General features: G+C 37.8%; 3 protein-coding genes and 1 long non-coding RNA gene across 4 annotated transcripts; 1 reads left to right on the forward strand and 3 right to left on the reverse strand.

The window, feature by feature from the left end:
- Nucleotides 1–690: 690 nt before the first annotated feature.
- LOC139723853 (profilin-1B-like) lies at nt 691–6,237 on the reverse strand. Its single transcript, XM_071635060.1, has 3 exons — nt 6,035–6,237; nt 3,360–3,531; nt 691–2,706 (listed from the first exon to the last, which is right to left on the reverse strand). Exons 1-3 carry the CDS (start codon nt 6,152–6,154, stop codon nt 2,609–2,611), a joined length of 390 nt encoding a protein of 129 aa, XP_071491161.1. The 5' UTR covers nt 6,155–6,237; the 3' UTR covers nt 691–2,608.
- Nucleotides 6,238–11,626: 5,389 nt separating this feature from the next.
- Nucleotides 11,627–15,302, forward strand: LOC139723813 (uncharacterized). The gene is made up of 2 exons (XM_071635020.1): nt 11,627–11,747; nt 14,347–15,302. The coding sequence occupies exons 1-2, from the start codon at nt 11,627–11,629 to the stop codon at nt 15,300–15,302; spliced, it is 1,077 nt and encodes a 358-aa protein (XP_071491121.1).
- A 14,662-nt stretch (nt 15,303–29,964) lies between these two features.
- Nucleotides 29,965–38,803, reverse strand: LOC139723814 (beta-1,4-galactosyltransferase 6-like). The gene is made up of 7 exons (XM_071635021.1): nt 38,728–38,803; nt 37,801–37,851; nt 36,965–37,230; nt 34,410–34,526; nt 33,485–33,672; nt 31,201–31,425; nt 29,965–30,161 (listed from the first exon to the last, which is right to left on the reverse strand). The coding sequence occupies exons 1-7, from the start codon at nt 38,801–38,803 to the stop codon at nt 29,975–29,977; spliced, it is 1,110 nt and encodes a 369-aa protein (XP_071491122.1). The 3' UTR covers nt 29,965–29,974.
- Nucleotides 38,804–69,879: 31,076 nt separating this feature from the next.
- Nucleotides 69,880–78,543, reverse strand: LOC139723854 (uncharacterized). Its single transcript, XR_011710388.1, has 3 exons — nt 78,414–78,543; nt 72,591–72,762; nt 69,880–70,525 (listed from the first exon to the last, which is right to left on the reverse strand). It is a non-coding gene; the product is annotated as an uncharacterized lncRNA (long non-coding RNA).
- Between the last annotated feature and the right edge of the window lie 48,280 nt (nt 78,544–126,823).

Consider the following 126,823-nt stretch of genomic DNA (forward strand, 5'->3'; position numbering starts at 1 on the left):
AATTGGCTAATATGCACACAGAAGTAAAGATAGGATAAATACTATATTCTGAGTTATGTGAACATTACGTCATGCTTAGAAGGTTTGTAACAATGCGACCAATATTGCCCCACCATGCCTACTTAAGGTTTGTCAAAAAGAAATGAGACAAAGTAAAACATCGTGCAACAGTTTGTCATTTGCTTTGTGGAAACATGCTTTATGACACAACCTTCGTCAGTTTAACACCGGAATCACATGTCTTCGTGATATGAACAGTCCTAAACACCATACTCCTGATCCCCTATCCCATCACGTATACTCCTGTCCGTATTAACAACGTTTGCATGTTCGACTTTGTCTTAATCACATTTGTCTAAATTTGTTTGATTTGTAATTGTCCCCAGTGTAAAGGCTAGGTAGGATTACGCAATCAGCAAATACATCCCCAAAAGCTTCTTTTTTTTTCTTCATATTCTAATTAAAAGAATTCACTGTTGTGATAATTTTCGTCACCTCATGACCTTGTAAAGTTTTGTAAGAAAAATGAAAGTTTGTAAAAGGATTTCAAATCTTCGATTAAATTTCGGAGAAAGTTCTTACTTGGGTATATAAAGAGGGAAACATTGTCTATCTTCTTCCATAGCAAGGATGAATTTGCTTGTTCTTGAGGAGGGAAAAATCAAGGTCAATATCACATAGTATAATGGGACGGCAATTAGCCATAGAGATTAGATAAACATGTTGCAATGTACTCCTATGGGTAAGCCAATCTGGGATGTTTTCCAGTGGGCATTTTTTTTTTTCAGTGGGATCGATACAAAACTAATCTTTGCATTTTCTGTACTATGTCAATAACTGAGCGAAAGATAACTAGTAGAGCGTTTCATTACGTAAGTGTGATTCAGAGAAGCTTTGTGCGCGCTGCGCACATGACGCTGCAATGCTTGGAGATAATATTGGTTACCACAGGACACTCAGTGGAAGACAATCATGCGTTGCTTTCAAAGAACTTGACAATTAAAAACCCAACAATATAACAAATAATGACCTCTTCCTGCCTTTCCTGTCGACAAACATTACGTTCTACCCTCACTTTTGGAAAAATTTCTTTGGGGAAGTTACATTCTCCATGCTTCCCAAACATACAGACATACTACATATTTTTTCTCCCTCACCTGACATGTCCTCTTATGAAACTCAAAGATGGTCTTTTGAAAATCTTCCTAAGGAAGTTAGGAAGTGCCTATGGAACACAGAATCAATATTCTATGATTTCTTCCTAGGAACGTATTAATGCAAATGTGGCCATCCTTATCCCCGCCCACGTCCTTTCTTAATACACTACGAAATGTTGTATCTCAAGGAACCAACTAATGGAAATCGCATGTTATTATGAAATAGGGTTCTACACGTGTTACCCATGAATGTCCCATTCCTTACGCCCATTTTTCGCATCAAAGCACATGTTGCGCGCAGTGAATGACAAGCACCTATCACGATGTTTTACAGCTTGCTGTATCTTATTCCTAATAATCTTCCTAAATTTTTTTCCTAGGTGCATTCTACAATACCAACTTCTTCTGAAGTCAGAAATTTGCATCTTTTCCTAGGATTCATCTTCATTTGCATATTTTCCCAAGTTTCTTTCTAAGTTTAGAAAAAAAGTTAGGAAGACACTTTCAGAGATTTTCAGAATACCACTTAGAAAAAAAATCAATCCTGACTTTATAGGAAGAAATAAGGATTTCAGAAAACCATCCCAAGAGTTCAACTTTGTCTCCATGATCAGTAAGTTGCTGACATTTCAGACGGATGGGTACGTTTGAGCAACAGCTTGTTGAATATCAAAGCTCCACAGGAGTGATTCCAATTTGGGGAGAAGGTGGCACAATGGATTTCACATGTCCATAGAATGGGACCGAAATTCCTCTGAGATGTGAGTGATATGGTTCGTCAAATTCATCTGAAAACTATATTTTTGGAAGTTGAGATGATGCGGCCGGAAGGATGATTATAAGATGGAACAGAGAGAACAGTTATCTGATTTTATCTTCTGGTGGTATATTCCAGGCCTCTTCTTGTCACCAATTCGTGTTCACGCCCTCTCATATTTGAGACTTTAAACAACTTGCCCACCCTAACAATCACACTTGGTGATATTTGAATAATTGTCATCCATTTTTGTTTTTAGATTTCAATTTTCTAAAATGTGTCGAAGCTGTGACGCTTTTCAAAATTCCTTCCTCTGATTGAGATAAACATTCACTGACTCACGCTCAGTCATATCGCCGTTTCATTTAGACGAGTCAATCATCCGCAAGGACTTCGCGAGTCTTCTGGAATTGGTGAACGATTCCAGCATATCCTCATACTACCATTCCGATATAATCCCATTTTCTTGCAGTGCAGAGAGTGGTGAATGAGATACAGCGTCGCAGACTGCTGTCATAAAATTTCTTGGCAAAAAACGCGATTGTTGGCGTATGTATCCGGCCTACTTTTATTCCAAACTAGGATTTTTAATGTAGACGGGTATTGATGCATTAAAGATGATGAAATAACATAAGTCATTTTGTCCCTCATCGTTATTTCACGTCGGATCCTCGAGAATGAATGGGCGAGTCCTTCAAATGCCTTGACCAATCAGATACTGCGCCAAGGACTGAACCGCTTTATTTGCATTTCCAGCCACGTGGTCCGCTCCGTAGACACCGATTACCACAGCTGCGATTCGGGGAGAGCAAAACATGAATATTGTCGGGGAATCCCTAAAGGGAAAGTCAATTTTCACAATTCACAAAAACTGTTCATAGATACTACCAAGTACTTAAAAAAAACATCAACCTGCACAAACACATTCTGTTGCCAGCAAAATCAACACTATTCACATCATCACTGCTGCTATTATTATTACGGTTTCTACTGCATCCACTAGACTTTTATATACCACAGTTTTAACTTCTGCTGCAACAACATGTTGACTCTTCCATATTATGGTATCATCATGTTTACACTTCTACTGCTGGTATCTACCACGAAAATTATTTAAAAAAATTAGTTACCAAAATATTTTTTTTTCTGTTCTGAAATCGTCTATCATCTCTAGAATAAAGCAAGATGATGTTGAGTGTTTAATCTGTTCCTCTAAGGTGCAAATAACACTAGACGTTGTAATCCAACCATACGTCATGATACAATCTCTTTGCCAGTGTGTTCAAAATATCACTAGCTTCTCTGTTGTGGTATAGAGCATTTGCTGATATAACTTTCTCATTCTCATATCAGATGTAACTTGAAAATTCCATTCGTTTATTTATGAGTAGGCCTATATGATGTGTGTGTTTCTGTGTGTGGAGGAGGGGGGGGGGGGAACTCACCTGTACTGCTCTTTCCCGCGCAAACGCCAGTTTGCTGCTTCCTTCCCAGTACCACACTGTCGTCTGCCTGCAGCAGAATGTACTTGACACCTCCGATCAAAAGACCGTTCTGCCTCAGCGAATCGCCAGTCGTGAAACCACGGATGAGCATTCCCACTTCCGCTGGTGTAATCTGTAAGGTTGTGTGTATGGATTGAGTTACGTATGTTTTCGTGTGCGTGAGTGGATATGCATTGTTTGTATGTTGTTTGTACATAGGTGTTGTTGGGTTGAGAGAAAGGAAAAAATAGGATTACAGGTCAAGCCAAAACTCGAGGGAACATAGATATATATCTTTCAATAATATAGAGGCTTTCTTTTCCTTATTTTACTCTCCGTGAATAGGATCCCAGGTTAGTTTCTTTTTTTTCCCATGCCACTCGCTGTTCGTAACGTAATAATGATACAGATTGAGCACAAGAAGCAACAGTACTGAAATGAAGAAAACCCCTAAACCTAACTGTACTCCCTCGTCGCAAAATGTCGCCTTCATCTTTGTACATACTATCGATATAATGGTATTAAAATCAACCTGATATCTTGTAATGCTGAAGCAAAAAAAAAAAAAAAAATCGCAATACACATACAAGTAGGTCCTACATGGGATAAGACAGTCAGGGAGAATTTGTTGATGATAATAGATGACAAGATGACGAATAGGAACGACGAAGACTTAAAGCTGTTAACAATTCTGATAGAGTGAATTAATACTCCTCAAATTGTCTGCACGTACATCTATGTGGCTCGCTTTGCTCTTATCTAGTTAAACGAGGCGTAACATTTTGATAACCTGGTAAGAAACAACGACATCATCAAGATAATACAAGGAAGATGATCCCAAATTAAAATTTGGTGTCACCTCTATTCCGAGCTACTGTAGAATTTGATTCGGGAATGTTTCTTTCTCTTTCAAAGTCCTTTAAAATGTTTTTTTTTTTGGTTAATTCTTGGACAATATAACAGTACAATACGTGATAATGATGTTGTGTTTCCTTGCGTAAACAAACAAAACAAACAAACAAGAAGAAGAAAACAGAACAAAGTCTCCAACTGTATCTCGATCCCTACAAGGCTCCGGCAGAACGGATAAACCATAGTTTAGGGAAAATGCCCACTTTGTAATCGCATAACCACAACATCTCTTCGATTTTTTGGCTCATATGCTTTGTGCATGTTTGTAAAGCATTAAATTTAATCCTTGACACTATACAACGAGCTATTTGTTTATGTATCCATGTATTCGAATATAAGTAAATATGAATACATGTATTATTATCTAAAATGTATTTGAAATGGGTTATATTTGCTTTAATATACTCTCGTAAAAAAATCGAGTGAAAATTTTCACTCTTGAAGGAGTGAATACAAAAAAGAGTGAATTTAGAGTGAAATTGGAGTGAATTTCGAGTGAAAATGTTCATTTTCACTCGTTTTGGAGTGACGTCAGGGATCAATCGAAGATTTTGGAGTGATCCCTGTCGTCACTCTAAAACGAGTGAAAATGAACATTTTCACTCGAAATTCACTCCAATTTCACTCTAAATTCACTCTTTTTTGTTTTCACTCCTTCAAGAGTGAAAATTTTCACTCGATTTTTTTAGAGTATATGCTTATATTTTGCTTAGATGCAACATATTGTCATTATTATTATTATTATTATTATTATTATTATCATTATTATCATTATTATTATCATTTTCATTATCATCATCATTATTATCGTTATCATTATCATCATTGTCATGATTACTATCATTACCATTGTTGCAGTTATTATCAGTATCATTATTATCATCAAACGCAAGATATATTTCATAACACATTTGCTAATACGTGGCATCAAACTATGTACAATAATACATTTATCGTTTGGCTTGTACCGTATGAAAAAAAATACAATTGGACTTTCACTATATTAAATTTACAAATACTGAATCAATAAAGATGGAATTTCAAAGTATGAAACTTTATCTTGTTACGTACTTCTTATACAGAAAACACCATTTGATTTGCTTCAGTGGTCACAGAGAAATTGGACCTTTGTAGAGCATTTCAGGAATCATTTCTCTCCAACCCAGCTAACAACTATTGGACGTTTTTTGGAAGTAGGCCGATATCCCAAAAATATACAATTAGACTTTCTGCAATAATACATCTAAAGATGCTGAATCGATACAAATGCAATGTCAAAGTATGAAACTTTAACTTGTTACGTTCATCTTAGAGAAAACACCATTTGATTTGCTTTAGTGGTCACAGAGAAATTGGACCTTTGTAGAACATGTCTTTCCCCCAATGAAGTTTTGTCTATTGTGCTCACACCTTACAAAATGCAGAGAGCATCCAAATGCTAAACATGGAAGAACAGACCCATGACACGCCTCACGATTCACATTTCTCTGTTCCCACGTGACCAAATCGAATGCCGCTTTCTGCCACATGTAGGTGTATACTAGAAGTAATAGTTTCATACTCTGAAATAGGATTCAGAGGTTTAGATATCAATATAGAAATTCGCCTGTAATCTCTTTATGGGACTCGCTGCATACAATTTCTCAAATGACATGTCTGTTGCGTTGACGATGCGTAGATACATGGATCTGTTAGTCATGAAAGAGAAAAGTTCTAAAATTTACCTTAAAGTCGTCAGATGAGGCCCAAATCTGGCCATCTAATCCGGCTATGGCGGCGTGCTGTAGGTTGCCGGAACTCATCAGAGTTTTATCGATGTAGTCATCTTTCCACGCATTGGCCATGGTTCGATGAATATGAGTGTACAACCTGCACCAAAAAAAGTAATGTACCGGCTACAAGGCACGGAATGACGAAGTTCATGCACGTAATCTCACTGCAAATGCGTTGTACCTGCGATGTGGCTTATACGGCGTTAGGTGACGGGTACTGGTGTCCGTCGTAATGAGAGACTAACAGGATGGTGAGTGGTGGTTGGTCCGGAAAGGAAAGAGGGTGGAGGAGGAGGAGGAGGACGGGGTAGGCGGGGAGGGGTCGGATATTGAGAGGAGTCAGGGAGTCATGAGGTGTAAGATACAAAAGAAGGAGGGAGGAGGAAGGGTTGGGGAGGTGTTGAGATGCAACAGACACCAGGCAAGAATTGGAGGCGGGCTAGATGAGGCAGCAAGGGTGCGTCGCTATGGAAACGGGACCAATAGGAGAGAAAGTGAGATGGAGTGCAAAGACAATGATGTTTGAGACATTTTCAGAAGTTTTGATGGTTTGCTGCTAGTTTTAGGGAGAAAATCAAAATTATAAAAACACTGGGAGCTCCCTCCCCAACAGAGGAGCCCCTTTATTTCCCCCTCCTCATCTTTCTCCATATCTCTGTCTCTCTGTATATATATACATATATATATACATATATATATATATATATATATATATATATATATATATATATATATATATACGTATTTGTGTATTACACAAATATCCCAGTATGTATCTAATTATAGACATGAGTAGATAAACATACATATACGTGTGAATGTATGTAACAAGTTGATATAGTTGCGGTGTATGCAAGCTTGGGGGTAAATAGCATGATTGACTAGACACATCATGGGGCCCTCGGGGGAAGAGAGAGTGATTTGACGAGCGATGACACGGATGTCGTCTCGACCTCTCCTCCTCCCGTCCTCCTGCGATGGATGGCCCTTCTAGAATCAGAGCTATGCAGCTCTGCCCGGTGTGATTGATAACGTCAGGTTGCGCCTTCTATAATGAAGGCTCACCTATTAGCTCTCCAATCGTATATTGAATAGAGAAACCACATGACGCATCTCTCCTTCATTCTCACTTTGTCTTCTCCTTCTTCTTTTTCTCTCTCTCTTATGAAACATAAGAGAGAATATATATCATATAATTAGTATATATTATGATGTTCTACTATAACTCACAATGTATAGTATAATGATAATTGATATATGATATGTACCATGTATTAAACATGATTAAATATATGAATTTATAATACATAATCATGATGTTTATATTCATATGTAAACTTTTGGTAAAGCTGCTTGGTACATCTGAATCTTTTTAATCCTTTAAATCTACACAGTAAAAACATGGAGGTAGCTTTTCCACCTCCCTGATAAAACCAAAACAGAACGTCTGCTGTTGTTCCTTCTCTCTGTTTCTCTTTATGATTCTTCTCTCTCTCTCTATCTTACATATATATATATATATATATATATATATATATATATATATGTATGTATATATATATATATATGAATGATTTATATATAATGAGTATAATGATTTATATAATCTTTTATATGGATGAATAAAACAGTATGTGTGTGTGTGTGTGTGTGTGTGTGGTCTGTGAGCGCATCACAGATCTAGGAAAGGTTATAAAGTTGACACAAATTTTTCCTTGAACGCGACGGCTCTCGAGCTAACAGTGTTCCAAGGCCATTCGATGCTCGTAGTCTCACGATCAAGACGTCTTGCCCACATCCTCGACTGAAATCAAAACGCCTCTCAACTTCTATATCTGTTGTGTTTCTGCAGGTGCACAATTTCCTCTAGGGTTTAATGTGTATGTTTCTCCAAGCATCTGCTTTTTACTTGCTTGACGAGATAACCATAGATTGATTAAGGGATTAATCAGATATTGATGTTGAAATGATGAAATAAAGATAGTAATGATGATGATGGAGATGATGATGATGATGATGATGATAATGATGATGATGATAATAATAATAATAATGATAATAGTAATAATGATAATAGTAATAGCGATAATAGTAATAATGAGAATAGTAAACACTTCATATGCAAGAATCTGTAGTCTAATAGAATACAATTTGAAAAGCTTATACTTAAGAATGCAGCAATGGAAGCGTTCAAAACTGTCAAAATTGAGTTTGCAAACTTTTTAATGAGCTAGCTTTTGAGACCGTTCAGTCATTTCATTTGTTTGTTTGTTGTTAGTTTCCCTGCCTTTGTAAAGTTTTATGTTACTAGAGTGTATCATTCTTTGCTTTTTCCTTGATAATTTACCAAGAATTTTTGATACTTTTTTTTTTTTGATAAAAGAAACTTCGAGCTTTTCTCTTCGGGACTCTGTGGAGAATATTCAGTGAGCTGGTTATTTTCAAGGAAACGTCTCAAAACATTTATCATTTCACTTCCGCCATTCGGTTTTACAGTCGAATTATTATTATTATTATTTTTTTGTGTGTGGAAATTCCAAGGAAGGAATCTGGACTCGGTGGAGAAATTTCGAACCAAATGGAAACCGCCTTGTAAAGGCCGGGCTGACTAAAGCATTCTACACCACGTCCACTGTGAAGATGACAAAAGGAAGCAAGCCTTTCTTGTCTGCCGCCCTCACTTGTTCACTTTCACTGGGCGGAAGGAGGAAAAAAACAACAACAACAAAACAAATCAAATCAGAATAAAACCCGAAGCCACAATCATTCCCCCCACCCCCCACTATCACAAAAGAAAACAGAAGAGACTTGCTATGATCAACAGAGAAGATGGTAAAGAAATTCTGCAAGTTACAAAGCCTCCCCGTATAAACTGTGTAGTTTATAAAAACGCCCATTCTTGTACAACAGTGCACTGTCTACTCTGGTGGTGTTTGCATACGGCCTAATCGCCTCGAAGTATAGTGCGGTTAAAGTCTTAGTAGTTTATTTTAATAGTGTAATTATTTTCATCATCACAAAGAAAGCTAAGCTAAACTAAACTAAACTAAAAAAAAAGTCTAGCAGAGCAATCATGATTCGTAGACGGCTACCGAATGCGATCCTATTGTAAATCGTTTTTGCAAACATTTCCCTTCTTGCATCTACGGCTGATATTTAATTAATCAACGTTGTCTTTGACGATGGTTTGCTTCCAACTGGCTGTAATTATTCAAACAGTTGTCACTTTTCTATTGATGTACAAAAAAATTCCACAGGTGCATCTGTGCCTTTGGTGACGGGGTTTGATGCCGCCGTCTTGCTGAGCAATCTGACGATTCATTTTGAACGTTAACTTAATGTTGGCTATATTTTGCTTGTTTATCTATTAAATGAAACGAAATCTCACTTAATGATAAAGCTCATTAAACAAAGGTCAATCCCTTCAAGAAATATGTGCAAAAGTGAAAATCAGAGCTGTATCATGTGAAAGTGTTTAAAACTGTACCCTCCCGGAAAGCCGGTTTTATCACCTTTCCACTAAATTCCTCCAAATAAAACTGATATGGAATAATCTTCGAGTATAATTCTATATCAATAGATATATCAGATTAGTGGCCGGGCACGGCCAGTCGAGTAATTTTCATTCTCATTTCATCATTTTTTGCACAATTTTTATTCGCGCATCCCCGTGTCCTTACCATTATATACCACCTATCTTTTATAAGTAGGGATGGCGAAAAGTAATTACCATCTCAAAGACATATTTTCGTTAGAAAGTGGCTGATGATTATGCAATGAGACATGAGTAAATTATCTTCCTATCTGCGCGGCAGATCCAGTTTGCCACACGCTTCAAATACTTTCGAGTGGCGGCATCAAACGTGACTTCAAAGGAAATACGACAGCCGTGACTCCATTCTCTTGAACCTCCTTGCTTCTAATCAAACATGACTGTTTCTTATCCCCATGATGGATCCCATGCTCAAGTTAACTCGTTGAGGACGGACTGGTTTTGCTACAACATGCATTTCCCATACACACCTGCCTGAGTATACTCAGGACTCGTCCTCAACGGGTTGAAAGGAAATTCCGGAGCAGCTAAAAGTATGTTAGTATAATAATCTTATAACCACAACAGTGAAAAGGTAGTCAAAATTTGAAGTCTGACAGTCATGTATAAAGGGTCATGCAGTGTATTGGTTTGCGCGATTTTCACGAAAGTGGTGTCAGAAGATGTGCGAGGCTTGAAAGTAAAAAGTCAGCGAACGGCGCGGTCAAAACATTTCGGTGGAATAGTCGCGAAAAATGTCGAGGGGGAAGGGGTTGATTCACCCCCGGCCCTTTTAGGGTTGAAATATTGCCCTGTACATCGATAAGCACTGAATTAATCGATGTATTAGTAGTATTGAATTGAATTGGATTGAATTGAATAACTTTGACTACATTGGTCTTACACTTGAGACACAATGAACAGTTCCAGCACATTAACTTTCATATTTCACTTGACATCTATACATATTCTAAGTCAAACAAAAAAGGATACAAACAAGCAAGATACAAAATATGATATAAAGCGGGTCATGAAAATGTGTCAGCCTATGTACATAAGACAATACTCTATAACGTGAAATATGATGGAACCGCAAAAGCAAAGCTTGTAAACGCAGGTTTGTAGTAATGACGTCGATGAAAGGCAGTGTATTAATCAGGTGCAATAAAACAACTCGACGCAAGAATATCATTAATTTGAATATACAGATATGTTATTTACACTTCAATTTGTCATGCTGATGGTAACATATTTCCCTTCCCCTTTATTTGACCAAGAAGAGTAAAACAAGCAAGCTAATAACTGCTAACACAAGACAATAACTTAAAACTACGTTAGCAGAGTCAACGGTCATAATTCTATGCTACTCCATTCCGGCATATAGGACTATACGAGGACTTTTTTAATGTAAGGGGAGCTCAATATTCATTCACTGTGACTGGAAAGATCTCCGTATCCCCTGTGTACACGTCAGGGAGGTGGGTAAACATCAACTGAGAGCATCTTGAAATCCACTTCTTTTGATCGAGAGCATCGGGGCTCCGCTAAGCTCCTCCGCCCCTAAGTACTCCATCCAGGGAAATGAGGGGAGTGTTCAACCTGTTCAGGCACCGTGTGGATCGCAGAAGGCAGCAAGCATGGTAATAGTAGTAGGCAGTTGGCGACAACCCCGCCTATACCGTTCCAGAAGACGAGAAGGAATTAGGTACTCCCGAATCGGAGCGCGCCATTCATGCGGCGGAACTCTTCTTTCATCCACTTGTTGAACTCGAGATCATCTTTGAACTCGAGACCCGCTAAATTCCCACACCCCTTGCTCCATCTGACACTGTTAGCGATACAGATCGACTCCGCGTGGTCCGCCCAAGGTGTCAAGGAACAGTCAGCGGGCATCGACCCGGCATGTTTGTACCATTCCAGAAGGAAACGAGAAACGTAGGCCTACTGGTGCTCACAGCTATCTCGAGCTCGCCATTCACGCGGTGGAAAAATCTCGGAGAGCGTCGACCACGATGGCCAAGATAGAATTGACTGTGTCGTCCCTGATCTGCCTCCTCATGGCAGTCCAGCTCGTCGTATCCGTGACGGTTATCGGAACGATCATGTACATGAACAGCGTGGGAGTCTACATGGGTAAGTTGAATGAATTCATGGTCGACCACGGCAATTTTTTTTTTTTTGTCATCGTGTGTGATAAAAACTTATTTGTTTTTTGAATTCAACATTCTCTATTCATTAGTACTCTGGTGAATCAGAAACCACTTCACACACAAAACACACACACACACACACACACACACACACACTTACACATATACAAACAAACAAACACATTTATAACGAAAATAAAGCTTTTCCGGCTAGGCACCCCGTATCGTATGCAGATATTATAATCATTATTTAATGTACACACGCATATCTATATATTTTTTCATACACGTGTCCATACTGTGTATAAGAAAAACTAAGATTGAATATTCAGCTTGTCAATTCTATTTTTATGATTTGAAACTGATCTCTTACGGCAGCTTGATATACTGGAATAAAGTTTGGTGGAAAGAGCAGACCTTAATCAATAATTGTATGTATCATATCAATACGACAGCACAGTTGAGATAAGCATGCTTGGTATGGGCTTGATCTCTTTTGTGTGAGTTTGGTTAAATTGAGGAAGAAACCTTCACTAATACGCTCGCGAGAAACTCGTGTACGGTAATGCGTTTAGGGGACACAATCATGCTTACAAGTCAGCTTTCCTGTGCAAACAGGTGGACCAGACGACAATGGGTTCTCCCGCCCTCGGTAAACACACATTATCTAACGGCGATCCGGGCAACTGAAGCTACGAATTATGCATGGACTTGATTGTGGTGGTTTTGCCCTCGCTTTGAACAATGTTCAACACATCAAAATGCAGTGATTCTCTATATCTTTGAAAATAGTTTTACTCTTATCTCCTTTCAGTTAAACTTATGCTAAATTTTGTGTGGATTTGAGAGCATTACGATCTTTATCAAAGTTTCCAACTTTTTTGATAATATGTGTGACATTAAAACCTGCAAACCAGGAATATTCTTCGGTGTAATCATAATGTAACGTGTATATTATTTTTCTATTAAAATATAAATGCCATGGGTGAATTCAGATTTGAACAATCATGAGAAAAAAAAGTGAGATCTGAATGTTAGATTCCTTGTTTTTTAACACAAGTAAGGTAGAACAAGACTCAAGATAAACTTGTATGGATAATGTGTATAAAACTCTCCAAACAGTGCCTCCCTGCAATACATTTTTACAAACATAGGGGATTCTATTATTTTAGTGTTAGAACCCCCTTTGCTGATTTTTCAAGCTGTAAGTCACTGAAAATTCAGAGGAAAGACAATTCGTGATTTGATTTATCTCTTTCACATCCTACGTTGTATTTTGGAAACTGTATGTGTAATGAGTACAGCAGGGGTGTCTCCAGGATTTTTTCCGGGGGGGGGGGGGGGGGTCGTAGTAAAAATTTTTGGACCCTTTTTTTTTTTACCTTTGCGAGGGAGCACAACGACCAAGCGGGGGAGGGCGTGGGGGGGGGTGTCCCCCCTCCAACGGTAGGGAGTTTTTGAATTTTATATCTTAAAACGGGGCCATTTGGTGCTTACAAAAGTGACTTTTTTTCGGAATGGCAGTGCGGCTTAGAAATAAGATACCAGGTATGGCATATTAAAACTAGGTTCCGAAATTTACATGGTTTTTGACAATATGCTGGAACACCACTTGGTCACTTTTTTTCCTGTTGTGTATTGGGTAAAAAGCCCTAAAAAATGTCTTTTACAAAAAGTGGACCTTTTGAAAATTTGGGGGTCGTACGACCCTCCCGACCCCCCCCCCCCCCCTGCATACACCCATGTACAGACGTGTCGTAGAAGATTATGTATAGTGTCTATGTTTATTTGAAACTGTTAATATACAATACTGCATTTATATATTTATGTGTATGCATTCGATTAACACATATTTCATTCTTTTTTCAGCGTATTTGCTGATGATCCATTTTTTCCCCCAGATAGGCGTCAATCCTGGGGCATTTTTTTGCAATGGAAGTCAAATATGCAATGTAGTCTAGATTTGCAATTTTGTGCTTGCCATTTCTTTAATTTATTTGCTTATTGACGTATTGGATTACTTGTCATTCATTTTAGCATCCAACACATGCTACTGCACAAGATCTGTTACATAATAAGGGAGTTCATGGTTAGTGCATGTCTCATTCACTTGACCCCTACACCACAGACTTTGAAATAACATGGACATGTGTTGTGATGAAGAATTCCTTCTTGAAGCATGTCATCTTATATTAAATCAATGTTGAGAAAGTGCATGGAGAGATTATGCTAAAGTGTTGATGAATGACTTACACCTGTACGTTCTAATTTAGTCTGAAACACATACATTGTACTGACATAATTCAGATTCTCATAGTTGCTCGAGACTCCTTTACGTTTTAAAGTCAGTGGCAAATACACAGACATTCTCATTTGACCTTTGTTCTGCACATGCGCAAATCACAACCGTGAACTCCCTTATTGTATGTTTATAATGTTCGCGCTTTTCGAGCAGACTAACCACTGACAAAAATTGATAGAATTGTGACTGACGTCAGATACGATCATTTGGCATATGCGCCAGAGCAATGCGTAACAAGTGAATCTTACCTGACTCTACTTCATTTTTTTTTATTCAACAGGGCAGATGAATCACGTGAGGTCGGCAGTCGATGAGCAAGGATCTCGGGAGTTGAGCGGCGTCGCGACATCAAAAACAGACAAAGGAACGGTTGCAGCGGAGAATAGTACAGAACTCTTGGAGGAGAAGGATGAAAAGATTAAAGTGTTTGAGAAAACGGTCCAGGATAATCTTGGCAATCACATGCAATTCAGGGATTCAAACAGAGACTCCGCACTCCGGGGTCCGAGGAGTAAAAATTTTGTTATTTTGACGTCAGTCAACGCCGAATTCGTGGACATAGCTGAGAATTGGCTTGAGAGTCTTCGACGACTCGGACTTCGCTACAACATCACGCTGGTCGCCGAAGATTCCGACACATACAAATACTTCTCGATCAGGGCGAACAAGGAGTTTCGGGTTCTCTACCAGAAGCAGTACGCCTTCAACTTCACGCGCCGCTTCGGCCCGGTCATGATGTACCAGGAGCTCATACGACGTCGTACGGTGTACATCAGGACGCTACTGGAGCAAGGTCAGGACGTGCTCCTGGTGGACGCCGACACCATTTGGGTGAAGGACCCCGTGGCGTTCATCATGAGCGAGTACGGCATCTACGACCTCTGGTTCGCGCAGGGCTTCGAGAACCACATCCCTTGCCCCTGCTTCATGTACATGCGCTCCACCCCCCGCGTGGTTGCCATGGTGAAGGAATGGGTGTGGCGACTGGAGAACCACCGCGGGCGGCGGATGGAGTCCGACCAGGTTGCGCTCGCGCACATCCTACCCCGCTTTGAAGACATCCCATTCAAGCGCCTTGACTTCGACCAGTTTCCTACGGGCAAGCACCTGTTCAACCCCGAGTGGCTGGAAGAACACTGGCAGAGCGTATACGTAGCTCACTGCAACCATGCCGGCCGCCACGACGCCAAGAAGCAACGGCTACAGGAGATCGGACTCTGGCTTCTGAATTTTTGACGCACGACAACAAGCCATTGACACATTAAAAACACGCCATGACCATCTCTTAACAATTCCTCCGTTTCATCTGTCCATCAATGCCTCAATATGCTAGACGGTCAGTGAATTTCTCTTCCACAGCCTCCTGACGGGGAATCAAGCCCACTCCTCCCTCCCCCCCCCCTCAAAAAAAAAATGTTGGCTAGAAACCGTGCACAGGAGACACAGACAAAACGTGACAAAACTTCTCATTAAGGAAATTCTAATCTGTCATCGCATTTCTCAGTATTATCACCGAATTGGTTTAAAACCGGTGTGTCATGAGGAACAAGAGATCTGCACATTTCAACATACCGTGCCGTGTTAGGAGTTAGGTGAAGAGAAGTTAGATAATCGCTTCTCTAAAAAAAAAGTTCTCTAAATAATAAAAAACCATTCCAATCTGATATTGAATTTCTCAGTATCACCACTGAATTGGTTTACAATCGTTGTGTCATAAGGAACAAAGTCGAAGGTTTTGTGGAGATCTGCACATTTCACCATACCATCTGCCGTGTTACCCTGTTGAGGGACGAGAAGTTGGACAGTCTGTTCTCTGAATGCCACTCGTTTATGGCTAGCACTAACATCTATTCAAAGATTAATACAATAAAGCTAACATTGACAATTTTAAACAAGAGTTGTCATTGAAGATGTGATTCATTTTGTAAAAGGTGTTTTGCAATCACCGTTTAACCATGGGGATGAAAGGTAGTAAGTATGTATATTTTTAAATATCCAAGAGCTAGGTTTTTAAATATCTCGTTATTGAAAATGATTTGCTCTCATACGTTATAATTACCGCGCAATTACACGTCCAGTCACATATCTTACAAAATTAATAGTCAAGATACGACATCAAATGCTTAAGAAACAATCTTCAAAAATAAAATTCATCCCGAACCATATACCGATATGGTAATATCTGGAGTAATTCACAAATTTTACAAGCTGTGTTTTTCTTGTGAATCCCTCTTTTCCATGTAGGGTTACAAATTAAGATTGTATTGCTTACTTGTTTATTTATTTAAACCAAAGTAGATATCATTATAATACTGTATTCATGTTTTGTTGAAACTTACGTAATTCACAGTTCCTTGAAAATAATGTTATCATGTAAGCGTTTTGTATATTACTTTGTATTACTTTATATGGAAATAAATCATTTTGAATTGAATTGAAAATTGATATACAATGTACATTTTTAACTTTGACTTGTGAAATTGACACATATGGATAGCATACTATTGGTAAATAACGTTTAATGTTTTATTTGCCTTGTTTTCTGTGATTCATTATCCTCTTTATCCCCTTATACTTTGTCAAAGCATGCTTCCTTCCATTCAGTGCTGCATGCATATATTGCGAAATCCGGTTTGCAATTCTCCAAGCAACCTTGTTTATAATTTCTTGTTGGTATGTTTTCATTCGCGCGTAATGTGGAGTATACATATGAACCCCCTCTCTCTCATATATATATATATATATATATATATATATATATATATATATATATGTTTATGTTTATACGTATATAATTGTTTTATATATATATATGTATGTTTATGTATATACGTATATAATTGTTATTATTATCATATATATCCGGGTCCGACATTAGCCATGACCCGGTGGCCCGATCAGGCAGCTAAAATTCAAAATCAATTCTGAATTTCCTATCTTTTCGGGCCATTACATTTCCCCTTCGGATCATCAAACTTTCAGATTCTGGACACCAGAGGAAAAAGTAAAGTTATACATATATGTATATATATATATATATATATATATATATATATATATATATATGTGTGTGTGTGTGTGTGTGTGTGTGTGTGTGTGTATGTGTAAATTATATTGTCTTTTTGCTTCTCTCCCACACACGGTGAAATTCCCGCGCAATCTCATATAAGCCAAACATCATCAGAAAATAATTTCTTTAATCGAAGTTTAATGTGGCTACAAAACACATAGATGGACTTGATGAATATAATCATTATGGAATATTCTAGAAACATCTTTTTGGAACTCATGCAGTACAACATAATGCACTTAATTTGTACATATAGATTGAACATATTAGCAGACGATTCTTCTGTTCACTTTCTTTAGTTGTTCTTACTGTTAGTATTTTCTTTTGCCCGAACTTTGCTTTACACTCCATGCACAGAATTTCTTCAGTTATTTATTTTTGTCCATTGCCTCAATCCATGCCAGATATTGCAGGCCTACATGAAATGGGCATCTCCCAATTTTCGATGACCCCCCCCCCCCAAAAAAAAAAAAAAAAAATAGAAACGGAGCTACCAATATACCAGAGGCAATAATGTGATTTTGATAAATCACATCATAATGACGTTACCATGGTTACGATCGAGCCATAGAAATTGCAGAAAAAAATAATGACATGTTTAGATTATGGGGCATAAGCTAAAACGTCCTACAACATACTGAAATCTAGGTACAAATTGGTGAAGATATGAATATATATGTGTGTATGTATAAGTATACATATGTACATGTATGTATGTATTTTGTGTACAAGGTGAAGCATGTATATAATTAAAAAAACAATTGTGTTTTCTTCATTGTTTCTCACTTTCACATGTACTTTGTCAATTTACGATTCTGGAATTATTACATGTATACAATATTACATACATGTTCTGCTCATACATTTTATCTACTTTCTCTGTTTATCTTATGAAAAGGAAACTATATTTAATCTTGAATCTCGAATCTTGAATCTTAAAGGACAAGAGAGTACACTTGAATAGATTTGACATCTGATGAACTGAATTTTCAAACATGAATCGTGGTCCAATAATCCAACCTGTCAGCGACAACATAAGTCAATCTGGGAGATATTTCACTGAAGGATAATTGAGTTATTGCCCCGAATGTACAAAATCATGTCAATTGGTGGTTCTCGAAAAAGAAAATGGATAGCCATAGAGATAACACGTAAAATGGTGAAATCTTACAAGGGTAACCTCAATCGATATTTTGCAATGATAACGTCATCGCATTGAAAAACTTTAAGCATAAATATGATAGACAATAATGATAAGCTACAACATACTAAAATTTCGGAACAAAAGTTGTCAAGGGGGATATACCCGAAAAGATTTCAAATCTGATAATGACGTCCTTATGACATTCTATATTTTCCATTTCATGCAGAAATTTGATTACTGTAGATAATTTTGCCATCTTTCAAAATATGCAACAAAGATGGAGATCATCGTCCATCCTTATGAGCTGTGATGGCTTTAAGATATCTACTCTTTCACATATTTTGCACTAAGAATCGCCTTTGACGCATGCACGAAATTTCAACTTTGATGAGCACGTATGATGTCACGTGACCGTACATCACACAACCAAGAAAAAGTCGCAGGTTCTGATTTTAAGGACGCAGAATAGATGAAACGGGTCACTTTTAAGTTTTTCATATTTTCTTAAAGAACAGTTCTTTTTCATCGTTATAATTTAGGGGATAACAAAAGGATATGTTCACACATGCATGTGAACATGCATGTGTGAAAAAAAATGATAGGATTTAGAATGTTAAAGCAGTTTTTTTAGAACAATTTTTCTTGGGAGCTGTTGTCGCAGGAGCAAATGTCATGGAACCGAATAAAATGCATTGATAGAGCTGGTCAATTTCAGCCTAATATGATAATCCCTTTACTGATGTAAAGATAGATAGGCTAGAAGAGTCCATTCTAATTGAGTTATACATCATTTTAAAGCTTAGAGTCTGCTCTTTCAGAATCTGCCCATAACTAAAAATCCATCTCTGATGGCGACTTTTTGTTGGTATTGTGATGCAGGTTCACACACACACTCACACACACACATAAATATATTATATCCTATCAAAGGGGGGAAAATTTCAATTTTCTGTCAACTCATACTTAAAATGACATAAGGAATAAGCCGCAAAGGTGATACAGTGGACATAATTTCTTTATTTCATTCTTTTCATTTCCGAATGTAAGAAGTCATGATACAAATTCAAGAACCAATAATCATTTTCATTTTCCTAAGTTGAAATAACATTTTACATTTCTGCAATTTTAGTCAATATTGCTTCCTGTCTGATGTCATTTGAATTCAGATTTGACATAGATTCTCCATTTTCAGCCTTTTTTTTCATCTTGGGGTCTACAAAGATATTGTATAGGTCACAGATGTGTATATATATATATATATATATGTAACATTGTGGTTTTTGCTAAAACAAAGAGAAAGAAAGATTTCTAAGAATCAAAAAATTAAAACAAAAAGTAACATAGAAATACATTTTTCTGGAAAATGAGTCACCCTGCGTCATTCAGGAAGTCCAATCCTTCCGGTCACATTCTCCACTTTTACTTGCCAAATTTGGGCATAGTGTCCACTCTCTGCCCTCCTTGGGTCAAGCTATGACCTCATAGCCAGTTATAGCCCCTCCACCCAAACAAGGTGGCAGTAAAAGTGACGTAGAACTGTGCGTCGGTGGATTGGAATTTAAAATTAAAATGTATCTTTGGGAAGGGTCCTAAACCCAATAAATAGAGAAAGTTTTCCTCTCCTGACTTCATATTGGAATCTTTGACAACGGGAAAGCATCGAGACATATTGTGAGCAGAATTCGTGAGAGTCAGCTATCTTCGTCTCAGGCAGGGGGCTTGTTATGAGCAGAACCTGCGAATAAAAACGAACACCAGTAACCAACATAGCGAGTCCCGGCTCCATCATTGTTGTCGTTACAAAAAAATTGGCGTCACGGACAGGATTTGCAGATCACTGTTCACCTACCTGCCCCTTTGCTGGAGAAAATGGAGAAATCGGAGATTGACGCCCTAAAGGAGAAGGTGGCGGAGCTGGAAGCCAAGCTTGCCGGAGGACGAGATGACACCAAGGTCCCTGCCTCAGCAAGCACAACGACCGGCATCCAACCCATCTTCCTGACACAAGGAAGGCGGCTGGATGTCTTTAAGGGGAAGCCTGTTAAACCAGGAGATCCGACCGTCCAGGACTGGATCATAGATATGAAGAGCCAGCTTGCTGTCCGGAACTTGGGTACTTCAGAGCAGGCTGCTTTCGTCTGTGATCACCTAGGAGGGAACGCCCGCAGGGAGATCCTGGGTCGTGGTGATGCTGTAGCCGAGGATGTGAAGGAGATCTTCGCTACCCTGGAGAAGGTCTTCGGGAGTGGGGACTCACTTCCGGTCCTGCTCCAGAAGTTCTTCAGCTATCAGCAGGCTCCAGCAGAGGGACTGTTGGAATGCTCACTCCAACTGGTGACCCTCTATGACCGCATATGCTTCCTAGACAGCTCCTACAAGGGCAGCAAGATGGAAACTCTGAAGGGACGGCTGGCGGAGACTGTTTACGATGAGGGGTTGCGGCGAGAGCTCAGACGGCTGAACACCGAGTCTCCCGACCTCGACTTCTTTGAACTCCGAGACCGTGCCCTTAATTGGTTTGGGCTATCGAGGAAACCAAAGGCAGCCACCTTGCAGGAGACCTCAACGAGCGAAAAGGCAAGCATCCTGGATATCCTGAAGAAGCAGGGTGACCTTTTGGAGAAGCAGCAACGTCAAATTGAGGCGTTGACTGCTGAACGTTCCAGCCGACCAAGGATCACCTGTTACTACTGCGGGAAGACTGGCCACATTCAGCGCCAGTGCAAGAAAAGGATGGCAGACTTGAATCGCGCCGATGAGAGTCAAGCTATCACCAAAAAACCGGCGTCGCAAAGCCCAGCTGAGGCGCCAAAAGAGTAAGGCCCACCGTTGAGAGCCAAACGGTGGGTAAGGAATGTCATGGCTCAGCAGTTTTCGAGAAGGCGGTGGGAAGCTGTCCGGAGGTGTCGGTGAATCTTGGAGGGGTGAAGGACGTCAGATGTTTGCTGGACACTGGTGCCCAGGTGTCCACGATTACAGAGTCCTTCTTCAATGAGCACCTCGCTCATGAAGAAATTGTTGACGTTTCGGAGTTCATCTCTATTACAGGTGCACAAGGTCTGGCAGTTCCTTATCGCGGCTATGTTGAGTTGTCACTGGAGGTCATGGGAAGGAGGTTTCCGGAGATGGGTTTCCTCGTCGTGCGTGATCCTGTTCACCCGCCCATGGCCGAGCGCAAGAAGCTTGTTCCTGCTGTCATCGGATCTAACGTCCTTCGAGATGTCAACAAGGCACTAAAGTCCACGTCAGAGAGCCGGTTTCAGCAGACACTAGCAGAGTCCAGTGAGGGAACTGCGTGGGTCCATGTCCTTGCCCTATATGAAGAGGTGATGGCCCGGAAACCCCAAACGACTACGGAAAAACGTTATCAAGTCCGGTCTGGTGGAAAGAAGCCCATTCTTCTACCAGCAAGGTGTAGTGTTACGGTAGACTGCACTACACATAAGCCTAGACAACCTTGTGTCGCAGTTGTTGAGGAGAGGGATGCCTCAACATTACCAAATGGACTCGTCCTCCTACCTACTCTCGTAAGGGTGCCCTCCTCGGGAAGAGTTCCTGTCCAGATGGTAAACTTCAGCAACAGCGACATCTATCTTCATCCTAGGACGCCAGTTGGTCTGCTGGAGCTGTCACCAGGCAACCTAGAGTCGTCATCTGAAGAGCACACTGTTGGTCTGGAGGAAGCATACAGTTCACCCTCCTCGACTGGAGATATCAAGGAGATGATGGAGAGGATGGAGGTAGACGAGGAGACCAAGACGTCACCAGAGCAGCTTCAGGCAGTTGAAAAGCTAATCCAGAAGCACTTTGACAGGTTTAGCAGAGATGACACGGACATTGGGTACTGCGACAAGGTAGAGCACAAGATCATCCTTGATGACGACCGCCCTGTACGCCTACCCCACAGGAGGATTCCCCCACATCAATGGAACGAGGTGAGGGAGTACCTTGAAAAGTCCCTAAAGCAAGGCATCATCAAAAGGTCATCGAGTCCATATGCATCTGCAGTGGTTCTTGTTCGGAAACGTGATGGTAAGCTACGACTTTGTATTGACTACAGGGCCTTGAATGCCAAGACTCATAGAGATGCCTATCCCCTCCCCCGCATCGAGGAAGCCCTGGATGCTCTGAAGGGTGCTAAGTACTTCTGCAGTCTAGACTTGGCACATGGCTTCCACCAAGTTCCCATGGCAAAAGAAGACAGGGAGAAGACAGCATTCCGAGTGGGGACAGGAGGTTTGTATGAGTTCTTACGAATGCCGTTTGGACTCTGCAACGCTCCTGCGACCTTCATGCGGCTGATGGACCTGGCATTCGGCGATCAGAACTTCCAGACTGTCCTTATCTACATGGACGACATCCTCGTGTTCGGATCAACGTTTGAGGAGACCCTTCAACGTCTTGACATGGTGCTAGGGAGACTGGCGGACTTCAATCTCAAGGTAAAGCCAGAGAAATGCAACCTCTTCAAGAAGGAGCTGCGTTACCTGGGCCATGTAGTCTCTGCAGGAGGAATATCACCTGATCCAGAGAAAGTCAGAGCAGTACAAGAGTGGAACACCCCTCAAACTGAGACTGAGCTTCGTGGATTCCTTGGTCTATGCAGTTACTACCGGCGCTTTGTACCAAAGTATGCTGAAGTAGCAGCACCCCTGCATGCCCTATTAGGGTCAACGTCTAAGACGAAAAGGTCAAAAAGGACTGCAGAGGCCAAGGCTAGGACTCCACTGTCTGAGGGGTGGAATGCAGACTGTTCAAAGGCGATGGAGGACATGAAGCGTCATTTGACGTCAGCACCTATACTGGGGTATCCAGACTTCAGGGAGCCGTTCATCCTGGAGATAGATGCCAGCCATCTTGGACTGGGAGCTGTGCTGTCCCAGCAGAAGGATGGTAAGAAGGTGGTCATTGCTTATGCGAGTAGAGCACTGAGGCCGAATGAGAGGAACATGCAGAACTACAGCTCAATGAAGCTGGAGTTGCTGGCATTGAAGTGGGCCGTAACCGAAAAGTTTAGGGACTACCTGATTGGAGCTAGCTTTACGGTGTACACGGACAATAATCCACTTAGTTACCTCAACTCTACTGCAAAGCTTGGGGCCACAGAGATGCGCTGGCAGGCAGAACTAGCGCAATTCCAGTTCCAGATAAAGTACAGGCCAGGGAGGATCAACACCAATGCTGATTCTCTCAGCCGGAAGACTGACCATGGATGTCAGCGTGGGAGACTGGAAGAGATGGAATGCTGCCCTGAGACCATTACCCCGGAAAGAGGCACCGTTTTGCCGGCTGCACTAAGAACGACAATCGAAGAGGTGGCAGAGTTGCAGTGTCATAATCAAGTTCCTGACAAGAAGGTGGGTTCATCATTCACTCTACCGTCCATCCCCAAGGAAGATCTTGCAAGGATGCAACATGGCGACACAACTCTCTCTAAGGTTTTGGCTTACAAATCCAAAGAAGTTCAACCTTCACCACGGCAGTTGATGGCCGAATCAAAAGCTGTCCGAAAGATTCTCCGTGAGTGGGATCGCCTTACCTTCAGAGATGACATCCTTTATCGCAAGGTCCTGATTGCTGATTCAGAATGTTACCAGTTGCTAGTTCCAGAGACCTTGAAGGAACGGGTGCTTCAGGCTGTCCATGACCAAGTTGGGCATCCAGCCTCAGAGAAGACAACTGCTCTCGCCCGTCAAAGATGCTACTGGCCCTCCATGTCTGACGATGTAAAGAAATACTGTGAAAACTGCCAAAGGTGCCTGCTGTCAAAGTCCAGTAACCCCAAAGTGAAGACTACAATGGGAGCGCTCATTGCCAAGAAGCCACTTGAGATCCTGGCGATCGACTTCACCTCGCTCGAGCCAAGTGGGAAGATTGAGAGTGTCCTGGTTATGACAGACGTCTTCACTAAATTCACCCAAGCTGTACCATCTCGGGACCAGAAGGCCTCAACTGTGGCAAAGCTCCTTGTTAACCACTGGTTTGTCCGATTCGGGGTGCCAAAGAGGATCCACAGCGATCAAGGAAGGAACTTCGAAAGTCACCTAACCCGAGAACTCTGTGCCCTCTATGGTATCCAGAAAACCAGGACAACACCATATCACCCAGAAGGTAATGGTCAGTGTGAGCGATTCAACCGCACGCTCCACGATCGTCTTCGCACTCTCCAACCACAGCAGAAGAAGAAGTGGACTGAATTCCTGCCAGAGATTGTGTATTCTTACAACTGCACACCGCACTCTAGCACAGGGTATTCGCCCTTCTATCTTTTCTATGGTCGGGAGCCGACATTACCGATTGACCATGTGTTAGGAGCAGCCACTCAGCACGATGAGGATTCAGACGACTGGTTGTCTTCACACCACCATCGTTTGCAGACCGCTTTCACCACCGCTGCTAAGATGACGGAGAAGCAAGCTCTACGACGACAGGCACGGGCGAACGCCAAAGCAACTGATGAGGGCCTGCGCATAGGAGCCAGAGTCTTCCTTAGGAACCGAGTGTTGGGAAGAAACAAGATCCAAGATGTCTGGAGTGACATCCCCTATAAGGTTGTCGCTAGACCAGACCCAACAGGCAATGTCTACATTGTGGCTCCCCTACATGGTGATAAGGCACAGGAAGGAAAGGCTATACACCGCCGTAATATCCTGGACAGCCGGCAACTTGTCCCCGACATTGCACCTGACGTCCCAACGGAGACAGAGGCATCTCCAGCTAAGAGTCCAGATGTGCCACAACAGGAGAGCGACGACAGCACACCGATGGTAGTCCATGTGAAATTGACAGCTGGACCAGAAACGACAGTCGACGCCACGCAGGTGCAGCATGAAGGAGGCGAGAACGATCGCGACGGCACCAGCGACGACAGGGACGACAACCAACAAGGCGACAGCGACCGCGTGCCTGTGGCAGATGACGGCGAAGCAGCCATCATAAGGGAGGATGACCTCCCTGCTTTGGAAAAAGCAGGGGAGCACCCGGAAGATGGATCGGAGTCAGCTCCATCCCTGAGGCGTTCGGCTAGGCTGCAGGGAAAGGCGCCGCCAACCGTAACTGAGGAGATTCTCGCGGATGTTAGCAAGTCGCACTTGCTACTCCTTTCTCTACTCTCGGGTAGACGTTAAATTTGAGGTAATTGATATTAGATAATTATGTTTATTGGAATGTTGTCAGGGATGCCAACATGAAGCAGGGGAGAGTGTAACATTGTGGTTTTTGCTAAAACAAAGAGAAAGAAAGATTTCTAAGAATCAAAAAATTAAAACAAAAAGTAACATAGAAATACATTTTTCTGGAAAATGAGTCACCCTGCGTCATTCAGGAAGTCCAATCCTTCCGGTCACATTCTCCACTTTTACTTGCCAAATTTGGGCATAGTGTCCACTCTCTGCCCTCCTTGGGTCAAGCTATGACCTCATAGCCAGTTATAGCCCCTCCACCCAAACAAGGTGGCAGTAAAAGTGACGTAGAACTGTGCGTCGGTGGATTGGAATTTAAAGTTAAAATGTATCTTTGGGAAGGGTCCTAAACCCAATAAATAGAGAAAGTTTTCCTCTCCTGACTTCATATTGGAATCTTTGACAACGGGAAAGCATCGAGACATATTGTGAGCAGAATTCGTGAGAGTCAGCTATCTTCGTCTCAGGCAGGGGGCTTGTTATGAGCAGAACCTGCGAATAAAAACGAACACCAGTAACCAACATAGCGAGTCCCGGCTCCATCATTGTTGTCGTTACATATATATATATATATATATATATATATATGTGTGTGTGTGTGTGTATAAATATATATTGTTTTTGCAAATTAATTCATATTTTCAAGGGGTGGGTGCGTTTATATTTCTGGCTCCACTTTCGGGATTAATCAGCAAACAAGCAAAAAAAAAAAAAGAAAAGAAAGGAGGGGGGCCTTTAGGCAACTTGGTAACACCATTTCCTGGTGTCTTCATTATTTATTTATTTTTTTTTGGGGGGGATGGGACATAAACTGTGCGTACATACTTGATTTAACTTTTTTTTTGGGGGGGGGGGGGGGAGGGAGCGTTCATTCATGTGAAAACTTCCCTTTGTATTCATCTACCTATCATTTCTAAAGTTGTAGCAGCCATCTTTACATTATGTATTTTCTTGATCACAGGTATGTGCTAGAATAGGACGCAGCGTAGTCAACCCATGGAAGAAAACAAATCATCCCAATGGAGTACGTAATTTGATTGTTGTTAGTCTATAATTTAATGATGTTTTATCAGAATAATAGGCATTAAAGAATAAGACTAAACATACCTTCACGTTCACAGTAGGAAGAACGATAGACAGCATTAGGTAGCAAACAGATATGTTCATGCCAAACTGAGACCATGAATCGCTGAATGTAGTAGGAATGAAATGCCCGGCTGATATCTGTTTACTGGTCACACCTCGCCTCGGTGATTGGTGTATCTATGAAATAAATTTCCGATAGCTGAAAATTGGAAACCTTATTGGAAACCTATATCAAGGTATCTGCACACTATCCCTTTAAGGCAATGTAAGTACCCCTGCTTTCTGAGAGGAAAGTAATGGGCTCTTTTATATTGGTAGAGAAGTTAAAAATTCAATTGTTAATACTGAAATAGTCCTATCGGCACATTGGTAAATACACTGTCCGGAGGTTTGTATTAATTCTTTCGGTTTTTATAATTGATGCCGGTGCTTAAAATATGGAGCAATTTACGCACACCAAAATAATATCCTAACGATGACGTGAACAGAATCGAAACGAGTGACGAGATGATCAACATCCTGGCGATTAGATGAATGGAATCCTAACGTTGTGATGAACGATATCCTTCAGATGGGATGACGGCATCCTGACGATGAGATGAACGACATCTTAGCGACGAGATCAATAACATCCTAACAATGAGATGAATGACATCCCAAGGATGAGCTTAACAGAATCCTAACAATGAGATGAACGACCGAGATGAACGTCCTAACAATGAGATGAACATCATCCCTTGATAACAAAGAGACGACATGCATGACATGATAACAAAGAGACGTAATCCCAACAGTGAGATGAAGGACATCCTAGCAACGGGATGAACGACATCGTAACGATGGGATGAACGACATCCTTACGATGACATGCGTGGCATTCTAATGATGAGATTAAGGGCATCCCAACTATAACAATGAGGTGTACGACATCCTAACAATGAGATGAATGACATCCTAATGATGACAGTTATGCTGGACACAATAACAATGCGGTGTACAACATCCTATCAAGGAGATGAACGACATCCTAACGATGGAATGCACGACACAATAAAAATGAAGTTCAGATGAAAGACATCCTAGTAATTTGACGGACAACATCATTTTAGCAATGAATTGAACAACATCCCAACAATGCGAATGACCTACAAGATTAAAAATCACCATCATTCCAATTCAGCAAGCAAGCAAAGAAACAATTGCTTGATTGAAGCAAAATTACTTTTTCAGTAATGATACCTTTCTTAGTATCCTTATTAATTCACCGTAATTAGGGCCTACATTGTGAGACATGAGACGCATGTATTTGCAACAACGCTCGGAATCACCGAATAGCTCTTGAAGCTCCGTGCAAGTGCATACTCACTCACACCCGCGCACACACTGACACATAATTATTGGGCTTGCTTCCACTTGTGTCATATTTAAAGTGGAAGATAATTACACCCCTGGTAAGACAATAGGTCTTCACAACAATACCATTTGACAACTCTTACTATTTCAGAGCGTATGGCTTCTTCTTCGCTTTCTTCTTTATAAGTCCAACCAGAAACTCAAAGCTCGTTATAGATACATCGTTTTTCTTCCGGTGATATTTACCGACCAGGACTGTTTTTTAATGAATATTTTTCATACAACAAGAACATTCATTATCAGTCAATCAGTATACATACAGTAACACTCCTCCAAATAACCCGACCGACTCCGGACCCGATAGCTGACAAATCTTTAAGACATCATGGATCCGGTGTATGGAATGCTCTGCGTAATTGTCTGAAGCAATTCGCATCTTTTTAAAAACTTTTAAAAGACTTTTACCGCTAAAGATGATAGATATATATTGTTCTTGAAAAAAGAGAGAGGAATAAACCACTATAAGAAAACATATAGTATAAGTATAGTGTAGGAAATTGTTATACTTATATTAACCTATGGTTCCTTTAATCATGTCAAGAAAGGACTGTCATCGCGTCAAACATCATTATGTTTATTGCCAAAAGTTGTAAAGAGTGATTGTACAGCGTGTATTGTAAAAGTGAAAATACAACAATTAACTGAATTTTATATAAAAATTGAATTTGTTTGAACACTTGACTTTACAAGTTATTTTACGAAAATGACAATGTTTTATTTTCAGTCTTTTATGGCGTTTTTTTTTTTGGGGGGGGGGGGGGGGGTTGCAGAAATTACTTGAATTGAATTCTATTCTCCACACTGCTCGACAAACTCTTCATGTACAATTTAGGGGACTACATTTCATTTGCATGATGAACCTTTGTGAAAGGGACAATAACAATATTTGCAGTCATCTGGTCATGCAGCATGATAAGATCACGTGATGGCGAGACTCACGGGATCACTCTATTGGGCTCACACCTGTAAATAAAATGGAATGTCCCAGACCCCTTCACAAATTCGTACCAAAGATATCAAAATGAATGAAGAAAAAATTAATTAAAAATCATTAACGCAGTTTGGCATAAAACTGAGTAGCTGCAGATATTGAGTATGAATTCCTCTACAAACTGCATTTTGGTTTGAAGATGAAAGCTTTTCTCATGGAATTTGAAGGGACTATATTTCATTGGGTGCGTGTACAGAAAATAGGTGATTCTTTGAGTGAAAAGAACTCGTAGTATGGCTTTGCGGACCCTTGGACAGAGTTTGAGCCGAGGAACCTGCCTTGGAAATTTGATGGATGACAGGGTATAGCTCACTTATCCAGGTTAGTGAAGATGAAACACCTCATTTCTCCAAACTATTTTACAGAATTTTTTGAATTTTGAATTTTAACACACGTCTCTATGGGGAATTATTAAATCACCCGTGTGAGCCCTATGGAGAATGCACGCAATGGGAAGAATTCATCCCATACGAGCTCTGCTGGTTTATGTTGATCTATTCTGTCAAATCCCTCCATCCCCCCTCTACCCCCCCAAACTCTGCTTAACTGCAACCATTTTTCTTTTTCATTGGCAATAAACCTACATTGAATTAAATTGAATTTGTTCTCTTATTATGTTCTTGTAGTACTAGATCTTGGTAGAAACTAGTCATCAGTATCACACAACTTTGAATGATTGTGTCATTTTAATGTATTTCTTTGTTTGGGCTACCACTGAAACAGCTCAAAATACATCAAGTTAATCTGTTTGATAAATCAAAGTGTTTTACAGTGCTTTGTAGGCAATAAGGTGATGATGACACCCCCTTAATCAAGGATAAATACCTGCATCTATGTATTCATCTTATGAAAAACTAATCAAAACTGCAAGATTTATTTTTGAAAAAAAAATCCAAAGGGCATCATTTTCAAAAGTGCCTTTTTGAGAAGCTTTATTTGCAATTTCCCATATGATGTAGGGGCAAAAATACATTATATATATATCTTTTTCATTCATTTATGCCACTGTGAAATCGCGTTTTGTCATCTCCTGTCAGTCGATTTCTTTTGCTTCTGACACGGGGCGTAGCCGCTGTTCCAGGACTCCTTCCGTATATCTACAGCCACGTGTGTGTAAAGGAGAGACAAGTCCAGTCGTTCCTTGGAGTAAGTGATGTTGTTGATGCCGTCCCACAGCATGCGGTCGTTAGATTTGCCCAAGAGACAATATCTGTAATGGGGAGGATATAGTGATAGCACAGTGCATTTAAAACAAGATTTGTGATTGGTGCAACTGACCTCCCACTTGACAAACTGCTTGACATTCTTTCCTTCCGTTTTTTAGCAAAGTCGTCTGCAACTACACTATAAATTCTTGAATTCTTGCACATGGATGCACCTATGACATATAGATTACGTTCCTTCGCAGCAATGTTTTTAATAAGTGTCTTAGCCTGGCTTCACTGCTGTGGCATGCAAAGGGTTTAAGAGGAATGAAACTAAAATCGAATGATTTATGCATGCAAACGTGGACAAAGTGAATGCTGCAATCTCGTATTTAGTCAAACTCATCAGTAAAAGTTTGAGAAACATAAGGCCATACTTTGAAAGTTTATGAATATTTAGATTTTCTCTGCAGCCATCACTTACTGGAGGAGAAGACTACAACATTTTGTGACCTTATGTAAAAAATAAAAATACAGATCATCCCGCAAAATTGTGTATTTCCTGTAAAGTACTCATTCCCTCGGCTCGTATATCGACATTATTATTTTAAGGGTAATAACATTTCCCCTGCTTTCCGAAAGAAGTTAAGTGATATTTCATTATCCTAGAAAAGCGGGAATATATTATGCTGAATTTCCTTAAAACACTCTATATTCTGTTTTCCATAAGTGACGTCACAAAATATATATTTCTGCACTGAAAATCTAAAAAAAAAAATGCATAATTTTTCTGCAGATTGTTAGATGTTCCTCAAATCCGGGCAATTACCCCCAGAGGGCAATTACTCCCGGCTAAATACTGGTTAGTGGTAAGGTTAGAGAAAAGATTGGGGTATGGGTAAGGTTTAGGGTTAGGAGTTCGGGTTTCGGTTAGGATTAGGTTCAGGATTAGGATTAGGATTAGGCCCAGGGGAAGGGTCCGGGGTAATTGCCCAGGGGTTAATTGCCCTAGACCCCCCTCAAACATGTATTCTTTTTCTATCGCTGCATTCACTCAATCCATACTTATTCCTTGGTTTCATTCACAGTTGATTGTTTACTCACACTTCTTCGCAAAGTTCCTTCTCGGTCTTCTTGGTGTGATTTAGGGTTCTGTAGTATCCTTGTCTGAGGTCACGTGTCGGCTGGTACCCACGGGCATGCAGACGTTTTAATAGGTCATCGTCCTCACCACCCCACCCCCAGTAGAAGTTCGAGTACCCATTGGATCCTTTCATTTGGCGCGCAGTCACTCCTACCACGCCGCCGAACAACAGCTGGTAGGCGGGTCTACAAAAACAAGAATGCTCTGGTAATCATGAGGGGAAAATGCAATCTGTTACTTCTACTGTTTAATTCGAAATTTCATAATTACGCAAAACATCACACAAGATAGTTAAAAAAGATATATTTTGTCTTTGAAATTCGATTCATCTCCGGAGGTCATACAATGTATGAACGACGAAAACGCAAAAATTGGTTGAATGGAATAAAAAATGAATTACACCCCTTTCAAACGAAGAGACTGTTTTGCTTTCGCGATGCCTTTGCTTTCACATCGAGAGTTGGTTTGACCTTTTAATCAGAGTACAAGAAGAAGAAATCCCTTTCTTTGCTATCAAAACCGTGGACATATATTTTTGTTTGCATTACATTCTTATCTTGTTGTTGTTGTTGCTTTATCATATGTGCATAATGCTTACTTCATTTTTTTCGGATTAATGCGTTTAGAAACATCGATATTGAGCGCTTTATAAGTGTTATTCATTATTATAATCATTGTCATGATCTAATCTATCAAATCTAAGCATGACTAATGTTAGATGCATCGAATCAGTAGGGATGTAAGCTGTGTTGTAAAATTACTAACAGGAGATTTTCTATGTTTCATTTCTTTCATTTCATTCTTTAAGTTTCGACACAAATTACACAGTGTTACTTTCGTAACAACCATCCCACAGATATCAAAGAAAGTAACATATATTTTGTAAATTTAATACACAAAGACTATAATAAAACAGCGCTTACAAATTTGTGATTACTTCAACAGTCTAGTCATGATGGCAGTTATAAGTATGGATTCAGCCGGTGAAACTTGCAGAAAACTTGGTTACTGAACGATTCGGATTGGTAGCGTTTAATTTTCGAAATTAAAAACGATGTTGTGGTAATAAAATAAACGAACTTTTTAAAATAATTTGCATAATTTCTCATTAACATTGATTAAGATTCAGTGAATGAAGTGAATAGAATGAAATTGAATACTTCCTGCTTCCTGGTTGGTGAGGCAAGGTACACGTCACGAGTTTGACACCCACGAATCCAACAACCCAGGAGTCATACAGCCCACGAGTAATATAATTCATAAGTTCGACTTTTAGCAAACACGGCAGACAAGACCTATCCATTAAGTCCCACGAGACCCATACATTAAATTGTAATGTCAAACAGGTGGGTTGTTTTTACCAATAGTGTCGAATTCGTGGGCCCTATTTGCCTAGCGTCAAACTCGTAGGCTGTATGACTCGTAGTTGTCGGTCTCATGAGATGACCCCCGGTAGATGCTCTCTACGCTTTCGGCCAGCTTTGTATTTTCATACCAAAGTAAAGCGTATAAAAACCCAAATCTTGTTGTAAATAGCGTCTCCAAAGGTATGATAAATCAATAACCCTAAATGGACTCATTTTGGTTCACACTCTCGATGAAGGGTGTGTCCATGAAATGGTTAATCGTCTTGATATTACCATGTGCATGGTCTGTCTTTCTTTCCAACTGTGCGATTTTTACGAGAGAATATATGTGACAGTTAAATGTCTTATACTTCGCTACTTTTTAAAATCAACTTTCATCAATTTTCACAAGTTCATACGTTTGTTTGATTCATTGTTCAATGCAACTGAAGAATGGTTTGGGTTTTCTTTGCATTCCCTCTTTTGATTCCTCGTGTTTATATATATATATATATATATATATATATATATATATATATATATGTATATCTATATAACGAAGAATAAACCGGTAATGCAATATTTCGCCAATATATGGAGTTTATTGAGCAGCTCAAATTTTCGGTGGCTTCCACCCACCTTCTTCAGGAGTCTCGACGCGGAAAGACTCCTGAAGAGGGTGGATGGAAGCCACCGAAAATTTGAGTTGCTCAATAAACTCTATATTGGCGAAATATTGCATTACCGGTTTATTCTTCGTTACATTGGAGCCAATACGTAAATTCGCAATATATATATATATATATATATATATATATATATATATATATATATATATAATTCCTTCTTATCTCTTCAAGAGTCAATTTTCTCTCTCTCCCTTTCTTTCGAGCCTTACTTGTATGCCATCTCCTCGGGCCTTGCACAAAGGTGTCTCGGCATCCCATCGCAGCCGTAATAATTGGCGCCCCTCATCGGGATCTGGTCGATGTCGTGGAAGATCACGCAGTCCCACCAGCCGAACTTGGTGGCCTCCAGAAACCCGATGTTCTTCATCAAGCCTCGGTTGAAAATGACGTCGTTGTCCTGTCGAGTTCGAGACCGGGCATGGTAAAAGGATGAAAAGAGATCCTATTTTACTCTAAGATGCCTATTTTTGACACTTGAATTATTGCAATTGCCATGGAAGCAACCTACAGGGACCTATGAATCCATAAAAGCTGACCGTTTTTGTTTCCGACAGCTCGCCATAGTAACTTCTTGCAAGTATATTACAACAATAATTGCGAACGCCTCGAAAAGGGGCCGAACGAAATGCGTGTGGTGGTGTCGTCCTTCTACCATTTTACTCTGCCATTCCATGGCTATTCTGCAAATTGCATTCGATAGCTCACAGTGGCTGAAAATGAAGTTGCCTATAATGATACATGAGTATTCTCGTTATTTTCCTAAAGGAAATCTATCAAGGCAATGTTTTGGGGACAAACAAGCAATCAAACAAATCTTTCCTGTCTCGTACAGGACTATGTGATCCATCAATATGGATTTAATATACCGAGAATCAATGTGTTTATGAATTATAATACATATATTTTTTCCACGTTTGCTCGACACAGTTCATCAAGAAGATAGATGAAAGGACATCTGAATACATGACTAATACCCCTTTCATATTGGCTCTCTCGGATGTCACGCCAGACTCGAGTCTGGAAGGAACACGGCGCGACTGGCCTCCCAAATCCTTATGTAAACACGAGGTACAACCCGTACGCTTCTGGTTTCTGGGCCAGGGGTGGGAATCTGAGGCGGAGCAAGTTGCTTACCTGCTCGCTTACGAAAATTCTAAATTCTAGTTTCTGCAGCTTGAGAAGGGGTATGAGGTTACGTAACAGCACCGAGAGATGGGCGTGGCGCCTCCTGAATGGAATGACGATGGCTACCTGCATTGGAAAGGACGAGAAATTTCACTGTGTATGATTATGATTGTGATACATTCAAAATCACACACACACGCACACACACACACACACACACACACATACACACACACACACACACACACACACACACACACGCACATAGGGCCTATATATGTGACCGGGCATCACAAAACGAACAATAAGTCGCACCCCTTAATTTTACGTGACGACTGAAAAAAGGTGAAATAGTTCAACCAAGTCAATATTGAGTTTTTTATATTTTCTGAAAGAGCTACCCTTCTTCGACATTATTCTGAAGTTTGGGATCATAAAATGAATGGGAAAGTGCATTATCAGCAGTTTTTCTACAACTCTTTTTTCTAGAGTAGTGAGATCAGGTATGTCTTAGAGGCCCCTTTTCATTTCTTGGTAACACTTTGTACACTCTTCACTTTTAAGTCTTAACAACTTTTGAAGGGATAAGGCTACTGCTTTGAAAGTTGGCAATAATCATGGTCAGAATGTGTTCATAGAGCATGCTTAATTTCAACTTAATCTGATAATCGCTTCATTGTTGTTGCCCCAGTGGTTTACAACCTATTTTTTTTTTGTGTCTCGTTCATCGCACAGCTAGCACGGTTTAGTAAAGATTAAGCGCTTGAATAGACAGATAGACCCTATGCTTCAGAGCCTCTTTTCTCGGTTCACACTTTTCGAGTGTGCGTGCTTTCTTTCCAATATTTAGATAGGTGAGGAGAGTCCATTTCCATTGAGTTATACATCATTTTAAAGCTTAAGAGTCTGCTGTTTCAGAATCTGCCCTTAACTAAAAATCCATGTCTGGCGACTTTTTGTTTGTTTTGTGATGCAGGGTCACATATAGAAGTATCAACAATAAACCAGTTCACAGTTGTAATCTTAGCATGTGCAGACATAGCTCCTAGGTCAATGCGCACTTTCTCTTGAAATTGGCTTGTAACTAAATTTTTTGAAAAACTGGATAAATCTCCATGAAAACTATATTCATGTATGAACCCCGTGCATATTGGAATGTACAGGTAAATGTGTATTCTTTCAAACAAAGCAACGACAGATATTCATGCAGCGCTTACACATACAATCACATACATTACCACTTTCTGCTTAAAGCAAACGAAACAAAGGAAATACCTCGGTACAATCACTTAATAACCTTTGTGAAGCACGTACACAAGAAGTGCAGATAATCAACAACAGGAAGCTATGGTCTGTGAAATGAATCGAATGTGTGTTTTAAATTCAAGGCAATCCGTACTCAAGTTGAGACAATTGATTAAATAGATATAGATGAAATGAAAAAAAAAACCCCAGAGGTTTCATGAAGAAAAATCGATGTTAAGCGACAAATGAATGAAATCTGAAGTTTTGCAAGATGTCGTCCCACAACATGGACAACTGTACCAGGAGCACAAAAAGGCAATGATTTCACCACCTTCACATGTCTTGTTAAAGAAAACACCTAAAAATTACGGTTTTTGCCCCATTCTTAAAGATTTACAATAAACCCTTTCCTTCTAAAAGTCATAAAAGTATAAACCATTACGATGTTTGAACGCAAGATCGTCTTATGATTTCATTTAAACAGCACAACAATTAGTGTACATTTGTGCGCAGGTTGAGGTGGACCAGAGTACCATAATCGATGACATCATCACCTTATCTAGTTTGTAGGCATAGTCATAGGATTTAGAACTTGATGTATGTTAGGTTAGATTCGTAAGGCTGTACCTGAAGATGCCCACAGTTCATTAGATCTTGTAATGATATGCTAATTAATATGTCTCGGCTAAAAAACGACATCAAAATGATGTTCTATTTCTCTGATTATTTTCGTCAAAAAGACTCTTTAAGACGTCTTTTCTCTGTATCAATTAAAACGCCTTTCTAACGTCTAAAATGACGTCTTTTTACGTCTTCCATTTGAGCAAAAATACGTCTTATTGGCGACAGTTTCTGACGACAGCGCTGACGTGAAATTGACGTCATTCTGAGGTATCTCTGCTATCAGGGTAATCCAAATATCAAACAACTGTTAAAGACACACTGACCCTGGATTCAAAAGAGCGGTGTCAGTCTCGGGTCCAGTCATTGCAATGTTCGAATAATGATTCATGAACATTACAATTGGTTTGATTAAAAGTCCACGAGAAGGTCCATATTACTGCAGCCAATGTGTTTTTCTCTACTTCGAAATTCCCCTTTTAATCGATACCGACATAATATAACTTAATTCAATTAATTTAATTTATTGGAAGTTGATCTTTTAAATCTCCTGCTTAGAAATGTTGTTTATAACATCTCTTCTCTAGAAAAAGGAGAGGAAATAAAACAACAATAACAACAACCATAAAACAGTAAAAAATCACTCGAATTTCTCTGTGAAAGTCATGTGTGTACGATATCAACGGAGGAGTTCTAACCTTCCATCTTGGCTCGCAGTTTATTGGTTTCCAGTGGCCACCTGCCCGGTACACGTAATCCCCTATGACCAAGCCCTTCTCATTTTCTGCCCTGTAAGCCGCATTATTGAGATAGCGCCCGGAGGGAAGACTACGGATCGTGGAGAGGATGGCGCGCATTCTGGCGACATAGAGCACGACATCGGATCGTGATTTTGCGAAGACCTCGTCCTCGACTCTGCGGAGATCGACGTCAGCAACCGTAACCTTGAATGCTGCATTCATTTCTGGGGATTATTGGAATGTTCTAACGATGAAAAACACAAATTGGCAGTTTCTACTTGGTTTTCTTTGCCTTCTTTGTCAAAGATTTGCGAATACAACGGCTTAAAGCTGTTTTTGGAAATTCTGGCATTTATCGAGTTCAGCTGCCGTGGGATTTTGGATGATCATTGGCTCACGATCAAAGCAGTTATAGTTGTCATTCATTACCATTACGGTCTCATTTCGGCATAACATCGATGACAACTATAGCAAACCTTTTATTATTGCTCTGATTGAATACATCGTTGATAGCATATCTGTTTTTGTATCATCACATAAACTACTTCTACTACTGCTGCTGCCACCTATGCTGCACTGCAAATATTTCTACTAATGCTTGTATCATCATCACCACATCAATTAAATTGATAAAGTAAAGTAAAAAATAATGAACCATTAAAAACTCACTATTAACTAATACTATTGCAGCTGCTATACCACTGAACTCTATACTCCGTACTATGATTTATACGAGTACAATTGCAGTCATTCACATTGTTACAGTGTCGGAAAAGTTTTAAATCGCTTGTCACCTTGTTTTGACCCAAGTCTGCATACGTCGTTTTCCAACACCTCGACATCCCCTGTGTACATAGGAAACAGACGAAGAAAAGAAAAAAAAAGAGCGCAAGAGATAAGCATATTCTTTTAGTCTATTCCCTCATTCTTGTAGTTACCCGGATGTGAAAATGCATGTAATACGTCCGTTTGAAAACTGAATGTAACTGGTGGTTAGATACCCTCGTGTGTGACACGTAGTGATACCCTGCCTGAGGGAAGCGGAGTGAATACAGTAGTATGATTTAAGCGTGGGTTTGATCCCATAGTGACCGTAGTAATACTCATTTCTACCGGCTATGTTCACTGCTGCTGTCACCAATGTTAAAATTTGTACGAATAGTAACTACTGTTATAATAGATTGATATCGCAATTGCTTGTTATAATCATGAACGTCATTTTATTTGAAATTTTATGGTTTTCTGCTTTCACAAGAGGACGACAATATGATGCACACAACTCCACTCTGAAATAACTTAATGATTAGGATATAAAGGAGTAGTTTTGTTCTGGTCAGGAGAGCTCTTCAGATTTGTTTTTTCTTGTGTGACGTAACACAAGATATACAATTTAAGAAAAAAAAAAGAACTCATGATATAAGAGGTAAAAAAGAATATTATTTGTTGCCTTTTGATTTTGAAATGACAGATGGGAAGAAAAAAAGAAAAAAAAAGGAGAGAAAAAAGAGAGATTATATGTATAAGATAGTTGTGCAATCCTAGTTGCAGATGTTTTCCAAGAGCAAAGATAGCATTCTCAACAATATTCGTTTAATAGCACATATCTGTAATCTCTGTAATGCTACAAAAAATATGTTCGCTTTTTTGTTTTTATAAATGATATTCTTCACGTATCTTTTCAAATAAAAAAGAAATCAGTTGTATTTATAGCCATGACTTGCCATCGTCAACGGAACCACTATCGTAGGAGTCGTAAGACTTGGTATGAGTGAATTCTTCGTTCGTTCCACCCTCCATACCAGCTATGCCATGAGAGGAAACCGTCGCAGGCCCACTACCATTTTGAAGGTGCAGGGATGTAAACTTTCTCTCCGGACCCTTAATCAAAATCCAATCTGTAAGGGAATACATTTTTTTAAAATTCACTTATGAAGTTTGAAGTTTATCAAAACAATAACATATAAATGAGTAAATGAGTACATGAATACATAAATACAAGAATACATGAATGAATACAAAAGTTCAAAATACACTTGCACGTAAGTCAAGCTAGACAAACACATATGCGTAAACAAAAAAAAAAGTAAACTGATTTTCATTGGCAAGAACATATTACATGTATAGAACAAATATAGACTAAGGAAAACATAAGAAAAAGAAGAGAAAGGAAAAAGAGAGAAAGAGAAGAAAATAAGAAAAGTGCAATACACATTACAAGATGTAGTTCTCAAAAAGGATCAAAGATAGCACAAGTGCTAACTAGGATTGATCACTTGAACTCATAGCATAATAATGATAATGATGATAATGATGGTGATTATTCTATATATATATATATATATATATATATATGTGTGTATGTATATATCTATCTATATATGTATGTATGCATACATCTATATATATATGTATGTACGTATATATCTATATAATATATATGATATTATATATATTATATAATATTAAAGATATATATTTTTTCAAGAAATGTACTGGGCAAAGTGGGGGAAATGAGATTATTCTATAAAAAGTTTTCAAAAAGAATACTTATGCTTGTGAGACTGATATGGATAAAAGGAGGACAAAACAATTCATGAAATTTTGTGTTTTCAGTCAAAAACATATTCTGTAAATTAAATATCTGATCATTCACAATTAGCGAGATATGTGAAATAGATTGTAACAGTTGTAAGTTTACTTGCCAATATCTACGAAAGTATTCAAATAAAGACAGAATAAACTGACCAGAAAGAATATTAATTATTAGTGGAAAAGTGAGCAAAGAAAATGGGATTCCATCGGGATTCGAACCCGAGACCTCCGGATTGCTAGACCGGTGCTCTACCGACTGAGCTATAGAAAGCCCTAGTGCAGTGTTCGTCCCAGAAACCCTTAATTCTCAATGCTCGGGTGGTCAGAAGCTATAGCAGTGTGTTTGTGTGTGACACACACGCACAACACTTGAACCTGGCATAAACCCGAAGGATAATTCAACTTGGGGATAAATGCGAGGGATCACCGAAGTGATGCAGCTTTTTGAGTTTGTAACAAATAAAGACAGGATAAACTGACCAGAAAGAATATAAATTATTAGTGGAAAAGTGAGCAAAGAAAATGGGATTCCATCGGGATTCGAACCCGAGACCTCCGGATTGCTAGACCGGTGCTCTACCGACTGAGCTATAGAAAGCCCTAGTCCAGTGTTCGTCCCAGAAACCCTTAATTCTCAATGCTCGGGTGGTCAGAAGCTATAGCAGTGTGTTTGTGTGTGACACACACGCACAACACTTGAACCTGGCATAAACCCGAAGGATAATTCAACTTGGGGATAAATGCGAGGGATCACCGAAGTATTCAGTATCTATATGTGACCTTGCATCACAAAACCAACAAAAACTCGCACCCCTTGATTTTACGTGAGGACTTAAAAAGAGTGAAACGGGTCAACCAAGTCAATCTCAAGTTTTTCATATTTTCTGAAAGACATATCTTTCTTCTACATTATTCTTCTTCTACATAATGCTTACGTTTGGGATCACAAAATGAAAGGAAAAGTGTGTTTCAAGCAGTTTTTCTACAGCCCTTTCTTTGTAGAGTGGTGCAACCAGGTATGTTTTAAGGGGGCCCCCTTTTCATTTCCGGAAAATCCTTTGCACACTCTTCACTTTCAACCTCGATAACTTTTGAAAAGATAATGCTTCTGCTTTGAAAGTTGGAACTAATCATAGAGAGAATGTTTTGATAGAGCATGCTGAATTCCTTTATTGTTGCTGCGACCATGGTTTATATCCTGGTTTATCGCACAGCTTGCACGTCTCGGTAAAGATAAAGCGTTTGAATAGGCTATTATTTTAGAGCCTCTTTTCTTAGGTTCACACTTTTCCAGAGTGGGTGCTTTCTTTCCAGTATTTAGATAAGTTAGGAAAGTTAATTTGAATTGAGTTATGCATCATTTTAAAGCTTAGAGTCTGTTCTTTCTGAATCTGCCCTTAATAAAAAAGCCATGTCTGTTGACGTTTTGTTGGTTTTGTGATGCAGGGTCACATACTGTATTTTCATCTCCACATAGTTCCAATTTCAACAGCTATTCTGACACTAATGGTGACAGAGCGTTTGCATGAACACATACAAAACACACACACACACACACACTCACTCCCTTTCTTCTATATTTTGTGTTATGCGGGTGTATCACATAATATACAGAAGTGTAATCATAACGATTATGATACAAAGGTGTGTAGGTAAAGCAATAATAGTGCGTCATATCAAACACCTTGACTTCTTCGTGTATTTTCAAAGTCGTTTCCATGACTACTGCTGAAAAATATAAAGAGACCAAAGCAGCAGATCGCACAAATCCAAATCGCTGGGCTTGATATGACATTCCACACTCGTCGGCGACCAAATCTGTGGTATATGAAAGTGATAAGAGAAAGTATTTCGTTGTTATATTTCTCGGAAAGACAACAATGAACAATATGTCAAAACGGGAGCGTGTCACTCTCGTCTCTGATAGTCGCCGTTATCAAAATCACTTTAGCTCTAGAGGGCATAATCTATGTTCTGAACCGAGAGTATAAAACTATACAGTTATTATGATATTCGTCTATGTTCTGAAATATCAAAATGCTTAAAGTTGCATTGCAAACATACTCCAATTGTGTGATAGATATTAAAATGCTATTACAGCTGTAAAATAAATTCAATAAAAAGAAAATACAAAACAGAGTTAATGAAGAAGAGAAAAAAGAAAGAACGAAAGAACGAAAGAAAAAACTTGGCGTAGCCACCCACTAAAGCATCACAGATGAACAACATTCCCATCGTCATTTTAGTTCATTTGCCATGTTTGCCTGTTGAGAATTTTGCTTTTCAAAATTTCACCAAAATTAACAAGAAAACCCTCTTATCTGGCGATTATTTCGTAGTTTGTTAAAGGGTAAAACAGATAGTGCACACATATACTGTACATACATTACATAATACACACATATAGTGTATACAAACCCTTCCAAAAAAGTTTGGAAATCTGACTTCAGTTGTAAATTTCTCCATTTTGCAAGTACGGTATACGCTTGATATCAATGGAAAGATTATTAAATTTTCTTTAAAATGGTATCTTACTCATTATGATTATGCTATCAAGTAAAGTGCTGTACTCAAAAGTGTCTGATAAGGTATGTATTGAAAAGTTGCAAAATGAACAAGAACCGTCCATATGAATGAGAACGGTCGTGAAGAGTAAATGGAGAACATGTTCTTTTGTGTTATGTCTTTTGTTCTCAACTGGTCAGCTATGAAATCAAATTTCGATAGACATCTTAACTTCACATTCAAGTTTTCAGTGGTTCCATGCCAGGCAATTTTGATGGCTCATCAATTTTTATGGTTGTACATCGTGCCACGTGTAAGCAATGTTCAAAAAGCCCAAAGGACAAATTGAAGCTGAGATGCTTCAAAAAGACGACAAGGCAAGTCCACATGATAGATCGAGACGTGTACGCAAATTTCTCGAAAGAGAGAGAGGGCATCATCAGAATGGACTGGCCCTCATGCAGCCCCGACCTTAACCCCATAGAACATCTTTGGGATCAACTTGGCCGAGCTGTGGGGAAGAGGGTCACAAATGCAACGACATTATTGAATAGAAAATATATTATTTTAAGCAATTGCAAAGATACAAGTTTGATATGAAAAATACTTGGAATACAAAGCAAGCTATGAATGTTTCGAGTAAAAAATCTGGTTTCGACAACATTAAGTTGAATGATGAAATCATCAGTGACCCTGTTCACATTGCAAATGCTTTCAATTCTTACTTTTCAAAGATGAAAAGGTGAAAATTACGCCCAAAATATTCCTCCGTCAGAGCATCATTTTACTGAATACTTAGGCCAGCGCAATTCCAATTCTGTTTATTTTACTTATGTTATATTCTTCATTGATATTGCCTTATCTTCAATCATGGTGTTTTAGTATGGGGTAACACTCATCAGAATCTACTGGATAGAGTGTTCCTTCTACAAAAGAAAGCTCTCCGTGTCATCTGTTATCCTTCCATACCCTCCCACTCAAATTTGTTATTTTCCTCCAATAAGCTATTAAAATTAAAGATCTGTTTTTATATAATTTGGGGGCAATTTATGTACATGTACTGCAACGACTCACTCCCGTCCATTTTTGCTTCTATGTTTCAAAGAAATCAATCATTCCATGAGTATCCCACTCGACGCTCCAATGAATTTCATTTACCTCTTTTACGAACGATGTTTGCTAAGAACACACTTATTTACACTGGCCCAACTTACTGGAATTCCCTGAATAATGATATAAAAAAAAATGCCCCCTCTATATATTCATTTAAAAGAAGATTAAAGTTTTCTTTATTGCCAGTTTATGATCCCACAGAATTGAATTAGCCTGTTGGCTTATTTCAATTCCTTTTCGAAGAACTTGGCTTACAAGTGATATACTGTCACGTATTTTCTCGTCTCTCTTGTCCTGAGACACCTACAGAGTAGGTTTGATTTCATTCTATTTCTCTATACTTTTCTATATAATCGTATCCTTTTCACGCATCCCATCATTTTTTTCAATGAATTCTGTCGAGGATCACTGGATCTGTTTTGTCTTTCTGTCCGTTGTATTGTCTTCCTGTTATATTAGTCTTGTCTCGTTCTGTCTTGTCTATGAGTCCCCCTTTATTAGTTTCGTCGTCCCAGTTTCGTTTTATGTTTACTCGCCTGAGTATGTATGTCTGTTTGATACTCTATCTTCCTAGTGGGCTTCCAGACTTTTTTCTTTTTTACTTTATTCCCATTCTTTCTTCCCCTTTTTGTATCAGTTCAATTTCTGTTGGCATTCTGTACTTGAGGGGCCCACATTCTACAAGCATTGTCTTTTTAGTGGGTCCCTCCATTTTTCGATGTCTTACGTATTATATCGTCTTTATCACTTCAGCCAATTTTCATTACAACGTATTTCTTATTCCAAGGTTCCTCGATTATATTTTTCTCAATTTACTTTGTTTTGAATATGCAACCTTATTCTCTGTTACCAAAGAAAGTGAAATGTTTATGTTCTTTTCGAAAAATGAAATAAAGCATGAATTGAACTGAATTGAATTGGCAGGACGCCGTCAGATACTGGTTGACGAGTGGAACGTAATTCCTCAGCAGTGAATCACGAAGCTAATCAACAGAATGAGGACGCGATGCCAGGTGGTGGTGCAAGTATTTGCAAGCCCCGATCACGCTCATTGGCAATATAAAGACAAAGTAAACATAAAGTAAAGACAAAATAACGACAAAATGAAGATAATATAAAGATGAAATTCCAATAAAATCAAGGCAATGCCATTTCACTTCTTTATGTCTTTGTGGTAAATGTTGCGAGGTTCTGTGAGATAAATGGTATGAGTCATGATCGTTTGTGTTTATATGTGTGTGTGTGTTTGTTTATCATTTTGGTTGAACGCATACATGATTCAATCCATAAAAATGCTGATGTTACAGTAAATGAACACCAAAGAAACAATTGGGAACTCACTCGTAACGAGGAAACTCCAGTAGAGACGTCAAAAATTCGGCCATTTTGCAGCTTTTACATTCTGACTTTACCTCATATTTGTAAGCACTGCACCTCCTTGTATACGATAATCATAAAAAGTATGGTATCATTTTAAAGAGAATTAAACAATCCTTGTATGATACTAAGTACAAATAAATTATTTCTAAGGAAAAATGAGAAATGATTGATCAAACTCAGATTTCCAAACTTTTTTTGAAGGGTTTATCTAAAATATGTGTTTATTATACATATGTTTAATATACACTATGATTACAAAATGTAAATTACTCCTTTATTTCATTCCTTTTTTCCTAGCACATTATGTGCACAACCAGAGAATTTCGTGAAAGAAACAATTAAAAGATGGGTGTTGAATACAATGCCTATTACTTCCGTTTGCCAACACGATGTCTACACTCTTTTCTTATGTCCGTGAGTAAACATACATTAGTTAAATCGTTAGTTGTGTGAGGGTGCATGTGTATGTCTGTTTATGTGTGTAGTATAAAATAACACATTTTTTGAGATCAGAGAAGCCGGAAGGAAGGAGGTTGTAGCGTTTCCGGGGAAACGATTGCTATGGCTTCTACACAGCTGGGCCTTGCGATATTCACCGACACACTGATAAGTTTCGTTGACATGAGAGTCCATTGCGTGACTGCGTTTGATGGATGTATGCTCGACTTGAGTTCAAGTCTTCCGTATCCGGTCTAAAGGGATATGTGATAGATGTCTCGTGCTTTAACCATAATGGAAATTTTATTAGCTAGACAACTTTATGATAAGCAAGCACCATTTTGTGTGACCGTAAAACTCTAAAATACTTAAATGTACACTGCACAACACGGAATCTCACTGTGCATATTTTCCTAAAATTTGATCTGGCGTGAAAGAAACTCCAAATGACCTGCAACTCTGGGCTACATTGTTACACTACGATTTTCGCTTTCGTGCTAAAAGTTTGATAAGAGGACGCATATATTATTACCTAAAATAAATGAATCGGAGATATATCTGCTCCAAATCTACTACCAGAACTGCCCCTTCTACTGCTATTGCAACCACCTCTACTACCAATACTACTTCCACTTTTACCATCGTAACTTGCTCTGTCCAATACTATACTTCAACTACTTCAACTTTAATAGGTACCACATCTATATTTACATCAACTGCTGCGCTACCATCATAGCAATTTATGCCACTTTTATCTGCACTATTAAGCCCACCAGTATTATACGCTTGTTGTACTACAAACACCATCCTCTCCACCACTACTACTACTACTACTACTACTACTACTGTTGCGGCAGCTGTCACAGTCTGCACACAGTGTACTTGTATCGCTGTTAATCATCCATTGAAAGTTTTCTAATTAGATCGAATTGTGGATGTATCATGAACTTAGGAGTTATGTTTATAATAATTTAACCATGACGTTGACATTACTACCAAAAAGTATTCATTATAACAAATATAACAACCAAAGTTAGATTTTACTAAGAATTCTGAACCTTAAAAGAGAAATGCAGACATTTCTTCTTAAAGAAGTGCTATAAGCGTATAAGCCTGATCATTATTAGGATGTTATAGTATTATAGTAATGAATGAAAAATTAGCTAGATATACTTACATGCGGTACATAGTTCACCAAGTAGTCGCAGTGGGGTGACCTGATTATACCACTGAGCTATAAAGATTCGATCTCCAGACAGTCAATAACTCTTCCAAAATGGAGCTCCGAGGAGAAAATAATTGTCCGGCTCGTACAACAGTGTATATGACATTAAATGTTTCTCGCTCTGTTTGCTTGTGTGGTACAATGGGCTAAACATTTCGTTATTTTATTCGGTACTACAAATAAAAGAAAGTCACGGCCGTTGTTGTTACTTGTTTTGTTGGCCTCGCAACGTCCTGTAAGCCTCCATAGGGTAGCCTTGTTAACCTTAACCACCATCGCACACGACTGGTATAGCCTGACACCAAACGAATATAACTCCCCTCATTTACCTGAATGGTACCACACGCAGGTCATATATCATTTCCGTTGAACTTAGGATGTTCTCATTTTGAGCCTGTTGCCTTCAATATTTATAGAGGGTGTTGGAATACATTCTTAAGGTAATAGCAATTTGTATGTGTGTGTCTCAGGAATCATTGCCGCTTAGCTTTTTACCTTTTCTCGTGATTGTTAGAGTTATGAATGCCGATACGTTAGCTGTAATGAGAACTTCATCAGCTGATATCCATTGTTCCTTTGTCATGTTTGTTGCTGCAATAGTTCTTTCGATCATTCAATATAGCCGAATGTTTTTATGTCTTGGAATATTTCATTTGAAATTTATCAATTCATTCTGTTTTTTTTTTCCTTTTGAAGCAAACACTACAAGGACAAAAAATCAGTTAGTCTTCGAGGATAACATAACGTACTAATTGCATCACAGATACTTATAGAACTAATAATTTGAGATGAAGCATTCTGAAATTCCACAAATATAATCAAGGAATCGGTCATGAGGTTTGCTTTGTTTTTTTAGTTGTGGGGACTCTTGAGATTGTCGGCCTACAAGCGATACTATATTACTTGTACTACAGAGCGTATTGAAAAAGAGAGGTAGGGCCTAATCCAACTTTGGAGGGCTGCCATTTCTTAATTGTCAGGTATGAAGAGCACAATATTGGTTGTATGAAAAGAGGAACTCTTCTTTTTTTCCATTGATGCCTAATTATGTTGACAATTGACGTGCATGACTGAGCACATGGACTTTAAAGACAACAGTGACAAAATGCACTTTTTCCAAGTTTGCGCGTTATTGTGAAGGAACAATAATACAGGTCTCACTGAATGGGTGAGATCTGTCAATGAAAGTGTTCGAATCATTAGGCCAGCCTGCACGACTGCAGATTTGTTTTTCAGGGTTTCTCCTTAGGCCATGTTAAACGTTTTATGGTTCATAACCTTCAACATGGCCACGTTGTCGATAACTTGGTCCTTCCCATAAAGGCGAAACCATTATCCATTTTGCTCTCTTCATATCCAAGACATGATTTGCCACTGGGAGCAATGTGTTGAACATGAACAGAAAAAATGGATCGTGTGGGTTGGCCTCTGTGGGAGCGACCAAGTTATCGGACAAAAGACCATGTTAAATGTTATGGACCATAACATCTTAGGAGAAAACAAGTCCTAAACACGAACCTGCATACATTCGTACAGACTGGCCTATTTGGCAACTTGCATTGACCAGGGAGGTGAACTGCATTGACAGATCTCATCCATGCTGTGAGACGTGCATTGGTCCTTCACAGTAACACGCAAACTTGGCAAACTGCTTGGAAAAGTGCATTATTTGTCATTGTTGTTTTTAAAGTCCATGTGCTCCGTGATGCATTACAATTGTCAACTTAATCAGGTATCAATAGAAAAAGGAAGATGTTTCCCTTTCCTTATAGCCAACACTGTTTTCTTAATAACTGATAACTAAGAAATGGCAGCCCTCCAAATTTGATGTCGATGTCAGTTTATACGTGACCAACTAAATTTACGATTTGTACGTGCATTTCTGTTGTGAACCTTCATCGAAGAAGGATACTGAGAGTAGGCTTGCTAAGGGCGAAAGGGTGATCGCTGCATTTTATATTACAAATGTCCTATTTGGCACACATGTTCCTCTGTACAATTGGAGTTTTTTCATCTAAAGAGACAACCTGTATCTATGCAAATAAGCCTTAATTTGCATAATTCATGCAAAAATACATATAAAAATTATTTAAAAATATATGTGCATCCAGTGGAAATACCAAATTTGGTATAAATATTCTGTAGATTATGTGGAAACAATTCCTGCAAAAATTGATTTCATACCTATGTAAATTATCATAAAATTTGCATAATTATGCAAGTTATTGTGCAAAAATCTGCATTTTTCAAAGAATTTCTAAACTATTGAGCACTGGATCTTGTAGTACAAAGTCTGAACCTGGGATGGATGTTCCTTGGGTCAAGAGTAAATGATTCATCTGAAGAGACAAACTGTCTCTATGCAAATTAACTGTTATTTGCATAATATGCATGTCAATACCTACATATCTATAGATAATCAGAACAAAGAGCCTTAATGAAGCTTTAAAGAAACTCCCCTTAAATCTCATCCTAGATAGATTTGACCCGTTAGAAACACTTTATGAAACAAAATGAAAAAAGAAATTGAATTTATTAAACCATCATTACCAGCTGATTTACATAATTACTAAAGAAAGTAAAGTAAGTTTTCTTGCAGTCAAAGAACTGCATTTTATAATCGAAACTACGGAAGTAGTATGCATTTCCTTTAGTCAAAAGGAAATGGTTTGTAATATCAAAAGACTATTTGTCTATGCAAATACTACCTAATAAGCATCTTATGCATATTAATACCCGAATGTACCAGAAGTCAATGGTCAAGGTCGACTTAAGAAATTGTATCATTTTACGCGATAACTCGAGACTAGACTATGCAAATTTCACCAAACCTGGTCCAAAGATGACGTATGATGGGGCAAGTGATTAAGCAGTTTTTGAGTAAAATCAGCAAGAGGTCAAAGGTCAAAAAGTTCAAGGTCAATGCTAAAATATAATTGTTTACCCCATATCTATGCAACGTCTGAAGGTACTTTCTTCAATCTTACTAACTGCATACAATGTACTACCAAAATAAGATTCTCCAGAGAGTTTCAGGTCAAGAGGTCAAAGGTCAAATTTCATGTGAAAGTGTTTAAATTTCACTTTTTTGCTATGTATCTCGCAAATGGTTCAAGGTGTCTTCATGGAACTTGGTACTGGCAGGGATTTTCTAGGGAATTTAGGGGTCATTTGTCAAAGGTCAGGGGTCAAAGATCAAGGTCAATTGAGCCCTCAAAATTTCACTATTTCCCTCATGTTTTTGCAATGCTTGTAGGATTTCTCTTGAAACTTCATATATACATGTATTATGTAATGGATGTTCTGTGGGAAATTTCCTGCCAAAATGTCAAAGCTCTGATAAAAGTGCTATATTTCACTTTTTATTTCATATTTTGAATGTGAATCAAGGTGAGATCATGAAACTTAGTACATATTTGTGCATGTTATACCTGACAGTGATACCTTTGTTTATTATCGAAAAAAAAAACGTTAAGCCCTCCTCTCTCAAATGTTTTTGTTTCCTCTTGATAAGCAGGAAAGGACATGAAATTCAGTGACATGGTATAGTCATCACCGTCATTACATTTAATGTATATGGGTCGCATGGAAGTTAATTTTGATGCACACATGTATAACCTCTGACATTCTTTATACCTTTTACATTTTTACCTGTGTATTTTTTTTTAAATTTAACTTCTGACATCTTTACACTAAACCAGTTAACATAACTATTTTTTGGAAAAAGCTTCAAGATCATGTAGGTCATGATCATCTATACAGGTACATTGTATTAGCTGATATGTGGTGGAATATAACATTCTTTGGACCGCCAGGGAGTTACATTTTCCCAAGGGAAAACAATCACAACCATGGAGAATATGACATTTACGATTCACGTAAACAGTAGCCTGTGACGATTTGTTGACAAATCACATCCTAGTAATTGTAAAAGCCATCGAATTAACTCTTTTATGGCTATGGACATAGTATTTCTGCTTTGATTTATGGCTGAAATTGACTGTTTTTTAAGTCAGAGACTGAGATTATTTGACTTAAAGTACATGTATAACATCTCCTTTATTGTTCACATGACAAGTTTTGCATATTATTGCCATATCAAAATGTTAGTGTGTATAAATTTCCTAGCATAGTTCCCATGCAATATAGCTCACAGTATACTGAGTTAACATTTTTTTTTAACAGAAACAGACTTTGTTTCTACATCAAGCTTGTAAGTTCTTAATGTGTGCAGCTGCCCTTGCATCCACATAATTTGCACAATCAGTTTGATGTAAAAAGCCTCTTATTCGCTTGATTGCCTGGAAAATACTATGAAAATTAGAATTCACATTTTCACTATGGCTGTATTTTTTGTAATGATTTTCTAACCGTGACCTCAGTGTTGTGTACTGTTTGCAAGGGAAACACAGTCCTTTTGTAAGCAATATTGTTCCAATTTGCATCTGTTCATGTAGGCTCTACTGTTAGATTTGCATAATCATATTTAAAGAGTGTCACTATCGATTGTTATTTTTTCCACCCTGCAAAGCATTTATGCAATGAAGGAAAGTTGCTAGCAAAAATCATTTCAAAGATCAATATTTTTTTTTGAAATTTCACGTCTGGTGTACTTATTTACATAATTTGTGCTTAAAATGCCTAAGTTAATTTAACAATATGGAAACAATCTAAGCAACTGAAAAGTGTTGCTGTGAGAATATTGTCTTATTCTATTAGCTTTTTGGATATTAAGTTCAAAGAGATTTAAGACATTGTTACTTTAAGGCTTATTCTTTGTTCTGATTATCTGTAGATGTGTAAATATTGATATGCATATTATGCAAATAACAGGTTGTTTTCATAGAGACAATTTGTCTCTTCAGATGAATCATTTACTTTTGACCCAAGGAACATCCATCCCAGGTTCAAACTTTGTACTACAAGATCCAGTGCTTAATAATTTAGAAATTCTCTCAAAAATGCAGATTTTTGCACAATAACTTGCATGGTTATGCAAGTTTTATGTTAATTTACATAGGTATGAAATCAATTTTTGCAGGAATTGTTTTCACTTACTCAATAGAATTTTTTTTTTGCCAAATTAGGTATTTCCGCTGGATGCACGTATATTTTTAAACGATTTTTATATGTATTTTTGCATAAATTATGCAAATTAAGGCTTATTTGCATAGATACAGATTGTCTCTTTAGATGAAAATTTTTCAATTGCCCTAGGGAACATCTGTGCCAAGTAGGACATTTGTACTAAAAAATGCAGCGTTTACCCCCTTAGCAAGTCTACTATGAAGTTACTTGGGTAACACAATTGATAGCATTATTCCACATATTATACTACAAATTTCGTGCAAGTTGTACGTTTTTTTTCACTCAAATGCTCTGAAGGATTATTACATTTAGATGAACAATTAGTGGTTATATGTTGTTTTTATAATTCTACTAAAGTATTCAAACAATCCTCTATTTTGCCATAATGACCAGTTTTCATGTGATCGTTTTAAATCAACTGCCAAGTTGCTTACCTCCCAAATTGTTTAGCAAAAGAATAAATGAAAAATTATGAACTACATATCAACTATCCCTGTAATGGCAAATCTAATGTCAGTTGAATTCCGGATTTGTATGTTTATTCCTGTTTCAAATTTTACCCCAAAACGGAAACTAGGGTCACGTATTTAACACATAGCATGTTTTCTTCATATCTCCATTTGCATTCGAAGTCTGTAGACTCATCCATACATAAGTACAGTTAAACTCGCATAAGTCGATCTTCTCGGGACTGAGCAAAACACATCGACTTAGGCGATTTTCAACTTGTGCGTAAGTCGAAAAAAAATCGACTTAACAACAGTCACACCACACGTACATTATGTATAAATGTACATGTATGTTGTCTACTCTGGAGCCGAGAGCTGGAGAGGTGTGCCGCAGCACGGGTCGCCCCGCAGGACCGCGGCTAACTTTGCATGGACAGTGCATTAGTACATTGTATTGGCACAGGTCCGATTACTTTACACCCTTGTTAAACCTTGGGGAAGTGAATATGAACGATATTTGAGCAGTGATTGATTCCAGTTTACCATACCGTGGCTTGAAATGCGTGTAGAGGTGTACTTCTGATTTACGCGTGCCCATAACTTTCCCCCTACTTTCCGCTTTGAAAACTCAGTAGCTTCATCCATCCACTGCACAGCGCAGACTGAAAACATACACAGACTATACACAGCCCAGTCGCTGGACGTACGTAGCGCTAGCGCGACAGGGCTGTACCAGCGGGCCTCAAAACACGAAGAGAGTTCAACAATCGCATGCGATCGCTTTGAATTTTGATACTTTAGATCATTTTTTTGTCACCTGTCTGGTCGGGCTAGTACTTCTTATGTAAACAAAAACTGGCGTCTCGTGATTTTGACAGTGATTTATTGCACAATAAAATCTTATCCGACTTAGGCACAGTGAATTTAATGGTTTTTCCGTGAAAGTGTTCTTGGAATTTCATCGACTTACAAAATTCGACTTGTGAGTGAATTATTACACGTAAGTCAATGGGGAAAAATCGGGACTTTTTAAAATCATCGACTTGCGCGATTATTCGACATATGCGATGTCGACTAGGTTAAGGGGAAAAAGTTGTACATCTGCATGCATGGATGTCCACCTGTGCGTATTCCTTATGTCGTTTCACTTGACCTCAATATTCATAATGTTGTTCCACATACTCTCACTCTATAGAGGATGCTATGGAATTCAAATAACAACAACCATTCTTAATGCAGATTTTAAGGGCTAAACGCCTCCATTGAAGGTCAATGTGTCTTTTGAAACATTTTCCACTCCCCTTTCATGTATTCACCCTCATATGATAGTATTATATAATTGCTTACGAGGTGTTTCAAAAAATTTCCCACTTTTGATTCGTAATAATTAAAAAACTATAAATCAGATAACACTGTCGTTGATATGAGTGAAAGCTGAATAGTGTACAATTTTGTTGAAGGTGGTTTAAATATGAAAGCATAAATCAGTTTCATGAAATCCATGATTAATTTCACAGTTAGGTTCCAGATTTTGCTCTATTTTCAACCCTCTGTACAAAACGTTCACTTTGCACAGGGGTCATTGAGTGTGTATGGGAGTGTGTGGTTAACACCCTGACGGGTAATGGCCAGGGTTTGAATGCTTCATTATTTATTCATGAGAAATTCCACTAGCACAACTAGTCTTTATTCAGCCTCTGGCAGTATCTGTGTATAGTCAAACGCCTGCTGATACTGTCGTTGAGTCGCGACAGTGCTCTACCTACTTCTGAAAAACGAAATTACAATGAGTACCTTCTGTTCTGTCGTAAGCATGGTGATAGGAAGCAAAGAAAATCATTAGAGTATACACTTGTGTATAATATGTTCGTGGTATTTGTTTTCACAAGACCCATGGGATCTTTTTTTTTTTTAAATTACGTGTATTTGTTTCACGCCGAGCTGCAGAATAAGACCAAAGCGACGTTACGATTATGCTCTCTTTATTCAATCCTTACCCCCCCCCCCCACTACCACCACCACCAATCGAGGACAAGTACCTCAGCCACCTACCATCGCCAAATCAGCTTACAATCTGCATTCTGATCCGTCCTGTATATCGTTTTCCCCTATTTGTTATGTAACATGAGGTGTGGACCGTTTTCACATTTTTGTCTTGTCCACTGTGCGACCTGAAACTGCGAGCTGATGCGAGAAGTATGGGGCGCCGAGTCTCGCATGGCCTATTTCGTTACGGAATCGGTCATTTCGTTATCATTTCGTCGACGAAATGACTGATTTCGTAACGAGATAAACCATGCGGCACTTGGCGCAGCTCGCACCAGCTCGCAGGCTCATGTCGCACAGTGGGCGATTTTTCATCACATGCCTATCAAATATTTGCCTATCCCACCTCCGATTTCTTCACCCTCCTCATCAAAACACTTTTTGTTTGTGTGTTTGTTTGTTTTGTTTGTTTTGTTTTGTTTTGTTTTGTTTTTTTTTTCACGTGAGCCCTTTAGGTTTCACTATTTTCCCCACCTTGTCAAACAATACTTACCTGTAGTTTCCATGCAATCAGTGCGTTGAACTCCAGGAGGGTTGACTCGGGAGCACATGTTGGATGTACAGTGTCTTATACTGTATCCTTTTCCGAATAATAGACCGGTTTATTCATGCATAACTGTATCGAAGACGCTTTTCCTGAGACTTGGTAATGAACTGTTGTTTTTGTTGTTTTCCTTTCCACCTTTTGAAAGTATGATATCCAGTTTGTATACATTAGCTTTTGCACCGTCTGACCATGGACCCAACGTACAAGGACATTCATCGTATCATAAATTAACTCATGCACCCGTACATCTCAAAAGTGCCACAAAAATATTTTTAACATGCTTTGATACTTTGATCCCATCGCTACCAGCAAGCCGGGAGAAGAACAAGACGGAGATTCGAGAACTCTAAAACTACAAGCGCAGAAGATAATAACTTACAAAAATCAAGTAAAGTGAATAAATATTCAGTTGTATTGTATGTTACAAAATCATGCTCAAACAATTTCGCTTGGGAGAAGCAGGCAGTTTTTAAAAGAAAGCCAGCATTTTGGCAGAATGATTGTAATTTGTGATCTCAATATTTCACTTTTCCGCAGCTTATTCTAGGGCAAAAAGGGACGGTAATGGTAGAGAACAGGTTTATCTTGCCGTTAGGCAAGGTATTATGCGTGTGCGAAAATGTGCAAATCAGCAATTACCCATCTTTTCACACAAAATTTGTCATGTTTCGAGATTTTGCTGCTCCTCATCATCTGTATTCATTCAAAGACATTTTCAATCTGAAAAAGGCTTATCAGCGAAACAAGACTGAAATATGGAAAACGACTCTATCTGTATTGTCCAAACACCTGAATGTACTCATTAAGATGCACATAATCATTGTGTCGGCGAGAGTGATTACATCAAAGAAAGACTGCCATAAACAGTCTATGTATATTAGGTCCATGGTCTGACATACCACGGGTACATCTGCGAGGGTTATCAGTAGATTAATAACATTGTTCGCTTATTTCAGCAGTCGTGCGACATGCGTAATGTCAGCAAACTTATTCAACTTAATAATTTACGCCCCTTGTATATAATGTAATGAATGTCAGACATTATGACCTTGGTAATAGTTATGGTACTACATATCGGGCCAAGAAGAAAAGGGTTCTATTATTGACAACACTTATTTTGCATTGATTTCATCCTATAGATCAATAACTATTTAGACAATAATCATGTTATTTTCTAAAAGCAGAAAATGATGATGATGATAATTATGATTATAATGATAGCAATAATAAAAATTACAATGATATTGATAATCTGAATATGAGTCGCAAAGTCGCAAAGTTATGCGGTCATGATGTACTGTTGTACAATAGTTTCTATGTTTACGAGGCAACTGGATAAAACATGAATCGAGGTTTATTTTTTACGAAATTATGAGGTAGTTGTCTCTCACCATTAAATAAATGTTGGATTTTGTAATTTTTATAAACCACTCTTTGTTTACGTTCTGCTGGAGATCATTAGAATCTTGCCAGTACAAACGTCAACCTTTTATATTATCACGTTCTGGTTGTGTTTTCATGGTCGTGTACCAGCTTGTTACAACGGGTGAGAATCTCCTTGCAACAGTAGTTGTGTAATGATAAAAACATTGTATTTTTGTTGTTTTCAAAGATTCAAAGATTCAAATTTATTTTCACTTCCATCAAATAAACAAAGAAGTTATAAACCATATGTACAGGATATTTGTAATAATTGCAGAATGTGATTTAAGAAAGTACATAAGAAAATGAGTTGCAAATGAAAAAAAACCCCGCAATTATATCTTTGTTAATTAAGCCGTATAATACAAGTTAACTAAGGATGGGGATGGAAATGGAGGGTTCCACTTAGAAGCAAAGCATGTACGATATGGGACCATCAGAAAATACACAAGACAGCAATACAAAGCAAAATAAAACGAACCGATGTCAAATGACATGAAATCAAAATAATTGGGAAGGGAAAGAGAGAGAGAGAGAGAGAGAGAGAGAGAGAAAGAAAGAACTACAGCACGTTGCTGTTTGGTTGCCCTCCAAAAATATGTAGGCCTGCATATTTTTTTATGGGTAAGCATATTGAGCTCATATATTTTTTTTTTTGGAAAAGTATCAGAACCTATTGTGAGCTTAATGTGAAATTGATTTTTTTAATTTTGATTAAGTTATATATTTGCGTGTGTATGTATGTTTGTTTGTTTGGGTTTTTTTTAACTGCCCGATGTGCCCAAGCCGAATTAGTATTGTGTTTCTTTGGGTTTTTGGAAGCTTATTGTAAGAATAACCTTAGTTTAACCAGTTTTAATTTGGAAATAACTATTAAGTTCATTAAGGTTATTATTGATGGGTGAAATACCTATTTTTGTGAAAGGTTGATCAAAAAAATTAAAGAGTAATGCAGGGGGAATACAAAGCGTGTCTGAAAAGCGTTACATCCTAATAACTAAAGAAATACACGTTCTTTTATCGTATGATATGGATATAAAGTTGCTGGTTTTTTTTTTATAGACCTGAATTTATTCGTTTTAGAAACGGAGTTTATTATGAAGAGGAAAATAAAGTCTGGCGAAATGTAGGGTTTTGTATTACATAATCTGTTTATGTTTAGACTTAAATTGACGTCATATAATGGAACTTAAATTTTGATTTTGATATAGTATGCATCCCCTCTGTGTTTGATATAATCAGATAGATACGTTTAACGGGTGTTTTGCGTGTGACATTTTATGGAAAATTACTGTCACGTTTGTAAAGTTTCCTTTTGTTCTCGTGATCACATTAGAATAACAAAACATTTTTGTTATGACAATGATATAAGAGGGAATTTGTTAACATAAAAATGAAAATGCAGTTGTTACGGTTATGAATTAATTGTGTTTCTGACAGCAAAGTACCGTCAGGTCAGAATGGAGAATATCCAGACTTTTGATTATTTTGTAAAAAATAACGGCGTAATAAGGATAAGCAGTGTTATTGCATATCCTTTTTTTTTCTTTCTTAAAGAAAAAATATGGAAATTCTAACAAAATATTGGCCTGTTTAATATGATGATTTCTATGTTGCAGTATGTTTTAACCAAAAATCATGTAAAATTATAGAGGGATCAGTTTGCTGCACCTGTTTTGATTCCCTTTTCATATTTTTTTTTTTTTTGCTGTTGGGGGATTACACAAACTTGATAACATAAGGAATGATGAATGACATGCAAGAATGTTGCAGTGCACGACAAAACTACTTTCCAGTGCCGAAAGGCTATGCAGTTACAATTCGAGGTTCACCCCCCCCCCCGCTTTTCTTCCCCACGCAGGATTACTGGGTTAGATGCTGATCAGACTGTATTTACACACTAGCACAAGAGGTTTCTAGTGGTTACTGGTTGTGTCTGTGTAGTGTGTTTAGTTTATTTGTCTGTCTCATATTGTATTAACAATAATCATGTGAAGGGAAAACCGGGCAGTTTTGACTAGTTGAAGAATATATTACATCTTAAAGACGATTCCCCCCTCTATTTCTCTTCCTCAACGGGAGTTAAATAAAGTGTAGTTTTATACATTGTAATGTCCGGTAATTGATTAATACTATTAGGTCTGATCTGCCTTTTAGTTGTGATAATTTGTGAAATAGTTCACATTCTTACACGTACGTTAGACCTTTATCACCTGTCTACATATTTATGTGCGCACAATTCCTGCGCACTCAAATGCCAATGTGAAGTAATTATTTGCGCAGCAGGTCTTTACATGTACGGTTACAGAGTCAACATGAGCACTGAAATCCTTCCTTAACACTCGCAGCCACGCCCACATCACTCACGCACACGCTAATACAAACACACATACACACACACACACACACACACCCAAATCTCACACACAATCACGCTCTCGCAAAGTCCCTCAACCATCTGCTTACTCACGCCACACATACACACACTACTACTGTTGTAATGATGCCATTGGCGGCATTGGTGTGATAAGATGTTTCGTAGTCAGACCTTCCTTGTGATAACAAGTACCCGAGAAGGTAGTTGTTCTTGGTTTTGAGAGCTACTTTATACTTATCGTATATTGTTGACAATCTGGAAATTGATTGAATGTAATAGCCAAAACTACTTGATGTGACTTTTTGTAATATCGGCTCACATCTTATGTATGTATGTTATCGTTATCGTCTCGGAAGCCCACAGAGACATTTTGATTTATTCTTGTTTATATGTCGTGTGTCTGTTCTATGTCTTTCTCTGTCGATGCTTCTGAACGTTCTCATTTATCTTATTCTCATTTCACGTTCTACTTCTCCTCAGCCATCTTCTTCTTACCATGATTTTGACGTCATCCATGCTTGTACATTACCCCAATGTTTTGCCACATTCTGGCGACTAGTTATTTTCTTGTATCATCCACTTATTTGCGGCACCATAGTTTTGTTGACAACCCAGACTCTTATTAATGTTTTTCACATTTCCAAAAAACGATAATTTTCTGATGCTCCGTTTTATTCCGTATCGAACGAAGACTTTTTTTGAATTCTTTAGAAACACAAGGTTAGACTCTGATCCAGTAAGTGAGGTAACCAGTACACGAACCACCCCATACGACGATTTTGTTACCGTGTCAGGAGATAAATTTATCTTTGATTTTGCCAGTGAAGTGAAATCGAATTTGTTTGAATTTGTAAAGATTTAGAACTTTAAAGTTGTCCTAGAAAGCCATTAGGTCAAACTGCAAGAGACTGACTGTCTGGAAATTGATATTAAATGAGACAAAGTAAAAGTAAAAGAATAAACTGGCATAGTAACAGCATGTCTATAGATCAGTCAAATTCAGACAGAGCAGTCACATAAAATGAGACAAAGCAAAAGTTAAAGAAATAGCATGGCAACAGCATCCCCGGTTTGCAATATTATGTATTAACTCAGACTATAGAAATTGAGTGAATAGAGGTGTTATGTAATAGCTCCCATCCAGGTGGTGGCTAGGAATGTTCTCTAGCTCAGTTGAGACTCAGCTATGTCAGTGTCACTAGGGGTTGGTTGTAGTTTATTGTTCACAAGTTCATGAGTAAAGATGTTATGTAACAGCAGTCTAGACGATGGCTAGACATATTGTGTAGAGTTTCAATGGGGCCATATTTAAGCATGAAGATTGGATGATTTCTTTAGTGTAGGAAAGGCATGAAAAAGCAAGTGTATGGGAGTGTAAGGGACTTTAGTGTTAATCTCTATGGCCAGGGGAGTTAATAAAAAGCTGATGAATATAGGGGATCGGGGAGAAACACTTTAATCAGACATCCAGCATAGATCTCCGCTTAGGCAGCAGTCGTTATTCTGGGGGTTTTCCGTCGGTGAGATGCGAGCTCCAGCTGCCGATAAAACTGAACTCGGACAATTATTATCCGAACTTTGGAACGGAGCTCAATCTCCATTTGCCTGCTCGTCGTCGCTTGAGCTCGGGCATCGCGGGTCACGGCAGGAGTCTGCGTGGTTGCAGGGACTAGTGAAGGCCGAGGAGCTGAGAGGACCGCCGATAGGGTATCAGCGTCTAGCTGAGTGGCCAAGTCAAGGGGTGCTTCCAGGAAACAAGCCAAGCGACTGTGCGGAGGTCGACGACGAGTGCACAGTCGGCATCGATGACGACTGAGCCAAGCTGAGGGGATCACCAGTTCAGGTCATCCAAGATAACCCAGTTATGTATTTGTGATTTGTTTTATACTATCTTTTATGCTCAGTGTATTGTTATGAACGAGAAAGCTACAAAGACTTGAAAGATTAAACTCGAACAAAACTGTATACGAACAGTTTGAATTTCCATTATTTCGGTGTCAGAGTAGCAGAGAAAAAAAAAGTCACTCACGTGACATACCGATTACCTGAATACAACAGCAAATGAATTACCTCAAGATTTTGGCAATGATTTCACTCAAAATAATACTATGTTGTGCAATTATATCACAAAGAATCAATGTAAAGTCATGATTCATATTTTTTTTTGAGGACACGTTTTCTTTGTTACACTTAAATATAAGGAGCTTAAATGAATATTTTGATGGTTTTGATTTTTTTTTGTTAGAATCTGATCAATGCAAGTCACTGGTAATCGGTTATCGGATTAAGTGAGACTTGGTTAGGTTCCAATGCAGGGAATTCTTTTGCAATTGATGATTCTAATTTATATGTTAATAATAGACCTGACAATAATGGCGGGGGTGAGGAATTGTACATATCTTGTTCCTTTGAAACTACTGTTTAATGAAGATATTTCTAGAATAGACTACATGGTTGAATCTTTCTTTATAGAAAATCCTATTCCAGGATGTAGAAATCTAATGGAAGGCATTATATACAGACCTAATTGAAACGTTAATGACTTTTAACGCTGTTTAAACTATTTTTGGGGGGTCAGATCTGACAAATTAATACGTTTTGTGAAACAACGATTGCTTTATACTAGGCGATTTCAATACTGATTTGCTGAAGTCTGAGCATGACAATATCTCTAGTGAGTTTCTTCACACACTTCTGTCCTTTTCCTTTCTTCCTCTCACTTCTAAACCCACACGTGTTACAGAATGCTCTGCGACCCTCATTGATGACTTGTTTTGTAATATTCTACCCCTCCTCGATTCTGTTATAATTCTTTCAGATTTGTCTGACCATTTTCCAATAATGACTTATTTTCCTCTTAAAACACCAGGTAATATTAAACTTCCTTCATTTCTTTGTTTTAGTCGTAGAGTTCCGCCTAAAAAAGTTAGCTAGTTTTGACGTTGCTTTCGAGAATGCTGACTGGTCAAAGAGTGTCTGGCAGCAATGATACAATTATAATATATCTTTTGATAATTTTATGGAAATTTTCAATTATCATCTTGATGATGTAATTTAAAAAGAAAAATAGAACACGGCATAAAAAGACACACAGATTACCTTGTATATGAAGATCAATCCTTCGTTGAATTAAAAGGAAAGTCGTATGTATCATGAATACCAATTCGAAAAAAAAAACAAAAAAAAAAATGAGCCATAAAAAAAACCCCAACAACATTATACCAAAATTATTTTGACAACGAGTTTAAGTTTTGAAAAGAAGAACGTTTATTCCAAGCAATTATCGAGGTATAAGTTAATATGAAAAATACTTGGAAAGTTTTAAAACAGGACATGAATGTCCAAAGTAAAAAAAAAAAAAATCTGACATTGAATTGAGTTTAGCTGAATGATGAATAGATTAATGATACTCTTCATATTACAAATATTCGTAATGCTTATTTTTTAAAAAGTAGGTAAAAACTATGCTCAAAATATCCCTGCGTTAGAAACTAATTTTACTGAAGTGTTAGATCAGCGTAACTCTGATTCCATTTTTTCATACAGTAACCAAAAATGTGAAATAATTGATATAGTTTCCTCTGTTGAAAACAAACGAAGTTCTGGTTATGATGAGATAGATAATTTTATACTTAAGGGTGTTATTTCCTCGGTTGCCGATCCACTCGTACATATATTCAATTCGTCAATATTTTTAACGGTGTGTTTCCTGATAAAATGAAGTTCGCCAAGGTAATATCAAAATACAAGCAAGGTGATAAGCATGTAGTTAGTAATTATCGCCCAATTACATTATTATCCTCGCTGTCGAAGGTTTAAGAAAAAACCTATTTCCAAGAGAATGATTGATTTTTTGAAGGTACATTGAATATGATTTTTTTTTACGAATTCTCAGTTTGATTTTCGTGAAAAACATAGTACTACGCACGCTATTTTATATTTCTTCGATAGAGTGGTTCATGCAATTGATAACCACTCTAATTAAGTTAGTATTTTATTACTTTTTAAGACCTGCGACACGATTAATCATGATATTTTACTTTATAAGTTATCGCATTAGGGAATACGTGGGAAGACCTTAGAGTGGTTCAAGAAATATTTAGTTGAAGAAGACAATTTGTTACAAATTAAAAGTTATAATTGAGTTATACTTATTAGATAAGTGAAATGTGGCATCCCACAGGGAAATCTTTTAGGACCCATTATTGTTCATTATTGTTCATTATTGTTTATTATCGTTTATTATTGTTTCGGTCATTGTTGTACCCGTGCTACTCATCTTAATCTTTAACTCAATTTTAACTGGGACCTTCGCTCAACAAGCTCGCTTTTAAGTAGGTTCCTTCATATTTTTTTTTTATTCACGTTCCATATTCCACATTTCGTACAAGTTTTATATTCCATTTGCTTTGAAGCAGAAATGTTTTTTTCACACAATGGTCAGTTTGAACTAATAATGCACAAATGTATAAGGACATATAATTAACGTGTAATATGAGGAACCCACTAAAAAGCAAAGCTTGTAGGATGTGGGTTCCAAAAATATAACATAGGGTTTTAGTACAGTATATCAAAGTCAAAAGTGACGTAACATGCAAAATTCAAAATATCGAGAATATTACAATGTTTACGGGATGTACAAAGTATAGTATATAACTTTTATGATTAACTTACGGTATAAATGCTTAGAAAAGTAGCAAGTTAATCAAACTGGTGAGGTCATCCGAGCGAGGCATCATATAAGTATATGCAAATTTTTTTTTAAAGCTATTACTGCAAAATAATTACACATAGGATTTTAGAAAATTGGCTTTGAGATTTTTCTTAAAGGAGCTTAAAGAACTTGAGTGCAACCGAACCGAATCTAACTCGTTCCAGAAAGAAGGGCCGGTAGATGTAATTGTCTTAAGGGCTAAAACTGTACGAACAGGGGAAAAATGATAGGATTCACTGTGTCTTGTAGGGTAAGTATGAATATCACTGTTTTTCACAAACATTGAGGAAAATATACTAGGAAGGTCACCAGTATTCAACTTATACATGAAAATTCCAACATGATATAGATACAAATTAGAAATTTTTAACAATTTACTTGTGTCTATAGCTCTTACAACTTTCTCAACCAGTAGTAATATAGCATGGGTGGTTGCATGTTTTTTCCGGAACCCGAATTGATTATCAGCTAAAATATCACAATCGTTTACATTTCTTTTTCACAATCGTTTATATTTCACAATCGTTTATATTTCTTTAGCATTCATTCACAAATTCAAACCTTCATAGATCGACCACTATATGTTTTATATATTTGCAATATTCTATGTATGTCTCCTAGCTGGATACCATGTATTTCACTTAATTTTGTTATATTTGATGTATTTATTCATCGAGAAATGTGAAAATAAATGGAAATTTAAATTTAAATTATTTATATTTGATGTATCTATTCATTGAGAAATGTGAAAATAAATGGAAATTTAAATTTAAATTATTCATATAAATGAGATTTGTTTTTCGTGTATCTGATGACCTCTCTTTTATTCATTTTGCAGATGGCACCAATGTATTGTTTTGCCCATGATATTGATTTTCTCGTTCACAAAATCAATATTGAAAAGAAAAAAAGTAAGAAACTGGGTCAAAGCTAATTACCTATCGTTAAATGCTCAAAAACGAAACATATGATTTTAGTAATACTGTTGATAGTTTAAGCACAGATATAGTTTTAGATGATTCTCATCTACAAAGAGTATCATATATCAAATTCTTGGGTGTCACTGTAGAAGATAAATTTTCCTGTAAATCACATGTTGATAATGTTTGTAACATTATCTCACGTAATATAGGCGTTATGAATAGATAGAAATTTCATATTCCACTAAAAAATAATTATTTATGTTATATTCGTCGTTGATATTACCTAATCTTAATTATGAGGTTTAGGTGGGGGCAAAACATATTTGAATCTACTATAAAGAGTGTCCCTCTTTCGAAAGAATGCTCTTAGCGTTATTTGTAATTCCCCTGTACGTTCTCATACAATGTTATTTGCCTCTAACAAGCTCCTAAAATTAAAGATGTCAGTGTTTTTTATGAGTTTTGGGATAATTCATTTACAAGTAACCCACTAATTTGATTCCGTCTATTTTTGATTCTATGTTCCTAAAAGATCAATCATTTCATGAATATCCCAACAGGCGTTCCTATAAATCAATCTTGATCATTTACCCCTCTTTTGAACGATCTTCGCTAAAACACACTTGTTTATGAACGCAGAAATTCATGGAATTCTTCAAATCATGATATAAAGAATGCCCCATCCATATTTTCGTTTGAAAGGGGACTGAAGTCCTTTTCAATGCAATCGTATTACAGTATACTGTACTAGCCATTTAGCCTTCTTACTTACATACTTACTCCATTTGTCTCCTCTTCGAAGAATTATTTGTTTCTTTTTTATTTTTGTTGTCATCTACGTTATTGCCCAAAGCGTCTTAGTAAATTGACAGAACTAGGAGTTGAATTTCTGTATGTTTTTCCTGTTCATGTGTATCTCTATTTCCTTGTCTGTTTTTTGAGGCGTCACAATGGTACCTTTTTTCACAACTATCACTTGTGACCCTGCATCACGAAACAAACAAACAGTCGTCAAGCATTGATTTTCAGTTAAGAGCAGATACTGAAAGAGCAGGCTTTAAGCTTTCAAATGATGTATAACTCAATTCAAAAGGACTTACCAGCCCTATCCTAACATTGAAAAGAAAAGAGGCTTTTAAACACAAAGTCTATTCATGCGCTTTATCTTTACGAGACCGTGCTAGCTGGCCGATGAATGGGGCAAAAACATGATGTAAACCACCGTAGCCACAACATTGAAGGGACTATCAGATTAAGTTGAAATTAGGCATGCTTCATCAGCACATTCTTTAGATGATCCGTGCAGGGAGGTTCACCTCCCTGATCAATCCCATTTTTCAAAGCAGTAGCATCATCCTTTCGATCGAAAGTTATTAGATTTTCAATTGGAGAGTATGGACAGGGTCTTTAAGAATTAAACGGGGACAACTCATCGGGTGCACGTCGCGAGACCGACACCCACGAGTCATACAGCCTACAAGTCATACAGTTCACAAGTCATACAGCCCACGAGTCATACAGCTCACAAGTCATACAGCCCACTAGTTATATAGCCCACGAGTTCGACACTGGGTGAATAAAGCCCATGAGTTCGACATCAAGTAAAATAAGCTCACGAGTTATACAGCCCATGAGTTCGACACTACGCACAAAAGGCTCACGAGAACGACACTAAGCAAAGAAAGCCCATGAGACCGACACTACGCTTTAAAGGCTCACGAGTCCGACACTAGGCAAGAGAGGCTCACGAGACCTACACTGGGCAAAAGAGGCTCACGAGACCGACACTAGGCAAAGAAGGCCCACGAGACCGGCAGGCTGAACGCACCACCTATAGACCAAATGATTGTACAGGATATCCAGATAATGGCATACAAGAAAGTATAAAAGATTGAAAAGGAGAGTTGCTAGGGTATTACCTCGTCAATTTCCCTCCCTCATCCCCTGAAAGGTTCAAGATCTTTTATTGTGTTTGTGTATGTGAGTGTTTGTGAAAAAAATAAACAAAATTCAGTAAAAGTGCATGAGATGTCTCAACATTACTTTCGAAAATGTGAAAACACCCTCGACTCCCTATCTGCAAAGCACATACCGGTATACAACTCCTTAGAAAAAACAAAACAAAAAACAAAATGATGTGGACATTCAGATCAACCAACTAGAAAAATACCCAGGTATGAAATGAAGTTAACTAAAAGAAAAATAATTCACAAAATGGTCAATGTTGCAGTGCATAACTGATTTACATGTTTGGGGAAGGGGTAGTCATCTGCAAAGGCGTTGAAATGATATAAATTCACAGACAAATAATGTAATCGTCAATTTAAAGGCATCGTTAAGATTCGGAAAAAGAAGATGCATCCATGAAAATAACTTGTCTATTTTATGAAAAATGTACCTTTTTGAGAAGAATAATTTTACAAACTCAAGACACTGAAATCGAGGTGAATCGCTGTGATAAAAAAAAAAAGTTTTTATCCATTGAATTTCAAACATTATAGTTAAAGAGAAAATTAAAAATTAAACCCGAAGCAGGAGGGTATAAGCAGGCAGATGGGATATCTATAAGGCCGACTTAACTTGTGAAGCGAGAAAGAAAAGGGCGACCAAAAAAAAAAAAAAAATAGATCCTGTCCACGGTCTAATTGTGACCGTGCACCTCAAAACGAACATAAAGTTGCACACACTGATTTTGCGTGAGGACTGAAAATAAGTGAAATGGGTCAACCTAGCCGAACTTGACTTTTTCATATTTTCTGAAAGAGCGGATCTTCTTTTACATTATGCTAAAATTTGGTATCATAACACGGGCAGGAAAGTGTGTTTTTTAGCAGATTATCTTGAACATTTTTTTTTGTTGAACAGTGTGATTAGGTGTGTCTTTAGAATCCCTTTTTCATTTCTGAAAAACCTTGTCCACACTCTTCACTTTCAACTCTAATAACTTTTGAAAGGATAGTGCTACTGCTTTGAAAGTTGGCATTGATTATGGACAGAATGTGTTAATGGAGCATGTTTAATTTCAGTTTAATCTAATAATCCCTTCATTGTTGTTACTCTGGTGGTTTACTTCCTGTTTTTTTGTCCCATACATCGCACAGCCAGCATGGTTTGGTAAAGATTAAGCGTTTGAATAGACACTGTACTTCAGAGCCTCTTTTCTCAGTTCACATTTTTCCTGAGTTTGTGCTTTCTTTCCAATATTTAGATAGGTTAGGAGAGTCCATTTGATTTGAGTTATACATCATTTTAAAGCTTAAAGTCTGCTCTTTCAGAATATGGTCTTAAAGGACAAGTTCACCTTCATAAACATAAGAATTGAGAGAATGCAACAATATTAGTAGAACACATCAGTGTAACTTTGAGGAAAATTGGACAATCGATGCAAAAGTTATGAATTTTTAAAATTTTTGTGTTGGAACCGCTGGATGAGGAGACTACTACAGCTGGTGAGTCATGTGCGTACAACGGTATAAAGAAAATGTAAAAGAAAATTCAACATATTTTCACTTTTTTCGCATAATAAAAGAGCTCTTGACTTCCCTCTTTCTAAAGGCAGGGGGAATAATATTACCCATAACATTTGTCGGTAACGAGTCAGGGGAATGTGTACTTTTTTCAAAAGATGGAATTTTGTGAAATTCTCTTTATATTTTCTTTATATTGTTGTACGTATGTGACATCTAAGTTCTTCATACACTGCAGTAGTCTTCTCATCCAGCGGTTACTACCCACAAACTTTAAAAATTCATAACTTTTGAACGGATTGTCTGATTTTCCTCAAACTTTCAATGATGTGTTCTACTAATATTGCTACATTCTCTCAATCCTTATGTCTATGAAGGTGAACTTGTCCTTTAACTAAAAATTCATGTCTGGTGGCTTTTTGTTTGTTTTGAGGTGCAGGGTCACAATTAGAAATTAGGAAAGCCAATTACAGTAAATATCGCACGATGTCATCTAAAATTAAACCATTCATCGTTCTTGACCTCTATCATAATTATATTTCATACTTCTTTTTTTTTTTTTTTGGGGGGGGGGGGTCCCATGAAGAGGGCAATCTTATTATTTTTTTTTTTAAATGGTAACAATGTCGCTCCCCGTAGCATGACAGAACTGCCTCTAAAATCCAGACGTGTAGAAATACATATTCAATGTCGTTGACATGTAGATGGTGCTGTTATTAGTTAGTTACAATCTCTCGCTCGACAGCGTAACGCAATTGCACCCGCCAGTATGTAATTTTCCCCTTCATGGAACACCCTGTACAGGTAATTGACATGTAGATGGCGCTGTTCATCCTGTCGGTCTCGTGAGCCTTCTTTGCCTACTGTCGGTCTCGTAGGCTTTCTTTGCTTAGTGTCGGTCTCGTAAGCCTTTTGTGCCTAGTGTTGAACTCATGGGCTGTATGACTCGTGAGCCGTATAACTCATGGGCTGTATGACTCATGGACCTATTTTTGATGTCGGTGTCGTGGACCGTATGACTCGTGGATGTCGGTCTCGTGGGATGACCCCCAACTCATCACACAATTCTACCGAAAAGCGTTCGAGAAAAAAATAAACTCCTAGAAACACAATTTCCTGTTTAACGAACAATACATTCTGTAATTAAAGAAAAAAAAAATCTGTTCATTTATAAGAGTGACAATGAAAATCGATCGGACTTCATGTCTCTGTGCGTGTGAATGCGGCGCGGATAGACAACCAGACCAGAGTTCGCAAATTTTTAAAGTGTGCAATTTTGATAAATGAATGAGACAACTTGAGACAAGAATAGAGATAACGATCGTTCCGCATCGTTGAGCCGATGAATTGCCACATGTGGGTAATTCGTGTTAAGTCCCTAGAGGGGACTTCCTTGGACTGATCATGCCAAAATATTAAAACTGTCATAGCTTATTGTTACCATTCTTATTTACTTGTATGACAATATCGCCAGTATTAACGTTGTGACAACGACGCACTGATCCTACTAAAGCACTCAACAATCCATATGTCCCTACATTTTTATTCGTGTATAAAAAAGACAAGGATTTTTACAAACAGATTCACTCATATCATAGCTTTTTGCCACATGGCACATAAAGAACATCATAAACAGGCTTCACTAAATATTTCTTCTTTTTTTTACTGATCAAGCGCATTTTTCATCGATGACTATTACAAACAGCTACTTTAGTTATACTAGAGACCTGAAACGCTTAATATACGAGTCTAATATTAAAGGATTTACAATTATGGTTAAGTCTTAAGAGAATACACTAAAATTTCTTTCTAAAAGGATGTTTATATATGTTAGATACATAACGAGAATACCTAGACTAAATCTGAATTCACCGTTTTGAATGTTTACACAGGAAACAGGAACTGTATATTGATGCATAACAACGCCCAAATTTTACCCTTCACCACTTATCATGAGGAGAGCGTCTGAAGGCTTACAAATATGGTACCAGACAGTGGTTGCTCAAAATATTTTTACAAGGGACTAACTATGCAGATAAGTACATTGGCTGGTAAGACAAAGCGATGGCATCAACGACCCGAGTAAACTAGTATCTTATTCAAGTTTGTCTCAAACGGACTGAGTTCTTAAAGGACAAGTTTACCTTCATAGATGTTTGGGTTGAGTGAATGCAGCAGTATTAGTGGAACACATTAGTGAAAGTTTGAGAACATCGGACAATCCGTTCAAAAGTTATGCATTTTTGAAGTTTCTTCTCAGTCATGGCTGGATGAGAGCACTACAGTGTACTATAGCTTGTGATGTCGCATGTGTACAACATTGTAAAGAAAGTATAAAGAAAATTCAATATATTTTCACTTTTTTTCGCATAACAAAAGAACACTCGACTTCTGTATTTCCGAAGGCAATGGAATATTATTACACTTTACATACGTCAGTATCAAGTCGAAGAAAAGTGCAGTTTGATAAAAAAATAAAGCTTTGTGAAATTCTGTTCTTATTTAACTTATAAGAATTATCAATTTCCTCAATCCACATGTATACGAAGGTGGACTTGTCCTTTAATATTATTTCAATCGTGCCAATGAAATCGGAAAAGAGCAATGTGGAATAAACATTTGAATTAGCTACTCCATATGTGGAGAAAATCTTACTCATGGTAGAAATTCATGCGCACAAATCGTTACTAACCAATAATGTTCGGATGAGCTTGGGAATTAATGACATTCTTACGATAATGTAGTTCTTTTTCTCATTTGAATACTGGCTGTTTGTGATAAATCGCAAAAGAACAAAAAGGACGAATAGAGTTACATTGAAAGCAACCTTTTCCATTTCAAACTTAACTTCTGTACCTCAAATCAATATACAGTACCTAAATGAATTGCTATAACGTATACTCACGTTATGCAAAGCAATGTACTGAATTGTATATCATCTCTTATTTTTCTTTTTAATATAATATCCACTTTCCACCTTTCTTTTAATAAATGGCTAATATACACATAGAAAAAAAGAAACAAAGGCTGCTTAACATTATGTTCTACCCTCACCGTTAATGCATTCCAGATGATGTAATAACGAAATCAATTTCATGTCAAAACCTCGAGCATGGATGAACGGGTCCTTCACAGGCCTTTTTCAATCAGATAGGTCTTCACATCCAGAAGAGTTGAACTTGCTTTGGCTGCGCTTGTCCGGTGCTCATTTGGGTAAATGCCGATTACCACAGCTGCGATTCGGAGAGAGCAAAACATGGATATTGTCGCTAAACCCCAAAAGGAAAAGTCAATTTTCACAGTTCAAAAAAAAAAGTGTTCATGGATACTGCTAAGTAGAGCCTACTAATAATAAGCGTGCCCAAACATCTTCTGTAACCAGAAAAATCAACAATATTTACATCACCACTGCTGCTATTACACTGCTTCTCCTGCATCCACCATTAACTATACGAACAACTTCTACTTCTAAAACATGCCTCAGCACATACACCACAGCGTCCATGTCTGCTCCAACAACATATTCAAGTAAAGACACAACGTTTTCAAAACGTTTTCAAGACGTTCTAATGGACGTTTTATAATGTTTTGACTTAGCATTTACCGCAATGCACAGGTTTGGGGAAAGCGTTTCAAAATGAAACGTCCTTTACAAAGCGTTACCAAATATTATCGGATGTTAGGAAATTAACCATCATGAATATCCAGGTAAGAAAAATGTGAAGACTGTTAGAAATAAACACAAGAAAAAAAAACCCCCATTATAATCTAAAGTATTTATGCTGGGTTCAAACTTTTTAACAAAGTGAATTTATACTTACGTTGTTCAGTTATTCACTTGTATTTTAAATTGTGATATAAACAGGTATTTTCATATTTCGATAGGCCTATTAAAGGTATGTGTGATTTCATTTCATCCACTGCGTATTCACGCATTACAACATTTTAGCCGGTTTAAAAAAAAAATGTGACACATATACATCGGAATAGGATATAGTAGGAATAGGTGGTATAGCTACATTATGAACAGGTTAGGATAGAATTGTATAGGATTAGTATTAGGGTACATTGATCCTGGATTTAGCCTTTATGTTTTCAGAAGTAAAGAGTATGCAAAATGCAGCTGTAATGCAGCCTTTACTTTTACCTATTGCGTTTTTAAAGATTTTAAAGCTTTTTTTAAGGTTCTTTGAATGTTCTTGAAACGTTTATATGAAATTATTGACATTCCTGAAAAGTTCTGAGACGGTTTGTGCAATTTTTTCTAATGTTCTTTGTTATACACATTTGACATTCTTAAAAGGTTTTCTGGACGTTCTAGGCGGATATGAAAGGTTTTTAAAGCGTTCTGGGAAGGGACATTTTTCAGACTTTTTAAAAAAACGGTTTAGACTGTTCCTAAAGGCTTTCTAAAGGTCGTTAAAAACCCAATGAAGGTTTTTACTGTTATTTTACGTCCATTTGCAACGTTTTGATTACGCCGAAAATATTTCTCAAAAAGAGTGAGAAAGTTTCGACAAAACGTCAAAGAAAAACAAACAACCAAACTTGGAACGTTCCAAGAACGTTCAGAAAATGCCCAATTGTTAGCTGGTATGAAATGTTACGACCGCGATATTTTGTGACTAATATATTTCCGAAAATCTTTTGTTTCTACTTTGAAACCACCTAACATCAGAACGGTTTCAATGACCTGTTTTTACTCCTGTTGCTGCTATTTAAACTAATACAGCCTTCCTATGGTTACCATCGCTTTAGGTCAATGTTTACTACACACTTCGCTTTTTATATTCTAATGAATATGAAGTGTGTCATGTCGCATTATTTTCGTGTCATATTACCACGAAGTTAAAAAAATTGTTTGTTGCAAAGTGAATATATCATTCCGACAAAATTATGATTTACGAGCCACGACATTACATCAATGTAACAGTGATGAACGATCATTGTCTATCATGAAATTATTTGTGTAGTGTCTTTTATGATTTGGCATCATGCCAAAAATAAAGCGAGATGAAGAATTATTTTGTTTTGTCTTTTCTTTGAAGGTGTAAAGAAAATCAGACGTTGTAATTCCCTGATGTAATGAGGACTTAATGGCATATCTTTTGCAATATCATTACATCATAACAACCTCAGGCTGTTGCTGGTATTTGTGAGTTTATTTTTCTCGTTCTCCTATAGGGCCTATCTTATGAATTACAAGATTTTTTTTGAAAAAAAAAACGAGCCAAACACATTATATTGGGATGCATTATTTTGTGAGTATGTGTAGGGGGATGGGGAGGGAGATCTCACCTGTATTACTCTTATAAGCAAGTACGCCTTCTCGAACATTCGCCCCTTCTATCACGTTGTCGACTTTAGTCTTGAATTGGTATTTGACACCGCCGAGCCGAATGCCTTTATTTTGCATCAATGCGGTTGTCTCATAACCTTGGATGAGCTCTCGGACTTCTTCTGGAGTGATCTGTAAGGCGTGTTGTGCGTGTAAAGGTGGGTACGTATAAATGTTGATTTTATGGAAATGGATTGTGTGTATATTGATCGTGTGTAGGCATATAGGAGGGTTGAAAGAAAAGAAGAGGATTACTGGTCTATGTAACTCGAGAGAGAAATCATGTATATGGGTCAGAATTTTGAACGATGTACAATTGAGCCAAAACAAGGCACAATTTAAAAAGTACGAAATTCTCCAAATCATTCATCTTACCTGAAAGAATGAACCCAATTATACTAGAATTTTTCCAGAGGAACAAGTTTTTATTCACCGCTGAAGTTTACCATGTCCAGAGCAGCGAACGTCCGGGGGGAATAAATACTGCACATACATTTTAATGCCATTTAACATAGTTTGCAAAGATCTGATTCAGTTCAAAATCCTAACGAAATATCTTAAGGGACATGTGTACGTGCTTGCAGAATATTAAGCTTGTACGCTTAACCTGTACGTAATGGTAGACAACTGATGATTTAACTAAATTCGTCATTTCTGTGGAAATATTGCTCTTCCGCTAAACACTTTCTCCACTTTACGCGCATTTTACAGAAACTCAATATTTTGACCTCTTATTTCACTATCCCATACTTTAATCCTCACTCCCAAATAATAACATACCTTTTTAAGATGTATCTGATCTGGGCAGTCTCTATAACCCAACAAACATAGCATAATTTTCATCACGGAGGTTCGCATGTAGCTCACGGACGTTCGGAACAAACAAGATATTGAACAGTGCATGCAGCTCTCTTGAGTTGGAAACGCATTCTACTCACAACAAACAGCAATTTCATGTCGAGAACAAACTCCTCTGCGAAATCCTGAATAGATGTTACCAATTTTTCAATTATATAAGCTTGTTTATCTTCTCATACTGAGGAATCAAAGAAAACAATTTTTCCATCTCTCGTAAATGAACGTACAAACGTACGTGTAATCTCAGTGACTTAGTCCATCCTTGAGAACGAATATATTTATCAAAATTTCGTTATTATGAAGTAAAGATTCAGGTCCTAAACTTGTTATATAAAGTCTACAATGCAAAATTTGCTTACAGTATAACGAACATCGTCACAGCTAAAATTATGACAAAGAATTAATATAGAAAAACAACAGAAATGTGCTCCGTTATAGAAATACGAAGTTTACTGAGCTGGGGAGGGCAAACGAATACGTTAGGAAGAAATCCCTCTGTGTTTGCTCCTTGTGTTACACACTGTTACCGAGGAAATTTGTGTTATTATATTAGTCAGAAATGATAATAGGTTCGATACTGCGAAGTTTCGTCATAACAAGACACAATAAGTCCATATAACTTGGATGGATGTTTGTGACTTCGATATTATACAATATGGTTTGTTATTACAAACATTTTGTAGCGCGTCATTTCGGAGGCTCGTTATTCATACAGTTTGTCAATACGAAAATTGATAGAGTTCGTACAATTACGAAGCTTTTTTATTGGGTAAATGATAGGAAACTCCGAAGGTTAATCGAAAGGTTTATTAATTGGAACATGAAAAATCATGTTCGCTTATCCAAATGTGGAGAAACAAGTTAACAACTAAAATCCTGCAAATGTCAAAACCTCATAATAACCGTTTTCACCTAAACGAATATCAGGCCCATTCCACTTTTAGAAGAACGGACCTAAAAATAATGATCCTTAATATCTATTTTTCGAAGAACATTAATAACAAACCTCCTGAATTAACCACATGTTTTTTTTTTTCATTTTCGGAATAACAAACCTTTGGACATCGGAGTCACGAATCTTTGAAAGAGCAAACGTATCAAAGTGCAACCTTAAACCTATTCTTAATCATTCCTTTTTTAACATGTGTTTTCAAAGTAAGCACAAAAGCACAAACAAATTGACGATCTCTCTGTCTCTTAAATGTAATATGAAAAAAAAAATCTTGGAAAGAATTACAAATGAACATTGCTTTTCATTGATGAGTATAAAACAACACCATGTGATGATAAGCGGAGGATTTGTACATGTGTTTTCATCAGACAATAATTGTATACTGCATTATTTTTGTTCGCTTGTGACGGCATTTCGATGAATAAAAAACATAAACAAACAAACAAACAAAAATTCCTCCAGAGGAATTTGGTATAACGGGAGTGCACTGGCAGTTCTTTTCTCTGTGCGTTGGATCCCGATCCCTTCTCTGTTTCTCAGTCATTTTCATGCAACTGTTTCCACGTCCTTTTGAAACTCTTCCGTTTCTTATTCAACACATGCCCATTACAGACTTCTTCCGTCATTATCCTGAATGTGATTGCGTAGGACTTTTCGGATTTGTTTTGGTTTGTTTTGTTTGTTTTTGTGTTCTGTTTGGTCGCAGCATGTTCAGGCTATTGAGGGAATGAGAGAAAAATCGTCATGAAGAGAAAAATAAGAATGAATTAAGGCATTTAATATCATGACAATTACAGCGAACGTCCGTAATGGTGACCAAAACTGGATGTGTTCTGTTTGAGACGGCAGCCACCATACTCAAAAGAAAAACACTTAGAGCACCTGTCACTAAAAAGTGGCACTGATCCTCTTTCTCCTACTATGTAATCCATTGACTTATTTAACCAACGAACATCCGTGAAAAAAAAAAACATTTTCCGTTTGTTATTACAGGTAAATTGAGTGCTGAACGCTATTCACTTTCGGGTATGAGCGGCTCGGTGATTTAGTAATATTTTGAACTAACATTAATTTTATATGCAGTGATATATTTGTAATTGTCAGAAATTTCCTTTCTCGGACAGAACCTCCGTGAGCGAAACTTTCAGAACCTGTAACAGTACAAATTGTCTCCAGAACCTCATTAGAAAGAAATTTAAATGCACAGAAATTAAAGATTACGCAAAATTCCATTTTCCTATAACTTTGTTTTCAGTGTTTAGCTGTTTTTTGTATAATTAGAGGGAAAACAAGCGTAAAATTGTGAGTGAATCTTCAACTGTTTGTTCATCATGATCACATAACGCCTTAAAAATTCTGAAACTACTGCTCTTAACTCATTGTTTACTTTGTAAAACTTTATTTGCCACTATTGGAGCCAAAAGTTTTAAAGAATACAGGACACTTTCGGGACAAGTTATCCCTATCGGAGGGATTGCATACGTCACGGACGTTCGCTGGAATTGTCACGGACGTTCGTTCTACTACTAGGGTCATGTTCCAGGACGGATAACTAATCGGCAGAGAGTACCTAGCCTTCCTAACTCTTTCAAAAATATGAAAAGGTATTGTCAATGCAAATTATAAGAAATTTGACATCCTTACAACATATGTATTGCTCAGAGGGGGATCAGGAGGTGAATTTTTAGAGAAAATATTATTTGCTTGGTTTTTGGTGAATTGCATGGTCCAAAAACTGCGGACGAACCTCAGTCCACTCCAAAAATGACATGCAGCTCCTCGACTAGAGAGCCAGATGAAAAATGCACCTTCGCCATCAAAGCAAGATGGTGTCCCATTCGAAAACGTTTTAATCATCACGGACGTTCTTTTTTTCTCGGAGGTTCGTCTAAACATATAATTTCGGTTCCTATTTGACAAAGGATGGACAGAAACTCAAAACAAACATATTATCGTGTGGCTAGATCTTAGTTGATTACAGATTCAGAACAGTATCGCCAATAACGTTTAAAGGGGATGGCTAGTAACTGATCAGTGGGAATCAGTGGGAATGCTGGAGGATATTTCTATTGTTATTGAAAAAGGCCCCCCCCCCCCTAAAAAAAAAAATAGCCCAGTTGGTCATACAGACGAAACGATGATTGCACCAAATGGTACCTGATTAGACCAGGAGGCTGACTATTAGACCAAATGACAATAATATCAATGGTTATTAGACTAAATGGGTGTAGATTAAATGATGACAGACAGAGGCTAGACCAACTGGGCAATGGACCAAAATTAATGATGTGTACACCAAATTTATATTGGAAAAATTTGGTTTTATTTTAGACCATTTGTGACCCTGCACCTCAAAACAAACAAAAAGTAGCCAGACGTGAATTTTTAGTTAAGACCATATTCTGAAAGAGCAGACTTTAAGCTTTAAAATGATATATAACTCAAATCAAATGGATTTTCCTAACCTATCTAAATATTGGAAAGAAAGCACAAACTCAGGAAAAGTGTGAACTGAGAAAAGGGCTCTGAAGTACAGTGTGAAACCGTGCTGGCTGTGGGATGAATGGGACAAAAAACAGGAAGTAAACCACCAGAGTAACAACAATGAAGAGATTATTACATTAAAATGAAATCAAGCATGTCTCATTGACACATTCTGTCCATAATTAATGCCAACTTTCAAAGCAGTAGCACTATCCTTTCAAAAGTTATTAGAGTTGAAAGTGAAGAGTGTGGACAAGGTTTTTCAGAAATGAAAAAGGGATTCTAAAGACACACCTAATCACACTATTCTACCAAAAATGTTCGAGATAAACTGATGGAAAAAAAAGAACATTTTCCTGCCCGTTTTGTGATACCAAATTTTAGCATAATGTAAAAGAAGACCCGTTCTTTCAGAAAATATGAAGAAGTCAAGTTCGGCTAGGTTGACCCATTTCATTTATTTTCAGTCCTCACGCAAAATCAGTGTGTGCGACTTTATGTTCGTTTTGAGGTGCACGGTCACATTTGATGATTAGACGAAATGGAATTAGACCAACTCATAATAGACCAAATCGGTATTTGATGATATAAATAATTTATACCAATAATTGGTGTTAGACCAAAAATAGACCAAATGGCTATTAGTAGACGAATTGACTGTAGACCAAATAGTAATTAAACCGAATAACAATTAGACCAAACAGTAATTGAACGAAATGATGACTAGACCAACTGGTCATTATACCAACTGATTTTAAACAGTCTATTAGATCAACTGGCTGTAGACCAAGTCTTAAAATTAATAGAGTGTTAACCGATCCGGACGATAGCCTCTTTGAAATGGTTGTTTGAAGGTTAAATATAAATTCAAAACTCGTCTTTTAATATTACATGAGAAAAAGTACCAACGCACCCTTTCGGCAAAAACCAGGGGGGGGGGGGGTATGGGGCGCCAAGTGTTCGCTTGAAAATTCCGTCCAAATAGACACGAAATTACCTTAAAACTACAGAAATCATAAACTCAAATCCATTTCGTTAGAAAATGAAATTGTACAGACAATTTCGTAACAAAACAATTTCATTTTGTAACGAAATCTGGTTTAATTACAAAATTATGAAGACAGTTATCCATTTTGTTACAAAATGAAACAACAAATTTTTATTTTGTAAACAAAATCTCATGTTGTTAAAAAAAAAGTCTTGTGCTTTTTCATTTTGTGACAGAATGACATGGCAAATATAATTTCGTAACAGAATCTTATTTTGCTCCAAAAAAAAAAAAAAATCATTTCGTGTACGGAATGGTTCTACAAACTGCATTTCGTGTAGAGGGTCTAACAGAACTGAACTACACTCCCTTTTGTGTACGGAATTGAACAACAAAAGTCATTTCCCTGTAAGGTACCATACGAAATGGATTGAGTTGCACACGAAATGGATTTCGTTGCACACGGAATGCATTTCGTTCGATATCAAATGGATTTCGTACCATGCGAAACGGATTTCGTGCTACACAGAAAGGATTTCGTGTACGGAATGGCATTCTGTCAGTCTCCGCCGCGTAAGGAATATAAGAAGGACGCTGATTGGCCGCCTTGTTGATCCGAGCAAGCTCCGCCCTAAATTTTGCATATACCGGTACTTGAATGAAGGGTCAGACAACGAAATTTCGAAAGCCGGTAAGACTTGTAAGTTTATTATAAACTCTTATTTTTTTCTTTTTTTTTGCTTTATAACAAATGCCTATTACTAAAGTGAATCGATTAACGTTAGGCCTGCACGATATTAGTGGTCTGATACGCTATTGGAAGCAAATCACTGGACATTCTTGCATCTGTCACTGCCACTGGCGTCCAACTTAACGTTAGTTCAGTCCCACGTGTATCTTTCTGCGATGGTAATTTTCTCCAACACATTACCATCCAAATCCACTTAATACATGAACAAGCTTATCTGAAGATAACCTTTTAAGTTAGGGCTGCGTTTCATGAAACCGTCATAAATATAAGTTCATGACATCCCATTGAAGCATGTACAAACTCTACATTACAATACACGTTTCAAGGGGATGTCCAAGAAGTTAGACTTACGACGGTTTCATGAAACGCAGCCCAGATCTAGATCTACTGCGTAATAATAGTCATTACGCTGGATTTGCTTCAATAGCGTTCCTGTGTATCAGTGGGTGTTGGGCACCGCTAGATCTTTCATACATGAGAGGAAAATAATTTTTGAAATTTCACTTTCAGCTCTGAATCCCCAGCCCGAATTGTGGCAAAGTAGGAGTTATCTCGCTTTGGGCAATTTTGTTGTCTGTTTTTGACTGCTCAACAGTGAATGTTCGCTACAGTCCCGCATAAATTTGGCCCTATGACTATGAGTATGAGTGATGCAAATCATTAGTTATCTTCAGATAAGCTTGTACATGTCATGTGTAAGTGGGCATGCAAATGCACTCATAGGAACTTGGTAATGTAGGGTTGTGTAGAACAAAGTTTCCTTGTTGGAGTAGTCGGATAGACTTCCCTAACACTAATAATATTTCAAGTCATACCCATTTTCTTGCAATCAGTTTTAGCGGGAGTTACAAGGAAATCTTGTCGAGTAGTCAAAACAGACATCAAAATTTCACTTTGATAGCAAGATCAGACCCCGACTGCCGGGGGGGGGGGGGGGGGCACTCACTAACCTAATATAATAATGGTATACTCGGTCTTGGGTGTGCTGCTCAGCTCAGATGGGTCACTTTTTTTGAAGAAATCCCTAACGTTACGTTAAACATGGCCTGGGTTGTAATTTTTAGTCAGAAAATTCCTAAACATGCCTAACAATTTTCAAAATCTGTAATTTTATTGTTTAGAGTACACTCCCAAGGTGCAAAATCCCTGTTTTGAATCAGAAAATCCCTAATAATGGATGCCCTTTTGTAGTCTACCAAGATGATCCTTACAATAGGGTATGGAAATGTATGGTATTACCGGACACTTTTGACGCCGTCGCGAAACCGCAAATTTGACTTCGGAGGCCGACGAACACAAGAGCCCCCGGATAAAATACAGACCAGTGGAGAACCCTGCACATGGATGAGTTTGCATGGACAGACAAAGGGAATACACACAAAAGCCTATAGATGCTAATCCATGCCTATTTGCACTGTTTTTCCTATGAAGTTTAGTTATCTAAGATAACCTCATAGGTTATAACCAATGAGGTTGTCTAAGACTAAGATAACCTCTTAGACATAGTTACTATAAGTGGGAAAAACTAAATTAATGGGATAAGAGATATTTTATAATTTATTTTTTCTCTAGAGAAAATTAATGAACATAGTTTGCTACATGTACATTTCTCCACAGTTAAATTCAGAAGGATATTGATAAGAAGAAACAGAAACACTTTGCCAATATGGATTTTATATGTTATTAGCAAAATATGATCAAAATAACTTCTTTCCGATGTCTGTATGTTGGAAAATTTTTTCAATAGAAAACACATGTCCGGTAATACAATGCTCTGATCCAGGTCACCAAAACACAGCATATGTGAAAAAGGAGAGTGATGAAATGGTTTATACAGTATCGAAGATTAATTTGCCTTTGCAAATAACATCTTTATTTTAAGGATCATCTTGGTAGACTGCTGTGAGTAATGTACTGTCTGGGCTTGTCCCTCAAACTGTCAGTGAACGGAGCAGCTGGAGGACACCAGGCCTCACACGGTGGAGCTGAGAGCATGGCCGTATGCAGAAATTTTTTCCAAGGGGGGCAAGACATGTTAAAATTTTCAAAAAAACCTTTAAATCGAGTGAGCGAAGCGACCGAGCTGCTCACGAGAGCACTTTTGCATTTTTTAAAATGGATTCGAAGGATTTTGTGCAAATTTTCAGTAAAAAAATGTGAATTTTCAAAATTTCTGGGGGGCAACTGCCCCCCGCCCCCGCTGCGTATGGCCATGGCTGAGAGTGACATAGGGTGATGCTATTTTTTTTTAAATATGAGTAGTACAACCTTTATTTATGGTTAAGTTAAACTTTAGAAGAACTGTTGCTGAGCTAGCGCCAGGAGCGTCTTTCGACGGTGTGTGCACTCTACAAGTGTTCACTATTATTATTTTCTATAGGATTTTGACTATTTATTGCATGACTTTGATAAATATTTGGTGTGACTACTTAAAAGTGTCCGGTAATACCATACATTTCCATACCCTATTGTAAGGATCATCTTGGTAGACTACAAAAGGGCATCCATTATTAGGGATTTTCTGATTCAAAATAGGGATTTTGCACCTTGGGAGAGTACTCTAAACAATAAAATTACAGATTTTGAAAATTGTTAGGCATGTTTAGGAATTTTCTGACTAAAAATTACAACCCAGGCCATGTTTAACGTAACGTTAGGGATTTCTTCAAAAAAAGTGACCCATCTGAGCTGAGCAGCACACCCAAGACCGAGTATACCATTATTATATTAGGTTAGTGAGTGCCCCCCCCCCCGGCAGTCGGGGTCGGATCTTGCTAAGTGAAATTTGTCTGTTTTGACTACTGTATAAACCATTTCATCACTCTCCTTTTTCACATATGCTGTGTTTTGGTGACCTGGAACAGAGCATTGTATTACCGGACATGTGTTTTCTATTGAAAAATTTTTCCAACATACAGACATCGGAAAGAAGTTATTTTGATCATATTTTGCTAATAACATATAAAATCCATATTGGCAAAGTGTTTCTGTTTCTTCTTATCAATATTCTTCTGAATTTAACTGTGGAGAAAAGTACATGTAGCAAACTATGTTCATTAATTTTCTCTAGAGAAAAAATAAATTATAAAATATCTCTTATCCCATTAATTTAGTTTTTCCCACTTATAGTAACTATGTCTAAGAGGTTATATTAGTCTTAGATAACCTCATTGGTTATAACCTATGAGGTTATCTTAGATAACTAAACTTCATAGGAAAAACAGTGCAAATAGGCATGGATTAGCATCTATAGGCTTTTGTGTGTATTCCCTTTGTCTGTCCATGCAAACTCATCCATGTGCAGGGTTCTCCACTGGTCTGTATTTTATCCGGGGGCTCTTGTGTTCGTCGGCCTCCGAAGTCAAATTTGCGGTTTCGCGACGGCGTCAAAAGTGTCCGGTAATACCATACATTCCATACCCTATTGTAAGGATCATCTTGGTAGACTACAAAAGGGCATCCATTATTAGGGATTTTCTGATTCAAAACATTTTGCACCTTGGGAGTGTACTCTAAACAATAAAATAAAGACCGAGTATACCATTATTATATTAGGTTAGTGAGTGCCCCCCCCCCCCCCTCCTCGGCAGTCGGGGTCGGATCTTGCTAAGTGAAATTTGTCTGTTTTGACTACTCGACAAGATTTCCTTGTAACTCCCGCTAAAACTGATTGCAAGAAAATGGGTATGACTTGAAATATTATTAGTGTTAGGGAAGTCTATCCGACTACTCCAACAAGGAAACTTTGTTCTACACAACCCTACAGTACCAAGTTCCTATGAGTGCATTTGCATGCCCACTTACACATGACATGTACAAGCTTATCTGAAGATAACTCATGATTTGCATCACTCATACTCATAGTCATAGGGCCAAACTTATGCGGGACTCTATATTATAGCAAACATTCACTGTTGTGCAGTCAAAAACAGACAACAAAATTGCCCAAAGCGAGATAACTCCTACTTTGCCACAATTCGGGCTGGGGATTCAGAGCTGAAAGTGAAATTTCAAAAATCATTTTCCTCTCATGTATGAAAGATCTAGCGGTGCCCAACACCCACTGATACACAGGAACGCTATTGAAGCAAATCCAGCGTAATGACTATTATTACGCAGTAGATCTAGATCTGGGCTGCGTTTCATGAAACCGTCGTAAGTCTAACTTCTTGGACATCCCCTTGAAACGTGTATTGTAATGTAGAGTTTGTACATGCTTCAATGGGATGTCATGAACTTATATTTATGACGGTTTCATGAAACGCAGCCCTAACTTAGAAGGTTATCTTCAGATAAGCTTGTTCATGTATTAAGTGGATTTGGATGGTAATGTATTGGAGAAAATTACCATCGCAGAAAGATACACGTGGGACTGAACTAACGTTAAGTTGGACGCCAGTGGCAGTGACAGATGCAAGAATGTCCAGTGATTTGCTTCCAATAGCGTATCAGACCACTAATATTGTGCAGGCCTAACGTTAATCGATTCACTTTAGTTATAGGCATTTGTTATAAAGCAAAAAAAAAAAAAAAAGAAAAAAATAAGAGTTTATAATAAACTTACAAGTCTTACCCGCTTTCGAAATTTCGTTGTCTGACCCTTCATTCAAATACCGGTATATGCGGGATTCAAGATGGCGCCCTTCTAAAGAGCATGTTCTCGAGCCTCGCTTTATTTTTTTCCCAACAATTTTTGTTTTAAGGCCAGTCCAGACCGTTCTCGTTAAGTTTATTCTAACTGTTTGTGTTCATGGCCGAGAAGAGGTTTTTGTCGCCCACCAAACACCCCGGAGGAGGAGGTAAGAAGCCCAAAAGTCTGAATTTCAATTCGCCAGTGACTGAGAAGGTTAAAGCACGTAATACCAGTCTTGATTTTCATGAAAAGGCTTGTGAGGAGAGATTCACCAGTTTGGAAAAAGAGCTTTCACAAGCACTCGTCAAGATCGATGACTTGGAGAACAGGTCGCGAAGGAATAATTTGGTGTTCTTTAATCTCCCAGAAGGAGAAGAAACGGATGCTGCAGGGGGTTGTGGGGAGCTGATCTCATCACTCCTATCGTCCATCGATGAAGCCATTGGTGATGCCAAGATCGAGAGAGCTCATCGCACCCCGCCAGGGCCACCACCAATCCCGTATGCACCAGAATGGCAACCAGCGCCCAAAGGATCGACCAATACATGTGTGCTTTGGATCGTTCCAGTATCGAGCCAAAGTAAGGAAGGCCTGCATCGCTGCATTCAAGGGTGGATTCAAGTACAAGGAGAGAAAGATATTTGTAGCGGAGGACTTCAGCCAGCGCATTCAAGCACGCCGTAGAGCGCTCCTTCCACAGTTAAAGAAGCTACAGCAAGAAGGAAAGAAAGCATTTTTCGTCTACCCCGCGACCATCAAATATGTCCAAGACAACCTACTGAAGGTTTACAAGCCAAGTGTTTGAAGTACAGCTGTAAACATCATTACATGTAATGATGTACATGTAAATGAATCACTTTCACCCACTTATAACTTGTAGTCAGAGAGAGGATTACACCAGATGTATGGTACTGTTCCAGCTTTTTAATTTTTGAAGAGAAGATCAGGGTTTCTTACCTTGTTTGACTTGATGGACTAGTAGGTCATTGGTGCCCTATTTAGACTTGTTGGATTTTCAGTATAAATTATGTTTATCTTATGTAACAGAGGCTTCAGGTTACTATGTTACCCCAGTATGTTATTTGTTACATCACAGCTTTGTGTTGTGTGTATGTGTGATGTTTGTTTGCTTGTTGTTTTTGTGTGTCTCCTCGTCTTTTTGTCTTGTCTCCCTTGCCCATTTTACAGATTCTTTCTGTTTTTATGACATGTTTTTTTTTTTTTAAACTACTGATTATGGGAATACTGAATTGTTAAATCCTTTGATATTTGAAATTTATAGATGATGAGTATGAATATGATTTCTTTTAATTGTCGAGGTTTAACAGATGATTTTAAAAGAAAGAAAGTGTTTATGTTTCTACATCAAAAGCAGTATGATATAATTTATTTACAGGAAACTCACTCACTGAAAGGGGATGAGTCCTTTTGGAAAACACAGTGGGGTGGCCAAGCTAATTTTTGTAGTTTTCAGTCGAGAAGCAGGGGGGTTGCAATCTTATTTAAACCTTCTTTGAAAGTGAAGATTTGTAGTAGTTTACTTGATGATGATGGTAGATTTATTATGTTGGAGGTAGAAATAAATGAATTTAAGTATATTTTGGTTAATATTTATGGTCCAAACGATGATAGTCCAGTCTTTTTTATGGAAGTGTTTAATAAACTGGACGAAATAGGAAATTCTAGTATTATTCTTGCAGGAGATCTAAATGTTGCCGTTGGCCCACTGGATTATAAAGTGACCCGTAGTCAACATAAACATATTCGCTCCAAAGATATTTTTAATTGTTTTGTTGATGATTTTAATTTGATAGATGTGTGGAGACGGGAGCATAAAGGTACTCCAGGTTTTACAACACAGTAACAAAACCCCATTGTCTCTTCCAGGCTTGACTACATATTTGTTTCGAGTGATTTGATTAGTCAAATCAAAAAATCTGAAATATACCCTGGAATTAGTTCTGACCATGCCATAGTTTATATGAATTTGACCTCCAACTTCCCTCTTCGTGGAAAAGGCTACTGGAAGTGTAATTGTCATTATTTAAATCAGGATATGGAATTTATAACATTTATCAAAGAAAAAATTGATTATAAAGAAATCCATAGGAATTCGGAATTAAATCCTAATATAATTTGGGATGCTTTTAAATGGGGTATCGCAGGGTTTTGTTTGCAATATTCAAGTATAAAAAAGAAAGAGAAAAATAAAATTAAAGAAGAATTGTTACAACAAATTTCCCATTATAAACAGGAAATGGGAAATTTACAAAGTTGATACAAGTGGTACTAATATTGATATGATTGCGGAGTTGTTTCATAAATAGAAAAATTAGAAAATGAATCGAATGAAATTTTGGATAGAGAAACTGCAGGATTAATATTGTAAGATCACGTATAAAATGGGCAGAACAGGGTGAAAAGAGCTCTAAATACTTCTGTAATTGAGAAAAGCGTAATAATGAAAGAAAAATTGTTCGCTAATTAAAGTCAGGTGAGGGAGATATTTTAAGTGACCCAGATAAAATTTTGGAAGAAATTGGTATTTATTTTGAGTCCCTTTATTCCTCTAATTGTTCCCAAGAAGATGTCGAAGCTGCTTCTTTATTCCTATTTGGTTTAGATGTTCCAACAATTTCGGAGACTCAAAAAGAAATCTTAAATGGCCCAATTACAAAATCTGAATTGTGGTCTACCTTAAAGACAATGTCTTCAAACAAGACTCCAGGATTGGATGGCCTCCCTAGTGAATTTTATGTTACATTTTTTTTAATGATATTGTTGATATGCTGATAGATTCATACAATTCTTCTTTCACTAATGGTTTATTAAGCCAGACACAAAGAAATGGAGTAATAACATTGTTGTTGAAAGAAGGGAAAGACCCTCTAGAAATCAAAAGTTATAGGCCAATTTCTTTGTTAAATGTGGATTATAAGTTGATTGCTAAGGTAATGAGTCAACGATTAAAAAGGGTTATTAATTCTCTAATTCATTCAGATCAACAGGGATTCTTGAGTGGTCGTAATATTAGTGCAAATATTCGAACCATTATTGACCTTATTGAATACTCTGATTTTGTGGATGAGTCCGGTTCAATAGTTTTATTAGATTTTGAAAAGGCCTTTGATAGGATTGAACATGACTACTTATTTAAATCTTTGGAGCAATTTGACCTTGGAGAAAATGTTATTGATTATATCAAAACATTTTATAATAGTAGATCTAGCTTTGTCATTAATAATGGATTTTTGTCAAAGTCATTTTCCATGAACCAGGGGATATTTCAGGGTTGCCCCATATCACCCTATCTGTTTATCTTGGCCATCGAAATGTTGGCTATTGCTATTAGGGACAGTCCAGTCATCAGAGGTATTAAAGGACAAGTTCACCTTCATAAACATAAGGATTGAGAAAATGCAACAATATTAGTAGAACACATCAGTGAAAGTTTGAGGAAAATTGGACAATCGATGCAAAAGTTATGAATTTTTTTAATTTTTGTGTTAGAACAGCTGGATGAGGAGACTACTACAGCTTGTGAGTCATATGCGTACAACAGTATAAAGAAAATGTAAAAGAAAATTCAACATATTTTCACTTTTTTCGCATAATAAAAGAGCACTTGACTTGCCTCTTTCTAAAGGCAGGGGGAATAATATTACCCATAACATTTGTCGGTAACGAGTCAGGGGAATGTGTACTTTTTTCAAAAGATGGAATTTTGTGAAATTCTCTTTATATTTTCCTTATATTGTTGTACGCATGTGACATCTAAGTTATTCATACACTGCAGTAGTCTTCTCATCCAGCGGGTACTGCACAAAAACTTCAAAAATTCATAACTTTTGAACGGATTGTCTGATTTTCCTCAAACTTTCAATGATGTGTTCTACTAATATTGCCACATTCTCTCAATCCTTATGTTTATGAAGGTGAACTTGTCCTTTAAGGTGGGGGTGTAGAAAAAAAAAGATCTCTTTGTTTGCTGATGATACTATTTGCTTTTTAAATGGTGAAATGGATTCTTTTTTAATTTTTTTTTATTTGTTTGAATTGTTACATTATTTTTATAGTTTTTCAGGCTGCCTCATAAATATGTCTAAATCTGAAGCAATCCATATTGGTAACTAAAAGAATAGTAAAGAAAAACCCTTAGAAGAAAATGGTCTTACTTGGAGAATAAAGACTTTTAAAGCTTTGGGTGTTACATTTTCTTTGGACACGCGATCTTTATATGAATTAAATTTTCCTGTAAAGTTAAAAAAAGATAGAACAAGATGTGAATTGTTGGAGGCAAAGGAACTTATCATTAATTGGGAAAATAACAGTTGTTAAAACTTTATTACTGCCTCAGTTGTTGTATCTGTACTCAGTCCTATGTATCAATATTCCTAAGTCCTTTTTTAAAAGATTGGATAGTATATTATATAAATTTATTTGGAATAATGGCAATGACCGGGTTAAAAGAGTTTTACTCTGTGATTCATATGAAGAAGGTGAGCTGAAAATGATTGATCCTTGTACTTATGCAAAATCACAGAAAATGGTCTGGGTGAAACACTTTTTGAATAATGATTATGTGAGTGCAAGGAAATATATAGAAATAGAAATGTTTAAACTGTTTCACAATGATTATCTAATGTTATGGAAAACAGAAGCTCCCCAATGTGTGTTGAATGAATTAAAAAAAATTGTCAAATGATTGAAACTCTGAAGATCTGGTATGAATATAGACATTTGATATTAAAAGGAATGAATTTAACTAAGTTTCATATGCAAGATTCCATTTGGTATAATAAGCATGTGAGTTTAAGACATAGACCATATTTTTACTATCATGCTTGGTATGAAAGAGGTATTTTGTATGTTTTTCACTTGTATAGGGGTGCCAATTTTGTGAAGACTTTTGAAGATTTAGTATTAGAATATGACATCCCTATAACGGACCGTCGTAAGTACAATTCCTTGATGAATGGTTTGTTTTTGGATTGGTTTACAGATGAGCATGACGCCAATGAGAATATTTTTGATAACATTGTTTCTGAGTTGGTTAGAAAACCCAAAGTACCTAAACATGCATATTCCTTATTACGAAATACAGACTATTTGTCTCAGAACAAGGTTAAAAATAAGTGGGAAGAATGTCTTGGTTTAGATGGAAATGATACTGATTGGTCTGCAATACATAAAAACAATTTCAATTGTACATTAGATACCAAGTTAAGGTCGTTTTATTTTAAAATATTTCATAACGCAATAGCCCTCAATTCATTTTTGTATAAAATTGGTCGAAGTGAGTCTCCATTGTGTTATTTTTGTAAGATGTTCCCCGAAACTTTGAAACATAATATTTTGTGATTGTACAGTAGTTGCTCATATTTGGAAAAAGCTTTCTGATTGTATTGACAACATGATTAACAATAGAGTCACTACAGTATACCTTGATTTTGATTACTTATTTGGTGTTGATACTGGAAATAGACACGATAAATGTATTACTTTTTTGTTTATATGTATGAAATATTATATAATTCGTTGCAAGTTTCAGCGGGTAGGTTTAAATTTTCAATCTTTTATATCATTTGTTTGAATGAAACAAAAAATTGAATGTAAAATAGCTGAGAAAAGGGGTAAATTGGGCTCTCACTTTAAAAAATGGACACTTTTATTTATATCATAGTTTGATTCCTTTTCACCCTTCGCACATGTACGACAATGATGAGTCAGTAAAGGAATGATATCTTATTCTAATTTTGTGCAGACATGAGTAATATGCAGTGGAGCCCCACCTAGGCAGAGTTGTTTTAGTGTTTTTAGAGTGAATGATGGGGAATTTGCCCTTGTTATTAAGTTAGAGAGATTGGTGGGGAGCTTCCTTTAGTCGACAAATCTGTACTTGTTCCTCTTTCTTTTAAAGTGGCACCCGACGTTTTCTCAAAGTACTCTAAATGCTTTTCCCTGTTATTGTGTGATTTCAACACATGTAATTATTACTTCATAGAGCGTAATTTATTTCCATGGCTCATGTTATGGTGGGACTCCACTGCATAGGCAGGGAGATATTTTCGTTGTGTTGTGTTGTGTTGTGTTGTGTTGTATTGTATTGTGTTGTGTTATGTTGTGTTGTGTTGTATTGTATTGTATTGTATTGTATTATATTATATTATCCTGGTTGTGTGTTCATTTATGCTCTGTTTAGCACTATATTTGCACAGGTATGATATGTATTTTGTTTCATGGCAAATGTTATACAGTGTTTAATAAAAACAGAAAAAAAATGTACCGGTATATGCAAAATATAGGGCGGAGCTTGCTCGGATCAACAAGGCGGCCAATCAGCGTCCTTCTTATATCACTTACTCGGCAGAGACTGACAGAATGCCATTCCGTACACGAAATCCTTTCTGTGTAACACGAAATCCGTTTCGCATGGTACGAAATCCATTTGATATGGAACGAAATGCATTCCGTGTGCAACGAAATCCATTTCGTGTGCAACTCAATCCATTTCGTATGGTACCTTAAATCTTTCTAATTTCTAATTTTCTCAATCTACTCGCTCTATCATCCCGTTTCATCAGTAGGCATATGTTTTTTTTTTCATGCAATATTATTCATATTCAGAATTTCCTTGCAAAGAATTTTTGCCCATTTTTTTTCTTTTTCATAAAAACTTTAAACAAACATGAACACTGAATGAAGATTGGAATACAAAATGTTTATGTGATTGTATGATAAAGGTATAGATTAAAAAGAAAAACTACGTCGAATGTACCTCATTAACTTTGCAGCAGACAAAGGAATTAATAAGACTGTGTGATCTTTACCTGAGTAAACAATAAAAACAAATCTAAGCAACTATTGCTGCTCTTTCAAGAGTGCTATAAAAAAAAGTTGGTCATATCCCCTTCATATACCCCTGACCTTTTGCCCGATATTCTGCGTTGGTTACACTCTCTATAATGAGGTTCAATTCATTTTTTTTTTTTCAATTCAAACTTTATTTCATTTTTCGAAAAGAACATAAACGTTTCACTTTCTTTGGTAACAGAGGATAAGGTTACATATAATCAAAACAGAGTAAATTGAGAAAACATATTTGATTGTGGAACCTTGGAGTAACAAATAATGTTGTAATGAAAATTGACTGAAGTGATATAAACGATATAATATTATCCAAAATATCGAAAAATGGAGGGACCCACTAAAAAGGCAATGCTTGTAGAATGTGGGGCCCTCAGGTACAGAATGTCAATAGAATATGAACTGATGCAAAAAGGGGGAAATTTGGGAATAAAGTCAAATAAAAGAAAAAGTCTGGAAGCCCAATAAGAAGACAGAGTAACAGACAGACACACATACACAGGCGAATGAACATTAAACGAGACTGGGACGACAAAACTTATAAAGGGGGATTTATACTAGACAGAACGAGACAAGACTGTCATAATAGGAAGACAATACAACGGACAGAAAGGCAAAACAGATCCAGCGATCCTCGACAGAACTATATCGAAAAAATAATGGGATGCGTGGAAAGGATACGGAAGTATGGAAAAATAGAGAGAAATAGATGCGGGAGTAATACAAGTAGAATCGAATCTACTCTGTAAGTGTCTCAGGACAACAGGGACGAGAAAATATGTGACAGTATATCATTGGTAATCAAAATTCGTCGAAAAAAATTAAAATGAGCCAACAGGCTGATTCAATTCTGTAGGAACATAACATTGCAATAAGAAAGACTTTAATCTCCTCTTAAATGAAAACATAGAGGGTGCAATTTTTATGTCATTATTCAGAAAATTCCAATAAGTTGGGCCAGTATAGATAAGTGTGTTCTTAGCAAGGATTGTTCCTAAAAGAGGTAAGTGAAATTCATTGGAACGTCGAGTGGGATAGTCATGGAATGATTGATTTCTTTGAAACATAGAATCGAAAATGGAGGGGAGTGAGTTGTTGCTGTACGTATACATAACTTGCCCCAAATTAAATAAATACAAATCTTTAATTTTTAGCAGCTTATGAGCGGCAAATAACATATTTGAGTGGGAGGGTATGAAAGGATAACTGATGACACGGAGAGCTTTCTTTTGAAGAAGGAACACTCTATCCTGTAGGTTCTGGTGAGTGTTGCCCCAAACTAAAACACCATAATTAAGATAAGGCAATATCAATGACGAATATAACATAAGTAATGATTTTTGTGGAATATACAATTTCATTCTATTTATAACACCTATATTACGTGAGATTGTGTTGGATATATAATCAATATGTAACTTCCAGGAAAGTTTGTCGTCAACAATAATTCCAAGGAATTTAAAATGTGAAACTCGTTCTAAATGGAAATCATTCAAAACTATAGCTGTATTCAAAGTGTCAACACTATTACTACAAATCATATATTTCGTTTTTTGGGCATTCAACGATAATTTATTGGCTCTTACCCAATTATTCACTTTTTGTACATCAGTATTGACTTTTTGAACAAGAAAATTAACATCATTGTGGGCAAAAAATACACTGGTATCGTCAGCAAAATGGATAAAGGACAATACATCAGATGCCTGACAAAAATCATTAATATAAACAATAAATAACAGTGGCCCTAATAAATTTCCTTGTGGAACGCCAAAATTCACTTCTCTTATTACTGAATAATTATCTTTAATTGTAACAAACTGTCTTCTATTTCCTAAATAACTCTTGAACCACTCCAAGGCCTTCCCACGTATTCCGTAATGTGATAACTTGTGGAGTAGAATATCATGATCAATTATGTCGAAGGCCTTGGAGAAGTCCAAGAAAATAGTAATTAAATGAGAGTGGCTATCAATTGCGTGAGCTACTTTATCAACAAAATAAAAAAGGGCATGAGTTGTATTATGCTTCTCTCGAAAACCAAATTGAGAATTAGTCAAAATATTATGCAATTTCAAAAAATTAATAGTTCTCTTATAAATGAGTTTCTCTAAGACTTTGGACAACGATGATAATAATGAAATTGGACGATAATTACTGACTTCAGATTTGTCACCCTTCTTAAATAAAGGAATTACTTTGGCCAGTTTCACATTTTTGGTTTTTGGTTTTTACATTTAGGGTGGTAATTACATTAAACGTCAAGATATATCGCATTAAAGGGTTGACATGAATTACATTTAGGATTGTTACTACATTAGCGTTAAAATGTACATTTAGGGTTGTTATTACATTTAGAGTTAAGATGTATTACGTTTAGGGTCGATATTACATTTAGCGTTAAGATGTATTACATTTAGGGTCGATATTACATTTAGGGTCGATATTACATTTAGGGTAAAAAGTATTACATTTAGGGTTGACATGTATTACATTTAGGGTCGATATTACATTTAGGGTTGACATGTATTACATTCAGGGTGGTCTCCGGTTATTACATTTAGGGTTCAAATGTATTACATTTAGGGTTGACTCGATTATTACATTTAGCGTTAAAATGTATTACATTTAGGGTTGTTATTACATTTAGGGTTAAGGTGTATTACATTTAGGGTCGATATTACATCTAGAGTTGATATTACATTTAGGGGTGATACATACGGAGCCAGTTTCATAGTCCCCTGCTCGAACTCGTTCGGCGGGGACAATAATGTTCTGTGTTTCAATAGCTATAATCTATAGTGTTTAATGCAAAATGACGCAGCAGGGCAATACTGAAATGAATGCTACGGTATTAACAGAAAATGGCACCGAAATTCTCCTAGACACATCTGGAGGCGGTGATAAGAATTGTCCAAATAGATACTCCATGACCTTTCATCCCAGGCAGAACTGCCTCTGAGTAGTTGTCTTCGGCCGTGGGTTCAGGGTGCCCGATGGGGAATTGTCCTGGTGAGTTGGCCCGGAGGGTAAGTAGTTTGATATCCGCAGGTAGTTGTAGGCTATCAAGATTGGTAGGAGAGTCCTATAAAGGGAGTAATCACCCGGTTGATGTTTATCTGGTGGGTAATTGCCCTGGGAAATTGTCCTGGTGGTATTTATCCGGGGAAGGGGGGGGGGGGGGAATGTTGTCGGGGGAGGGGGGGGGGGGGTGTAGTTGCCCTATGGGGAATAGCCCTGGAGGTAAGTTGTTCGGGGCTAGCCCTGGGATTGCCCTGGAGGGTAATTGCGCAGGGAAAGTTAAAGATTGCAGTGGTATTTCCCCAGGGTAGTATTAATCATCGGGTATTTATTGTTACCAGGGATACTAATGCGGGTAGTAGTTATCCCGATTGTAGTACAACCTTCGTCATTTGTCAGTGATAGACAATTTTTTGTCACGGAAACCGTATTTTTAGACAAAAATTAATTACCAGTGTTTTGCTCACTCCATTGGTCAGGTTTCTGCATTGAGATTTTGGTGAGGATAATCATTTCTAAATGAGGTGAACATATCTTTGATCATCGTTGGGCAATGTGTTGCCGTTGGGTGGTACGTGTATTGACACGTTTGTTTTTTCTGAAAGAACATAAATCCAATCACCAGTTTTGCTGGATGAGCTAACACTATCAGGTCAGGGTGGGGCATCGGTAATATTCAGTGATTGTTTAAGTTATATTTGTATTTGAATTCACTGCTTTTTTGTTGTTGTGATAATGTATTATTTGATAGTGCTATCTGGGGGTAGTCATCCGCGGGATAGTTATCCAGGGGGTAGTTATCCGGGGGTAGTTATCCGAATGGTAGTTATCCGGGGGTAGCTGTCGGGGGGGGGGGGGGGGTAGTTACCCAGAGGGTAGTTATCGGAGGGGGGGGGGGGTAATTATCCAGGGGGTAGTTATCCGGGGGGGGGGGGGGGGGTAGTTATCCAGGAGGTAGATATCCGGGGGGTAGTTATCTGGGGGTAGTTATCCTAGGGGTAGTTATCCAGGGGTAGTAATCCTGGGGGTGGTTATCCGTGGGGTATAGATGTCCAAAGGGGGAATCGCCCAGAGGGGTGATTGCCCTAGGAGGGTAGTTGTCCGGGGGGTAGTTGTCCTAGGGGGTAATTGCCCTGGAGGGTAATTGCCCTAGGGGGTAGTTGTCCGGCGGGTAGTTGCCCTAGGGGGGAATTGTCCTGGGGGGTAATTATCCCAGTGGTAGTTATCCGGATGGTGGTTTTCCAGGTGGTAGTGTTCCTAGACCCGGTGCCTACTTCTACGGCAGGTTGTCACGGGGCAGATGGTGTCGGCATTCCTAACGTTAGATGGTCCATTGCCCTACTGAAATGTTTTCCCCATTGTTGCTGGAATGCATTTTTATGGGTGTCGTACTTAGCCAATAGTAATAGGGGCCTAAGCGAGTGACGTTTTGGTCGGATAATCAGACCGTAGTTGTAGTAATAAATTCACAGACATCCAAATGCTCCTTGACTATGCAATTATTGAGGGAGCTGGTAGTCATTTACCTTTGATATAACATACAATTTAAGGCCTAATATGTTCCGGGCGGCGAAATTATTTTTCCCACATAAGTTCCGGACCCCAAGTCTACATGATATGAATATTCATGACTTACGTCTTCTGAATAAGAGTACGCATGCGCGTTTTTTTTTTTATTGCGGCGAGGAAAAGAGAAAATGAATAAGAGTATACGCATGAGTACAAGCAAAGATGCCTACCATCAATCAGAGCTCATCTTGTCGCTCGCTATCAAACTCATTTGAGTAAAGGGTAATTACAATTGTATTGAGACACTATTGACATAAAAATACTTATTTTTAATTTAAAGATTTATTTAATTCAGGAGTGATTTTTACTAAGTTTTTAAAGCTTGTTAGGTTTAATCAGTATGCCACTGGCATTTTTGGTATTGACAATTCATAGACATTGACGTTTTGGTGATGGTGGTGGTCGCAGTGATGATGTGCATGACATTGATATGAAAGGCATTGGTTAATATTGTGCTCATTTTTTAACCCATCCACATATGGGCCTCCATGTAATCTGTAATTTCGTGCCTGTCTAGTAAGTTGGCAGTGAACTTGGGCGCTATCTTTCCTACGGCGCGATCTACACGCGAAGAGCATTCATCCGTCATTGAAAAACTGACTGTTTGCCATTCCCACTAGGCAGGAGGGTTGATGCGTGTACACTCATGCAAATGTGCACTTAGTTACCTCAATACAGCACATTTGAAAGAACTGCTTCATAAGAAATCACTTTTCCCAAACTATTTCAAATATTTCACAAACAAGAAATTTCTTCACTAACATATATTTTTTTTTTATTAGTTTAATGTCATAATATTTCATGATGGTATGTGTTCTGTATTTACATGGCAAGATGGGATTTTTTTTTTCCATCCAGGGTCAAAGAAGAAAGTGACAGAAAGGAAACAAATAGGATAGGGAGGAAATGAAAAGGATTGAATGAAACACCTGCTCAGCAGGCTCTTTTTTATTGATTTAACACAATGGTGAACGCAGTACATCAGAATTTAAGTACAGTTCTAAATAATTCATTAGTTGAAAAATGAGCAAAGAAAATGGGATTTCATCGAGTTCTAAATGAAAAGTAAATTAGCATCGCCATGGCATTTAGATCTAATATTTACTAGAACAGACTAGACCTGATGCAAACTTATTGTCAAGCTTTTGGTTGAGTTTCTTCAGAGACACGAATTTTGGTAGCACTAAACCCGAGTGAACAAGCAAAATGACAACAACAAAAAAATGATAAAATGCAGGTCTTTAGACCCCTCCTGTGCACGAGCGAGAACAGCCCCCGTTTCAGTGTCACTCTCGTCATCGGCCTAGGCTACTCGCAGATCGTGTCGTACTCGCCATCGTCAACGTCATGGTCACACAAAATAAATTGCATCATCATAAAGGGTTCGTACATCAACATCACCAGAATTATTATCATCATCATCACTATATCATCTCAACCACAGCAAAACCCTGAATATCACTCCCATCATGGACATAGTCACTCTCACAAAACACATCAGCAAACGATACAGACATCGCAGACCTAGCTAGACAGAAGTTGTACACAAAATGAAACAGAGATATATATATATATATATGAAGACCTGAATATAAGAACGACCCAAGTCCAATTTTTGGCCAAATTCGATATGACATGGGAAATTGTAGCTTATGCATGGCCTCATCTTGTGTGTAGATGATGAATCCTAATAACATCCGGAAGTGCCTGAAATGAATGAGTTAAATCTTATATTAATGTAAGAATGAAGGACTTGGGTCATTCTTACATTCATATGATAGCGCCCTCTCTCATCCTTCTCTCATCTCTATAGCAGAATATCATGTATATGAATCAAAGAACGACCCAAGTCCACCACACAAAATGGCCTCTCCAAATGTAAATGTTGATTGTCATAATAATATATGTTCTGATTTGTATATACAATGTTGCCTTCCCATCACAGTTAAATAGAATATTATTGGACAAATAAAAAAGATATAAAGGTTTTTTTAGTTTACTCGAAATGGTCTTCCATGGATTTGGGTCGTTCTTATATTCATATACTCATATACACATATAAATATAAATAAATATATATATATATATATATATATATATATATATATATATATATATAGGCGTACCTGTGTTTTGGTGCCTTGTCTGCTACCGGCGGTTTCACGCTGTCGCGATCCTCAGGCAGACTGACAAAGTGGTGTGTTTCTGTGCTCATGTGGCGCGGTGGATCGGTTTGACGCATGGATGGTTTTTCTTTTCCGATGTCTGCATTTGGATAAAAGTTCGGACCTTTTATTGAATGCTTTTTTTGTTTCTGATGATGATGGCCTTCTCATCGAGGCAGAGGTTGCACATGCCACTCCTTCTTAGAGTTAAGTTTGACTTTTTTTTGGATGTCCCATGTCAGTGTGAAGTTTGCGCGTTTGTCTTTCAGGCTCCAGATGTATTTTGAGAGTTGGGTTTCCTTTTTGTATTTCTCGTTCTTGATGGATTTAACATGGTTCCTATAATATCTGTCCTTGAAGGTACCCCCCGCTAGTCCGTAGTAGCACTTCCTCATTGTCATGCTTGACGGTTGCTTTATATACAAGAGCCGTTTCCATGCATCTTCCTCTCAACGGGCATTGATCTTTTTGGCGGCAGTTGCATTTGGGTTTGGGATCGGTGTCATGTGACTTGGATTGTCCGATAACTCTTTGGTTGTGGGATTGTATGACTGCATCCATGTTTTTCATGCAGCTGTAGCTCACTTTTACCGTGTTATTATTGAATATTGGGTTCAGCTTGTGCCCTTTGGGAAAGTGTTTGTTGATGAGCTTCAGAAATCTACCCCCCACATTTGTCTTAGTCGCTGCATTGTAAGGTGGGTTGAACCACGTAATATTCCAGCTCCTGTTTTTCCTTTTTCTTCTCTTTCCCTCTTCGCTCGGTTTGGAGTACTTGATGTTTTTCTCGTAACCGCTTTTTTTTCAGGGATTCGTCGTACAGTGGCGCTGCGTTGTGGAATATGTCTTCGTTTGAAGATAATGTCGATATGCGTTTTTCAACTGCTAAGAGTATTTGTGTTAGTGTAGAGGGCGGGTGGTTGGAGTCCCTATTGACGTGCGGGGGGGGGGGGGGGGGTGTCGTTTGGTCTCCTGTACGGTTGGAAGGTGCCAGTGTCTAGATTGAGTGTGACATCTAGGTAGGGCATAAGCTGAACCCAATATTCAATAAGAACATGGTAAAAGTGAGCTACAGCTGCATGAAAAACATGGATGCAGTCATAAAATCCCACAACCAAAGAGTTATCGGACAAGCGGGGGGTACCTTCAAGGAAAGATTATTACAGGAACCATGTTAAATCCATCAAGAACGAGAAACACAAAAACGAAACCCAACTCTCAAAATACATCTGGAGCCTGTAAGACAAACGCGCAAACTTTACACTGACATGGGACATCAAAAAAAAAAAGTCAAACTTAACTCTAAGAAGGAGTGGCATGTGCAACCTCTGCCTCGATGAGAAGGCCATCATCATCAGAAACAAAATAACACTTAATAAAAGGTCCGAACTTATATCCAAATGCAGACACCGGAAAAGAAAAACCATCCATGCGTCAAACCGATCCACCGCGCCACATGAGCACAGAAACACACCACGTTGTCAGTCTGCCTGAAGATCGCGACAGCGTAAAACCGCCGGTAGCAGACAAGGCACCAAAACACAGGTACGCCTAATATGCTCTGCTTTACAGCATTGAGCACTTTTCGATCCTCAACAAACCATGTATTCCCGACGGATATAAACCCATCGGATATATATATATATATATATATATATATATATATATATATATATATATGATATATATATGATATATATAACTATATACACATTGTATATTGACAAGTAATGACTAAATAAAAATATTGTTCATTCTGTCCTATTTGTTGTTTACTTCCATTTTGACCTCTGTGTGTGTTGGGGAGCATTAGATATTACAAACCCCATTTCCTGTGAACAAGTTGATGAATGTGATAAAAAAATGTACAGGCCTAGATAAAATGCCGGGTGTTTTACTCTCGATGAGTTAGAGTTACCAGTAATTAAACTTTTCAGGAACCATTCTTGCATCTTGCACCTGTCAGTATATACCACAGACAACATATTGTACACATAATTTATACACCTCAATTTTGATTAATGACATGTTAAAATCATATCAGATCCAAAGAAAAAAAATGATATCATATGTGCACAACAGCTGCTCATTCATTCGGGTGCACGTCACGAGACTGACACCCACGAGTCATACATCCCACAAGTCATACAGGTCACAAGTCATACAGCCCACGAGTCATACGGCTCACAAGTCATACAGCCCATGAGTTCGACAATAAGCCAACAAGGCCCATGAGACCGTCACATTACGCGCCGTGTTGTATCTGCCGAACTCGTGGGCTGTTTTTACCTAGTGTCGAACTCATGGGCTTTATTTGCCTATAGTGTCAAACTCATTACATGGGCTGAATGACTCAAGAGCTGTATGACTCATAGACCTGTTTTCCATGTCGAACTCGTGGGCTGTATGACTCATGGGTTTAGGTCTAGTGGGATGACCCCGTTCATACTCCGCTCTTGATATATTGAATAAACACCTAGAGATAGACGAATGAAAATCAGTAATCAATGGTTTATACATTTATTACATTTCATCCGCACATTGTGTTGTTAAAATGTTATACACACACAGAAAAAAAAATGCTTGAATAAATGACACAATGTTGAAGAAGCGTAAAATTTTCTCAAACAGAAAATACACAGTAATACCAAAGTAGATGATGGACTTTTGTGGTAGTCTATCTAAACAGTTTCTTAAAATTATCTGTTTGAACATGTCAAATAACAAATTGTCCACAAAAATAAAATCCACAAACAAATTAATGAAATACAGTGCTGCTGAAGCTGCAAACTTTGGGCTAGGGAAGCACAATGTGACGGACGGTTATTGACTCTGTGGTGCCTAACTAGGTATTCTCCTTTTTGTTCAAGAATACTCTCATATCCAGAGACAGATTGTATGTTGTAAGCATGCCTGAAAAGAGAAGAAACAGAGAGAGAGAGAAAAAAAAAATCAGCGACACGTATACATTGTGTACGGCATAGGCGCCGGAAGTGGGGGGGGGGGGGGGGGGGGGGGGGGCAGGGGGGGCGGCCGCCCCCCCAATCCAAAAAGTAGGGGGGCAAAACGCATTTTTGCCCCCCCAAAAAGCCCCCCCCCCAAAAAAAAAGAACAAAAATGAAAAAAAAATAATAATAATAAGAAGAAATGAATAAACAAAGAAAACAAAATAAATATGTATATATATGAATAAAAGGGAAAAAATATGGCTACAAACGGCAGCTTTTGGACTGTAAAATGTCAACATTTTCAAGCTCGCTCGCTTCGCTCGCTCGCATCCAGCAGTTGAGCCCGGTGCGCCTCCCCCTTCATTTCTAAAGCGAAAAACATAGCTACGACGGCAGTTGTTGGACTCTAGAATGTCAAAATTTTCAAGCTCGCTCGCTTCGCTCGCTCGCATTGAATCGTTATGCCATTCTCCTAATGTTGCTGACAGTAATTGCCAGTAGTTGCACCCGATGCTCCCACCCCTTAATTTCCAAAGCGAAAGATAAATATAGCTACAAACGGGAGTTTGGGGACTGTAACATGTCAAAATTTTCAAGCTCGCTCGCTTCGCTCGCTCGCATTGAATCGTTATGCCATTCTCCTAACGTTGCTGCCAGTAATTGCCAGCAGTTGCGCCCGATGCCCCCCCTTAATTTCCAAAGCGAAAGATATAGCTACAAACGGGAGTTTTTGGACTGTAAAATGTCAAAATTCTCAAGCTCGCTCGCTTTGCTCGCTCGCATTGAATCATTATGCCATTCTCCTAATGTTGCGGCCAGTAATTGCCAGCAGTTGCGCCCGATGCGCCGCCCCATTAATTTCCAAAGTAAAAGATATAGCTACAAACCCCAGTTTTGGGACTGTAGAATGTCAAAATTTTCAAGCTTGCTCGCTTCGCTCGCTCGCATTGAATCGTTATGCCATTCTCCTAATGTTGCTGCCAATAATTGCCAGCAGCTGCGCCCGATGCGCCCCCATTTATTTCCAAAGCGAAATATATAGCTACAATTAAAACTCCAGTTTTGGAACTGTAGAATATCAAAATTTTCAAGCTCGCTCGCTTCGCTCGCTCGCATTTTATTGTTATGCCATTCACCTTATGTTGCTGACAGTATATAATTTGTCGATCGTTTCACACCGTCATTCCATAATCCATGTAAGGAAAACTTACATTGGTCCTCAATGACTGCGTTGTTGAATGTATCACATTCCGTAATGTATTGTAGTCCCATTATTGCTCTCGCACACACGCACAAGCATACAGACCGTCAAAATTACTTTTTGGCTCCCCCCCCCCCATGTTTAGACCCACCGTACGCCACTTAACATATATATATATATATATATATATATATATATATATATAATAGATGTGTGTGCGTGTGTGTGTGTGTGTGTGTGTGTATGTGTATATTGTGTAACATATGCATGGTCTAATCTTGAGCCCCCTCCAATGTTTGCCCCCCCCCAATCCAAAACTGCTTCCGGCGCGCCTGGTGTACGGTATGTTTGTTTTGGAATAACAAATAGCATTTCGGACATTTCTTTCATCGCTCTACTATAAGTTTGATTTTTTTTTCATAATTACAGATTGAAATAATCTGCCCATAACCATGACTCTCATTTCACTTTGAGCTGCTTGCGGGAGAGCAATGCCATTTGGGGTAATTGGTGTATATAAGTACAACACAATTAAAACATTTCTCTACAGTGTATGTACTTGGCCAACATGGAAAACAACCCTTAGCTTTGACTAGCATTTAATTTGTTTATTTTGTATGTTTATTCTAATTTAGGGGGTTAATACACACATAGGGTCTATTGAACAAACGTAGCAAAAATTAAAATACAGATGAAAATACATTTAGGGCCTACACATTTCTATGTAGCATACCAAAACATACGAGTTTGTTTGCAAAAACCGATAAGTCCATATTTGCCAAATGGAGATATTTGCGATTAAAGGTCAAGAAAAATAAAGAGGATAATAAGAAAATTTTTGCTTCTTTGGACCATAACTTCAAAAATATACCTTTATATGTAGTGACCAATAGATCATTTAAAAGGTGTTATTTTGTACTTTATGACAGAGATCAAACTTTAAAATCTCCAAAAATGGACTTATCGGTTTTTGCAAACAAACCCTTCATATATTTCTATCCACAGTACTGGATGATCGGTTTAATTTTCAAGGAACATATCGGTAGGGCCTATTAATATGCATCATATATTGTCATGACATTACTGCACTACCAATAGTGTGCATGGGTTTAAATTTTGACATAATTGTCATCACAGCTGTAAAGAAAAAAAAAAAGGTAGAACAGACTACAGTACTTAGCTTTGACTTTGACTGCCATATTGCAGAAATTGTACCTGGCCTGCGCCTGGCCCAAAAAGATCTAAACGCTGTGCCAATCACACCGTCTGCTCGCCGTTTTGTTAGTAAAATGTTGTTCTAATTTATACTAGTAGGCTTTATCTTTACAATAATTATTACTCCAAATTGTAGTAACATTGTCAAAACAATACATTACGGTAACGTATGCATGTGCTATACGCTGACGAGCACAGTCTATTCTCTAAAGCACAGACAGTTCACAGATTAGCAGTACTAACAATACACGATTTCCTTTACGTGGTACACGTAGGCCTATACGACAGACTACTTGTCATGTATATGTCCAGCGCGCGCCAGTCGCCGAAATTGCACTCTTTCGCGCCATTGTACACTTTGTGTGTAGCATACTTTCGGTTTACGAGTGAAAAGACATTTCATAACGTTAAAACTAGTAGAAAACATGTTTGCATGGCTCCAATATATGATGAGCATCTAAGTTTCTTCTCTATGAAAAAGCCAAAATCAGACACAATAGATTCTTAATTGGGCTAGGAACCAAAAACGAACTTTAGATAGCAAACCGTGAATAGCACGTGAAATGTACATACATTCAACTGATTATAACGTCCTGATAAGAACCGACATTATATGCAAATTTGGTATCAAAATAATGATCAAAGTCTGAGAAACAACTTACCGTGACTTGTAGCCATAATGAATGCATGTAAAAATCGTTGCACTGTGAAAACCATAGCCCTGTCAAACTCTCGCAAAATCTCGCACGCACGAGACACCTTCGGAACGAAAAGATCGTCAATGAGATTCTGAATAAATCTTGCCGCTTCGGCTCATTAGCACACGTGCTGCGGTCTGACTGGTAATGATTATAATCTACCAAGATTCTCCAGAGAAATGTAGGTCGTGAGGCAAGGTCAAAGGTCAAGTAAAAATGCCCAAATCTCACTTTTTTTCTCTCCATACTTCACAAATATTTAAAGGTATCTTCATGTAAATCAGTATAACAAGCATGTACTGAGTGACAGTAATCACCCAGGGATCATGGGTCAAAGGTCATGTGTCAAATTTGACACAGTCATCTCCTCAAAATTTCCTCACTATTTCCCTGTTATCTATGCAATGCCTGCGGGATATTAATTGAAATTTAGTGTATGCAGTATTACCCAATGCAGATTCTCTTGGATGCATCTTGCCATAAGTTCGAAGGTCAAAAAGTCAAAGATGAAGTGAAAGTGCTACATTTCACTTCTTACTTACTTACTTCTTACTTACTTCTTACTTATAAAAGGGTGCAAAACCAAGTAGAAATCCTCAAATTCCCAAATACCTGCACTCTGAGATAATAATAGCCATTCATTCAATCCAATCTAGTTCAAGGAAAGTGAATATTTAACACATTGGTCACAAACGTGTCATTTAAATATCTGATATTGTGCCAGCATATATAATTATTACCTCCGCCAAGGGAGGAGGTTATGTTTTCGTTACTGTTCGTTACGGTTGCGTTTATAAGATTTTTGAAACACTGATTCTAGAGAAACACTGTTTGTAAACGCACTATTTTGTGCGTTTACAAACAGTGTTTCAAAACAGTGTTTTAAATCACGGTAAGCGTTTATAAGATTTTTTTCTTGCTAGAAACACTGTTTGGCCATAAACAGTGTTTCAAAACACTGTTTCTGGCCAAAAGAAAAATCTTATAAACGCACCCTTAGTTAAGTCTTTGGTTTCTGCTGGGGTGAGGCGCGCCGTGCAGCTGAGTGTTTATGACGTAACAAAGGCTTCTATATTGGGAAATCTGGCACTTTCAGCACACAACGCTATTAGTACGTATGGGTGGAAATCACTGATATCTCCAAGGAAGAACAAGATCAGTTAGTCCATGGGCCAAGACCCGAAAAATGGGTTGTTGGTACCACCTGAGGTGGCACAACCTTTTTGGTGTCATTTTGTTTGTCGGGCATAGATATGCTTATCAAGCTATGATAGCATTTCCAAATGAGTAGCTTAGTCATAATAAATGAATTTTTAACCAATTTGGTCTCGTATTTATATCCCTATACTTCTGAATCGAAACTAAACCGCTATACAAAGAAGAGCACTGCCTTCTGTATGTCCACAGGTGTTCTGCTGTAAACGCGGTGCGCTTATTCTTTATTCAAGGCAGCGAAGGGAATATCCAAAGGGTTATGATGTCCACAGCTGTCACGCGGTGCGCTTAGTTCTTTATCTAGACCAATGTACCATTATCATATCTAAAGTTCCTCATAAAAGGGATTATCTATACTGTTTTTATACTACACTATCAACAAATACATCAGTTTTAAACAAAAATCACTCTGTTCATTTACAATATCATTCATTATAATGTTTCGTAGTGTACCGGTACATTGTTTTTGCATTATCTTATATTGTTGGAGGGAAATAAAGCGACATTGGCGTGGTATCAGCGTTTTCACCGTAGCGTTTTCACCGGAAAATGATAAATGATTGAAAAATACGGTAAAATTCACTAGGAATTGCTTTTGTTGTTGTTGTTGTTTTTAGATAAAAGGATATACACTGTATCATACGCTTTGGATATTCCCTTCGCCGTCTAGAATAAAGACTAAGCGCTGTGGACATCATAACCTTTGGATATTCCCTTCGCTGCCTTGAATAAAGACTAAGCGCACCGCGTTTATAACAGAACACCTGTGAACATACCACAGAGCTGCATTTTACAGCTCTATGGAACATACAGAAGACAGTGCTCTTCTTTGTATGGTGGTTAGTTTCGATTCAGAAGTATAGAGATATAACAACGAGACCAAATTGGTTAAAAATTCATTTACTATGACTAAGCTACTCATTTGGAAATGCTATCATAGCTTGATAAGCATATCTATGCCCGACAAACAAAATGACACCAAAAAGGTTTTGCCACCTCAGATGGTACCAATATCTGGCCTGGCCCATGGACTAAGTAGTGAAAATGATTTGCATGCTTGGCGGAGGTCTGCGCTCTCAGAGTGCTTTTCTAGTTTGTTAGTTAGTTCGTTAGTTTGTCCGTGTGCAAAATAACTCAAAAAGTAGCTTACGGATTAGAATGAAACTTGCAGGAAAGGTTGAGAATGACACAAGTAATAAACGATGAACTTTTGGTAGTGATCCGAGAATTTGGGGGGAATTTATGAATGATTATTGATATTTTGGCAGGTAGGATCAGGCTTCTATACTGGGAAATCGCGCGACTCTCAGCACACAATGCCATACGTTTGGGAGGAAATCATTGTTATCTCTATGGAAGAACAAGATCAGTGGTGGAAATGAGCTGCATGCTTGTCGGAGGTCTGCGCTCTCAGAGTGCTTCTCTAGTTCGTTAGTTAGTTCGTTAGTTTGTCCGTGTACAAAATAAATCAAAAAGTAGTTGACGGATTGGGATGAAACTGCAGCTGAGGGTTTATGACGTAACAAAGGCTTCTATATTGGGAAATTGGGCGACTTTCAACACACAATGCTATGAGTATACTTATTAGTGGAAATCACTCATCTTTACGAAAGAACAAGATCAGTGGTGGAAATGAGCTGCATGCTTGGCGGAGGTCTACGCTCTCAGAGTGCATTTCTAGTTTTAATACTTGTGCCAGTTATGTGAAACTGTCATCACACATTGTCCAAACATTGTACTGTAGACCTACTATGAGAACCATGGATCATAGCGGAGCCGTACCAGTCGCTGTAGCGACTGGTCTACTTTGATTTGTTTATGTGTACCTGTATCTTTATTGTATATCGATATGTAGGTCATAGATCGATAATCTCTTTTAAAGCATTTTGTGAGTCATGTCAGTATTGAAACGGCATCATTCTGCATGGCTTGTCCTTTAAAGCACATGTAGGCGCAGTGGCATGAAATCCATACATGTATTTTCAATTATATCCCTCTTGCAATATGATTGTTCCAGTGCACAGAGCACAAAAATAAGGTAGTTTTACTAGCTATCTACGAGCAGTTGGGTGCGTATGCAAAGACTTACCATTTAGCGTGACAGAGTACGTTTGGGAATCCACGTTCTGCACGCAATCGTGATTCTGTGATCGATATCTAAATATCGATATTTGTATACTATCACTGTTATCACTCAATTTCTTTTTGATACCAGATATTTGTTAGTGACATCAAAATATAACAATTCATTTATCGTTGGTTTACAAAAGTTCATAGTTACATCTCTATCACTCATGCATGGCGATTTGTAGAAATGGAACAAAAAGACTCTGAACTTACGTTGAAATCATCGGAAGATGCCCAAATCCGGCCATACGAATCAACAAGAGCGGCATGCTTAAGATTGCCGGAACTCATAACCGTCTCTTCGAGGAAGTCTTTCCATGTGGCCATTGCTCACTGAATATGAGAATTCGACCCGCACCCCCAAAATATAGGCCTGTATTGATTGCACCGGTTTGAAGGTACGGGATGAGGAGGTTCACGTAATCTCTGCAAATGTGGAATTGAGCTCCCTGTGCGGTGTGCTGATACGATGGTAGGTGACGGGTGCTGGACCCAGTGTCCGTCCTAATGAGAGAAATGGCAGAATGGTGAGTGGTGGTTGGTCTGGAAAGAAGAGAGGGTGGAGGAGGAGGAGGAGGAAGGGGTAGAGGAATCGGCGAGACAGGTGGAGGTGAAAGACACAAGAGTAACGGGTGAGAATTGGGGCTACAAAGGAGGAAGGGTTTGGGAGGTTTGGGATGCGACGGCACAAGGCGAGAAGCTACAAAGAGAAGGCAGCAAGGTTGCGTTGCTATGTAAACGGAACCAGCAGAAGAGAGAATGAAATGAAATGCAAAGACGATGATATTTGAAACATTTTCTGAAGTTTTGATGGTTCGTTAAGTCTTTTATTTGCCATGGTGGAAACCCCCCGTGTACCACGTTATTCTTAGACGACGAAAGTCGTCATGCTTTGAGAAAGAATTCTATTTTTTCCAATCTATGTAACTTCTACAAATTTCTGTTAAGCTGGACATAATTATGAGCAAATGAAGAGGAATGTCAAACTTTGCCATGATATAAATTGTTAACAAATCTATTTCTATTTAATCGTTTAATGACCAGTTGCTACATTACTGTAATCGCATGAATTGTGCACATATAACCGTGAGAGAAACTTAGAATTTACACGCAAATTTAGTTGGGAACACCACTTCAATTCATTTTTTTTTTTTCAATTCATTTTTTATTTCCATACTTCTCATTTATGGACATTATAACAGAAATCAAACAAGTTCTTTCACCTTGTAAACAATGTGCAAAACACAAACAATATACATGGTGATAACACAGTAATATGTAATGATAACTGGTCAAAATCGAAATCGAGATGGGGTTGATCAAAGAAAAGTATGACGGGACCTACATTAAAGGCATAATTTACCATTTGCAGATGAAACAAAAACCCAGTATTAGTGCTTCAAATTAGTTCTAAAATGTGAGTTAGGGATAGAAACAACCAATGTGAAAATTTGAACCAGTATAATCGATATTAAATATTGTTAAATATACAAAATGTAAACAATAGTTATGATAATAATGCTTCCAGACTAAACCATCTACAGTTATGGTTTACTGAGAAAAACAGTAATATCTCCTTATATTTTAGGCTTTACTGCAAAATTTCTATATGGTAGGATGTTTTGTGATACAACTGATCTACACATATGCATAAAATGTGATATCTTGAACATTTTTTAAATCACTGCTCCCAAAGGTAAACAGGACCTTTAAAGCAAGCTTGTTTGGCTGTAAGCCCCGAGTAATCAGTGTTTGTGAAAAAGAAACGGAGAACGGATAGAAGATAAGACCAGATGATGTAATGGTGCCAAATAAGAAAAAAATATTAAAATGTGAACTATTACTGTGACCGAGCTATCATTGGTTTCAGGAGTACAACATGATTTGCATAATCATAAAGCCTACTACACTATAAACTGTTGTTGCATTAAAACTATCGCTAGGATATGATCAGTAAGACACAAAAAGTAACATGTACAGCTATTAAGCCATTTGGTGCCTGCCGTCAAGCTCTGTATAGAAAGTTAGAGAGAGGAAGAGGGAAAGAGGAAGAGAGGGAAACGAAGTAGAACGTGGAATTGCTAATGATGAATTCGGAGAGCCTGACAGCAAGACCCAAAATGGAATCTGCAGCGTGTTGACAAGAATGTTTGATCGGACAGTAACATACCACAATATAACATAAGACATTGCAATTATTCAGTTTCTGCAAGATGTACACTCAATAAAGACTCTTTTAATTTACGTTTAAAGGAATATAAAGACGAGCAGCTTGTTATTTCGGGGGAGAGGTCATTCCAGTATCTAGGGCCCGTATACATTATCGGTTTTTTTTTTTAGCGAAAATTGTTCGAGTAGTCAAGGCGCAGGGGCCCAGAAAAAATGACTTCGTTCAACCCACCCCGCACAAAAGGTTTGACTGCATGGGGTGGTCGGTTGGACCCTCTGGAACACCCCTAGGTAGTATGTGATTCCAAATTGTGGTATCAATAAAATTTTACAGGCCACTTTAGTTGCGACATGACCGTATTCTTCGAAAAATAGTCTGCGCACGCTAAGACTACGACACGCACCACTACATAAAATAAGGACTGCTACAGGCGCCAGTGCCAGTAGTGCGTGCAGAAGTCTTAGCGCACGCAGATTTGTTTCTTCGACTAACAAGGGTTTTTGCCTGCAAACTAACTTTTCATGCCAAGCTGGGGTCGGTGTAGTGTAGTTTCTAGCCGTTTTTATTTCGTCTTAATTCTCCGAGTTGCAGCAAGCCGAGTGAGAGCGCATAGCCCAGTGATTGCGACGCCCGAACGTTTTTTGTCGCAATTACTGCCGGGCTATGCGCCCTCACTCGGCTTAGCGCAATACAGCGGGATTCTGCACAATACACAAGCTGCAACTCAGAGAAATAAAGACGAAATAAAAACGGCTGGAAATTAGACTAGGGTCGGTGACGCTTATCGCTATTGGGGCACTGAAAATGACAAAATTATCACAGTTTTTGCATTTATTTCATGAAGAATTCATCAAAACGCCATAAAACTATAATTATGTACATGTTCATGGAGATGTCAGCAACACAATGGGGTACGTTGCAAGGTATAATTGTGCATGGTTACCATGGTAACCGGATGCCTACAGGTAATTGGCAACCCCCCCCCCCCAAAAAAAAAAAAAAAAAAAGAAAAAAGAAAAAAAAAGAAAACAAATGTCTGGAATCTAGACATGTTTGTTTCTTTTGCCTTTCGTGCAATCACCCATTAGGCGTTTTCACAAATCAGCCCGATAAAAATCCAAGCTCGAGATATTTTCCAATTTCCCAAGTCAGAAAATAGCGCGCTATTTTGAAACATCGGGATGATGTGAAAACGCCTATTGTAGATCGGATCTTAAAGTAGGCCTACCTACCTCAACACTATAAAATTAGCCTGGATAAAAGGGGAAGGACGCCCAAGATTTTTCCCTCATTCTCTCCTTAGCATTAATTATGATAATTACTGCACGTTTTTTTATACAAATTTACATAATATCATGATTTTTCATTTTATTCTTTTATTTTTTTTTTACAATAGCTAACGAACACAAAAGTACGCTTAATTCTTTGATGGATAATACAGCGTACGTGTATATTCCTTCTTTAGAAAGGAATTTATCTGCATTCTTGAATAAACTTCCTTTAAGAACATGAACAGTCAATGGCTTGCCTCTGCTCTTTTCCAGGATTGTTTCGAAAAACCATCGCTCTGTAAATGCTCAAAAGTTAACATTAAAGTTAACATTAGAAAATAATTGGCTCTGCTCTCTGTATTCCCCTATATTTGTAAGGGAAATTTGTGTCCATACATAACTAAACACTACATTTGCCTGTACTTTGAAGTCAAATTTGTGTTGAAAATACGACGGATGCAACTTTTTCATGCATTTTACTATTCGAAATTGATATCTTTCTTTCAGTGGCCGTTTAGTATTGTTTACAAATTTTGCTGTAACTTTAGAATGCTTGAATATATTCTTCACATATGTGGTACACTTATGCAGAAGGAAGGACATGCTTATTGAGCTTTTTGAAACTATGGGCTTTAGTTTTTAAGTTATTGACAGCTGAATCCTGATTGGATAATCCTGGTTGCCATGGCAACAGGAGGAAGCATTTTTTACGATAATCAGTAATTTTTTTTTTATTGCATCTATAAAATTAAAAAAGATATCAAAGTTTGCAGCAGTAGGAGGCATTTGGGGGATAACCAATCACCTGTAGACATCCGGTTACCATGGTAACCATGCACAATATTATACCTTACAATGTATCCCATTGTATTGCTGACATCTCTAGCAACATGTACATATATAGTTTTATGGAGTTTTGATGAATTCTTTATGAAATAAATGCAAAAAACTGTGATAATTTTGTCATTTTCTGTGCCCCAATAGCGACAAGCGTCACCGACCCTAGTCTAATTTCTAGCCGTTTTTATTTCATCTTTATTTCTCTGAGTTGCAGCTTGTGTATTGTGCAGAAGCCCGCTGTATTGCGCTAAGCCGAGTGAGGGCACATACGCAGTGACTGCGACCAACAAACGGTTCGGGCGTCGCAATCACTGGGTATGCGGTCTCACTCGGCTTGCTTCAACTCGGAGAAATAAAGACGAAATAAAAATGGTTATAAACTACCCTACACCGACCCCAGCTTGGCGTGAAAAGTTAGTTTGCTGGCAAAAAAACTGCGTGCGCTAAGACTATTACACGCAGCACTGGCACTGGTGCCTGTAGTAGTCCTAGTGGTGCGTACAGTAGTCTTGGTGAGCGCAGACTATTTTATGTTTGTTTAAAAAAAATAATGAAAAGTGGCCTGTAAAATTCTACTGATACTACAATTTGGAACCACATACTACCTGGGGATGTTAATGGAGGTCAAACTAACCCCCTGTCTGGTCAAACCTTTTCTGCGGGGTGGGTTGAACGAACTCCTTAATTAAGCCCCTTACAGGAATTAGCGCCTTGACTAGAGTACGTGGAAGGTGAAATGCGTCACTTTGGCGGGTAGGATAATTATGAATCAAATAGTTTTTCCTGAACATGCGAGTAAACACATCCGGTAACTCCTTGGCATAATACATAAATATGCCGACGTTGTAACTAAATAAGTCTGATGTTTTCAGTATCTTATTTTTGAAAAATAATTAATTTGTGTGGGACAAAATATCCAACATGGTTGATATTTCTGATGGCGCGTTTTTGAACACGGAACAGTATATCAAGATTTCTAGGTGCATTCCCCCAAACAAGAATACCATAATTAAGGTACGGAGTAATCATAGTAGAATAAAGATTAAGCAGGATTTGACTTAGAAAACATTCTTCAGTTTATTAAGAACACCCGTATTTTTGGAAAGAATATTATACTTAAATAACTGACGTGGAATTCGGGATAGTCAACCACCACATAGAATGAAGTTGTATGTAAAAGGCACAAAAGCGCGAGAAAAGCTTTCATTGTAACGCGGGGTTAGGCGATTTATCAAACGGATTAGTGCATTTGAGCGGAATATGCGAAGTTATAACGCCGACGACTGAGTGCGAACATGGCACATAACGAGTTAATAGCTTTGAAAAAATGAAAAGCTCAAAAAACAAAAAAACAAGCAAACAAACAAACAAAAACCTAGAAATGTCACTATGGCGACCGGCATGCCTCCGCAATAATGAATAGTTCTCGTAATAGGTATATGGTACAAAGTCACTTGACGTCACTTGACCTTTGACCTTATCATAATTTCAAAAGGTCCAAAGGTCAAAGGTCAGGTGAAGTCAAGTGACATTGTACCATAGACCTATTACGAGAACTATGCATCATGGCGGAGGCATACCAGTCGAGGGTACTAATGCGCGTAAGTCACGGTTATCCCGATTCAGTCAGACCGCAGCACGTACGCTAATGGGCCAATCAGGCAAGATTTATTCAGCACTCTCGTTGACGATCTTTGTGTTCTAAAGGTGTCTCGTCGTGCGAGATTTTGCGAGAGTTAGACAGGGCTATGGTTTTCACAGTGTAGCGACTTGTACATACATTCGTCATGACTACAAGTCACGGTTAATTGTTCTCCCGACTTTGATCTTTATTTTGATACTGAATTTGCGCATAATATCGGATCTTATCATGACGATATAGTCACTTGAATTTGCGTAAATTTTACCTGCTTTTCATGGAAGATTTTGTCGTCTAAAGTTCGTTTTTGGTTCCTGACCGGATTAAGAAACTGATGTTTCTGATTTTGGCTTTTTCGTAGAGAGGTAACTTAGATGCTCATCATAATATTGGAGTCAAGGAGACGCAAGCATGATTTATACTAGTTTTTGCGTTTTGAAATGTCTTTGAAATTCACTCCTAAGCCGGAAGTATGCTCCACACAAAGTGTGCATGCAGTGGACCGAACGAGCTCTCTCATTGGGATTGGACAGTGTTCGCATTCAGCGCTTGAACTGCACGCGTGCCAAGAAAGCGCAAGTGGCATGAAACCGTTATGTAGCAGCGTATTGAAGTAATGCAAGCGCTGAATGCAAGCGCTGTCCTATAAGAGAGCTTACTCTTGAGATTGCACGCTTTCAAGCTGATCAGCACTGACATCGATGTATTATTGTATATCTTACTAGTTCCTGACCGGATTAAGCAACAAATTGTCAAGATATTTACATGGATACAACGATTAAGAGATGGATTACCAAATAATGCATTTTCATTGAGACGGCGCAAGGTGGATTTGGTATTCTTTTGACGTCTTGAACGTGTACTGCACGAATTACTTTTTTTCATCATTTTCAAGCTCAAATTACGCTATGATATTTTTCATTTACAATAATTTCAGTAACATGTGACGATAGTTTACATATTTTCCTTGAATTTGATGCCAAATTTGTGAAGATAAGGTGTATTTTTGTTGCCGAAAGCCAAAGGACAAAATCCCCTTACGCAGCTCACTACGTATGCAAGCCTCGAGCGGGCTTGCATACGAGTTGAATAATGAGCGAATTATCAGGTGCTGCGGTCTGACTGGATTGTAGTGCAAAAACCAGCCTTCGTCATTTGTCGGTGTTAGACAATGTGTTGTCACGGCAACATTATTTTTAGAAAAAAAAATATTACCAGTGTTTTGCTTACTTCATTGGTCAGGTTTCTGCCTTTAGATTAGTTTTGATAATCCAATCACCAGCTTTGCTGGATGAGCTAACACTAACTAATGTCCATCAGGTTAGGGCGGGGGATCGGTCATATTCAGTGACTGTTTTTAGTTGTATTTGTATTTGAATTATTTGGTTGTTTTGTTTTCGTAAAATCAACATATTCCATACATAAAGGTCGAGAAAAGAAAAACATACGGAGGGTTCTTATATAGGCCATTTTCAGAAGTGACAATGATATTGACTTCTGGTCTTTCATGGGGCCCTATTCACATAAATTTCGCACAATCAATGGCTGATAATAGAATAAAATATTACAGAAACACAAATACTATAGAGCGGTGTATACATACACGTACATTACTACATTGTGACTACATAACCGTATTATTACATTGTTCATAGGTTTGGAGCATTAAAAAAACAGCAAGTGGAAAGGATTTCGGTTCTGTCTTACAGTGAACGTAAAAAGAGGAAAGTTAACGTAAATCATTAGGTATATTTTACGCTGCTGCAGCTCTGTATGAAGATGCATGATCTCTTACAATAATTAGTTTTAGGCTATGGTAGCTGTAAATCATTTTGATTACGGAGAGAGTTTGGTGATATCTTGTACTAAAACATATCTTCAGTCATTATATACATAATTAATATCATACAAAATATACATAAAACATATATTCAGTCATATTAACAAATTGTCTCAAACGACCCATATAACTAATCATTTTACTTAACTTGTAATAGCTGTTCGATGTGAACATCCCACAGTAACTTATCATCTACAATTTTTCCCAGATATTTAAAACTATTCACCTGAAGTAATTGCTTACCCCTAACTTTTACATTTTGATACTCTTGTGTTTTTTAACATATTATTTGTGCCAAGTAACATACAGTTTTATCAACATTTATTTTCAAGATCGTTGTCAGTCATCCATGTTTCCATACATATTAACTCTTTTTTTTTTTGCAAAACATTTTCCACAACTTTCGTGTTTTTCTGTGAGTAATAGATGACCGTGTCATCGTCGTATAAATGGGCCCTGATGTCAGAAAAAAAAAACTTATATCATTTATGAATATACTAAACAACAACAGTCCAAGCAAGGTTCCTTGTGGATTCTTCTGAATAATTATCTTTCATCAGAAAGGGTATTATTGATTGTGGTCCTTATTCTCCGGTTCGAGATATAACTCTCGAACTACTCCAGTTCTATGCCAGTAACCCCCATATTTTCAAGTTTAGATAGAAGGATCAGTTGATCAACCATATCGAAAGCCTTTTACAGGTCAACAAAGACGGCGTCAACGTATTCACCTTTATCACTAGTGCGGTGTCAGTCGTCCGTGACGATAGCAAGTGCAGTAAGAGTGGAGTGCTTGGGACGGATACCTGACTGGTTTCTGCTATTGATAAGAGTGCAATTTTAGATAACCAAGTAACTGCTTTTGAACAACTCTCTCCATAACTGTAGATGCTCAGGACAATAAAGAAATGGGTCTATAATAATAACAGTTCAACTAATCTCCCTTTTTGTATAGGTACAATTTTAGCCATTTTCCATATATCAGGCTCTACCCCTTCAGCTAAGGATTTATTTATGATGTACACTTCAAGTGAAAAGCTCTATTTCTATAATTGACTCTTTGAATATATACATAGAAATTTCATCTAATTCACTGTTTTTTTGTGTGTGTAACAATGGATTATTTCATAGTATTATCTGGGGGTAGTAATCCGGGGGATAGCTATCCAGGGGGTAGTTATGGGGGGGGGGGGGGGTAGTTATCCAGGGTGCAGTTATCCGAGGGGTAGTTATTCGGGGGTAGTTATCCAGGGGGTACTTATCAAGGGGGTACTTATCAAGGGGGTAGTTATCCGGGGGTAACTATCCAAGGGGTACTTATCCGGGGGTAGTTATCCAGGGGGTAGTTATCCAGGGGGTAGCTACCCCCCCCCCCGGGGGGGGGGGGGAGGGGACTATCCAGAGGTTAGTTATCCGGGGATAGTTATCCTGGAGGCAGATATCCGGGGGTATATTTATCTGGGGATAGTTATCCTATAGGGGTAGTTATCCAGAGGCAGTCATCTTGGGGTAGTTATCCTTGAGGTATAGTTGTCCTATTCAAGGGGGAATCGCCCAGAGGGGTGATTGCCCTAGGAGGGTACGGTTGTTCGGGAAAGTAGTTGACTGTCCTAGGGGGCAATTGTCCAGGGGGATATTTGTCCCAGTAGTACTCATTCGAAAGGTGGTTTTCACTGGGGTAGTGTTCCTAGACCCATAAAATGGATATATTATATATATATATATATATATATATATATATATATATATCATTGTCAGTCATCATTGCGATTAAAATCAGCGAGTAAAATGACATTGTCTGTAAAAATAATTTCAGAAGATTATGTTCTATTATCCAGGTAAAAAAAAAATAATCTAGGAATAATTATCTGGTTTCCTATACAGTACACGAACGAATAATGAGCCACTATCTGTGCGTTGAAATTCAACCCACATCATTTCTAATTCGTCAGATTCGAGATCGAATCTTCTCAAATAAGAAGAATTTTCTGATATAAAGCAACCCACTCCACCCTCGTGGGTGCGTTGAGGTAAGCTCATGTGATTTACCCTTTAATTCATTTAGTGTGAAATCATTATTGATATCAGGTGAATTATCATTAATACATCTATCAATTATTTATTGCAATCAATTTTTTACCCTTAATTTCTATAATCACATCTGATTCATTAAAAAAAAGGCACACATTCCAGGTGACATTTTGGACACAGCAGTGTTCAAGGAGTGTATCTGAATCATAGGTCTTTCAATGCGTATTTTTACCCACTGTGTATATGACGTGGATTGCAAAATACACTTTTGATTTTTTTTTTCCGATTTACTACAAATTGAATATACTTTATGTTTGAGAATTGAAGACTATGTTGATGTAAAATTGAGATTTCTGTTCCTCCCTCAGTGCTCAGGAAGATACAACTTCTACTATTTCATCTCCTACTACTCATTTTGATGCAAAGTATGTTAAAAAAGACATTGACTGCAATAACTAAGAAGCAATAAATGTAACTGGAATTGTTTAATAGTCACCTCAGAGAAATTTGAGAACAATTGATACAAGTAAACTGACAATATAACATCTAAATCTATCAATGGAAAAGTGCATAAACAGATGAATATATTCTAGACAGTTAAAATCACTGAAAATCAGGCAATGCAGACATGAGTAATTAGAGCTTATCAAACAGTATCTCAAAACACAGAAATGAATGTATAAAAATGTCAGCTAATACAAATGCAAATGACAACCAGAATCTTTTTGTTTGCATGCTCAGGCCAAATTTTAGACATGTCATGAATTTTTCTGTTATTGAATCAATAATTCTTTCAATTGGTCCAATTTTGATAAGTTCTTTTCACTTGTTAGAGCTACCTTCTTCCCACCTTTGTTCTTGGTCATTACTCTCCGGTCTTGAATCCAAACCCTATCTTGACTTTCCAATCCAGCTGGGCTCTTTTCCTTGCTCGAGTTTTATAGATGAAGATCGAGGTATCCTAATCTTTTAGCATGCATCTTGCTGACAATCTCTAGACAATTTTGTTTTACCCTAATGAATGATGTCAAACCTAAACCATATGCACCTGTATTATTCTATACCGGCATGGCCTTGAGCACCCCGAAACGTATCTTTACTGCTAAATCATATAGGATTGCCGCAGACAGTTTGAGTTGCTCATTTGACATTTTGATGAAAGGAAATGTTAAAATAAATATAATAATGCCATACATTAACGAATCGTCACACACAATCTCAGGAAACTTCCCGTAATTTAACATCAGGTTATTGGTAAATCTATGGTCTTACCGCTTCATCCGTCATTCAATATGTTGATGTTCAACAGGACTTATCAAAATCAGTGGAAAATCAAAATGCTTCAACCGCCTTAGAAGGACGTAATAAACGGGAAAAGGAAAGTTGATTCGCACTGACCCCACGTAGAGAAACGATACAGCTATACAGGTTTACTTCAGTTGATTGGAAAGATGGAATCTTGATTACGCGTACTGGTTCCTCAAAAGTTCTCAGTGTTCGCGAGCTGAAGCGCTGAAAGGGCCCTTTTCTCGCTTTGCGGCCGATATATCATATCTACATATGTGTACTTTATCATACATCATATGCGTTCAGCAAACATACATCAACAGATGAAGACAAAAAACAACAAATGAATAAGTATTTGTATTCCTTCAAAATTATTGTAGTCATTTCGGAAGCATTATTCTGATATGTTTCCATAGCTTTAAAATCTCAACTTAACTTAACTTTAGTATGTTTTCTTAAAGATTCACTCAATTAGTCTATGAGGATTTACATTAAAAAGGTTCAGGTAAATCTAGCTTTGATCTGTTTCTTCGTCAAGTGACACACACACACAGAGACACACACATACAGAGACACACACAATAAAGACATACAAACACACAGTTACACATACGCATTTCACAGAATATATAAAGCTCCCCGATCAGCACAGCAGCAATTTGAGGGAGTTTACCCTCTATGGTTCTTTAGCAATAATCATATCTCTGTGGCCAAGCCAATGAAGGGGCATAACAGTTATATAACGTGCCTTTAATAGTCCGGTGTAGGCGAACCATGGTCACGCAATACAGATTAAGGGGATTCGGTAATCTCTATTCACCGGTAATGTTGTAGTTGCATGAAAGGGATTAAACCTAAATTCCTGGGCAAGAGGGCATGGCGTCGGTTTCAACCAGTAACGCATCATCCTTGAAAAAAAAAACCAAAACAGTTTAATACGCAGGCAGTATTCATTTTATACGGAGATAATGCTATTAAGGAGGCTTTTCTGTTGCACTGTTAACCTCCGTGAGTAAGGACGTCTAAAAAAATGTGAAAATGTGAAATTTGTCGGTGTACTATACAAGAAGAGTTTGTAACGTCACAAAGTGAGCTATCCAAAGGCCTTGCTAAGTTGAGGAATTTGCGATTAAATCTGGGAAAAAACTTTAGATGCATGTAGCCTAGTGTGAAAAAGTGGAGGTCGTGTTATTTTGTCACACTAGTGTCCGAAATTTCTGAGAGAGCGAAAAAAAGTGAAAATTTTCGGTGCGTTATAGAAGAAGTTTGTTGAACTATCGCAACGAGATATCTACAGTCCTAATTTCAAGAAATTTGCGATTGTAAAGTCCATGCCTGACAATTAAGGACGAATTTCACTGAGCAAGTGAATGATTTGCAAATGACGTGAATTAAAAAAACACACACACACAAAAAAAAAAACAAAGTCCGACATTCCGAAATCTTTTTTGTCCGGATGTATATGGAGCCGTAAACCAGTCATGCGCAGATTTACTAATATGCGTAGTCCTCACAACGTAAAGTGTGAGTATTATTTTCGTACTCATTTCTTCTCCGTTTTATTTCTCATCGATTGCTATTGTTTTGGGGTTTTTTTTCGCTCACGCCTGTTGTGTAAATGTTTGTGTGTGTGCCGACTTCTTATCCGACGACGGTATACCCCCACACGCAATTGATTTTCTGTAGGTTCACCCGCACATTATCTTCATTTTCAAATATAAATTTGGCGTACTCTAAGAGTCATTTTGGTTGCAAAGTGTGTGTTGAAGATTGACATGACAATTCAAATAAATGGTGGAGGAAATCAGCAGTAGGTCATTGGCCTTTAGGGCTGATCCCATGAACAACTATACATTATCAAAACTGTAGGTCATTATAAACTGTATTATAAATCGCGAGTTGCATCTGTAATAAATTCGTGTGTTTTTAACTCTTTATGTGCCATGTTCGCATTCTGAAACCCCGAGATTGCCATCGCGATGCAATGCTAGTGTTCTAGACATTCACGTGCTCTGTGAAATCAGCCCAAAATTCGTGTACACATATGAATAATACTACTGGCGACATGGAAACATTGTTGGAATGGCATGTCAATCAAAAACAAATACTGAGGGCCATTTTAGACATATTCAAAGATTTGCATCATCAGCGTACGGACCAATAAAAAACTTTTCCAGTGGTGCCTAGCTTGTATCTTATCAGGCAGATTCTTAAAATTATGGTAGAAATATCATATTGTTTCATGGATCTTTTGATATTTTATGTTTGTGTGTGCGCATTTGGTTTATTTTTCCAGCTTCAATCGCACATTTCTTAAAATAAGGACTGTGGATAGCTCGTTGCGATAGATCAACAATCTTTTTCATAATACACCTAAAATATTCACCATGTTTCTGTTCTCTCAGAAATTTCGGATATGTTACAGATTAACACGTCGTCCTCTTTGTCACACAAAACTACATGAGTAAATACAGTGTATATAATCAATGCATCTGATGTATCTTCTATCATCTGCCAAAATTTCAAAGCTAAATGATTAAAGGAAAGGCCTGAAAATAGCTTTTTTTCTGGGCCATGATTGGCTCGCCCGTCAGCGACTTTAGGATCCTTTTGTTGTAATGGGTTACATCCATATATATATATATATATATATATATATATATATATTTTTTTTTTTTTTTTTTTTTTTTTTGCGTTCCATGCCAAAGACCCGAGTTCGATTCCCGGCGGAGACCAATTTTTCAACTCTTGCGCTTTTCCAAAATGGAGGAACAGTAAGAGGAATTACGATGTCAAAGCTACGCACCGATTTCTCCTCCCTTTCTCATATCTCACATATATATACATGTAGTGTTTTCCAGATTTATTTGCAAATTCCTCAACGTTTCTAATAGCAAGGCCTTTGGATATAGCTCATTTTGTGACACACTGTTCCTATATTACACTGAAATTTCACATTTTCCCCATCTTTCCGAGGTAATTACATACTACAAGCACAGTCTTTTAAGTGATTATATCCCCGTCAAACTCTGCATATCCAATGCCATTGTGTAAACCCCCTGTGTATCACATTATTCTATGACAGCAACTTACGTCGAGAAAACTTCCTGTTTTTCAAGTATGTTTAAGTTTTATAGGTTATTGTTACTCTGGACGTGTAATGAGCAGTTGTTTACAAAATGCCAAGCTTTGATTTGACGTAAATTGTGTGACAAATCTGATTGTTTTTCTTTCAAAATGACCAGTAGCTACATTGTTGTTTATTTTAGGCTATCTTTCTATAGGTTTGGGCGGGTTCTTATGCTTTTGAGTAGTATATGCGAACTTTGCACGCCAACGATTGAGTTAGGAAATGACAACATTTCGTCTACGAAATGAACATCTCGACAACGAAACGCTAACTCTACGTTAACGTAACAAGATGACAACATTTCGTCAACGAAATGACTGATTTCGAAACGAAATAGGCAATGCGACACTTGGCGTCCCCAAGACGTGCGCACCACCAATTTGATTCGCAAGAACAATAGACAAAATGTCGTTACGAAACGTTCGTTTCGTCAACGAAATGACAACACTTCACGCAAACGGTTACTAAAAAAAAAACCATCTTGTTAAAGTAACAAGATGACAACATTTCGTTACGAAATGGTCATTTCGTCAACGAAATGACTGATTTCGTTACGATATAGGCAATGCAGGGAGGTGAGACTCACCTCCCTGGGCAATGCGACAATTGGCGCGCCCAAGACGTGCGCACCACACCATTTTGATGGCCAAGAACAATTGACGAAATGTTGCCAGTTCAGTACCAAACGATTATTTCGTAAACGAAATGACATTTCATAACGAAATGAACATTTCGTCGTCGACGTGATGTTGCCATTGAGTAAAAAAACAAACAAACTAATGATCATTTCGCTGACGAATCAGGCCATGCAACATTTGGCGCCCCATACGTGCGTGCCACATCACGTTGATGCTAAAAAACAATAGATTATCGACTTAGCGACCAGCAATTAGAGGGTTATTTCTGTCCTTGCGAAGATTTGGAGCGCGATCGTCATTCCGCCTATTTTAGGGAGTTTTCGTTACTCAACGGGAAGACCGAGAATACGCGGAAGCAAGCAGCTGCGACCGTCCCCGTACCAGTCCCCATTATCTAAGCAGTTTCGCTTTCCTGCACAGGACGGGAGCGTATGGATCGCTGATCGGCTGGCTGGATGGCTGGCTCACGCACTGCCCAGCATTGAGACTTATCGCTATTTTAGCCGAGTACTGTACACTGTACTTGTTTACCCCAGGGCAGGACTCTTCTCGGCTTTGGTCATGCTCAGAAGTAAGTTTTGCGCACGGCACGCTCAACTCCCGGCCGCGTCAGTCCATGGGCCAGGCCAGATATTGGTACCATCAAGGTAAAGCTCCTTGATACCATCTGAGGTGGCAAAATCTTTTTGGTGTCATCTTGTTTGTCGGGCATAGATATGCTTATCAAGCTATGATTGCATTTCCAAATGAGTAGCTTAGTCGTAATAAATGAATTTTTAACCAATTTGGTCTCGTTGTTATATCCCTATACTTCTGTTTCGAAACTAACCGCTATACAAAGAAGAGCACTGTCTTCTGTATGTTCACAGGTGTTCTGTTGTAAACACGGTGCGTTTAGTCTTAATTCAAGGCAGCGAAGGAAATATCCAAAGGTTATGATGTCCACAGCGCTTAGTCTTTATTCAAGACTGCGAAGGGAATATCCAATGTTTATGATACAGTGTATATCCTTTTATCTAAGAACAACAACAACAACAAAAGCAATTCCTCGTGAATTTTAACGTATTTTTCAATTATTTATCATTTTCCGGCGAAAGCGCTACGGTGAAAACGCTAACACAACGCCAATGTCGCTTTATTTCCATCCAACAATTAAAGAAAATGCAAAAACAATGTACCGGTACACTACAATACATTATAATGAATAATATTGTAAATGTACAGAGTAATTTTGTATAAAACTGATGTATTTGTTGAGAGGGTAGTATAAAAACAGTATAGATAATCCCTTTTATGAGAAACTTTAGACGTGATAACGGTACATTGGTCTAGACAAAGACTATAAAGGGCGCCGCGTGACAGCTGTGGACATCATAACCCTTTGGATATTCCCTTCGCTGCCTTGAATAAAGACTAAGCGCACTGCGTTTAGAACAGAATACCTGTGGACATACGGAAGACAGTGCTATTCTTTGTATAGCGGTTAGTTTCGATTCAGAAGTATAGGGATATAAAAACGAGACCAAATTGGTTAAAAAAATCATTTATTATGACTAAGCTACTCATTTGGAAATGCTATCATAGCTTGATAAGCATATCTATGCCCGACAAACAAAATGACACCAAATAGGTTTTGCCACCTCAGGTGGTACCAACAACCCATTTTCGGGTCTTGGCCCATGGACTAATTGTACGTTCGAATGCGACTAATAAACATCGTCCCTGGCATGATCGCTCGTGATAATCATGGTGGCTAGAACTATTTCAAAGGTAGCAAAAGGTAAATGCCCCTATCACGAGTGAAGGCAAGGCGCGTCTGCATGAGAAATATGTATGCGCGTGGCTTGAATATATTACAACTGTACGCAAGCAACATAATACATGTATGCACACCACGCATTGTTGGCGGGCGTGTCCGCCAGACTACAGCTACAATGTATACCTGACTCTCAGTGAGTATAGAGACACGGAGATCAGTAACTGCAGTAGTTGATATATTATAGTTAAACTGAACCGTTGAATGATTCATACATGTCAATAATTTCCTTTCATAATTTTCTTTCTACACGTTTCTTAATGATGTGACACACACTAGCGTAATACGCAAAGTAGGTAAAACATGTAACAACAGATAACACAATATAACACTTTCAGATCGCTCGTTTGTCGCAAGCGATCGTACAAATTGTACGCTGAGAAGCAAATAAACGGCGGGCTTGCTTTTACCGGTGTATCAAACTGTTCAAGACATGAGCATTTAACCATTTCATTATGTCAAAGAATATGTAGATTGCGTTTGGCTTTTATTTTGTGAAATAAAAAAGAAAAGCTGTGTATAAATGCATGTGTACATATCATATATACAAGCAAATATTCAGGTAATATATATGAAGAATATTGTTATAGCTTAAAGAAAGTATAATAACTATGTGTACAATCAATACTTACCGACTGATTAGGTTTAAGTTGGATGAGACAGGAAGAGTGACAGGTTAGGGCCTATGAAAAGAAATGACGCTCAGTCTGTGTTGCAGAGGTAGATAGTTTATCTGCCGGGTGTTGATCATAACTAAAGCGAGTGATTCGGCCTAAACAAATTCCTCCTTACGAATTATGAAGTTAGGAAAAAGGATTTAACATTACATGTTTTCCTTGGAGCACATCCCCGAGAAGGACCCCTTTGAAAATCAGCCCTAGTCATGGCTGAAAGAGTATTTTTTTTTTTGCCATGACTAGAGAATGAATAAAAGATAAAATAGGGGAGAAAAACAATACGAGGCTTACTTGCAAAAAAATAAATAAATAGATAAATAAATAGTACCCCCCTCCCCCCATCCCGGACAGACAATGAAAAGGGTAAAGAATTTAGAACAATGCATGTCAGGAACATGTTACGTATAGAGAGAAAGAGCTGGCTAAGATAGAAAGGACTTGTTTTTATTTCAAATATAAGACAAGCAAAGAACGGTTGATGGATGGATGGATGGATGCGTTACTATTCTTTCATGAATAACTCAACAAACAATTACACACACACACACACACACACACACACACACACACACACACACACACACACACACACACACACACAAAGATAATACGCATGTAGTCTTGTGTGACAAAGAGGAGGTCGTGTTATTTTTTTCACATTTCTGAAATTCGAAAAGTACAGACGTGTTTACCGCTGAAATGCTCCGGCTTTTGTTGTCGTTGCTGCTGCTGTTGTTGTTTTTGTTGTTGTTGGGTTTTTTTTTTTTGGTGGTGGAAAGCTTCAACACTACTATTCATCTGTGTTTTTGAGAAGTATTTTTTAAAGAAATGATGAAGCAGGCAGGTACCAATCGACTGATTGGTTGATTCCTTACTCGTGATCAGGCAGCTATGTTTTGCTAACACGTAAATTTGCTATAATGACCGGTCATAAGTAGGCCTAGTACTAGTAGTCAGTTGGCCAAGATCCGATAAAGCGATATTGTTACCACTGAGGTGGCAAGTTTTGGTTATGCTTTTAAAATTGGCATGTATCTGTAGACAACATTTTGACTATGAGAGCATTTCCAGAGTTGCAACTTAGTCATAGTCATCGGCCATTGATACCAAGAGGCTCTAACCGTTTTTGACGCTCTCTGACCCAAGGAGGCACATTCTGTCCATTTTATATTCTCCATAATATTTGACCAATTACGCTGAAACTTGTCATAACAAATCTAAAACGAAAAATGTTCCACAAAATGGGATCATCGAAATTTCACTGGGACACCAAATGGGGACGCACTTGGTGAGAATATTATGAAAAACAAATGGAATAGACTACAATTAAATGCAACTAATCAGTTTCAAGTCATATGTGTGGAATCTGAGACAAAATTGTTTCAGTTTGTGTTTTTATTTCATATAAAGAGAGATTAACGAGTACAATTTGAGCCTTATTCTTACCTTTCCCGTTTATTTGAAGATCTAATCTTACAAGAAACTTGTTATAAAAATTAATCGTCACACAGCACAAGATTGCGCTATACATTTTTCAAACAAAAAATGGTTTTATATAGATTAAGATGGTTGAAATGTTGTTCTAAAAAAGAGATAAAGCTCTATTATTACAATTGGGAATCACAATTTTATACAGAATTTATATTTTATTTCAAAAATTCAATTAAAAAACAAAAACAAACAAACAAACATCGCTATAATCCATCATAAGCCAAAACAAAGATTGGTATCCCCCATCAGAATGGAGCTTTTACATTGTTAGAACATAATATAGACCTATAAGTTTTGAATAGGTCATGGTTTCTGTTGAGTAATTATGAGGGGTAACTGGCTAATGAGCAGCCCTGACTATTAAGGGAGCACGCAGGATCATTTCTAAGGGCGTTAATAGTTCAGAAATGTATTGGGGTTTTTTTCCTGTTGTGTCTGCCTTTCAGGGGCCTCATTGTTTCTGCTTCACTTCGTATGGCGCATCCTGGTGAATTACTGCTTTACATACTAAAAAGAGGAAAGAGAAATACATCTTTTTTATAAATATTCTAGGTTTATTTGAGATTATTTAAGATTTTATTCGCCTTCGTCAATAATGTGTTTATTCACGTGGGTTTGTGTAGGATAATATGCGTGAGTGTGGGGGGGGGGGTGGGTGGGTGGCTAGCGCATTGCACCGTTTAATCTTGAATATTGTGTTTAGTATCCTATACAGTTTCATACTATCAACAATGTATTTTGTCACTTTATGTGAAGTTTATTCTATTTTAGGAAATACAATCATATATCTCATTTTCATATTAACGACTTTATGGGACTAACGAATCTTGTATCGTTTTCAGATTTGTGTGGAATAACGAACTAAGGTCCCTAAAAAGGAGATTTGAGGGACATTCAGAACTGCAAAGAGACCATAGTACCTTACTTTCGTTTCTATTTGTTTGACACTTCAATACCGCATGTCATTATAGACATCGATCTCCGTTTGGTGTATAGTCTTTTCTTTATCAAATTTCCGTATTTGTTAATTAAAACAGAATTAAAAGAAATTTGATATCACGTAACATATTTTAATCTCAAGTAAGTCATAAGTGGCTTAGGTTTCATACTTTGAATTTCACTTAGAACAGCTGTGGTACTCACATTGACGGGAAAATATGGGATTATAGTATGCGATTGTAGTAACGATCAAATCCCCGGGATAAGTGGCGTTATGTCGGCACATCCAGATTATACTGCAAAAATATATTTATTACGTAGGTGGTAATGTTGGGATGTGGTTATTGATTTCCTTGTGATGTGAATTCTGTTTTAACCAAATTCGTTGTTAAGGGAATGCACTGCCTGTTCTCTAGACACAACATTCAACTCTAACGTCTTGGTAAACAATCTGAAAAAAAAACCCCACAGTGAATTGCAGCAAGCTTTTGCTGGTCACAGAGATCAATATTTTCACACGTAAGTGGTTATAAGCGTCCTGACCTTTTCTTTTAAATAAAAAGAGCTACCATGCATTCAACTTTCGTAAAAGTCCTTCGTTGCCTTGAGTAAAGGCTTAGAGCTCCATTCGAAGTTGCGTTTTTAAACGCACTTACAGGGCTCACACTTGTAAATATAACGGAATGTCCCGGACCGCTTCACAAAATCGTACCAAAGAAACTAAAATAAATG

Source organism: Diadema antillarum, unplaced genomic scaffold (assembly GCF_040938485.1).
Source record: "Diadema antillarum isolate AM-2024a unplaced genomic scaffold, OU_Dant_1.0 scf00000201, whole genome shotgun sequence".
In the NCBI taxonomy this organism is placed as follows: domain Eukaryota; kingdom Metazoa; phylum Echinodermata; class Echinoidea; order Diadematoida; family Diadematidae; genus Diadema; species Diadema antillarum.

Excerpts from the sequence above, each read along its gene's own strand:
- LOC139723853 (XM_071635060.1), bottom strand. The coding sequence starts at position 6,154 with ATGGCCAATGCGTGGAAAGATGACTACATCGATAAAACTCTGATGAGT. Across the intron at positions 3,532-6,034 it reads CCTCATCTGACGACTTTAAG|ATTACACCAGCGGAAGTGGG; the intron begins GTAAATTTTAGA and ends ACAACCTTACAG. Across the intron at positions 2,707-3,359 it reads CGCGGGAAAGAGCAGTACAG|CTGTGGTAATCGGTGTCTAC; the intron begins GTGAGTTCCCCC and ends CCCGAATCGCAG.
- LOC139723813 (XM_071635020.1), top strand. The coding sequence starts at position 11,627 with ATGGCCAAGATAGAATTGACTGTGTCGTCCCTGATCTGCCTCCTCATG. Across the intron at positions 11,748-14,346 it reads CAGCGTGGGAGTCTACATGG|GGCAGATGAATCACGTGAGG; the intron begins GTAAGTTGAATG and ends TTTATTCAACAG.
- LOC139723814 (XM_071635021.1), bottom strand. The coding sequence starts at position 38,803 with ATGGAGGGTGGAACGAACGAAGAATTCACTCATACCAAGTCTTACGAC. Across the intron at positions 37,231-37,800 it reads CAGACTTGGGTCAAAACAAG|AAATGAATGCAGCATTCAAG; the intron begins GTGACAAGCGAT and ends AATAATCCCCAG. Across the intron at positions 30,162-31,200 it reads AAGGAACTTTGCGAAGAAGT|ATATTGTCTCTTGGGCAAAT; the intron begins GTGAGTAAACAA and ends TCCCCATTACAG.